General features: G+C 38.6%; 4 protein-coding genes across 4 annotated transcripts; 1 reads left to right on the top strand and 3 right to left on the bottom strand.

Annotated features, from left to right (window-relative positions):
* Window positions 1-35,703: 35,703 nt before the first annotated feature.
* Window positions 35,704-40,363, bottom strand: cbln4 (cerebellin 4 precursor). The gene is made up of 3 exons (XM_033970136.2): window positions 39,814-40,363; window positions 38,232-38,348; window positions 35,704-36,750 (listed from the first exon to the last, which is right to left on the bottom strand). Exons 1-3 carry the CDS (start codon window positions 40,075-40,077, stop codon window positions 36,553-36,555), a joined length of 579 nt encoding a protein of 192 aa, XP_033826027.1. The 5' UTR covers window positions 40,078-40,363; the 3' UTR covers window positions 35,704-36,552.
* Window positions 40,364-56,088: 15,725 nt separating this feature from the next.
* On the bottom strand, window positions 56,089-121,882 carry LOC117374001 (uncharacterized). Its single transcript, XM_033970135.2, has 17 exons — window positions 121,653-121,882; window positions 119,588-119,713; window positions 117,036-117,116; window positions 115,989-116,162; window positions 114,988-115,145; window positions 113,038-113,217; window positions 105,586-106,351; window positions 104,460-104,625; window positions 97,335-97,446; window positions 90,528-90,618; window positions 82,324-82,410; window positions 74,290-74,442; window positions 70,300-70,429; window positions 69,574-69,606; window positions 68,807-68,904; window positions 68,143-68,226; window positions 56,089-57,737 (listed from the first exon to the last, which is right to left on the bottom strand). Exons 1-17 carry the CDS (start codon window positions 121,680-121,682, stop codon window positions 57,636-57,638), a joined length of 2,571 nt encoding a protein of 856 aa, XP_033826026.1. The 5' UTR covers window positions 121,683-121,882; the 3' UTR covers window positions 56,089-57,635.
* Window positions 121,883-125,161: 3,279 nt separating this feature from the next.
* On the top strand, window positions 125,162-137,433 carry cd40 (CD40 molecule, TNF receptor superfamily member 5). The gene is made up of 9 exons (XM_033969866.2): window positions 125,162-125,368; window positions 127,497-127,578; window positions 128,979-129,098; window positions 130,088-130,234; window positions 132,090-132,183; window positions 133,346-133,401; window positions 134,721-134,816; window positions 135,188-135,219; window positions 135,350-137,433. The coding sequence occupies exons 1-9, from the start codon at window positions 125,324-125,326 to the stop codon at window positions 135,650-135,652; spliced, it is 975 nt and encodes a 324-aa protein (XP_033825757.1). The 5' UTR covers window positions 125,162-125,323; the 3' UTR covers window positions 135,653-137,433.
* Window positions 137,434-142,420: 4,987 nt separating this feature from the next.
* On the bottom strand, window positions 142,421-143,465 carry irx7 (iroquois homeobox 7). Its single transcript, XM_033970133.2, has 2 exons — window positions 143,241-143,465; window positions 142,421-143,125 (listed from the first exon to the last, which is right to left on the bottom strand). Exons 1-2 carry the CDS (start codon window positions 143,448-143,450, stop codon window positions 142,421-142,423), a joined length of 915 nt encoding a protein of 304 aa, XP_033826024.1. The 5' UTR covers window positions 143,451-143,465.
* Window positions 143,466-144,179: the final 714 nt, after the last annotated feature.

Here is a 144,179-nt window from a genome sequence, read left to right as displayed (position 1 = left end):
ATATATCAATCTCGTCTTTACTCAATTTGTTTTTTTCATTGCTTAAATTTGCCTTGTAAAACTTGTATTCTTACTGTGAGGGGGGTCACCTTTTCACAGATCAGACCTGTAACTTGGCCTTGTGGCGTCATCTGCTTGTCTCGCTGGAGATATGTTTAATGCCAAGCTGTGAAAGATTTTATGCAACGAAATAACCTAATAAGATAACAAGACAAGCAGGTGGCAGACATTTCACCAGAAAAGTTACATAGTGTGTCTTTAACAATGTATTCAACATAAACTAATAACTTTGTCCCAGTCTATTTTGTCTAAAAAAAAAGTTAAATATCAATTTTATTTATAAGTCAAAAATTTTACTTCAATAAAAAGGAGAGAGATACGTTTTATGTCAAGCTCATAGACTGTATATATAAATTGACATAGCTAACGTGCTAGCCGCTGCATTCCAAACAGGAAGTGATCATGGGCGCGCTCCCGGCTCCATCATCTCTGGCTCCAGTTCACTTTCTATTGAAAAACTGTCACCCCTCTCTCTGTAACTGCTGCTGTCAGTTTTGTCATTTTGGTCTTAAAATGTTTGTATTAACCCGCTCAACGTGATCCCCGTATTTTTATTTCACTATTGTGTCTGTAAATCAAGATATGAACATTAATAACAGACAAATCAGGTGTCGTCTTTCCTTGAGGTCACTTCCGCTAGCAACAGCGTTAGCAACATGTTTGATTGACAGTGTTGATTGGCAGCATAAACCAGCGGTGCAGGAGGGAAGGGGCATTTCCTTCAACAGCCTCGCTTTGGATTGGCTCTTTGGTTGCTATGATACTAGTGGATTTCCAAATATGGAACTCTGCTCCAAATTGGCCCCTGTAACTGCTCCAGCCTCGATGAGCTTCATTTGACTGGAGCTGAACGCTGTGGGTGACGTCACACTCACTTAATCCACTTCTTTATACAGTGTATGATCATACTGGGGAATATTATAGCCAAGGGAATACATTTCCATGGAAACGAGGAGGACCAGACTCTCCTCAAGGCCAAATAAGTCAGGTTCATGGAGATGCGAGATGGAGATAAGTACAGTAAGGACGCATGTTTCTACTCTAATCAGTGCAATAAAACACCCACACTGCATCATAAATTTTGGCCAGAAAGTTACGAACTAGAGCTTTAAATGTTTAGAGAGTATCCACAGAGTATGCCATCAGAATGACTGCCGTTATTAGCTGACCTTTCTAGTTTCTTGGTTGTATACGTTACATTGATGTCACATGTTTGTTCAGAGCGGCTTCAAACCTCAAGTGGCAAATAGATGGAGGAGAGCATTAGCATCCATATTGAAGGAGCCTCAGATTATGGAGATAAATGGCACGAGGAAACTAAGGAGTGCTGCTGATTTGTGAGGGCCATACATCTTCATAGTGTTATAACGTTCATACATATTCTCCTCTCATTTGTGTTGTTGTTTTACTACTAGCTCTCTTAGCATCGCCGGATTTCAAAACAAAAGGTGATGTCAATTTTGGTTCATTACATTTTACTTACCCAGCGTTTTAAGGAACTTGTGGAAATAGAGTTTTTTCCAGAGCATTTTGTTGTGACGATGACTTTATTAAGCTGCCCACTATTTAACAAATCTACCAAATAACGCTGAACAAAATGTAGTTTTATGAGGAGTTTCATGGAGATGGGATTAGGGCAAAGAAAAATGAATGTAATGTTGTTAAATAAGAATAAGAGAATGGACCATGTCACTGATGTGTTTGTGTTCATGTGTGCTTGTGTGAGTGAGTGTGCATATGTGTGTGTGTGAGTATGCATGTTGGTGTGTGCTGGGGTGTGTGTGTGTGTGTGTGCGTGTGTGCGCAAGTGTGCATGTGTGTGTGCATGTTGGTGTGCGTGTACTTGTGTGTGAATATGCATGTTGGGGTGTGCTTGTGTGTGTATGTGGGTGCGTGCATTTGTGTGTGTGTTTCCGCCTATGCTTGTGTGTCTTTGTGTGAGCATGGGTGTGCGTGAGTGTGTGTGTGCATTATTCTGTATGTGCATGGGTGTGCTTGTGTGTGCATGTTTGCTGTGTGCGTGTATGCCTGTGTGTGTCCATGTGTATGTGTGTGTGCATCTGCATGTGTGTGTTTTGTAAATGTATGTGACTTTAGGTTCTATGTCAGGATTTATCACATTATTACATAAATCACACAGGTCAAGCAGCAGCACAAAGTCGTGGTCTAAGAAATGATTCAAGTAAGAATAAAGAATGCAGAAACCACTGTCTGGTCATGTGAGTAAACATTTAATTTATGAAACATTTTGAAATGAATGTGTAAGGACAAAACTTTAAATCATGCATTACATTTATATTTTGTATTTTAAAACTGTACCACAAATATTTGAACAACTAAATCACAGATGTTGAACTCATTTTATATTGTCAACACAGACACAAAAATACAATACTGAAGTAGGAGTATACGTTTGTGTCGTAACGGGTGTGTGTAGCGGACCAAAGGATGCAGACTCGGGGAATATTTACAGGATTTATTATGGAATTGACAAATAGTGCAGTATGAGGGTTGATCCAGTGGTGAACAGGAGGTGAGGCGGGTACCAGGATCCAGGAGCGTAGAGTGCAGAAACAGACAGTACAGTACCAGGGCTGGGAAGCAGGGTCGGAGCAACACAGGCAAGACAGGAACACAGGAACCGAGGACATGAAGGGACGACAGGACGACAGGCAGACCAGACGGGCGTAGGGCAGAGCGGGCAGGAGACATCCAGGGCCGGCGCACGACAGGAACACAGGGACGACAGGAACAAGTGAGGACGACAGGAACAAGTGAGGACGACAACGAACACGCACTGAATGTCTTCTCCCATCTCCCTTTATCCATGGCAGGTGTGGTGATTAGCCAGATGGAGAGCAGGTGCACGCGGGAGGAGCCGAGAGCTCCGCCCAGCTCCAGGTACAAGCAGGTGAGGGAGGGGGAAGAGCACACAGGGAGACAAAACAAGAACAGAAAAGTCCACATCATGACAGTTTGTGAAGTTTATCTATTTTTCAAATTACTGCACTGGAGCACTGAAGAGTAAATATAAGTGATAACTATATATCTGCCTCTGGACTGCTGCTTTCGTCCTGGTTTAGATCAGTTTTAATTAAATCTTAGCTTGGTTTAGTCCTGCTTTGGACCTAATTCAATCCGAGTTAAGTCCTAGTTTAGACCTGGTTAATTCGTATTGAACAAATAGTTTATAAAGAATCATTCTTAAAGTCATTGTTCAGAACTTTTAGCCAAAAATAGACTATTAAACTGATAAAAGCAACTTTTTTCATTCTGGTGGTTTCTGTAGCACTGAAAAACTGTAGTCCCTGGTCTGTCCTCAGGTGAGTGGGCTTGCATCTCCACAAACCTGCCTCTTATAATCTTCCACAGTATGGCATAAAACTATATCTCCATGGAGAATGTTCCAGTATGGTTTGTATGGTTTTACCTTTCTATTTCTATGGAATCAAGCAGGTGACGTGCCAAATCCGGACACTTACATACTGTGCCTTTAATTAAAAAGCTGAGGTAGTTGTTAATGAAATTTGTTAATGTAGCCGTTACAAACCCTGAATTATTATTAATTCACCGTTTGTTCTTTATGAATTAGGTCTTATTATAAGTGTAATTATCATGAAGCATTACCTATAGTTTTTAGAGAAATACTGCTCCATCAGAGAGAGGATTCTTCCATCTGAAAACAACCAGTGCTTCATAATGTGCCGCATGCATCAGAATTATGATAATACCTGTTTTGTTTTGTTTAATGCAGAGTCCAGCCACATGGAATGAACCAGGAAACAAAACTGTGTGGGTCCAAGTCAAATGACTGTAATAAATAGGACACTAATAAGTGGAGACTGAATGGTTTCCAGCGAGGCACTCCTCTGCTTTGGGAATGAGCAGAATACATTATAAAGCAGCTTCCTCAGACAGAGCAAAGGCCTAAAGAGGGCAGTGGGGAGTTGGTCAAAGAACTAATTGGATGCAGCGGCAGAGGTGGCCTGTGTAATTATACAGGAAATATGGGCACACCCAGTTCTCTTGTTGGGCTTAATGTGAAGCTACACACACAAGCATGTATCTAATGGACAGAAGGAACATAGGCACTGCTGCTAATGAGGGTCAGAAATATGAGGCTTTAGTTGTTTTACAAAAGGACAATCTATACACGATGAAACTAATCCACGATTCCATTTATATGTATCTAACCACATTACAAAATCTGCAGGTAACCATAGTAAGTTAGCCACAAAATACCTCCCTGACCTGACCAGCCAGTCCCGTCCACATCCCGTCTGAATCCGGAAGCATCTGGAATGGAAGCATATAGCGTGACCTCTGTCCTCCTAACTCGGGACGGTCCAACCACAGGGTCTCTCAAGTGCAGAATATATCTCCTCTCAAAACATTCAGAACAAAATATGTAACTTATTTAACAGTTTGGTGCGTCGATTGTTGATTCTGCAGAAATCTGTGCTGTTTTAGTTGTTTTTGTCGGAAGTACAAGAAAAATTCAAATAGGTCAACTGGAAAAAAGGTTTTAGAGTGAAGATGTTTGGCTGCTCATCATTTTCTAGAAAACAATAAGACAGTGTAGTTAGCTCCTCCCTACAGACAGATATAGTACGGATCAGACCTGGACGACTGAGGGATTACACAGACAGTCCTTTGTGTTTTTTTTTTGGTTTTTTTTAATCCACCTGTCAATCATGATCAACTCAAATCGGGGAGACAGGTGTGTGGTTTTTATATAGTGTGTTTCCACCTTCAAGACACTCAAAGTGCTTTACATCAAGGAACCACTCACCCATAAATTCATACACCAGTGTACGTAGACAGAGAGTGAAAAGTGTCTTGCCCAAGGAAACTACAACAACAACAACAACATTCATCTGAGGGAGCTGGAATCGCACCACCAACCTGTGGATCAGTGGATTTGACTGAGATACTGTAGTCAAAATTTAAAGTAAAAAGTAAAACTATTTCATGAGGTGTTATAAAGCTGAATCAATCGGGTTGAGTTTTATCTGTTTTTATTTGTATATTTTTGTTTGCTCAAACTATGAAATTGAAAAAACAAAACCCTCAGGCTTTTCAGCAGGTCTCAACGATAAAAATGCCTTTGCTTTTCAGTCCCGTTAAAAAAATGTAGTGAAATAGACAGTACAAATACCTGCTCTCAAATGTAGTGAAGTAAAAGTAAAAAGAATCAACTTTACAGGTACCTAAAATATTTTCTCGTACTTTATTACTTTTACTTCGTTACGTTCCACCACTGGACCAGATAAAGTGGATACTGCTCATATAAAGTGGTTTAAATTTACATACTCAAATGACTTGCTGAAATCGTTGAAAGTTTGAAGTTGGTCATGAATCATCTCTCCTGAAGAAGTTGTCCGGGGTGAGTTCCACAGACGAAAAAGAAGGATCATCATTTAAAAACTGGCCTAGGGCACAGTCTGGGAGAACTTCAAAAGTCTGCCATGTGACGTTGGAGAATTAACATATTTTAGAGTCTCAGAAATACATGTGTGTAGTTAGCAATGGTTATTCTGATGTTACTGTATATACATTTTTGCATTCATAAAGGAAATGAACTTAAAGGTGGGCTGGGGTGGGTGTAACTTACTTGTCTCCATGGAGATGTTAGGGTTAGGTATGACATTAAACACACACACATATAAACATCTACCTTGTATTTATTCAATTGTGGTAAATTGTACATGGTCACATTTCCACATTCAAGGCTCAAAGCGCTTTACATCAGAGAACCACTCACCCATTCACACACACATTCATACACCAGTGTACACAGACACTGAGGTGGGTTAAGTGTCTTGCTCAAGAACACAACAGCAGCAGTCATGTGTGGGCGCTGGAATCACGCTGCCAACTTGTGAGTTAATGGATCTGACCGCTGTAACTCAAACCAGTATGTTTTTATTTACTCACCTTGAAAGACAAGCATTTTTACTGTAACTTGGCCCGGTGCTGTCACGTGCTTGTCTCCATGGGAATATATAGGTTTAATGCCATACTGCAGAACATTCCATGCAAAGCAATAACATCTAAATGGATATAAGCAGGTCTCCCTTCACCTTTAACTTAACCTGCACACTCAAGAAAAAATTAAGTCGCTTATCGAGCCTTCACACTGGTCTAGTTTGTTCCTGGTTTGAGCCCAGTTTAGTCCTGGACCAGTTTTAGTCCCGGTTTAGTTCTCGGTTTAGTCCCAATTTTGCAGCTTGTTTGAAAGTGAACGCAGCCTCAGAAACTGTTCCTTGAGTGCTTTTTTTAAACTAACTTCTCAACCCAGCGCCTTTTAAGCTATTCACCTTCCTATTCTATCTAAGGCTGTCACAAAAAATCTCTAACTGATGCTAAAACTAGTATCAAAACTAGACATTCATTTGAGCAGGTATCGATATTTTAAAAAGTCACGTTCGCTGGATAAAAATGAACTTTTCCTGAATATCTTTAGAATAATCTTGAGCTGTATCTTTTACAAGTATAAGACACATAGACTAGTGTACACCCATGGACCACTATGAACCTACTGGACACTGGATTACACAGATTTAAGACACATGGGAATAGAAAACAAACTACTATGACTTGATGTTGAAAATCACATTCTATTGTCTAAATAAAGAGTGTTTTTTTATTATCGTGGTATCAGAATTGAGTTATTAACATGACAACACTAACTGCGACCTGCTCTGCCCTTTGTCTCCCACAGCACCGAAACTTTAACCTCCCCTATTCATCCACTCCCAGGATACCTCGCCTTTTAACTCCCCCCTGTCTTCCCAATCACTACAACTGAGACGATAGTTGTTTTTATTTCTTATCTTTTAGCAGATTCAGTGATGGCAACAAAACCCAACATGTTTTGACAACAGAAGGTGAGTTGTGTCTCTTAAGTGAATCAGATCTTGCGGTTGCCAGGTATCGACTGCAGCGCGGAGCTTAATAGTAGATGTAATAGGACCAGACGGGTAAGCGACTTACATTTTTCACAATGTCGTTTCGCTACAGGATTAAAGCTCGCATGTCTGACAAACCCATAATTTTATAAAGAATGGGCTGTGGTACCAGGGCTGAAAGGGTTAGTGTGAATCATTGGAGGTTAGGTTTGTTACAACTTGCTGTCTGAAAGTATTACAGCAGACACAGACACTGGCTGAGAGGTGAATACTTGATGATAATAATAATAATAATAATAATGCAATCAATTTATAGATTGCTTTTTAGATGCTATATTATTCATTCACTCCGGTAAGTTACTGTTGTAGCCACAGCTGCCCTGGGGTAGACTGACAGAGGTGAGGTTGCTAATCTGTGCTGTCTGCCCCACTCCTTTCATTCAACTCTACAGTACAGTACCTAATATTCCTGGCAGCCTCCTGTTCAAGTGTTCACCAGGCACAGCAGGGCCGGTCCAGTCTATACACAGACTAAGAAGCTGCTTAGGGCCCCGAGGCCAGAGGGCCCCCAGAGGGCCCCCAAGAGCCCATACATTTATACTGAACATAATGACGTTTTTTTTTCTGAAAACTTAAGTGCTCCAGTGTTTATACTAGTCTAAATATCCTTCTTAAACGATTAGATGTGTGTTATTTTCAGTAGGTCATAGGTGCTGCCTACATTTGTTTTTGAATCGGGTAGTGGTGTGGACAGCTCCATGTTTACACTGGCACGAAGGACCCCTCCCCCTCCAAGTGCACTCTGGGAGCGCTGAGGCAAGAGAGGTGCGTTTGAATGTGTGTTTTACAAACTAGAAGACTTTAGTTAGTGAAGTTAAGTTTATCTAAAGTACAGGACAATGTATGAAGAGCCCAGAAGAAGATTGTTTTGGGGACAGGACTTTTCAGAGAGAACTAGAAATATGTCCCCACTTTACACCATTGGACCTGCAGATAAAACAGTGAGACTGGACGTGTATAATTGTGCAGACAGGACACACCTCAGAGGGACAGAGGACAGACAGGACACACCTCAGAGGGACAGAGGACACACCTCAGAGGGACAGAGGACAGCAGGTGAGTCCATTTATATAGCAGTAATAGCTCGCGGCAAAATCCAAACCACTTCCCGAAGCAATCATGTGGTACTGCTGGGCAACGGGGCTTCAAACGTCATCATTTTCAGCTCCTCCCCCAAATGAAGCGCTTTGTGGAAACACCCCCTTCATTACTTGACACACGCTTCGAAGCCTCAGCACGTCTCATAACATCACTACTGTTTTTGGTTGTGTCTGATCCTTTTGTCTCTAAACATCAGATGATGTGAGTGTAGTTAAAGCGTCACTGCTCCTGTGTCACATTAACACTGATTATGGCACAATCCTCTGTTACACCTGCTGAACCAAAGATCAACCTGTGAACTCATGAATTTGCTGTGAATGCTCATATAGGGATGCACTGATACCACTGCAAAAACGACTACACAGATACCGAGTAAAGATACCGATACTAGACATTATTTTTACTGGTGTTTGATTATAGCAGTAAATCTAATTCATTTGTGGGATTTTTATAATATAGCCTACTTTTTCATCTTAAAATACTTATCTACTGAAATCACTGTAGTTCTGTATAATTCAAAAATAATTTAATTAGATAAGCACCCGGCTTTAATATTTACCATGTACTCTTTGCAGAGTGCTCCTAACGAGCACTAACCTAATGGCTAACGAGCTAACTGCTAGCAACATAACAGTGACCGTTGTGTTACTTTAACCAGGGCCACACTTTAACACATATGTTCATGCTGTACGTCTTTTTAAAGCTCTGAACTCGCTCTATTCAGTGTCTAAATGTGTTAAGTAATTTTAATAAGTTATACTGCAGCACAAACAAATAATCACCAGCGCCACGCAACGTTAGCATGCTACTATTGTAAACAAGCACTGTGCTGATATCCTCTGAACTATAAAAACTACATAGTCCTAAATATTTGTATATTTCATGTGACAGTCACATATGATCAGAGGTGTGCAGCTTTATGGCCAGAGCTCATTGCTCTTTTGAGTGCAGAAGTGGAAGAAGATGGATGAAGTGTGTGAAGTGTACTTTATTTTTTCCATCACAGATTCACAAGTGTGTAAGTGCAGAGGGGGCAGCAGTCTGAGCAGGGAGGTCCAGACTTCCTTTGCCACACAAACTTCCTCCAGCTCTTCTGAGGGGATCCCGTGACGTTCCCAGGCCAGACGAGAGACATGGTTCCTCCAGCGTGTCCAGGGTCTCCGCCTGGGGCTTCTTCCTGGTGGGACATCTGGAACAGATGATCGAGCCACCTCCACGGTGGAGGAGCAGCCGAGCATTTTTAAGGGAGCGCCCAGCCACTCTGAGACGGAAACTCATTTTTGACTGCCAAAGGTGTGTGTGTGTGTGTGTGTGTGTGTGTGGCGTACAGCCCAGAAGCTAACAAAGATTGTATCTACGCTCAACAGTGAGATCTCTGAGCTCTGTCCAATGTAATTACACAACTGGGCACCACACCAGTCTGATTCTACCTGCAGAAATGAAACGACTTCGTTCTGGCACTGGGGAAGTAAACATCCACTCGAATTACTGGAATGTTGTGTGTCTGGAAAATAATTTAAGTTATGCATGAGAAATAGGCCAAGATTTAACAATGAAACGGAACCTTAGGTTGAGTTAAAACTGGGACTAAACTAGGACTAAACTTAGACCACAACTAAACCAGGACTAGATTAAGACCAAACCAAGTCTACGTCAGGACTAAATTGGGGTCAAATGAGGACTAAACCAGGAAAATGAGTGAACATTTAAACTGATTGAGGACAGTGGCAGAGTTGTTAACACTCTTCATAAATCTACATTTTTTTGAACCAGATTTCTGTTTTGTTTCATTCGCGTTACTTTTTAGCTTTATGCATTACATTTTCTTCTCTGGACTCATTCTACTTTCTGCACTTAAAGGTGCATTGTGTAACTTTACTGTTTTGTCTCCAGGGAGATGTTATTGTTTTTTTCTGGAATAAAAGTATGGCATTAAACATATCTATCTAGCATTTATTTTATCAACAGTGTCACGCATTACTGTGAATGGGTTTGCCTCTCCACAGATCTGGAAAGAAGGCGCCTGATTTGTCTGTTATTAACTTTAATATATTTGTTTATGCACACAGCACCAGGATCATGTAGAGCGGGTTAATACGAACATTTTAATGATGAGCAGTTACAGAGAGGGGGGCAGCAGTTTTTCAATAGAAAATGAACTGGAGCCAGAGTGGATGGAGCTGGAAGCGCGCCCATGTTCACTTCCTATTTGGAAGCGGCGGCTAGCAGGGCAGATGCTAATATCTCATAATGTATTCTGCACCGGGTTTGCTTTAAGTTTGTGTATGAGTGCACTTTCCATTATGTGCCACATAACTCTATCATTTTTTAATCATATACTACATAGACATGCACATTAAGTTTGCTTCAAGCCCTCACTCTGAAGTTCTGTTTTGTAATGACCTGACTTATGTAAAACACCTGAGCGTCTGATTAAACTCTAATATTAATGAAGCCAGTGTTATGTCGTCTCATAGGAGCTTTCATTTAACTCACCAAATCAACACAAACTAACTTTAGAATGAGAATAGTTTTAGTCAAAGCATGTTTACACACAGCAAGAGGGTTTTGGGTTCAATTCCTAGGAGACCTTTCTGCGTGGAGTTTCCATGTTCTCCCTGTGTCTGCGTGGGTGCTTTAGTTTACTCCATCAACCTTATAACCTGCATATAAAAAGGCCAATCCCCCTTCTTACAGATGTTCTAAGAGCACATTTATTTCAGATTACTAATGTAGAAGTAAATGGTAAATGGTCATGGTCACATTTTATATAGCGCTTTTCCACCTTCAAGACACCCAGATTTCTGTTGATAGACCACACAAATAAGTAAAATTACATCATATCTGAAGGAGCGGTGCAAAAAACGTAAATGCTCAAATCATTTCATATTGTCAACATAAAGCTTTTGTCACTTACTCGCAGAGGGAAGAGGAACCACAACTTTTACTCAAGAGTCCTTTTAGGAGTAAAATGGTTTCTGAAAACTATAAGAAGTATTTGTCATTATTAGTTAGTCAAGTAAATGTAACTGATACCTTTGCAGTTCGCTGCACTTGATCCTGGATCAGTATAGGCACTGGTGGATGAAGCCCTCGATTTTGTTAGTTAAGTACAGACACTGGAGGTAAAAAGTAAAATGTACTTTAACAAATGAACAACACTTGTGTGAAATACTTTTTACTCTTAAAGTGTTAGTAGTGATATTGATTTAAAAATGATTTATATTTTGGTCAACAGTAACAATCATTAGGCAGAAATCACGAGGGGATGGGGGTCTGGGTCACTAAGGAGATATATATATATATATATATATATCTTTTTCCAGACCAAGGTTTAGTTCATTTTCATACCTGACAGTTTCATCTGCTCATTAGTGCTCTTCCTCAGAGTAGTCCCATGATGCTGCTATCAAGTGTCCGGTCAGCTGGTTTAAACAGGTTTTGGTGCTGTTTTCCTACCAGGAAAGATGGCGCCACTCCAAGATGGCACCATGTATGGTCAGCCTGGTGATTTGGTGCGCTATGTGTTGTTTGTTTTTGTGTGTATATCATGTGTCAGCGTGTTCTTACACTGGTGAAGAGTTCTTAAACATCTGAACAACGACTCCTGCTGATCTGCCAGCTTTTTTAGTGCCTGCAGTAGATTTAGTTCACTTTTTGGCCAAAAGAGTAAGACACCGAAGACGAGGTGCGCCTTCCGAGACGCGGCGCTCGCACGCCCTTACCTGGGATTTTCCTCTCTAACGTTCACTCACTCAGCAACAAGACGGACGAACGGGCGCTGCTGATGAGAAGCAAGCACTTTTCTGCGTCTAGCATCTTGTGCTTCACGGAGACATGGCTCAACGAGCGTATCCCGGACTGCGCGCTTCATCTGGATGGATTCCAGCTCCTCCACACGGACTCTCCGGGGGAAAGACGAAAGGTGGACATCCATGCAACAGTGCTCTTGGAGCAGATTCTGAATGTGGAGCGAATCTTCCCGGATTCTTAACTGATCGTCCTGGGGGGATTTTAATAAGGGATATCTGAGCCAAGAAATGCCCAAGTACAAACAGTTTATTAAATGCCCGACGAGAGAGCAGAAGACGCTGGATCATTGTTACACAACGGTCAGTGGAGCCTACAGAGCCGTGCCCCGCGCTGCTCTAGGATTCTCTGATCACGTCATGGTTCACCTCATCCCTGCTTACAAACAATGGCTGAAACTCTGCAAACTTGCTGTGAGGACTTCCAAGAAGTGGACCAGTGAGGCTGTGGAGGAGCTTCGCACATGTTTGGACACTACAGACTGGGATGTGTTCAAGGCCACAGACAGTTTGGATGAGTACACAGACACTGGGACGTCATACATTCAGTTCTGTGAGGACAGTATCATCCCATCATGTACCAGGGTGACTTAACAACGGCAAACCCTGGTTCACACCCAGACTGAGACATCTGAGGGGGGAAAAGGAGATGGCTTTCAGGGCAGAACATCATGAAGGCTACAGGCGTTGCAAGTATTTGTTTAGCAAAGAGGTGAAAAAGGCTAAAGCAAAGTACAATACACATCTGGAACAGCATTTCTCCACCAACTACAGGCCCAAAGCCCCTCCTGCTGTGGACAACAAACAATTAGCAGAAAAGTTAAATAGATTTTATGTGAGTTTTGAGGTCTCACACCCCTCCTTAAGTGGGTGGCTCTTAAAAGAGCCGTTGTGGGTCCGTCCTGTGGTGGACATGACTACTCAGCTGGCTGCCATGGCACTGCTCCCTCTTCACAGAAGTGAGCCTTGAACACTTCCCTAAACCTCATGGCCTCTTGGGAAGCATTGTTGGCTCCCATCCACCTGACATCTGGCAGTGGCCCCTCCCCTTGTGGTCCAGCTCCCCTCAGTGCAGGTGCGTGTCTCGCTGCTGTAGTCCTCATGAAGTTGTGGAGGACACAGGTTGCCTTCACACACTTCTCAGCTGTTTCAGGGTGGATTTCCACTTCCCGGTGAAACTCTCTCCACTGTGAGGTCCAAATTCCGAACGCATCTTCAACTACCAACCGTGCCCGGGAGAGGCGGTAATTGAAGATGCGCTCTTCAGGGGTGGGGCCACCGTGCGCACGCCCGAGACGCACGTCCACCATTGACTTTGCTTGTAAACTGGACGCCCCGGTGTGAACGCACGTTGAGATGTTGGCTTGACTGACCAAATCCAGTTGTCTGGTCTGAACTGGTCTCTTCCCCTGGATCTTCTTGTGAGGGACTGCCTGTCTCTTGTAGTGGTTCACCAGGTCCTTCGAGTTTTTCCTCCAGGGTTGACTGGGGTTTTGGTGTTTTTTGAAGTATTCTTTTTTGACCAAAGGATTGGATTGTTCTGCTAGACACTGGTGGTCCCGCTCCCTGTCCGGGGACAGTTCAGTGCAGGCACGTAGACCATGTTAATTTTGACGCCTTCACAAATTGTCAGGCGAGCCATCCCAGATGTGATCCCCTCCATCAGCTCTGCCATGTTGTTTTTTACAAGCTTGGCAGGTGGACAGAGGTTGGCACTGCACTGGGAGTCCTCCTGTTTAAACCCCTCCTCAGTGGTTTAGAGTACAGTTTTAGGTACAACTCCCTCTGACCTCTCCGCTGGTGAGATGATGGCATCTTGTTCATGTGCTCCATCGTATCAGCTTTCTCTTCAATCTGTTGATAGAGTTCTGAAATGTGTGACAATTTCTCTCCAGTGTTTGTGTAAAGTGAAGGTTTGGCCCATTTGTCTCACACATTGAGGAACATTTTAGGAACATGACATAACACCTTTACAGAACTGAGATCACTGCAGGTCTCACCGTCGCCATAGTAACTGAGCCACTCAGGTTAGAATGTTAATTAAAACTGCAAGCGGCATCGAATGGCCCTCACAGGCCGCACTTTGCACTCGGCCGACCCGGCCCTCCCTCAGGATGGTGCTAACGTGCCACTTGTCTCTGTGCTATTGAAGCTTTGGGCTATATTTGTCTCTAAACAGTCAAAGTCAACACACATTGGAAGCGCTGGCGCATAAACATGGAATAACATAGGTGTTTTCAGGCATCGCAATGGCAGCACGTGCAAATACAATACAAATCTATTTTTTTTTATATTTCTTCTGAATTTTGTGTATTTATTTTTGTTTGCTCAAAGCCAAAGCTTGAACATGATAAAAATGACCCCTCAAATTATATGAATAGTACTCTTTACTTTTCAGTCCAGTTCAAAAATGTAGTGAAGTAGAAAGTACAGATACCTGCTCTCAAATGTACTGAAGTAAAATTAAAAAGTATCCACTGTAAAATTGACTAAAGTAAAGTACAGATACCTAAAAATTCTAATTAAGTACAGAACTTTACTACTTATACTTTATCTACCACTACTGCAGATAGGCCCCACTGCTCTTGACAGGTTTAACCCAGAGATATAGAAAAGTTAATTACATAATATGACACATTAATAAACCTCTGCTGAAACAGAACTGAACAATTCCATGAACATTTAGAAATAAAACTGAATTTCTTGAAGAACATTCGAAGGTTGCAAAGTCATGTGGGAGTTCTAATTACAGATGTGACTGATAAGTGTGAGGACCAAATAGTTCACATGGTTGAATTTCATTTGATGCTTGTTGATCATTTTGATAAAATCTACTGCAAAACTAATCAGATTTCTCCAATTACTCAAGCACAAATATCACAAGTATCACATGTTTTTTGAATTACAGATACAACTTCTTACTTCACAGTTGTAGTAAACAGCTGTGGAGTCATTAGCAGAAGCAGATTACTACATTAGGCATTCAGTTATGAAATGTATTTATGTGACATGGACTTTTTAACCCCACTATAATTTTATGTGCACCTTAAAAAGACAAAAATATTTCTTTACATACATGCATTTATATTTTTATTGTTAAACTCTCAAATGATTTAGGAAGCAGTCTCCAAAACAAATTGTAATGATCAGATTGTATCCACAGTAGCCAACTTTGGTCATATTTTTAGGGTTAGTTATGGTTAAGTTACACTTTATTGCGGAAAACATGTCCTCTGCATTGGACCAATCCTTCAATATTCCTGGGGCATCTCCTCAGTGCTCCGGGACCCATCTCCATGATCTAGTCTTGGTCAGGACCATCTTGGAGGAGCTGGAGGATTTGACTTGTGGTGCATGTTTGGGGATAATGGGGAAACTGGAATGAAGGGAGGAAACCCACTCAGACACAGAAAGAACATGCAAACTGTGCAATGAAAGGCCTGGGGATCAAACAAACAACCTTCCTGCTGTGAAACGTGAATGCTAACTACTCAGCTACTATGCCACCCAAATGTACGCTAGCAAACTAAAGGTAACGTGTATGAAAAACTACAGTACATGAATCACAGTATGTTCCTTTAAAGCTATAGCCTTAAGCTGTATGTGTTGTACATAAAAGAATCCACGGGGGATGAACGCAGCTTTAGAAATACAACAGATTTCGCAGGTATGGCTGGGACCAAACCTGAGCAGATGAAGCATGTAAGATATGAGGTGTTTCCACAGATCCACAGGGGAACAGCTATGTGAAATACATCTGTCCACGTACACAGGCTTTCAGATGTTCAGCTCATGTGAAGTAATTATGAACGCTTTGAGCTCTGATACAAACACTGATAACTGCAAATGAGAAGGAAATCTGGTTCCAATTTCAGTGTTTAATCAGTAGTTTATTCATGTGATTATGTGAAGAAAGAGGAGTAGTGGCGTAGTGGGGCTGAGGGTTTGCTCGCCAACCAGTGGGTAGCTAGCTCAAACCTCAGTCATGGATATGGTCTTCAGTGGGTTCTAAGGCAAGATATCTCATATGCTTTGCAATCTGACAGTTAAACAACAAATTCCCCCTATTCTGGCCTGTCCTCCAGCTAAATGTAAACTATAGTGTTTGAATATTATGATGTCACATGAATGCAATCTATAGGCCTATGTTGAATTGTATTACTATCATCACTCTTATAAAGTTTTTTGGTGTGTATTGGTCCATCAGCAGAGGTGGCGCTGCCATTAGGCGAGAGTAGGCAGCCGTATAGGGTCCTAATGGCCAAGGCCTCAGACCCATTTGATATTCTCTAAATATAACAATAAACTGAGATAAGCTTATTTTAAAACAAGAAAACACCATCAAAATAGTATCTGATTTTCAACTCTCTCTCTCTCTCTCTCCATATTTCTGGTAGCAGGGCAGACACACACACACACACACACACTCCTCAGACTGAAATGAACAGAGCAAAATGCCAAAGCACATTTTGCGCAACTTCAAACAGTTTTGTGCACAGAATCTCCTTCCCCAGTTCAGGATGTAAAACTATAGCCACTGACTGCTCTGTCCACGGGGTTTCCATAGAAAAAGTGAGCAGGCAACAGAATTATGTTCAGTGAGCACAGAAGGGTAGCTGGATGTGAGTGGATTTGCTCACGCCAGAGTCAGTCTCAATGTTAAAATGCACCAGAAAACTGTCTGCTGAAAAGAGGAAAACAACCCAACCCTGATTTGAACATAATTATATAAAATGCCTGATGTACATTTTACAATTATTAGGCTATTAATTTGACCAAATCTGCCCTAACAGTTCAAATAAGACCCTAAATTGAAGTAACAACTTAAGTACTAATACAAAAAAAAGTAGGTCTACAATGCTCTGCTCATGTGTGAGTCCCTCCATGACCCAGCACCAAAGTACATCTCCAACATGTTAGTGCCACATGAACCATCTCACACTCTGAGGACTTCAGGGACCGGCCTCCTACCGGTGCCCAGAGTCAGGACTAAACCAAAACTAAACCAGGACTTAACATGGTGAATCAGCATTTCAGTTTTAAGCAGTAAAAACCTGGAACAGTCTTGCTGAAGATGTGAGACAGGCCTCTACTATCAATTGTGATATACAACTAAACTTGCCTTGCCATTATAGGGAGGCCCCAAACTTCATTGATTCAAAAGCCATCATTTGTTTACTATTGACATGTATTCACAGATCTATAATATAATATAGGACAAGGCACACCTCTCTGTCTTGATGTGAATTTGATTAGTGGTCTGTTCTGTAATGCAGCAGCTGAACCCAGAAAGCATTCTTCCATAGAGCACGATGCATGTTTGGTGAAGTCAAACTGCCCGTGTTCTGCTGACAGGGCACTTATAGCTTTCACAAAGGTTGGATTAACTTTTTAAAATTCAACTTTATTTATACAGCACATTTAAAAATGTCAGTGCTTCACACTATACAGTCACCATAAAGCAAATATACAGATGACACTATATAGGAAAAAACCTTAAAACACCAAGATATCCTGTCTAGATAGTATTAAATGCCAGGGAGAAGAGGTGGGTTTTCAGTCTAGTCTTTGGCTAAACGTTCAAATCCTCAAGAATTAGCCTAGCCACGCTCTGAGTCATGAGCGATGGGCGGCGTCATCGCATATTGAGGAAATATGAAAAGTAAATGGTCTGCCTGGTTCTGGAAGTACATTTCTCATTCATTTTCCCATAGATTTTCCAAACAAAATGTATATTAAAAGTTTGAAAGCATACTCAGGACTCTGCTAATGACCAAAACACTATGGGAAAAACAAACGGAAAATGTTCTTCCGGAACCAGAGCGAACGATCATTGCTGAGCTCCATATGTTTCCATGTTTGATTCCATATCCCATACTTCCAGGCATGTATTATAATAAATTCTGAGTTAACCTCTCTCTTTCCCGTTAGTGTGGCCCCATTACACCTGTCTAAACATATACACCCCCGTCATGATTGTGCTACTTATGTCCCTCAAACCTGCTCTGTACTTTTGGGCCTGGTTCTCTCTTCTCTGTTGAAGTATTTCGTCTTTTCCACTGCAGAGAAATGGCAAGACAATGACAGTCAGTCTCCATTATGGCAGTAGCATTAGCATTAAAGAGCTGTGTCTTTGCATAATGCAGCAGACTGCCTCAAAAGTGCACCCCGAGAGGAGAGAGGGGAGTGGGAATGCCGCGTTGTCATTATGGGTTAGAATCAGGGGGCAAAGATGCAGGACTGAAAACACGAGAGGGAGAGGACTGTTCCAAAAGACTTGACAAATCCAGAATGATATCCATCTATTTTTTTTATATAGATTGATACAAGTCTGATATAACCGTGATCGTCCAGTCAGATTTGCTGTTTTCAGTGACTCAAGTGAAACGAAGGAGCTCATTGGTCACCTATGATTTACAAATTAAATCAAATTGATCTCACCTCAGATTAACAGAGTTTAGTGCGTCGCCCATTGATTCGGCTGAAATCTGCAATGTTTTTCAGCCCCTTGTGATATTTTTATTCCCTTCTTTTTTTCTCATAAGGACGGGCCATGAATGTCCAATCCATCTGTCTATCACACCCATCTTTGTAAAGTATTGAATAAGTGTGTGTTCTGGATTCCAGGCAACAAAAAATCTTGATTGTTTATTTAAAATTTGACCATGATCGCAAATGGAGTGTACCTCTGGCAACAGGAGGGTCAAAAAGTGTCCATAGAATCAATTAAAGATCAGTTTTCATATTAAAAAGACCCATCTTCCACTATTTTCTGATCTATGTTATAATGTTGTTTCCTCATCACAAACAGACCTGGAGTTGTGTTTTGTTTCATTCACACATGTTTAACACACAAACCTGCAGATTTAGGCTGAGTTCTTCTTTCAAACTGAAAACACTGTTCCACCTTGTGATGTCATATGATATATATAATACAGGAAGTGCTTCACTGTGTTTTTAAACTCCACACACCTTCATTACAATCATTTGGATAATTTCAGTCCTGGAATTGCCAAACTCTACAAAGCTCAATATCACGTAGGTAAACTGGACTCAGATGCAACACAAGGAGAACAGTCAAACGTCTTAGAAACTACAACAGAAAGTGTCCTTTAAACAGGCAACTCAGAATATGGCAAATCAGGGACTAAACAGCTGAGGACTAATGTCTTATCTAATAACAATGAAAATCTCTTCCATAACAGGGATACAATGAGGGAAACAGGCTGGCCAAATAAACTCAGGAACAGGTAACTCAAAGAGAAAGATATGCAAGTTCAGAATTTCAGAAAAGCAAACAGGGTATGTCAGATATAGGGCTTTAATGTTGCTTTTGACTGGTCAACAATCTAGCAAGAACTGACAGAACAGAAGCAGTTTATATAGACGACCCTGGGCTGATTAACAAAACGAGAGGCAGCTACAGGGAAAACAGGGGGGTAACAAAAGAAGGGCCGGAACAGGCTGAAAAACGGAGCTGGACTGAGGAAAAAACATGCAAACAGGTAGAACTATGACACAGAGCATTTTGAGCTTTGGAGATGTCAACAGGCTACTAAAAAATGGTTACTCAAACATGTGTGAATGAAACAAAACACAACTCCAGGTATGTTTTTGAGGAGGTCACAACATTATAACATGGATCAGATCTCACTGGAATCTATTTTGCGTAATATAAGACCTTTAAATTATTAAAACATATTTGGCAGACGAATGAGAACGATGTGAAACAGATCTCACCTATATATCTGCATAAACGTATGCATCTCTCCATGGAGATACAGAAGTTTAATGCCATAAATTTTAGACAAAGCTGCATCATCTCCATGGAGACAAGCATGTGACAAACCCTACACCATAAAAGTTAGTGCATTTTTAAGTATACAGACATTGTTTGATCATTTATTAAATTGAGTTAATTGTTGATATGTTTCAGCTTCCTGTATATAGGTAACATTTTGAGGACTTTAGAACATACAAAAGATCAAATACTTTCTTATAATTGTTACAGCAACGGTCTCAGTTTTATATCACTCTGAAACCCATGGATGGATAAAACACATTTGCACAGAATCAAGTCAAACAAAAACTTCAGAGTTCATGACCTGCCTTAGGACAACGGGTGTAAAGTAGCTATTGTGCTAATTCCGGCATATTTACATTGATGCTATTTGTTGACATGTTGATTAATATGCACTGTCCTAATTAAAATAAATAAATAAAATAAAATAAAATAAAATAAAATTTGCAAAAACAGATGCCAACAAAGCCATAGGAGGCTTGTAGTTTACTCTTGGTGTAGTGATATTTTCAAAAGCTAAATGTTTTTAGTATGATTCCATCCCTTCTAGCTCTATTGAGCTGCAGCAAGTGTGAAATGTGCCTGAGTCATATTTTGCATAATAGTTCAGGCCCCTAATGACTGCTCTCACACCTATTAGCATACTGGCTAGCGCAATTGTTTTCCTTGTTTTGATTTAGGTCTGAGGATGGAGTTATAAATAGAAGATAAGTGATAGTAGCTTGTCCCTTCAGATAAATATAAGGCAGTGTCCATCAGCATCTAACCAGAACCGAAGAAGCCTCAACTGGACTCAAAATACATTCTGTCCAGTTAGCAGAATAGTTTTTTTTTTCTTCTTTGACTATAGTTTGTGGAGCTACACGACAGTTTTCGATAATTATCAATGTGGATGTTCTGAAATCCTGCGTGACAGCGTGGCCACAATCCTGGGAATACAAAACAAACAAGGATCCACTGACGTATATAGAGTGATATATTGAACAGGCGCCTGTGGGACGCTAAAGCAGAGACTATATCACATTACTGTCAGCTTCCTCTCTGGTGTAAACTGCAGCACAGTTTATCTTAGAGCGTGGATTCATTGTGTGACTGCTGCCTCCCCTGTGTATAGAGACTGAGCAGATCCCTGAAAGATACTGGGATGAGAATATTTCTTTAAACATATTGTGTTCTATTGGGACCTGCGTCAGTATTGGTTTTGCCCAGTGAAAATGAACAATAGTATTGCCTTCATAGGACCACAAGTGCAAACAAGGCTGGTCCATAAAATAGTTTGCAATGAAATGTTAGACTTTCTTTGGATTAGGTTTCCCTAGTTTGAGAGTTTTGGTGAGGTTTATAATTCTACTTCCTGGTTGGACACAGGCAGCAGATGTGACATACAGCTGTTACCTAGCAACAGTAATGCAAACAACGACCAAAACTTCTTATTTAGACAATAGTTATTATGTGAAAAATAGAAAAATATTATTTCCCTGGTATTTTGTTCAGTAAATCTTTAAATGTGTTTCTTACCCAGGCTTTGTCTCTGCATTTTAAATGGAATTTTGTGACATACACAGAAAAAATGTCCCGAGTGAAGTTGCTCAAATTGCAAACACAAATTTTACAACATCAACATGACTTGGCAAAAGCCGATGTTTAAATCTGTCAACTGGACAAATCGTTGTAGGAGTGAAGACATTTGGCTGCTTATCCAAGTCACTTCTTCAGTTCTGCTCAGATTACTGCTCGTCACTGCCTTATATCTGTCTGAAGGGAGGAGCTAACTACACTGAAACTGTAAACAGCTATTGTCTCCAGTTTCAGCCTTACTGACCCTAGTCAACCGTTAATGGCCCTCCTATTGTTGTCTTTTATTATTATTTATTTTTTTTATTTATTATTGTCTTTTTGTTTGATTTGGGTCTGAGGATGGACTCATAGATCTGTGAGAGATTATGTCTCAGGCCCCATTCCTGTTTAAGGAAGGATTGTCTTTCCTAACAAAAATAGCTTCTTTAACTCTCCTCTCAAACCATTTCTTTTCTCTGACTAAGATCTGAACATCACCATCTTTAAAGGAGTGGTTAGTGTCTTTGAGATGGAGATGTATGGTGGACTGGGGTCTGAATGGAGTAGACCACATTACTTTATTTATGGCTCGGGGTTTTGTCCTTTGGGTGAACCCGTTTCTGTCTTAAAGTGTTTGTAGCTTTTAAGGTTGAAACTGGAGACAAGACTCCCTTCAGATAGATATAAGCAAAATATCTCCACTCCTACAACGATGTGTCCAATTGACAGATTTAAACTTTGTTTTTTGCTATGGATCAGACCTAGACAGACATTAACATGACTTATTTAGGATTCTGTGTCCTGCATGTTTAAGTCTTACAAAGGCAGCTTGATTGTGGTCGATGTTGAACCTGCATGTTTTCATCACACTGAGAAAACATGACTTGATTTCATCTGTGGTGAAGCTCCTGTCTCGAAAAATCCCCTCCCCAAAATTTCAGATGGAATATTCAAATGTGCACAGGACAGTGGTAGAGCGTCTGCAGTGTGGATGCAGGTGGATTATAAGAGCTGCTTTGGAGGTAAAACTCCACTCTTTCCGGCTTCAATTGTACTCATTGTATCTCGGGGTTGTAAACACATGTTTGCTTTCCTCGAAATGAAGGTTTGTTTGCTTGAAACTAATTGTTAGCGTGACAGTTCATCTATAAGAATGTGGGAATTGTACCAAGATTTGAATGTGCTGCCTCCACAGAGTCTGCAGACATGACAGAGTGATAGCCAGAGCATTTTGCTGTAGCTGCTGGTAAGATAACCAATGTGACAGTTGACGTTTAGTGATTTTATGCAGCACCATTTTGCAAGCAGTATCAGTGAAAATAAAAAAAGTGTGAGCCAATAAAATTTCTGTATCACTTTCAGAAAAAGGCAGGACTTCAAAGAACAACCAGAACACAGGCCATAGATGATCATGAACCAACTCAAAATATTTTAACAGGTCTATTTTTTACAACATATACTTCCTAGTGAAAATGTATCCTCACTTGTATCCACAGGCTGGTGTGGGAGTAGGAGGACTTTGTACCTGATGCCCTACCTTTAACTGAATGCCTATTGAGAAGGTTGAAGACAATGACATGGTGAGCATTGTCTCTGCATGTTCTGTATAGTTGAGTGTGACTTTGGACTGGTCTGCTCTTATATTAGACAGTAATAATAATCATGTGGTAATGATGTGTTATTCCTATATCCCCCGGCAGAGCCCAGGGCTTCTTCAGTGGAATAAGTCTCCACACTGTCCAGCTCCAAACAGTTTGTCAGTGTTCCTCTGCCCTCTGTGGATTTGTTTCATTTTAGGCAATACATGACTCTGGAAAACTATTTGGTGTTGCATGTAGACCTAGATGTAATTTTTTATATTGAATGAATTTATTAATGACTGCACCTTGAAATTATCTCCATAAAAACAAAAATAGCTGCACATGGTGAGATAAATTAAACTATTCAACACAATTAAAACAGAAGAAAAAAACAACAGTTAAAAAAATTATAAAAGACAGCAAACCATTCACACATGCAGAGACAAGTGTCAAATGATCCCCACCAGAAAAGTGACATAATGCTCCTTTAAATATGTTTTTTGTAGATCTGAGTTTACATCTTGTCCTACCCTTGCATAAATTATTTTTTTTCAAAACTCCAAAACATGAGGCACAGAGCAGCTCCAGTCTCATCTACAGAGACTCGACCTCAGCTCAGAGCCCAGTGACCCCTTCATTTAAATATTTAAGTGTTCTACATTTGAACGTGCTCTTGCATTTCTTAACAAAGGTATGACTAATCAACAGACGTGAGAAGAGCAGTCAAAATGTTCTGCAAAATGATAATATAGACTACAGGAGTTTGGACACAGCAAAATGACAATATGTGACTGTTTTAGTTTAGTATTTGAAATCATTCCAAATATATAAGAAATCATATATTGGTGATTTTAGTGGTCAAAAATACCTTGAGACACATTCTGACTGTCAGAGGAGTCGCCTCTCCACAGATCTGACCTGTCACCTGCTTGTCTCAATGGAGAGAGAAGTTTAATACCATACTGTGGGACATTCTAGGAGGAAAGCAGTTGAAAGTTGCACCTTTTTAAGTCTTTCACATTTCTTTATTTGACATAATTATTAACAAACAACAATAATTATCTTTGCCTGGAGTGTTTCACAGTATGGCATTAACGCAACAGTCTCCATGGGGATATCAGATGACACCCTTAGGCCAAGCTACCGGTCAGATCTGTGGAGAGGCAGTCGTAGTAGAATGCATGTTTGTTCTAGGTATTTTGAGAGATAAAACTGTCTGTGACTAAATAAATGTAGGAAGGGTTGGTTTATATGTTCATTCATTCATTTTATTCACGTAATACATAACAACAGGAGAATATATTTTCAAATTGCTCAAATACAGTTGCATTGGGTGAGTATTCACAGTGTCTTGATGTGGGCCTGGTTTATCGAGGGGCTTTCTTGTCTCCTTTTTCATTTATTCTCAGTAATGGGTCGACCTTGTTGGTACAGCTGCTCCCACTGTCGCTGCAGGGAAACGGCCTTTAAAACGCTGCAGTTTAAAGCGATGAGTGAAGCCGCTTCTAAAACTCAGTCATAGTTTTCTGAACTATTTTATACAAAGGTACGCTATGTAACTTTTCTGGTGGGGGAGTCCTCCACCTGCTTGTCTACATGGAGATGTTGTTGTTTTGCCTGGAATGTCTCACAGTATGGCATTAAATCATTATCATCTGCTTGTTTCCATCGAGATAGTAAATGGTAAATTGTCACATTTTTATATAGCCCTTTTTCACCTTCAAGACACTCAAAGCGCTTTACATCAAGGAACCACTCACACATTCACACACACATTCATACACCAGTGTACACACACACTGCAGGCGAGGGGGGGTTAAGTGTCTTGCCCAAGGACACAATGACAGCATTCATCTGTGGGAGCTGAAATTGCACCGCCAACCTTCAGATCAGTAGATTGCTTAGTTTTAGACCAGAACTATTCAACCATACAATCTAATCTGGCTCCCAGCCCATCATCCAATATTAAAACATTTTCTCTTGTTTACTGGTTTAGTTAGTTCTAGTTTAGACTTGGTTTTATTCTGGACTAGGACCATAGACTGTGTATATAGATGGACATAGTTAACCACCATGTTTCAAATAAGAAGTGATCATGGGCGCGCTTCCAGCTCCATCGACTCTGGCTCCATTTCACTTTACATTGAAAAATTGTCACCCTTCTCTCTGTAACTTCTGCTGTCATACATGATTCTCTATATGCTCTACATGATCCTGATCCATGAATCAAGATATGAACATTAATAACAGACAAATCAGGCCCCTTCAGTCCCTGAGGTTCCTCTGGCCAGTGTTACCAACTGGTTTGTTTGACAGTGTTGTTAAGGGCCCGCTCCCTGTTAAATCAGTGGTGTGGGCAGGAAAGGGCCTCACTCCGGATTGGCTCTTTGGTTGCTATGATGCTTGTGGTCAGAATTCTAAATATGGAACTCCAAATTCACCCCTATAACTACTCTAGCCTCGATGAGCTTCATATTGACTGGAGACGAACGCTATGGGAGACGTCACACTCACTTAGTCCACTTGTTTATACAGTCCATGGTTAGGACTCATTGTGTCCTCATTTTATCCTGGTTTAGTCCTGGTGCAGTTCTGGGTTGCCAGTTTTGCAGAGGGATGTTGATTGCGTTTTATTTTTCACAAAAATCTAATCTAGCAGGTGTTATTTTTATTGAATCAGATCTAGTGTCAAAGGTGGTGGTCCGCTGTGAACCTCTGGCCCCCTGTCTTAGACCTTAATGTGCAATTTCCCAGGTAAAGCAGCAACAAAAACTATTTATGTTTTGAATGCGCCACCTGCATGTTTCTGTGAAGATGTTATCACTTTACCTTGAATAAGTTAAGTTCATCTACCTTGCATTTATTAAATTACTGCTCAAAAACACTTTGAAAAACATGCATTCTTACTGTGAGCGGGGTTGCCTCTCTACAGATCTGACCTGAACTTTTCACGGCGGTGTCACCTACTTGTCTCCATGGAGATAGGTAAGTTTCATGCCATATTTCCCCTTAACTGAAAACCGTCGTACCATTTTCCACATATTAAAGTTGTTGTTGTTGTTGTTGTTTTTATTCAGTGGATGTAAAAAATGTAAATACCAAAACAACAGAACTGTTCTATCGCTGATGTCCCAAAGTGCTCATTGGACTCCATTATTCACAGCCTCTTTCACTTTTGTATTTAATGAGTGTCTGCTGTCTCTGGCCACATAAACACACCATTATGGAGAATTGCTATTATACTTATATTATTTTAAAAGCCGACGTCCGCTGCAGTATCACGAATACATTTATCAGTCAGGTCTGGACCAAAAGCTTTTGTACTAAAGTCATTCACATCCGGCATTACACAAAACACTGTGACCTCGTGAAGTCCAAATGTATTTAATATCTCTGCCTCTGACTCATGTTTTGACACTTGTTTGTCTCCATGGGGCTGTTTTAGCATTGCCTGGAATTTTCCACATTATGGCATTAAGCGTACTTCTTGGAAATGAGCAGATGGCACTGTTTGGCCAAGTTGTAGGTCAGATCTGTGGAGAGGAGATCTCTGCTCAGAAGCATTTTGTGGGCCAGAGACCAATATGCTGTTTTTTTTCTACAAATGTTGAACCTTATGGCATATGGTCACATTTTTATACCGTGCTTTTCTACCTTCAGGACACTCAAAGCACTGAGTGAGATTCGAACCACCAACCTTCTGATCAGTCCTTATTGTTATTTATTAGCTCCACAAACTTGGAATATAATCTTATGGCTTCAAATAATTTCATCAGACCACAAGGTTTAAAAATCCCCAAAACAAACTTTCACTTTTGTATTTATGCTGACAGAGAAGACGATGAACTTTGCACCAGTTTTTGTTTCATTGCGATGAGCCCAGCAACCACAGAAATATAATAAGTGATTAAATACCATTCAAATTCCAAATTCTAGTCCATTTTATTGTTTAAACTCTATATCTTACCAGCATTAGTTTGTTTTGTATTCAGAGCAGGGCTGATGTGTTCCGGTCATAACATTCGGCTCCAGTCAAATGAAACTCATCGAACCTATTCCGACCACGAGTATCATAGCAACCAAAGAGCCAATCTGGAGCGAGGCTGTTGACGGTAACGCCTCATACCGCCCACACCGTTTGTGTGTTATTATTGTTGATATCTTGATTTACAGACACAACGGCAAAATACCAGGATCATGTAGAGCGGGTTAATACGAACATTTTAAGACCAAAATGACGAGTCTGACAGCCGCAGTTACGGCGAGAAGGGCAACAGTTTTTTTCAATAGAAAGTGAATTGGAGCCTAAGTCAAAGGAGTCTATTTGGAACACAGTGGTTAGCAGGTTAGCTAAATCCATTTATATATATATTAGCAGGTTAGCTAAATCCATTTATATATACTGTCTATGATTTTAGTAGACATAATCAGTGGAGCACAAACAGGAGTTGCGTTCAGGGACACTCCATTAAATGAGAGACAATATATTCTCTCCCTACACAGTTGTGTCCTGTAAATGCCAAAGCAAAGGGCAGTGCAGCGTTCAGAGTCACTACAACAGCACAGCCTCCACTCCAGGGACAGAGCAGACGCAAGGGAGGCTGTTTATATCTGTTTATGTGCAATCTGTGATACCGAGGAGGAATAAACCAGGTTCTTATGGAGGATAAAAAAAAGATTTTTACCAGATATGAGCATTTGAGAACTTGCCAAACAAATACAAGCATTGAAGTTTCATAAGCAAGCTAACTAAAGGTGCATTATGAAACTTTTCTGGTAAAGGGTTGGGTCTGCCAACCTGTGCGTCTCTATGGAGATGTTACTGCTTTGACTGAAAGGTTTCACAGTACCGCATTAAACTTATCTATGTAAAATTTATGCAGGTGATTTTAGTGGTCAAAATATATTGATATATTGATAAGCCTGTATTCTTACTCCTGAGCCTCTGAAAGGATCTGACCTGTAGGTTTTTTGGCCTATGGCATCACCTGCTTGTCTCCATACTGTGGGACATCCTAAGCAAAACAATAACATCTCCATGGAGACAAACAGTAAAGTTTCATAGTCCATCTTAAAGTCTCGAGAAAAGTTTGCCAACAATTGAGGATGCACTGAGTTCTCAAAGCTTTTCATTGGCTACTGCTCTCGTACAGGATACAGTTTAAAATGTTGGTGCTGACTTGTGTCGTTTATGGTGAGACTCCTTCTGGTCCAGCCCTCTGCTCCCTCTCGCTCTTTCAGGTCTCTGGTCAGAACCTCCTGATAGTTTCTCGCAGTCGTTTTTGGACCAGAGGAGACAACTTATTCCAGCCTGTTGCTCCCAGACTATGGAACGACCTCCCGCTCTTGTTGCGCTCACTGGAGTCTTGATTTCAAAAGCCAACTCAAAACGCATTTATTTAGTCAAGCGTTTAAGGTGCAGTCATTTTTAATGGGCTGCTATGATCACCATACTGTTGTAGTCCATCCATTTTCTTCTGCTTAGATATCACCTCAGCTGGATCCTCACTCAGAGGAGCAGTGGCTCTACTCCGAGCTCCTCCTGTGTTACCAAGCTCCTCACCCTATCTCTAAGGGAGCACCCAGCCACCCTGCTCATGACTATAGGTGAGGGCAGGAACGTAGATTGACCGATAAATCAAGAGCTTTCTCTTTCAACTCAGCTCCTTCTTCACCACAACAGACTGATACAGCAACTGCAAAACTGCAGATGCAGCTGCAGTCCGCCTGTCAATCTCACACTCCATCCTTCCCTCACTGGTGAATAAGATATACTTGAACACCTCCGCTTGAGGCAAGGACCCTCCACCCACCTGGAGAGGGCAAGCCACCTTTTTCTGGTCAAGAACCATGGCCTCGGATTTGGAGGAGCTGATTTTCATCCCAGCCACTTCACACTCGCCTGCAAACCGCCCCAGTGCCTCCTGCAGGTCCTGGCTTGATGAAGCCATCAGGACAACATCATCTGCAAACAGCAGAGATGAAATCCTGCAGCCCCTGAACCAGAACCCCTCCGGCCCCTGACTGCACCTAGAAATTCTGTCCATAAAAACAATGAACCGGTGACAAAGAGTAGCCCTGGCAGAGTCCAACATGCACTGGGAATAAGTCTGACTTAATGCTGGCAAACACAGCTCCTGCTCCGGTCATACAGGGACCGGACAGCCCTTACCAAAGAGCCCCAGACCCCATACTCCCAGAGCACTCCCAAAAATACACCACGAGGGACATGGTCGAATGCCCTCTCCAGGTCCACAAAACAAATGTGGACTGGTTGGGCAAACTCCATGAGCCCTCGAGCACCTGATGGAGAGTATAGAGCTGGTCCAGTGTTCCATGACCGTGACGAAAAGCACACTGCTTACTGGTAAGGCTGAGGAGTGTGATTCCCTTGTAGTTGGAACACACCCTCCAGTGTTAAACAGAGGGACCACCACCCCGGTCTGCCAGTCCAGTCGTACTGTCCCCGATCACCATGTGATGTTGCAGAGGCGTGCAGCCTCACAACATCCAGAGACTCAGGACGGATCTCATCCACCCCAGGAGCCTGCCACCAAGGAGCTTGCCAACCCCCTCAGATTTGTAATTGCGTGTTATTTTTATGAGTGTTAACTTCTTGTTGTGAAGAACTTTGTAACTTCCTTGTCTGTGAAAGCTGCTATATAAATAAACTTAGCTTACTTGTTTGCTAGCTTGATTGGATATTAGTATCAGATATCGGCTCCAATATTGAAAATTTGGGTGGATCAGATATTGGTTCCAAGATATCAGTTCAGTCAATATCCCTTTTTACTCTATAAATTGATGTAATAAGAGAACAAACTAGACAATGTTGGCCCAAAACATCTGCTAATATTAAACTTGTACTTTTACAGAGCTGTTCTGGAGTCACTTTAAATGATAAATGGCAGATATAAAACACATCTGCATCTTTCACCAGTCACTGTTTGTGTTTAAAGGGAATAAGTTATATTTTCAGTCCCTGCCCTGGTATCGACGGAGATCAGCAGATACTTAAAGCCAAAGTATCGACATCGGTATCAGACTATGGAATAAAAATCCAAAATGTAGCTTTAAAGATACACTGCGTAACCTTTCCTTGAGTATTAAGGAGCTGCATATATCAAAGCATTGTCAGGACACAGTATCAGAGTAGTTGGAGACACAGTTTTCTTTTAAAAGTGCAGAGACTCACAGTGAGAGACCGAATTGTTCTTTGCAGAGGAGACCAGCTTCATCCTTAGACTGATCATTTCTCAATAATCCACCACTCGGCACAATTAGGTTTAAAAGACAAGGCTCCTCTGGCATAGTCACGATCACAGTCGATCAGGATTCTACGTCTGTGACTGCAGCTGTGGTATTGCATTCACAAACACATGAAGGTTTGTAGAGTGGGCTGTGTCCTGCTCTTAGATGGAGCTGGAGAGTATCCTTCTAGAAAATATATGGAAAATCCCTAAAAGTTCAACGTAAACATTTATATTTGTGACACGATCCATACAGGTATCGAAGTATAGACATATAGACCTACCTGCAGACTGAGGGGTTACACAGACAATTATTAACTGCATATATTGTACCATCCTTAAAATGACACGCCTTCTGCAGTGCTGGGCTTTGATAACGTTTTGAGGCATCTTGATTAGAAATTATACTTATGATCAATGTCAGTCCATATCGTTAAAACATTTTTGGTAAAGTTCATGCTGTGTCCAGTTTTAAATTTAGAAGTAGCGATTCTTTTTGTCAGACAGTAGAGTTTGTTTATCTGCTTTATATATTTCACTTCATGTTCCTCAGAAGCTTCATGTGATGATGTAGTGATGGTGTAGTCTTGTAGGCAGCTTTTGCCAGAGAATACGAGAAGCGTATGCCCCCTACTGTCAGACGCCTTCTCCAGGACTGCACCCCAGGATGTGTGATAAGGTGTACGCTCCCTCGTCGTGATTTATGCTCCTTGGACCTCATTTGCGGTTCTCGATGACCTCTCTGATCCAGTGGTGGTATTTGACCCTGGCACTGGTCCAGTCCATGATGTGGTTTTGTGTCTTGCAGTGGTCAGAATTGGCTGATTTCAGATTACCCTGCTCTGTCAGTCATAGGTCACTACACCATCACGTGACGCTTTCCAGAATTCAAGAACTTGCTCCAGTACTTCACTCTCCAGTGCTAACATTTTCATCAGAATACATTGTAAAAAGTAAATGTTTTCACTGTTCAGCTGTGATGGAATGTAACAAGTACAAGTAGTAAAAGTACTGTACTTAAGTATACATTTTAGGTATCTGTGCGTTATTTAAGTATGTTTAAAGTGGCTATTGTTTACATTTACTTCACTGCATTTGAGAGCAGCATCTGTACTTTTATACCCCACTACATTTTTTAACTGGACTAAAAAGCAAAAGATTTAAAAAAAAAAAAAAAAATTATTATTATTGTTGTTTAAGAGCAGCTGAAAAGTCTAAGGGTTTTATTGTTATCTTAATTTGAGCAAACAAAAATAAACTAATAAAAACAGCTTTAAGCCGTGGTATTTGTATTTTTACTTAAGTAACATAAATGGAGTACTTCTTCCACCATTGCTCTCTTTTGTTTTTAACACAGATGTAACTTTTCATGGTTTACACATTCAAAATAACAGAACATAAGCATCAGCTCAGCCTCAGATATCATAGAGCAAGTTTTATTTTTAGTGTACTCCATTTTTACATGTATCTGTCCAGGGACTCACTGCAGGTGGAGATCAGCAGTTTTGCTATAACCTGCACAAACATATGACATCTTTGTGTAGGTCACTTTTGTGCATTAACGCTGAACAAACAACTCAACTAAAACTCTGTGTCCTATTGGCAGCAGATTTCAACTCAAAAATATGTAGAATGACAAATAAAAAAGAGACATCCAAGTACAGAAGTCCATTTTCAGTCTCTTGTTTTATGTTGGTTAATAATTCAGATTCATTACACATGCACAAAACCAGCCATCAGAGACAGACTGGAGGAGCACAAGATGAAGCTCACAACAATAACGCGTTTGTTGAATACAGTTTAATGATAGGTCAGGTTTTTATTTAGGGCTAATATTACAAAAATAATTATGGAAGGAGCAGTTTTTGAACTCCAAATGTATTTATTTTTAAGAAAGTACAATTTTGTCCCAGTATATTTTAGCTGTTGTTAGCGTTACCCTCTGCAAAACTCTGCTTTGGCCTGTGAAAATTGTGAAATAGACCACGCATAAACGCATTGCAGTGAATAATTAGGATTCTGGGATTGCATAAGGGAAGTACTTGTGCAAAACGTTTAAAATGAACCAGTGTTTTTCATGTTTATAAACCGACTGACTATAAAAACACTTCTATCGAGTATTAATGGCAAACACATGACATAGATCACCATGTTACCTTTTTTCATGCTATATTCGCAGAAAACAACATATTAAAACCATTTATTAAGTTTCCGTTTCATTCTCTCTGTGTCCTTGCTTCTTTTGCTCTCCATGCTAAGTCACTCCCCCTTCAGAGCGCTATCACAACACAATCGGCGTGCATCCTATTAATAAGACAACATAAGATAAACTTTATCATCCCACTAAGGGAAATTTGGCTGGGGCACGACGTCTAATGAAACTACTGCACATCACATCAGGTTTGTGAAGTTGTAGGGGCGGTTTGAGGAGCTATGGGGGTGCTAAGGTCTTCAGTGTGGGTGCTCACTTTACAAGTTAACCACTCCCATGTTTGCTCTGCCGTTTTAAACCAATTTAAACGTATTTACCCCCTGCAGTGATTTATAAAAGCTAATATGGAATTCTAGGCTTGTGGGCGGAGCATTGGACAGAATCGTACTGCTTAATGTGAGGACGGTTCATTTAGGGACTCAGAAGAGATCGCTAAATTACTAAAACATGAATGGAAAACATCTAAAACCTCTTCAGGAATGTTTTTGATGAGGGACAGAGTTATAACATGGTAGAAACTTCCAAAAAGTCGATTTTCCATAATACCCCCTCATTAAGGCTCGCTGCAGTATCAGGTCTCTAATCTCTCTCCTCTTTATTATTTCATGTGTTCCTCCCTTGCCGCTCTCAGCTGTGGCAGACTGTTAGCAGCAGGTAAACCAATTAGACTCCTCCAATGCCTAATCAAGTTTATTAAGGACGATAAACCAAGACCTCAGCTGCTCTGGAGACAGGATTTAGATTAGAATACACAGCCAGTCTGGTGCTATTCTAGGCTTTCAGCTTTTCTGTTATATGTGACATTTTAAGAACTTTTTTCCTAATAATGTAATGTTATGCTCTCATTTTTTATCATTCTAAAAATCATGGATAAATTGCGTTTTGTTAGAATTTCAAAATGTTTGCAGAAGGCACTAAAAATACAGTTGAAACCACAAATTTACATACACTATATAAAAAGACATATGCTGATGCTTTAAAAACAGTAAAGAAAAATTGTCTAAAAAAATCCTTCTCTCATTAGTCTGGCATTTAGCAAATAGAAATAATTTTGGTAATCCCAGTTTACTTAAAAGAGGAAAAGTTTAGCCTGATTTCATGTCAGACAATGCAAAAAAAATGCGTATGTGTCTTTTTATATAGTGTCAGCTTCTGGTTTCAACTGTAGGTTACACAACAAATGAAATCCACAAAAGTTGTATCAATGAAACTTGTCCATAAAGTTTATTAAGGACTTTTGAACCAGGACATGACTGTTCTTCTGGATACACGAGGACACATACAGATAGTCTGGAGATAGTAGGCTGCGTTCACGTTCTTAAAGTGATTTAGATGGACTGCAGAGAACAACATGAACATGTCATATTGTGTGAGCCCATAGTACTTCCAGTGAATACTCCATGTTGCTTGGTCGAAGCGTCACAAAGGCGGAGCAAGCCAAAAATCTAACTTTAGTTAGACCCATATGAGGCAAAATGACAGACATCTTTCCCGTCCACTAATGCACAAAGCGTTTTAACCTTCTGCACATTTTTCATAAACACAATAATCCATCTATAATCCATATTTCTGTTAAAAGTCCATTCACTTCTGTCAGTGTTGATATTTTTGTTTTGGTTCATTTGGGCGCTTCACCTTTGACCTCTGCCCAAACCACGCTGCTGTGTGATTTGACCAGTCATAGAAAGGCTCGAGCCCAAATACAAATGTCAGGTTCAAGATAGATTCTTGTGAGGAGGGTTGCCAAAAGTATTGAAAATCAGATAATAATTGATACTAAAACTGATAGCGAAACTAGATACTCATTTTTAGCAGGTATTTATACTAACAAGCCACATTCATGGGACAGAAATGAACTTTTTCAGAATAGATTTAAAATGCTCTTGAGCTGTATCAAAGCCATAGACTGTATAAATAAGTGGACTACAGGGACTCCAGTCAAATGAAGCTCATCAACGCTAGCAGGTATCGGGGCCAATTTGGAGCCGAGTATCATAGCAACCAAAGAGCCAATGTGGAGCGAAGCTGAGCCTTCCTGCTCACACCGCCGGTTTAGTGGGGGCACGTACTTAGCAACACTGTCAATCAAACCTGTTGCTAAAGCTATCAGGAGCGACCTCGGGGAAAGAAGGCGCATGATTTGTCTGTTATTAATGTTAATGATCCCTCCAGGATCATGCAGAGTGAGTTAATGTGAACATTTTAAGACCAAAAGGATGAGCCTGACAGCAGCAGTTACAAAAGAAAAATGTGGTGGCTAGCAGTTTAGCTATGTCCATTTATATATACAGTCTATGATCAGAACAGGTATAAGACACATAGACAAGTATACGTCCATGGACCACTATGGAACACTGAGGGATTACACAGATACAAGAAAACATGAGAATATAAAAGAAAATGTTACCATTTAATGTTGAAAATCACATTCTGTTGTCTAAATAAAGAGTGTTTTTTTTGTCATTGTGGTATCGGAATCAGTATTGAGTATCAAGTATCAAGTCTATCCCTTAGTAACAAATCAAGTTTGAAATTTTAGTATCGTGACACTTACTTCTGAGTTTGAGAATTCAGATAATAAACTCAGTAAACAAGATCAAACCATCTGCATGATCCATCCTCCATTTTGATTTTGAACTCCAATCTCTCAAAATCTAGTGAACGCAACCCACTCGTATAGGCAGTGTAGTGAAGAAAGTGAACAGTACTTTTTCTCCCACACAATAAATATTTATACCTTTCAAATTCAAATACATTTTTTCCTATATCACATGGAACTCGTCTGTAGATCAGCCGTCTGTTTGCTACACAGGTGATCAGCGTAAGAGCTGTCAGCAGTATTCTCGTGTCACATGTGTCATTGTTCGTCAGAATGAGACAGAGACACAAAAGCCGGTCTTGTTCTGTGCGTTCAGAAGACGTCAACATGGCTCCCATTGTCTATTCAAGTCCGTGTGGTGACGATTTCATTATTATACAGTGACAACACATCATGAAGAAGTCTTTGAGTTTATAGTTCTTTATGTTAGCTGGGTTTCAGAAGGCATCGCAACTATCTATAGGCCTGTGGGGTTGAAATGAGATGGAGAAGGCAAAAAAGTGTATCGCTAATAAACAGATTTTGGATGTGGTTGGATGAATTTAGCAGAGTAAAGGGTAAACGGGCACATTTTTATATAGCGCTTTTCCACCTTCAAGGCACTCAAAGCACTTTACATCAAGGAACCACTTCACACACACATTCACACACCGATGTACGCAGACACTGGAGGCGAGGTGGGTTAAGTGTCTTGCCCAAGGACACAACAACAGCATTCATCTGTGGGAGCTGGAATCGCACCGACAACCTGTGGGTCAGTGGATGTGACCGCTCAACCAATGATGTTTATGTCGAGAGCGCCAACCTTCGGATCAGACTGAAATTTGTAGATTGTACTATTCGGTGATTATAATATTATGGATGTTTTGTTTTATTTTAGATTTTATTTGATTATATATGTCGCCTTAAAGAGGGGGTATTTTACTTCTATGGGGTATTAACACATTAACACATAACATATTTAGATCACCATCTTACCTTTTATTGTTCTGAAAATGCTATATTTGCCAAAAAACAACACCAACTTATTCACATGTTTATCTGTTTCACTTTAGTGCTCCCTCTCTTTTGTCTCCGTGCTAAGTCACTAACTTCACACGATCACATTACAATCAGTGTGATTTCAGCTAATGAAACTGCTGCACGTCGCATCTGGTTTGGCAACTTCTAGTGTATTGTTTTGTATCCTGCTGTTATATATTTATGGGAAATTGCCGTGGGAGCGTGGGTGACGTAGGCTTGTGGGCAGAGTAAATTGTAAATGGATAAATTTTAATGCAGCGCTTTTCCACATTCAACGCACTCAAAGCGCTTTACATCAAGGAACCACTCACAGATTCACACACAGATTTATACATAAATGTACACAGACACTGGGGGCGAGGTGGGATAATCATTTTTGGGAACTGAAATCTTACCATCAACCTGTACCAACTACCAACTGAGCTACTGTCGCCCCAGTGTCTTGTACAGGCTCGGTTTGATCTACTTCAGACACGTTTTGGATTAGGTAATGTTATAACATGGTAGAAAGCTCAAAAAAAGATGAAACACTCCAGGATTACATAAGGTTGTGATGTCATCTGAAACCGAGGCAGTAACCCAATATATTTTACAAGGGGAACACCATGAACCCAGAGAAGGTGGAGTACTGCCATCCGCCCACCAGGTTGCCCTTCTCCAGTTTGAGGTAAACCTTGTCCTCCTTCTCCAGAAACAGCAGCACTCCGTTTGTGGCGGCCTCACGTGTCACGTCTTTGTCTCCGGCGAAAGCAGAGATCACCGGCCTCCCGTTCAGCATCAAGTTCACCTGCACACAACCAGCTATCAGTGTAACCATGGTAACAGAGGGGGGAGGAGTGTATCAGGGAGGTACTGTAGTTGAGGAGTAGTTTTGACTAGTTTAGGTGTATTTCATTTACTAACTGACTCAAGTGTCAAGTAGTTGGTGACATCTCGGAGCACTGCCCTGATTACAGCCCGGTGTTTCTGTTTACGAACACCTACAGGGGCGAAGTTTGAGGTGCAAATACCTGTTAGACCAATCACACTGTTCCTTATACTTCCAGACCCCGCCCCTCCTCCCTTCCTCCCCCTCACTCTCCCCTTTAGTTCTCCAGACCCTGCCCCTCCTCCCCCTCACTCTCCCCTTTGCTCCCCAAACCCCGCGCCTGCTTCTCCTTCACTCACTCTCCCCTTTAGTCCTCCAGACCCCTCCCCCCTCACTCTCCCCTTTAGTCCTCCAGACTCCACCCCTCCTCCCCATCACTCTCCCCTTCAATCATCCAGACCCCGCCCCTCCTCCTCCCCCTTACTCTTCCCTTTAGTCCTCCAGACCTCGCCCCCCTCACTCTCCCCTTTAGTCCTCCAGACCCCGCCCCCCTCACTCTCCCCTTTAGTCCTCCAGACCCCGCCCCCCTCACTCTCCCCTTTAGTCCTCCAGACCCCGCCCCCCCTCACTTTCCCCTTTAGTCCTCCAGACTCCGCCCCTCCTCCCCCCTCACTCTCCCCTTTAGTCCTCCAGACTCCGCCCCTCCTCCCCCCTCACTCTCCCCTTTAGTCCTCCAGACCCCACCCCTCTTCACTCTCCCCTTTAGTCCTCCAGACCTCGCCCTCCTCCCTCACTGTTTCCTTTAGTCCTCCAGACCTCGCCCCTCCTCCCCCTCTCACTCTCCCTTCCTCCTTCTCCCCCTCAAGCTGTCCTTTAGTCCTCCAGACCTCGCTCCTCTTCCTCCCCCTCACTCTCCCCTTTAGTCCTCCAGACTTCACCGCCCCCCCCCCTCCTCCCCCCTCACTCTCCCCTTTAGTCCTCCAGACCTCGCCCCTCCTCCCCCTCACTCTCCCCTTTAGTCCTCCAGACCTCGCCCCTCCTCCCCCTCACTCTCCCCTTTAGTCCTCCAGACCTCGCCCCTCCTCCCCCTCACTCTCCTCTTTAGACCTTCATAAACTGTCCAGTTAAGCAGGTCTATTTGAAATGTTGAGGTTTAGGTGTTTAGTTCCACTTTAATGTTCTCTCCCTCTGTATAATAGATCAGCACTCCTCAGGTGACCAGCTTTATGTAATCAAAGCTGTTAATGCAATCAAAGTAAAGTTAATGTGACATAAATAATAACACTTACCTAACCCCTTAATTATTCCTTGAGGCTGAAGAGCTATAAAACTCAGAGCTATAAAACTTATCTTACTAAAGTTTGAAAATGGATCTAAGCCCCCCCTCCCAAAAAAACCAAACAAAAAAACAAACAAACTGTTTTTCTAATATTTGTCGAGTGTCCATATATTAGTATTACCTGTATGGTCTGGCTCTGGTACACTTTGATCACGTGGAAGTTAAAACTGTATACTCCTTTTCTCGGGGACAAAAACACCGACTCAAACGTGAAGTAGTTCCCAATGTTCACGAGAATCTGGAAACAGAAACACTGCAGTGACAACCACAAACAACCTTGAGATTAGCATTAGCTGTATATGTGCCCAGAGGCCCTATCGCTGTTAGACTGAAGAGCAAGGTCGGTTATGCTGTACTGTGCCAGGAGGGACATGTGGCCTCTGCATTTGACCCAACCTTCAATGCTGCTGGGGTTAAACCTGTCAGGAGCAGTGGGACATCTCTAGATCCTGAGCTGGTCTTGGTCTGGACTACCTAAGACTATTTTACCAACTGTGCATATTTTGGGTTGACTGGTGAGGTTGGAGTGTCCAAATGAAACCCATTCAAACACAGAGAGAAACATGCAAACTCTGCACAGAATCAATACTAGTCACTGAGCCACTGTGCTATCGTGACATAAAGAGTCCCTTTACATTTGACCCATCCTTCAGCGTGGGACCATTAGCTGCACCCGGACACAGCTTCAGTTAGGACATTTCAGTAGTTGGAGCATTAGCATATTATACACATGGACGAGGAATCGAACCTGAAACCTGCTCTCTGTGAGGCACGATTGCTCTGCCACTGTACCACCAGCATCATATTTTTCTCTTTTACAAAAATGTTTACAAAATCATTTTACAATGGACTGGACTGTAGTTGAAGCCTCATTTGAAAACTTCTGAATAACATTTAACATGAACTTAAGGAGGATAAACATAAAGATGATTAAGAGTCACAGGAGTGGAACAGTGGCAAAGCACTCCTGCCTCACAACAAAGAGGTCCTGGGTTCAAAACACTGACCATGTGGGACTTTTATTTTTGAAGTTCAGGATCTGCCTCTGTGAGTTCATTTACATGGCCAATCAGATAATGAAAATAACTGACATTTTTACGTTTATTTTTGTCTTTTCCTCATTAGTTTGTCTGTTTTGTATCATTTCTCTTGTCAAAACCAGATGCGAACGAAAAGAAATAAACCAGATTACTCACATCTCCAGAAATCGGTTAATGATCAGATTTTTGGTGTGCTTTAAACATGACCAGTATCTTTCGGAAATCAAGTTCTCCTGACTACAAGATTTGGAAATGAGTCCATTTAAGGGCAGTGTGCCCTGACCCTAAACTGTCGATATAACATTAAGATGATTATTCAAACTCGCTCAGAGTAACGGGCTGCGCCAATCAGAGGATCAGTGCGCGCAATGACAGCATCAGCTCATTGTTATGTCGTTCACAGACAAACAGCTCGTGCCTCGCGCTCTGGAGGAGTGTGGACAGGTGCGCGCGACCACGAGTGCCCAGAGGCGAACATGCGCGCGAGGGAGGGCAGGACGCACGACACGCGCTCAAAAATACATTTATGCACTCTGAACGGTTAGATTATGTATGCTTCATTTGTATTAGACAACGCGTAAAATGAACTTATAGAAGGGCAAACTACATGAAACACGGTGGTTAATCATTAAATACATTTATTCTTAAATAAAGTACACCGACCTGGTCGAAGTAGATGATCCGGGTCTTGTTGCTCATCTCAGAGGGCTCGTGGTTGTTGCTCCGGATCGCGGAGAACGCCACTTTGGAGTTGGCCGCGCGCACAGAGATCCCGAGCGGAGAGGAGGACTTCCAGTCCACGGCCGGGTTGGAGTCACACACCACCAGGCACTTGCCCTCCAGGACGATGGGCTCCGTGTCATTCTGCGCCCGCAGCAGCGCGCACACCGCGGCGAGACTCAGCACAAACAAGAGGCACTTCTCCATGGCTCTGTCCGCCAAATGTCAGACCAGACCCGGCTCCTGCCCAACGGTCCCCGCGCGCCTCGCTCAGATTCTCTCACCGGAGCAGCGCATATCCAAGCGACACATCCAAAAAGTCAAAACCAGCGATCACCTTCTGTGACCAGAGCCTCTCATTTCAATAGTGCGTAACGCTCCCAGTCAGAAAAGCTACACTGTGTAACATTTACAATTATATGATGCAAAACAAAAAAGGTCCATACTCTCCTCTGCTCCGAGATACGTGTCCGGCAGCAGCTGATCCCGCAGTGAAGAGCTGCGCGCGCGCTGCATCCACTTTACGCACGCTCGTGCGGCACTTATTACCTGTATCTGGATAATTTGGCTAAAACATGAACTTAACCGCTTCAATAAAGACGCTTTATTTGAAAAGCTTCTATCGAACTATAAGAAGACACAAAAATAAAGACGTTGTTAAGAGTTACAGTAGAAATATACTTCCTTTAATGCCAACAAAAAATGGACAGATCCTGTCCAAATGATAAGCACTAGTTTAGATCTGATGGACGGTCCCATAAATGTCCATTCTACCAACATTACCCAAGTCATAGAGCGTCATTTTGCGTGGGATATAAGGGTTTTACGTCAGAGTCAGTGGCTTTACGCACACTATGGATTTTATACTTTCAGGACATACAATTTATTGCAACTATCGTTTCAAGTTTCCCTCTCCCTCTCCAAATGTGAAAACCATTTAATAAATAAATGTAATCTAAATAAATGCAGCCTGGTGCTGGAGGGAAGTGCAGGTGCAAATACAGTGCAGAACCAAACTGCTATGTATGCATCATGTTTTATGACTTTTCATTGATTCTATTAGAGTTTCATATTTCATTTAAATTATCCTTGGCGTTCCTGAGAGGTCAATAACTCCTCTGTTTAATATGCAACGCCAGTAAACCTAAATTAATAAACAAAATAGTGCCAGCCCTACACCGTTGATCTATTAAAACAGCCGCACATCCTCTGCCTCCTCTCTGTATTGACACCAGTTGTGTTACACACTGAGGACACGTGTGTCTGGTGTTGTGTCCTTGCTGTTGTATATCTGCTCTGAGTCGATCAATGCTCACTGTCCTTTGGACTACGAGTTGTAGTTTGTGCTTCAGCCCTTGATACAACACTGTCATTTACAAAGTGAGTCTATTAAAACCATACACTGTATATATACAGTATATAGACAGTATATAGACAGTATTTATACAGTATATAGACAGTATATAGACAGTATATAGACAGTATTTATACAGTATATAGACAGTATATAGACAGTATATAGACAGTACATAGACAGTACATAGACAGTATATAGACAGTATATAGACTGTATATAGACAGTATATAGACAGTACATAGACAGTACGTAGACAGTATGTAGACAGTATATAGACAGTATATAGACAGTATATAGACAGTATTTATACAGCATATAGACTGTATATAGACAGTATATAGACAGTACATAGACAGTACATAGACAGTATATAGACAGTATATAGACAGTATATAGACAGTATTTATACAGCATATAGACTGTATATAGACAGTATATAGACAGTACATAGACAGTACATAGACAGTATATAGACAGTATATAGACTGTATATAGACAGTATATAGACAGTACATAGACAGTACGTAGACAGTATGTAGACAGTATATAGACAGTATATAGACAGTACATAGACTGTATATAGACAGTATATAGACAGTACATAGACAGTACATAGACAGTACATAGATAGTATATAGACAGTACATAGACAGTATATAGACAGTATATAGACAGTATATAGACAGTACATAGACAGTATATAGACAGCATATAGACTGTATATAGACAGTATATAGACAGTACATAGACAGTACATAGACAGTATATAGACAGTATATAGACTGTATATAGACAGTATATAGACAGTACATAGACAGTACATAGACAGTATATAGACAGTATATAGACAGTATTTATACAGCATATAGACTGTATATAGACAGTATATAGACAGTACATAGACAGTACATAGACAGTATATAGACAGTATATAGACTGTATATAGACAGTATATAGACAGTACATAGACAGTACGTAGACAGTATGTAGACAGTATATAGACAGTATATAGACAGTACATAGACTGTATATAGACAGTATATAGACAGTACATAGACAGTACATAGACAGTACATAGATAGTATATAGACAGTACATAGACAGTATATAGACAGTATATAGACAGTATATAGACAGTACATAGACAGTATATAGACAGCATATAGACTGTATATAGACAGTATATAGACAGTACATAGACAGTACATAGACAGTATATAGACAGTATATAGACAGTATTTATACAGCATATAGACTGCATATAGACAGTATATAGACAGTACATAGACAGTACATAGACAGTACATAGATAGTATATAGACAGTACATAGACAGTACATAGACAGTACATAGATAGTATATAGACAGTACATAGACAGTATATAGACAGTATATAGACAGTACATAGACAGTACATAGACAGTATATAGACAGCATATAGACTGTATATAGACAGTATATAGACAGTACATAGACAGTACATAGACAGTATATAGACAGTATATAGACAGTATATAGACAGTATTTATACAGCATATAGACTGTATATAGACAGTATATAGACAGTACATAGACAGTACATAGACAGTATATAGACAGTATATAGACTGTATATAGACAGTATATAGACAGTACATAGACAGTACGTAGACAGTATGTAGACAGTATATAGACAGTATATAGACAGTACATAGACTGTATATAGACAGTATATAGACAGTACATAGACAGTACATAGACAGTACATAGATAGTATATAGACAGTACATAGACAGTATATAGACAGTATATAGACAGTATATAGACAGTACATAGACAGTATATAGACAGTATATAGACAGTATATAGACTGTACATAGACAGTATATAGACAGTACATAGACAGTACATAGACAGTATATAGACAGTATATAGACAGTACATAGACAGTATATAGACAGTATATAGACAGTATATAGACAGTACATAGACAGTATATAGACAGTACATAGACAGTATATAGACTGTATATAGACAGTACATAGACAGTACATAGACAGTATATAGACTGTATATAGACAGTACATAGACAGTACATAGACAGTATATAGACAGTATATAGACAGTACATAGACAGTATATAGACAGTCTATGATTCAAACTTTAGCTCGTACAAGTCATTAAAAGTCACATTTGCGTTTTTACACAGAAATAGATTTAGCTCCTCATTATAGTAGTAGAAGTAGTAGTAGTAGTAGTAGTAGTAGTAGCAGCAGCAGCATCAGCAATAGCAGCAGTAGTAGCAGCAGCAGCATCAGCAATAGCAGCAGCAGCAGTAGTAGTAGTAGTAGTAGTAATAGCAGTAGTAGCAGCAGCAGCAGTTAGTATTAGTAGCAGCAGTAGAAAATAGTAGTTAGTAGCAGTAGCCAGTAATAGTAGAAGTGGTAGTTAGTAGAAGCAACAGTAATAGTAGCAATAGTTGTAGTGGGAGTAGCAGTAATTAGTAGTTGCAATAATAGTAGTAGCAGTAGCAGTAGTAGCACTATTGCTACTTCTACTGCTACTACCACTTATACTACTTCTATATTAGCAGTACTTGTCCTCGTGCCCTTGTGTCTGAGTGCTTAATACTTCTGCCTCACCACAAAAGGTCCTGGGTTGGTCATAGACGACATGCTCAGATTCATGTGGAGTTTGCATGTTCTCTCTCTGTCTGAATAGTTTCCTCCTTCAGCCTTGAAGACACATCATAACTATTTCAACTTTATTATTGATCTGAAACTACATAATAAAAGAAACAAGTCATCTTGCGTTCCCTTTGAAAACTGCAGTGCTGATTTCTGCCTGCCTGTACACTACCTGCCTGTCTCCAAGGAGATGTTATCGCTTTGCTGGGAATGTTCCACAGTATAGCATCAAATCTCCATGGAGACGAGCAGCTCACAGTAAGAACAAATGCTTTTCAGTGCACTTTTTGTGATTGAATACATGCTTGATTTGCAAGTTTATCACAAGCCTAACTTCACTGTAAACATCACCTTAAAGTGGCGCTCTGGTAAAGCACGGGCGAGGTAAGTTTATTTGTGTAGTACAATTGTCAGAGATGTACTTTGATGCCAGGTCTTGGAGAGACTTGTTCACACAGAGCTGCTTTAAAGTCTATTCTCTGAGCCACAGGAGCCACAGACCTGAGCACAGGACACGTGTGAAGTACTTCCTGGTTCTAGTCAGGACCCGAGCAGCAGCGTTCTGGATGTACTGCAGGTGTGTTAGGGCTCGTTTGGAGAGACCAGTGAGCAGGACGTTACAGTCGTCAACCTACTGGAGACAAATACATGGATAAGTCTCTCTAAGTCTGGCTTTGACAGTATATCTTTGATTTTTGCCATGTTTTTAGGTGGTAAAAAGCTGCAGATGTTATTGATTTGATGTGGCTGTTAAAGTTCAAGGCTGAGTCCATTATTACCTCTAGATTTCTATCCTGATTTGACGGTTTTATAGAGAGAGACTGGAGGTGACTGCTGACACTTTCTCTGTGTTTCTGTGGGCCAAAGATGATGACTTGAGTCTTGTCTCGCAGTAATGATGAGTAATACTAAAGTGTTAATTAAAAAGAAACTAAACAAAGTATATCTTCTATATCTTCCAAGAGTAGGTTTATTTTATAGTTTTTATTTATTTATTGATATGCTATGGTCTGCTCTGATTGGATGTGACCGGTTTTGTTGTTTTAGAAAATTAGTTTTATTAGTAATATTGTTTAATCTGTCTCTGTGCAGCACCTTGGAAACATCTTCTGCTCAGAGTGGATCGATTCACTATCTTTTCTTTACAAGGAGCAGAGCTGCAGTTTGTACCTCAGACCTCAGTACAACCACACTGTCGTTTATACAGTCAGTCTCTATTCAGACTGTAGCTCCACATCCTGGGACCTGGGAATAAACCCTTTTGTCGTCTAATGAAAAATGCACATTACAGACTTTATGATGGGCTCTGGGGAAACAGTGACCTTTAACCCCCCAGTGCAACGGCCCTGTATACACGTCATAACAAGTCACATCTGCGTTTTTACACATACAGTTTGCTCTTCATTGGTAGTGTAGAAGTAGCAGTAGCAGTACTATAAGTAGCTAGTAATAGTAGTTAGTAGTAGTAGCAGTAGTAGTAGCATCAGTAATAGTAGTAGTAGTAGCAGTGGCAGTAACAGTACTAGAAGTAGTTAGTAATAGTAGTTAGTAGTAGTAGCATCAGTAATAGTAGTAGTAGTGGCAGTAACAGTACTAGAAGTAGTAATAGTTGTTGTTAGTAGTAGTAGTAGTGGTAGTAGTAGTAGCAGCAGCAGCAGTAATAGCAGTAGAGCTAGCAGTACTACAAGTAGTTAGTAATAGTAGTTAGTAGCAGTAGCAGTAGCAGCAGTAATAACAGTAGTAGTAGTAGCAGTACTAGAAGTAGTTAGTAATAGTAGTTAGTAGCAGTAGTAGTAGTAGCAGCATTAGTAGTAGCAGTAGCGGTAGCAGTATTACAAGTACAAGTACAAGTAGTATTACAAGTAGTTAGTAATAGTAGTTAGTAGTAGTTAGTAGCAGTAATAACAGTAGTAGTAGTAGTAGTAGCAGTAATAGCAGCAGTAGTAGTAGTAGTAGTAGTAGTAGTAGTAGCAGTAATAGCAGCAGTAGTAGTAGTAGTAGTAGTAGTAGCAGTAATAGCAGCAGCAGTAGTAGTAGTAGTAGTAGCAGTAATAGCAGCAGTAGTAGTAGTAGTAGTAGTAGTAGTAGTAGCAGTAACAGCAGCAGCGGTAGTAGTAGTAGTAGTAGTAGCAGTAATAGCAGCAGTAGTAGTAGTAGTAGTAGTAGTAGTAGTAGTAGTAGTAGCAGTAACAGCAGCAGTAGTAGTAGTAGTAGCAGCAGCAATAATCTTAGAAACGATCTGTTTATGAAATGTGCTGTGTAATCCGTCAGTCGTCCAGGTCTGATCCACAGCAGAAGACGATATTTAAATCCAGTTGACAGATTTAAACGTGTTTTGCTGTGAAATGTGCTGTAAATAAAGTGTATGTGAAAGTAACAGTATCTTTGTATCTTAGTAAGACCAAGGCCGGTGAGCTGCGGTTTCAGCCTCCCTGTAATAAAATGTAATTGTGATTTAAAAATAGTGTTCAAGTGAAAAGCCTCTCCCTATGAGCCCTGTCTCCTCCTGAGCACCAAACACCAAACACACTGAGTACACGGAGGGGCTTTTAGAGGTACTTATACAAGTACTCACAGTCACTTCAACACATCAGCTCGTTCATACTGTTAACTGGTACTGCAAAAGTCTACAGCAAAAATATACATGCTTAGAATAATAACTTGAGTTCAGAATATTTACGTTTAACACACAAACCCTGCATATTTAGGCTGAGTTCTTCTCTCAAACTGAAAACACTCTGTTCCACCTTGTGATGTCATCATGTGGTAATACAGGAAGTACTTGGCTGTGTTTTTAAACTCCACACACCTTCACTAGAATCATTTGGATGATTTCAGCCCAAGAGTTACCAATCGCTACTGTTGTTTTGTGATAGATTGAATGCATGTTAGATATGTTTAATGCCATACTTTGGAACATTTTGGATATAACCTCGACATGGCTCTCATAACCAGATAATTAACATATTGCAGCTTTAAGAAGTTGTAAAAGTATGTATGTCTTGAGAAGTCTCTTTGACTTGTAAATTATGTTTGTCATCTCACCCAAAATATTCTCTCTATTCTATATTTCTTAACCTTTTTCTTAAAACGTTTGTGGAAATAGAAGTAAACACAACTCTCAAAAGTACCAAATATATGTCAACAATACATACAACTAAATATCTCAAATAACCAGTGGTGGATGAAGTACTCGATTGTGTTACTTGAGTAAAAGTATAGGTACTGAGGTAAAAGTATCACATAAAAAATCTATTTAAGTAAAAGTATATAAGTACTTGTTTAAGATGTACTTAAGAGTAAAAGTATTTGACACAGGTGTTGTTAATTTGTTAAAGTGTTAAATGTAGTGATATTGTTTTAAAAATGCTACATATTTTGTTCAACAGTAACAAAACGAATCAATGTTTTAATTTTTCTCATGACTTTTTCTGTATTTATTTTTGTTTTGCTCAAAGTAGAAGCTTGAACTTGAAAAACTTTAGTCAGGATGTTACCACGAGCATGGTCAAAATAACTCCTCAAATCATATGAAAAGTACTTTTTACTTTTTAGTCCAGTTAAAAAATGTAATGGAGTAGAAAGTACAGATACCCGCTCTAAAATGTAGCGAAGTAAAAGTATCCGCTGTAAAATTCTACTTACTACTACTACTAGTACCATTTGTACTTTGTTACCTTCCACCACTGCAAATAACAAAATACTGTCTCAAATATCAAGCTGAATATTGTGGGGAAAAATACACTTATCTTCTTATATATATTCAGCAGACTGCAGTTGTTCAGGAGTCAATCACATCTCCTCATTTCCTCAAACTCTACAGACGACTCCGTGTTTGACAGAATATAAACATCATGAACTTTACTGCGACTGAGTCTGATCTTGGAGCTTTAAGTCAAATAACAACAACAACAACAACAACAACAACAACACCTTTTGCGATGGAATAATACATAAAAGGCACATCTGCGTTTTTACACAGGAATATATGTAGCTCCTCATTGGTAGAGTAGTAGTAGCACCAGTAGAAGCCGTAGCAGTAGTAGTAGTAATAGTAGTAGAAGTAGTAGTAGTAGTAGTAGGAGGAGAAGTAGCAACAGCAGCAGTAGTAGTAGCATTAGCAGTTGTAGTAGAAGCAGCAGCTGTATTAGTAGTAGTAGTTAGTTAGTTAGCTAGTTAGTTAGTAGTGGTAGTGGTATCAGTAGTAGTAATTAGTCGTAGTAGTTAGTAGTAATATTAGTAGTAGTTAGTGGCAGAAGTTGTAGTAATAGTAGTAGTTAGTGGTAGTAGTATTAGTAGAAAATACAAGCAACTAACACAATACCATGTTTTTGTGGATATAAATGTGCAATGTGTAACTTTTCTGGCGGAGGAACTACCATCTGTTTATTTCCATGGAGATGTAAAAGGTCCTGTGTGATGCTGAATTGACTCTCGTGAGCTTTAACTCATGTCACAATGTTGTTACCTCCTCAAAAACAAACCTGGAGTTGTGTTTTGTTTCATTCACACATGTTTGACTAACTCAGACGAGACTCACATCAGCAGCCACAGAGGGAGGAGCAACACTTTTTCAATAAAAAACAAATTGGAGCCAGAACCAATAGAGACAGAAGTGCACCCGTGATCACTTCCTATTTGGAGCACGACCACGACGGTTAGCACATTAGCTACGCCCATAAATATGAACGGTCTATGGGCAAGATGCATTTTATAGTGTAACTTTCTCATTCATGGCTTAGTTGTGATACATCTGTACCCACGTTTTACTGTCCAAGTATCAGGAAGTGTCCCCTTAGCATGCTAGTTGTCGCTTTCCCAAGACTGCCTGGTCTCTGAGAGTCATGAAAAGCGCTTATAAACTCATCGCCGTGAATAATTAGGATGTTCTGAATGCATAAGGTAAGTGAGGAATAACTTTTAACCACTGTAAACTGTTTAAAGTGAACTAGTTCTGTTTTTCATGTTTTTAAGATGATAAAAATCAGGTGGAGCGTTCCTAATGTGCATGTACCAGTGTTGGGCTCCCAAAACCCATTTCGGTGCCAGGATCCTCGGGCTGTTTATCACTGAAACAATGACCACAGAAAGCACTCATGCAGACACCAGGACGGGTTGGCTGAGTTTGAGCAGCACCAAGGCCCTAAGCTCCACTGCAATTCAACAAACCATCTATTTCACTGCACGGTCAACAACCTGGAAGGGTGAAAATCAGGATGGCTTTTCTGCTCCCCAAACGCCTTCAATACTGTTTTTATGACAAGTGAGATGTAATGTATATGCTCGTGGTCAAAGAAGCGCTCAGTGTTCTTACTTAAGTAAAAGTACAAACAGCAGGACAAAAAAATACTCACGTAAAAGTAAAAAAATCACATGAAAAAATCTACTTAAGTAAAAGTATCAAAGTACCTGTTTAAAAATGTACTTAAAGAGTAAAATGTATGCAGTATTTTGTGTAGATTGAGCTCTGATAAAGCTTCAAATGTAGTGATCTTGATAAAGATTTGAGCTGATTTTGTTCAACATAAACAATAACTTTTTACTAGCTGTTTTAATTTGTATATTTTTGTTTGCTCAAATTATGAACGTGTTAAAAATAAACCTGAGAGCTTTTCACCAGGTCTCAGATAATAATGAAAAATACTTTTACTTTTCAATCCAGTTAAAAAATGTAGTGGAGTAGAAAGTACAGATACTGCTCTCAAATGTAGAGAAGTAAAAGTAAAAAGTATCCACTGTAAAATACCTAATATTTTTACTTAGGTACAGTACTTTACTACTTGTATTACAGTACAGCACTGGTCTAGGCCTACATACAGTTTTGTTTGTTTGTTTGTTTGTTTGTTTGTTTTTTAACTATGAAAGAGTACATGTTTATTTCCAATTCCAAAAAAGTTTGAAATTATGGTATGAAAACGCAATAACATATTCACTAAATATATTTAAGAACAAATGAAAACTTAGAGGTAAACCAATCACTATAAAGCCCTTTCTGTCACTATTTCTGGTTTTATAAGCTTAAAGGTGAACTATGTAACTTCTGCTTGTCTCCATGGCAATATGACATTAATTAGTATGACATGCATGTATTCAGTTACGGGTGATAGTAGCTCAGGTGGTAGAATCTGTCCACTGATCCTAACTTTGGTGGTCTCGACGTAAACATCACAGGTTTGTGGTGCAATTCCAGGTCTGACAGATGAATGCTGTCGTTGTGTCCTTGGGCAAGACACTCAATGTGTGTGTGAATGGGTGAGTGGTCACTTGATGTGACCATTTACAGGTGTTTTATTGCTGGATTGTTACTCCTGGTGGGCTCGCCTTTCCACAAATCTGACCTGTAACCTGACGTGATAGTGTCATCTGCTTGTCTTCATGGAGATACACATATTTAAAGCAAAACTATAGAACATTAAAGGCAAAGAACTTACACCTCCATGGAGAAAAGCAGATGGTCAAAAGTTTGAAAAAGTAGGGTCAGTTAGGGCGAGATAGGGTCAGTTTCTTGTTGGACGCCTATTCACAAAATCACCTATAGTTTGATTGAAAAGTTTAAGAGCCTATATTATGGTATTTTCTGATCTATGTTACGATGTTTCCCCTGCATATGTAGGCTCAGTTCTTCTGTCAAACTGAAAACACTCTGTTCCACCTTGTGATGTCATGTGGTAATACAGGAAGTGCTCCACTGTGTTTTTAAACTCCACACACCTTCACTAGAATCATGTGGATAACTTCAGCCCTGGAATTGTCAATCTCTACTGAACTAAAGGTAAAACTACCACTTCATGACATCACAAGGTGGAACAGAGCATTTTGAGCTTTGGAGATGTAGACAGACAAATAATAAAGTTACTCAAACAAAACAAAACACAACTCGAGGTATGTTTTTGAGGATGTAACATTGTAGAGTACATTTTGCATAATACAGGACATTTAAACAAGCCATGACGATGTATAATTATTATTAAGTTACAAGTTTAATCACCAGTCTGTGATATCTTTATTCAATTTTCATTTTCACCTGAGACAAAGGTTGTTAACTCTTGAAAAATGAACGTCTGCGCAGAATTCGTTTGAGAAATTAGTTTGAATTTGCATGTTCTCCTGATGAGTCGAACTTCCTGTAGATTTAATTAAAGTATCTTGACGAGAAAACGGCAGCTTTCTGTGCCTCTGTGTGGGGTCGGCTCATTACAACGCCGTGGATCACAAATACAAGACTTTACTGTTTGATTAAAATGTCAAACACAGTGAAATGCATGAATCTGTTTAAGTAGAGCCGGATTAGGACAAATCAACTTTTTGTGTGTTAAAGAAGCACTGTGTAACTTTTCTGTAATCATGTGTTTATTTCACGTAGTCAGTAGTCGTAATGTGGTAGTGTAGGTTCATACTCACGTGCGTCACTGCGTGTGGAACTTTTTTAGTAAAAGGTACGCCACCTGCTTGTCTCCATGGTGATGATATTGCATTGCTCAGAATGTTACACAGTATAGTCATTTTCATCTTTTTCCATGGAGACAAGCAGGCGATGCCATTAGATCAAGAGGCAAGGAGGGTTTGTTCATTCACAAAGTAATTCAAAGTCCTTTACAGAATAAGAAAGACATTAAAATCACAATACAACAAATCAAAATATAAATAATCACAAATAATCATCATAAAACAGTAACAAACAGAACTGAGCCTGGATTTAAACATTATAATTTTTTTATTTATTTATCTTTATTTATACAGGGGGACCCAATGAGAGCACTTGGGCTCTCTTTTTCATGGGTGCCCTGTTTAAAATACAACACAAACCGAAAAAACAATCAAAACAAATAAGTCCATAAAAACATCAATAACAAGTGCAGATGTGTGTATAAAAGTTTGTTATCAGATTATTAAATTGCAATTGTGTCACCAATGTGTCCAGTTTTGCGTTTTCCTTGGAGCATATTCCATTTCTGTGACGCAAAACAGCCAAAAGCCTCTTTCCCATCTCAGTTCTGGTGTGGCTCATCCTTAGCCTTATGCATCATGTGATCTGGTGTTAAATGTTCCGGTATCAATAATTAACAAGCAGGTGAGGTATTCTGGCAGTTTTTGAAGTAATCCCTTATAGATAAACTTAATGCAGTGCTGTTCTCTTCTAACAGACAGTGATGGACAACCTACTTTTTCATAGAGCGTACAGTGATGAGTTTCAAATCCATCACCTGTAACAAAGCGAAGGGCCGAGTGAAATAGTGGATCCAATGGTCTCAAATCAGAGGCTGAAGTCTGCATATGCACCACATCCCCATAATCCAGTACAGATAGGAAGGTTGCTTGCACTATTTCTTTTCTGTAACTCATTGGGATACAATATTTATTTCTGTAATAAAATGATAATTTAGATTTTAAGTTATTACATAATTCTGAGATATGTTTTTTAAAGGACAAGTTTTTATCAAGCCAAAATCCAAGATATTTATAAGTGTCGACTCTTTCAATGGATGTACCATTTAGCGTGTAAAGGTTTGTAGCTTGCATGTTACTGAAATGTTTTTTAGAAAAAATCATATACTTAGTTTTACTTGCATTCAAAAACAGCTTAAGATTTATGAGGGAGTTTTGGATTTCATTAAAATCTTGCTGCAGTTTTAAAAGTGCCTGATCAGCAGAGGGAGCAGTTGCAGACAAAACAGCATCATCTGCATATAAATGTATGTGGCTTTCTTTTACATTGTGACCAATAGAATTAATAAAAATAGTAAAAAGTAGGGGGCCCAAAATTGAGCCTTGGGGCACTCCTTTACTTAAAGTTAAAAAATCAGATTTAAAACCATCAGCTACTACTGCCTGAATTCTGTTTGAAAGATAATTTTGGAACCAGTTACATGTAGCATTGTCAAATCCAATCTGCTTCAGACGGTTCAGGAGGACTCCATGATCCACTGAATCAAAAGCTTTAGTTAAATCAATAAACAGAGCTACACAATCTTGTTTATCATCAAGGGCTGAGAAAATGTCATTTAAAACTTTTGTGGTTGCTGTGACAGTACTATGCCCTTTTCTGAAACCCGACTGATAAGGAGAAATTATTTAAATAACCTGTAACTTGATTTGAAACTAACTTTTCTAAAACTTTTGCAAGACAAGGTCATTTAAATTATTTACATTTTTAGTTGTCCCAGGACTTCTTTGGGTCTATGGAGCGGAGAGCATTTAAGACCTCCATGTAACTGAAAGGTCTTAAAGAAAAAATGTGGTTATCTGTCCGAGGTTCAGATTCAACATAATCAAGATCAGAAGGAGCATCACTGTTCAACATATCACATGCAGAGATAAAATGTTTATTGAAAGCATCACATATTTCCTCTTTAGAATTTATAATACCGGAATCTAATAAAATATCAGTTGGTAAGGTGTAATTGTTAGGTTCAGAGAGGGATCTGATTGTCCTCCAGAACTTAGTTGGATTTCCGTGGCTCTCTATCAATGCAGACATGAAGTAGGATGTTTTTGCCTTTCTAACTGCTGCTAGACGTTTATTTCTCTTCTGACGAAAACATGCCCAATCCAACTCAGACCTAGTTGTGTGAGCAGTTTTCCAGGCAGCATTTCTTTCTCTAATTAATTGTGCAGTTTCTGAATTGAACCAGGGATTATTACAATTTTTCATTCTAAATTTTCTTTTAGGCACATGCCGGTCGACAATTTCATTAGATGTATCAATAAAAAATTATAAAAGTAAAGGCCTGTTTTCAGGAAGATGGAAAACTGAACCACTGATTCCCCAGGTTTAGTCCTGGTTTGGTTCATGTTTAGTCCTGGTTTAGTCCATGTTTAGTCGATGTTTAGTCCTGGTTTAGTCCTGGTTTAGTCCATGTTTAGTCCATGTTTAGTCCATGCTTAGTCCATGTTTAGTCCTGGTTTAGTCCTGGTTTAGTCCACATTTAGTCCATGTTTAGTCCATGTTTAGTCCATGCTTAGTCCATGTTTAGTCCTGGTTTAGTCCTGGTTTAGTCCACATTTAGTCCATGTTTAGTCCATGTTTAGTCCATGTTTAGTCCTGGTTTAGTCCTGGTTTAGTCCACATTTAGTCCATGTTTAGTCCTGATTTAGTCTTGGTTTAGTCCTGGTTTAGTCCTGATTTAGTCCTGATTTAGTCCTGATTTAGTCCTGGTTTAGTCCTGATTTAGTCCTGATTTAGTCCTGATTTAGTCCTGATTTAGTCCTGGTTTAGTCCTGGTTTATTCCTGACTCTGGGACCAGCAGGAGGCCACTCCCTCAGAATGAAATGAGTGTTATGTCAGTGTTATGTTTCTCGGTGATATTTTTGAACAATAAAATCCCTGTATTTGAATGAATACAAAATAGAAACGATTAAACCTTGTGAGGAAAATTCATTCTCTGCATTTGTCCCATCCTTTAGTGCCACTGGGTCAATCTGTCAGGAGCAGTGGACCCATTTCCAGACCTTGAGTCTTGGTCAGGAACTGGAGGATTTTAGCTACTGTGTATTTTCAGTTCATTCTCACATCATTATATTTAAGATTTTAGTAAAACATCTTTTCTGGTTTTGTAATTTTATGAAGTATATCATTTTACTTCCTGGTTGAACATGGGCAGAAGATACGACATGCCTAGAGGTATGTTACCTAGCAACCATAATGTTAACAAGGGCTTGTCTAAATTACACAATAGTTATAGTTTGATAATTAAAAATAAATTATAACACTTTTATTTTGTAAAATCAATGTGTAAACCATCAGAAAAACACTTTACCTGTGAAAAAATAGTTCCTATATTTTGGATCAAATTTTCCATGTTGATGACGTCATAGGTAGAGGTTTTCTGTTTTAGAGCTCACTGCTAATCCCTGTGTTTTACAAGCTTTTGATTTCTACATTTCTTCACAAACAGCCACTTAAATCATGTAAAATTATGATGAATATTCACCACAGGTACAGTCCCACCAAAACAAGGAATAATTACAACAATATATTAATCTGTCAAATGCGTTTTAAGTTACAAAACATTAAAGGTGCACTATGCAACTTTTCTGGTGGAAAACCTGCTTGTTCCCATAAATATTTCTATTAACACTGTCAGGCCAAATTACAGGTCAGATCATGGAAAAGGCGACCCTGCTCACAGTGATCAATGATATGTTTGAGCAGTAATAACACCTGTAATTTAATAAATGTAGAAGTGTTAGATGTGTTTAATGCACAGACTGTATAAAGAAGTGCACTAAATGAGTATATATACAGTGTATGGTTTAATGCCATACTGTGGAACATTCAAGGTGAAGCAATATAATCTCCACAAAGACAAACAGGACAGACCCTTTAAAAGAAAAGTTACACAGTGCACCTATAAATACCAAATACCAAAATCTCGTTTGGAGCCAAAACAAAGCGTGATACTTCCCCTTATGGAGTAGTGAGGGTGAATTTTCTTGAAAGCGTGTGTTATATTTGTACTTCTGAGTGGAGCAGGTGTGCTTTGTGCCTCAGGCCTTGTAGTCCTCTGAAATGTCCCCGTCCAAACAAGTGCTCTATCTTCATTCTGTAGCGGAGTCCAGTTTGTTATTTCTAGTGAACAGCTGTGATTGGAAGAACATCTCTATAAATCTTACAAAACATTATGATATATTGGCTAACCGATATATCAGGCCGATATTTGCCCTTTTTAGCGTATGGGCTATCGGCCTTAAATCTCCAGCACAGGCCGATATTACGATATTCTGGCCGACGTAGTGCCTAAAGAGTATGCATTAAACTATATTTAAACATTTAAGTGCACAAAGATAACTGCACAAAAGTGACTGTGGATGAGTTTTTTAGTAAATTTAAATCACATTATTTGGGGAAAATAATCAAAATCAGCCATATTGACCTTATTTAGCATCATCCACTTTTGCTCTAAACGCTCCAAATTGCGCTTTGTTTGTGGTGGCTCTTCCGGTTAATCCCATTCCTTTCCATGGCGAATTCGGGAAAAAGTTTCACCCTATAAACATGATGTAAAGTAGTGTCAAAATGGCCAGCTCCATACAAAATAATACAACCCAAATGACAATGACGACGCCCACGGCAACATCCAGAATAAGGTGAATATGATGGGCAAAAAGATCGGCAGAGCTCGTCGGCCATCGTTTGCTCTGGATTCGAAACAATTGGTATCGGTATTAGCCATGAAAAAATTAACTGAAAACTTCAAGTCAAAATTAAAATTCTTTATTTACAATCAACAGTGATTTTGACAAGTTAAAATGTGGGAAGCTGTACAATGGTTTAGTGCAGAGAGGTGATTGTTACAGCTGATTCATTCATGAGTTGGTTTTACAGATATTCACGAGATCTACTGAATTCAGAATATTATATCTTGGTTTGAGAAATTTTGATTCGTTAAGATCAGTTCTTCTTAAATTTTTCACACCACCTATAACGCGAGTACCACTGGATCTAACTTGGATTTAAATTAGTCTTAAACTGGAGCTAAACCAGGTCTAAAATTAAACTAAATCATGTATAAGGTAGCTCTAAATGATGATTAACCCAAAGGAGGACAGAAACATAAATAGAAAACAAATAAATAAAACAAATACTAAAACTGCAGAGGGCCCCACGTACCACAGTTTGAGACACTCCTTTAGATTATTTCTATGTAGCCTACTCTCATTGTTGAAATACGTTATCTGACAAATTTGCACATTTCATATTACAAGTCAAATGATCTTTTAAAGCAGATCTATTCTATAAAATCGACTTTTCACAGCATTTAACCGTGTTGTTCCCCTTTCTCATTCACCCTGTCAAAGTCATATTTGGAGTAATTCTTTTGTACTCTATTTTAACAGGGCACTTAAGAAAAAGAGAGTCTGGTCTCATTGGTCTCTCTCTGTAGAAGTAAAGATAGATCAAATGAAATCCATGCATGTTTGAGCAATCTTTAATCGTTTATTTTCAAGACGCCATATTGCCAATCAATCCCAAAAATCCAGCTTCCAGATCTGTTTCCATCAGGTTTGTTAAAGACGATGAGAGTTCAAAGTTTAAAAGCAGAATTTCTGAATTCAAACTACACAAACCAAGATTAATATTACAGTATAATTCTGAATTCAAGTTATTTTAAAGGTGCAATATGTAACTCTATTGGTAGAGGTTCGCTACCTGCTTGTCTCTATGGAGTTGCTAGGAATATTCTACAGTATGGCATTAAACTTGTCTATCTCTATTGAAACTAGCATACAGAATCACCAGGTCAGCTCTGTGGAGAGGCGACCCACTTACAATAAGAAGAATACAAGTGTTCAAGGTAGTATTGAGCTGTGAAAACACCTGTTAAATATTCATGGATTTCAACTTCGTGTTATAGGCGACATGTTGAGACTACTCACCATTCGAAAGATATAATATTTTATTTTAAATTATGAACGGATATAGCAGCACGACATATTTTTCATAGTTCTGAAATCCATGCCAACACCCCAGGGAAAACAAAAACATCTTCATGGAGACAAGCAGGTGGCGTAACGATACATAGTGACCCTTTAAACTCATGCTAATTTGTAAGCGACACTACCACTGCACATATGGAGTTATTATTTTTCACTGTCTGGTTTAAACACATTTATATTGCGTTTGTGTAGTTATATTTTCACCTTTGGGCCCTTTAGCTGAGGCTGTTGTTGTAAACATGAGGCGTCCGTACTTGCTCAGTCTTTGGGGTACATCAGGTTGAAAACGCAGTTGAACTTTGGCTCATACAGTTTCTGCTCGTGCCCTCTTGAAGTCGTGGATAAACTGGCAGATAACTCCAAAAAGCTCCTGAGAATCCTGGTCCGGCGCCTCTCCGAATTTCACCTTCAAAAATAACAGAACAGAAGATGACATGCCTGTAAACTAAGAATATAAAAGAATATAAAAAGTGCTAAAAGTGTGGACGCTCTCAACACATTTGGAGTTGAAACAGAGTGTAGAGATACATCAAACAATATTCATCATTTGCAGCTGATGTCATCAACGTTTCCTGGGAGAGGGTGAAGCTAACTAGGGGCACTGCTCTCTCTAAAGCTCTGTTACTCAAGTTACTCTGTTTTAACACAGTCTCACCGTAAAGAAGCTGTTTTACCCATAACTACAACACGTAAGCTGAATTTGTACCGTTAAGCAAGTCCCTCTCAAATAACATTACAGTCACAAGCTAGCTAACATTAGCCAACAGTTTTTCAGTGGTTCAGTCTCACTTTTTTATTGAAAATCAAACACTTTGAACATTTGTATTGATCACATGCTCCAGGAAATGTTCTGTTTAAATCCATTTAGTATTTTTTATTCAGTTTTAAAACACATATCTGGGCTGTGTTTGCTAATATGTTAATTGTGTCGCCACGGTAACTGCTGACTCTTTCTCCATAGATATACATGCAGTCTTCCCAGTGTAATGTCCCTGCAAAGTAATAATAGTAGTATGTAAAGTCTGAAAAGTATTGTAAAGCGCCTGGGTTATGTCGCTATTGTTTTGTTGCAAAGGTAAAGAAATAGACATAACAAAGAAGATTCCGGCTCCATTTCTATGTAGACAATATATAGAAATCATCATTTGTTTCCTCAGAGTAGTATTTAGATTCATGCAAGTCTGAGTAAGCCTATATTTTCCTGCATTTGACATTTGAGTACTCAGATAATTCGTACTACTCCCCACCATCCACACCCACTTTCCATGTTTTTACTTGTAATTAATAAAAAAGGTTCAGACTTTGGGTCATAAACGTATCTAGGGTTGAAAAATGTGACACAGACAATGAAATCACAAATGAAAATCTGCAGCTTGTTACTGTGAAATGTCACTATGAAGCTCCATCGGCTCTGGCTCCAGTTCACTTTACATTGAAAAATTGTCACTCCTCTCTCTCTCCTTTCGCTAGCAACAGGTTTGATTGACTAAGCTACACGCCCACTCCATGTTAAACCAGCGGTGCGGGCGAGAAGGGCCGTTACCTTCATCAGCCTCATTCTGGATTGGCTCTTTGGTTGCTATGATACTCGGCTCCAAATTGGCCCCTATAACTGCTCCAGCCACGATGAGCTTCATTTGACTGGAGCTGAACGCTGTGGGTGACGTCACACTCACTTAGTCCATTTCTTTATACAGTCTATGGTTGGGAACAGTCAGTCAGTTTTGCAGTTTTAAACCTGAATGAACCTGTTTTTGTCATTTAGCCATGTCATTAGACCAATATCAGGGACAATGAATGAACAAACATTAAAATAATAATCTGTTTGGTTATAGTTTAAAACAAAATATCATAAAATAGCAGATAACATGTCCTCTTGTAACAGTTTCAAAGATATATTTTTCTTAAATGTGTTTCTGCTCTCCATGTGGAAGCCATTATCAGTTTTTAAGATAGTCACAAGGTTTAGATCAAAAAATGTGTTATTGAAAAAGAAAATTGACCTGGAGCCTGGGTCAGTGACATTTATAATATGATATAATGAAGTCCGTCTGTAGATTGGACCATTGCAATGAGCTAAATGAAAGATTAGAAAGTCACTGTTACATAAATTATAATGTTAAACTTCATTAAACAGGGTCACTGTGGTTAAATGGATTAATTACTAAAGAGGGTGGCCAGACTTTGATTGGAAAAGCACTATATAAAAATACAATCATTTACCATGTACCTCTATATTGCTGTCGGGGATCAAATTGGTCAAAATTAGGGACACCTGGGACATTTCTTGTATAAAACTGGGACAAATCAATGGTTTTGGATAAATTTGCTGGGACAGGGGACACAGGGCTCAAAACTGGGACTGTCCCGGGTAAAGAGGGATGTCTGGACCCTCTAATTACAACACATTTTGTACTTCTTCCATTCCGTGCTGACTTCAGACTACATGAGATCTCTAAAGTAACTTAAAAATCTTTCTTCCTTGGTATATCTCGGTATGTCTTCTCACCACATGTCACCACTGTATATGACTTGAATGTTTGTCTGTCTCGCATTGACAAAAAAATGTTTCCGCCAAAAATAATCCACGCTCTGATATATAAATGTCTAAGTATGAAGAATGCCTTTGTCTCTCGTTAAGGCGCTAGCCGCTAAAGGATAATCAGATTGACTGCTGCTAGCTCTGAAGGTTGCACCACTTGGAGCGCGAGCGTTGTAGCGTAGCCGCGAAGGACACTTAAGCCACAACAAACAGTCTTGATTATGTAAGAAGTATTCGTACAGACAGAAGACACACACATAATTGGAGAAGAGTTTGTAGCTAATGAGTGAGTGGAAAACGACTTTATCCCCAGCAAAATAAATCAATCTTCAGAAGGAAATTAGGAAGAATGTGGGAGGCGTGAGTGCTATAAATTTGGATTTCAGAACAGTCGTGTTGAATTATGCAGTTTCTCTTGGGTTTCTTATTTTATTTATGCATTCACAGTTAACCAGTCACACAGTGGTTTAGCAGGTTTTTAAGCCAGATGCCTTCCCAGTCCAGTTATAATAGATACCCACTATGCACACTAGGAAAACTAAACTAAACTAAGATAACTGGTCCATAGATGTAAAAAAAAAAAATAAAGTGTTTCAAAATACATCATCATCAACATTTCAAAAGGGGGGTTAAGTAACTCACTGACTCACTGTTTAGCCAATCAAACACTTTAAATACTTCTATGATTTGGCCGACTTGTACATGGCTTAATTCATGTAGAAAGTGAAACATACTCAAATTTTTCATTCTTTGCAAGCCATGTTCAATCGAAGAGAAAGTAAATTCAATCCAAAGATTAAGTCTCAAATATCTAAGGGGTACTTTTATGTCCAATACACCACATGTAAGAACTATTTTTAGGGAACACTGTTTATCAAGCAAAGGCGTTAAATTATGGAACAGTTGCTGCAATCAACTAAAACACTCTACTTCTCTTTTGCAATTCAAAATCATTTTTAAGAGAATAGTAATGGAAAAATATTTGAAAGAATAACAACACTAAGGAGAATTTTGATTTGTTTTTTCATTATGATGTAAATCCTTCTGCCTGTACCTGGTCACTGATTTACTTGAGTGTTTGATTTGACTGTAAGGTTCTACATACTGGGTGTTTTATTTTATGGGCATCATACTTAATATAATGTATGTAGACTGTACTGAGTTATAAAATAAATGAAAATGAACATAAGACTTGAGGGGACAAGGCCTACTCCTCTGCTGCCCCCACCCTCTGGAACTCCCAGCCCAAACCCCAGAGACTCATCCACACTCACCATCTTCAAAAAAGCCCTGAAAACTCACCTGTTCAAAACTGCCTTCAAATAACGGCATCTCCTTTTTATCTGTTTCTTTCATTTGTGTTTTGTCTTGAACTGTGTGAAGCGTCTTTGAGTGTCATGAAAGGCGCTATGCAAGTGTTATGAATTTCAAAGGTATATTCATCTGGACACTGTTTCTGAAGTGAAAACGTTGGCTCGCATCCAGAAGCCATTTTAAATCTGATTGTACTGGTCTGAGAAGGTCTATAGAAGAGTAAACCAACACCTTTCTGCTTAAATCTGCACCTCACTGTCGTCAAATGAGAGAACTGTGGCTTTAAGATGAAAGTAGACAGCCGACTGCAAACCTGAATGTGAGTGCCTTCTATGTTGATAAAGCCATTGTTTTGTTTCTCCAGTGTAATGTTCTTTGCGTCCTTCTTCACTGCAATGCATTAAATACACTACAATATTCTGTCTCTGTGGGTGTCTTGTCCTTGGGGTTAACCACTAGGACAGAAACTGGTAACATTATGCATACAGTCTTCGGATGAATCTACTTTTTTTGATAAATGGTTACATTTTTATATAGCGCTTTTCCACCTTCAAGGCACTCAAAGCACTTTACTGTGAGAGATTATAAGATTATCATTATCTCCCACAGATTTATGATTCCATCCTCAGACCCAAAGCAAAAAGAAACAAAAAAGGACAATAGTAGGGCCATTAAAGATTCACTAGTGTTGTTAAGGCTGAAACTGGAGACAATAGCTGTTTACAGTTTCGGTGTAGTTAGCTCCTCCCTTCAGATATAAGGCAGTGTCCATCAGCAATCTGACCAGAACTGAAGAAGCGTCTTGGATGAGCAGCAAAATGTCCTCACTCCTACAACGATTTGTCCAGTTGACAGATTCGTCTTTTGCTCTGGATCAGACCTGGATGACTGAGGGATTACACAGACACCAGTGTACACAAACGCTGGGGGCAAGGTGGGTTAAGTGTCTTGCTCAATGACACAATGACAGCATTCATCTACGGGAGCTGGAATCGCACCGCCAACCTGTGGGCCGATCTATCTGACCGCTCAAACAATGATGTTTATGTCGGGAGCTGAATTCGAAATGCCAACCCCGGATCAGTGGACAAACACCAACTGAGTCACTGTTGCCCATAGATCTTCTTAAACTCAAATACTTTCAGTACATTTGTAAAATTGATGTAGCAGTGTCAATATTTCCAAATCAGTTTTATTTAGATGAATTCAAAGGCTAAATAAAGTTGATAGCTTGAGCTTTATCGAGATGTAAAACAAAGATGTCAAATCAAGTTCGCCTCTGACTGACTGCATTATATGGAAGAAAAAAAAAAATAACTTATTTATATATAACTGTGTTTGCACTGCAGTCCAAGAGCTCTAAAAGGTTTTGCTTATTATTCAAATGTCAAATGACGCTTTTTATTCCTTTTGTTTAAAATTTGTACATTGATTTTTCAAGGGCATCAAAAAGTTCTGAGTTGAAAAAGTAAAGTATGCATTAAAAACTGCAGTCTGGAAGCAAAGGTATGTCACTATATGTAAATATGAGTAATTATTCTGATTTATGATAAACACAATTACAATAACAATGCATACGTCTTATATATTGCTTTTCCCAAAACTCAAATCGGCTTTACAGTTTAGTGTATTGTTCATTCACTGCTCACACTCAGAGGTGGTTCAGCTCAGGGGTAGAACAGAACAGACAGAACACAGCTGCCACTCTGCTTCAACAGCCTCTAACCACCATCCCTCACACACACACTAGACATTAATGATCCAATGGTCTTTTGTAAATGAGAAAATGCTGTTTTTCCCCATGGATTATGATAATAATAATAATCATGCATTAGTCTTATGTAGTGCTTTTCCAGACGCTCAAAGTCGCTTTACAATTTCGTGCATTATTCATTCACTCCAGACTCGATGGTGGTAAACTGTTATTGTAGCCAGAGCTGCCCTGGGGTAGACTGCCAGAAGTGAGGCTGCCAATCTGCACCATCGGCCCCTCCAAACCACCAGCAACACTAACACACACCACAGAGCAGAGGCCAAAGTGAAGCGCCCAAATGAACCAAAACTAACAATGCTAACGCTGACAGAGGGGGAATCGCTTCGTGCATTTGTGAAGTGAAAGATGTCTGCGTTTTTCTATCAATTATTTAACAAAAGTTTGATTTTTGAGCGTGTTCCATTGTTGTGACGCTTCGACCAATCGGATCCACACATGACTGATAATGTGTAGAACTCAACTCTGCTGTTAGCCAGGTTAGTTTTAACATTGTGCACACAACAAAACGCATGCATGTGAATACTAGTGATGTAGCGATGTACCAAAGGGTTTATGAGAGCTACAATTTAGTTAGACAGATTTAAATAACTACTTCCTCCTTCCATGGTTTCAAAATCACATACTTCTGCTTTAACACAGACAAAAGATACAAATTGAACTACCAACCTTCTGATAAAACGACTCTCCCACCTGAGCCACGGCCGCCTCGCCTATTCTCCATGCAGTGACTTATTCCAGAAAGTTTAAAATATGTCTGAGTTGTGCGTTATGTGTCTTGGGGTGCTTGAGTGAAGATACAGAAAGTACCTGTGTGCAGAGGGCTCAGCTGTGACCTGTAAGATTCTGTCTGGTTCAAGATGAATTCACCGCGACCGGTCTGACCCCAGAGGAACGCAAACAACTTCATATAATCTCCTCATCTCCAATTCTTCACCCTCCTCATGCACGAGAAGCTGCCCATATAAAACTTATGTTAAACCACCGTCTGGAGGATTGGGTGAAATATATGTTGCAAAGAAATGTGTTTTTTTGCTATTAAAGAGTCGTTTTTTTTGAAGAGGTTTTAGATGTCATCCATGTATGTTTTAGTAATTTAGCGATCTCTCCAGGGTCCTATTTGAACCCTCCTTGTGGTTAGCTGTAGGATTCTCTCCAATGCTCTGCCCACGAGCCTATGTCACCAATGCTACCACGTCACAACTCTCCATAAATACACAAAAGGATGATACGAAAATACACACAGCAACTTCACAAACCTGCAGTAGCTTCATTAGCGGGATGCACGCTGATTGTGTTGTGATAGCGCTTTGAAGGGGGAGTGAAAGAGGAGGGGCTCAAAGCGTTAAAAACTAAACTGAAACTTATAAAACATGTTAATATGTTGTTTTCGGTGAATATAGCACGTTCAAAACAGCAAATGGAATGCAATGTGTTGTTGTAATCTAGCTCTAAGGTATGACCCAAATACACCCAATTAAATTAGTATTTATTTAGAAAATGTATCAATATTTTAAGGTTGTTGTGTGTGGAAATGTCAGGGTGTAGGTGCCTGTGTGATAGTCTGAGTGTGTGTTGTACAGCCACAAGGGGGCAGCCAAGACGAGGACGTGTTAATAGAAGTAAAAGTACCCCTTTTTTTGGCAAATGGGCCGCTTGTTCAAAGGTGCACTATGTAACTTTTGGCTGGTCTCCTTGGACATGTTATTGGAGATAAAATTTGACATTATTGTGTACAACTGATCTCCGTGGCAACATTCAAGTAAAACCAACAAAGATCTGTAACTGAATCAATGTAAGGTAAGTTTCTGGTTGATTGATTGGCAAATTCCAAATGGTTAAAAGTGAAGTGTCTTCCCAAAGGATAAAACAGCAGTTTCCACTAGATTTTTTTTGTATTTACTTATGTATTTTGTTGATGTTTGGCAAAGCACAGAATGACTTTTGATTCTATTTAGGTTGAACACAGGGGTTTAATAAATATGCATGGTCTGTGCCCAAAGGGAGACACAGGGAAAGGTCAAATGGCTTTGTTTAAAGGCCAAATCTGCTGCAATAATTTCAATAAAACTCACATTAAGCACTAAGGTGACACTGAACTTAGGGGAGGAACACAGACAGAGCTGGGGCTGGGGTCGGCGTCACAACAGCTGTGATGAAACAGTCTGACATCTCGTGTTTGCCGTTTTGCTACGTTAATTTTTTTATTATTTGATTTTTTGTTACTGTTTATTTTTATTCTGTATTGTAATGTGTGAGCTACTGTGTCCAAATAATTCCCCATGTGAATAAATACAGTTTGTCTAAGACTCAGAGAAGGTTTTTCTAGTTTCTAAAAATATTTCTAGAAAGGTAGGCTATTGTATAACTAGAAAATATGTATGAATGAAAAACCTTGGAATGCTGGTCCTGTCTCTGCACAATGAAGCTTATTAATCCTTTGCATTAGTGGATAAGTAGAGGTGGATTCCTAGACCAGGTGGGGAGTTTGCATGTTCTACCTGTGTCTGGGTAGGTTTTATTTAGGTTCTCCACTTTCTACTTTCAGCTCTATACATGGTAACGTGCCTCTCTCCAGACTGATATGAGCATCCCTCTGAATAGAGTTTTACATCAGTCTAGGATGGCTCTGGCAGAAAGTGGTTGGAAACAATGACCATAGCATTCACACAAAGACACGTCGAAGCATCACGACAATGAAACAAGACGAAAAATCAAACTTTAGTTAAATCCAGCTGAGAGAAACGCACAGGTGTCTTCCCTCTGGTCAGTTTGTGCTGGAACAATAACATACATGCAGAATTTGTCTTGCTTATGAATTGTGCCATATAGTTTTACAACAGTAACAACTGAACCAGAATGCTTTCCATCAGTGCATTCAAATATCCAAAAATGAGTCCAATTTGACTAAAAGGTTTACAGAACTTTGTTAGTTCACACTTTATGCTGCTTACCATTTAAAACTATTAGAAGTACAGTCCACTCTCTCTTCACACCCTCCAGCCCAGAGGAGTGATCATTCTAATCTCCTGCTTTGATGAAAACCCAAATGTAAAATAGGGCAGAAGATCTCCCACACTCTTTCTCTTTCTCATCCCTCTCTTACCCCTTCCCTCTCTCATTTTCTGTCCCTCCACTCTGTGTCTTCTTGCTACATCCCACCCCTCCTTCCCTCTTATGTTACTTCCACTATCACTTTCTCCCTTTCATTCTCTCATACCACTCTCATATCATTCTCTCTCTCTTTCTAATTACCTCTTTACCCACTCCCCCTCCCCTTTCCCTCCTTCCATCCCCCTCTTCTGTCTTACCCCTCCTTTACAACCCCTCTCTTTCACTGTCTCAACGTCATCCCTCCCTCATTTCCACTCTTTCTTTCTCCCATTCTCCTGTCCTCTCTTTCTGTCTCTCTCTTCCTCCTCCTCCCTCTTTTATGATGGATCTTTCTGAGTTAAAAATACGATCTATGTGAGAAAAGTTAGTCCTGTGATATGGATTATTTTGTTTTCATGCAGTAGAGGAGGAGCAGACAGTTAAAATGTCAGAAGTGAGTCCGGGCTCTGTAAACCTGATGTGAGCAGGCTGGTGAGCTCAGAAGTGCACTGGTTTTACTCAGACAGGAGTGATAAAAGAAGACTATGCATTTAATACTGCCACATCGTCTGGCAAATCTGCAATGATATCACCCTGTATTTTTTTTTTTTTTTTTTACAGTTGAAGCTCATCGAGGCAAGAGCAGTTACAGGGGCGAATTTGGAGCCAAGTTTCAGATTTGGAGTATCATAGCAACCAAAGAGCCAATCCAGAGTGAGGCTGTTGAAGGTAACACCCCTTTCCGCCCGCACCACTGGTTTAGCAGGGAGCCGTTGCTTAGTAACTGTGTCAATCAAACCTATTGCTAACACTAGCGGGAGTGACCTCTGGGAAAGAAGTTGCCTGATTTGCCTGTTATTAATGTTCATATCTTAATTTACAGACACAATAGCGAAATAAATACGAGGATCATGTGGAGCAGGTTAATACGAACATTTTAAGACCAACATGACAAGTCTGACAGCAGCATTTACAGAAAGAGGGGCAACAGTTTTTCAATAGAAAGTGAATTGGTTCCAGACTCGATGAAGCCAGAAGCACGGCCATGATCACTACATATTTGAGACACAGCCATTAGCAGGTTAGCTATGTCCATTTATATACAGTCTAGAGATCAGACTCATATCTTCGTAAGTGAGTATTCTGGATCTCATGCAAACTACCACAGATTTATACAACTTGAATTCAGAATAGTAAACGTGATATAGTTGACTAGTTTTGCTTAACTGTATCCTATGGCGTAGAATATTTAAAGGTGAACTTTTGTAACAGTTCTGGGGGAGGATTTGCAGGACTAAAACTTAAACAATGTCTAAATTTGCCTCATCATAAAAACATTTAAAGGTGCTGACCCTTTTTGTACAGTCTTAAAAAACATGGGATAAAAGCTGTTTGCAGTTTTCCAAAGTTATTCCTAACTGACCTTATACTTTCCAAGCAGATGGAGAGAGTACACAGCACACTTATTTTGACCTCAAGAGCTGCTTATACACTGTAACTATATTGGGGTAAGACAAATGTTGCTCAAATACAAAATATAAGCTACAGACCCTTTAAAGCAGATATATTGTGCTTGTATCTGCTCTTATAATCTATGACACCTGTGGATCATATTATAATTTGGGCATTTTCACTGCGGTGCTCAATGGAAGATGACAACTATGGAAAACTGCAGTTCATGAGAGCGAGTAGCATTTTTTAAAATCTGTACCAAAATGACTACGCGACACTACCAAATCCTACATGTATCATCGATTAAGAAAATAAAATTGAAGAATGAAGTAAGTACAGAGCAGTGTGCGTGTGAAAACAGGGACTGAACATTAATAAAAGCTGTAAAAACTCCATTTTGCCCTGTAGATCTGCTTTAAAAGATCAGGCCTAAGGTTGCTTATACTGTGATTTCATTCGTGATTTGAGTTTTCAAGGTTGCGAGCGGGAAAAATCGTAACCTTGGCGTCTCTCCCCTGTTTACCATATGCATGTAGCGTAGGTTTGGGAGATAAGCTGACAAAATAAACCAGGAGGAAAAGGAGCACTGAGGAGGGGCCCATCCATCTCTGACACACAGAACTAGTAAGTGATATTTACCAGAATGGCAGAGTAGAGTTTCTTCATCTCCTCACACGTCTTCGTCAGAGTGGAGAGGTCTGACTGGTACTTGTCAATCACAGTCTGAAGTTAAACAAATTAAGAAGATAACATAATCTCTCATTAACACAGAAGATGATGGTGGAGACCAAGTTTTTTCGCCAAATTGAAAAACAAAAGCAGCGAGACAACATTTTGGTATAAAAAATTTGCTTCATTTTAAACATAGATGGGCCTAATCTACAGTTTATAAACACAGAACTTAAAGCAACACTGTGTAATATTCTGGAGGGGGAAAATACAAAGCTAAAACCAGATAACTTTTTATGCCATACTGTGGAATATTAGAGCCAAAGAAACAGCATTTCCATGGAATAAGCAATTTTAGGAGTTATTTTCAATTTTCAGTTCAATAAACACAACCTAAATGAACAAAAAAACATGATTTATTTATTTTTGGCTAAGAAGTTACACAGTGAGGCTTTAATAATGAAAAAAGAAATAAGTGACTTTTTTGGAATGGTACTGCAAACAAATAGCCAAACACTGAGGAAATATTGCGGTTTTTCACAAAATGAAACTGGTAATCTTAAAATCTCTTTCATACAGTACTAAGAAAGCCTTTGTAGCCTTTGTGTATTTAATAATTTTATTCAAAGTTCACCTTCAAGTCTTTTAAGAAGTTTGGGTGTGCGTCTCCCAGTTTCCTCTTCTTGGACGCCTTTCGGTACTGGATGATTTTCTGCAACTCATTTTTCAGAACTACAGAAATGCAGAGTGTGGTCAATGTTAAAGGGCCAATATTATGCTATTTTCTGATCTGTTATAATGTTGTTTCCTCGTCACAAACAGACCTAGAGTTGTGTTTTGTTCCATTCACACATGTTTGAGTAACACTCTATATTAATCTGTCTACATCTCCAAAGCTCAAAATGCTCTGTTCCACCTTGTGATGTCATGGAGTGGTAGTTAAGTTAACAGCTACATTTTACCTTTGGTTGAGTAGAGATTGGCAATTCCAGGTTTGAAATCATCCAAACGATTCTAGTGAAGGTGTGTGGAGTTTAAAAACACAATGGAGCACTTCCTGTATTATGTTATGACATCACAAGGTGGAACTGACGGTTTCCTGTTTGGGAGAAGAATTCAGCCTAAATATGCAGGGTTCGTGTGTTAAACATGTGTGAATGAAACAAAACACAACTCCAGGTCTGTTTTTGATGAGGAAACAACATTATAACATAGATCATAAAACAGTGTAATATGAGCCCCTTAAGTCAGCAGCTCAAACTGGATTTTCAATAAATAAATGTCAAAAGTAAAATTATTCCGGAAGTCTGATTCTGATCTGTTTTGCATCAGCTCAGTTCAGCTCACAATGCGATCAAATATTTATTCAGTGTGATTTAGCAATAGTAAAATGTTACTCACCATCTACTTCTGCTGTCAGACCTTTGATGGAGGCTGTCAAAGAAAATAAACAAAAGAAACAAATAAGTGAAATTATTAAATCCAGTGACGGAATGAAGTGAAAGTAGTAAGAAGAAGTAGTAAAAAAGTACTGTACCTGAGTATACATTTTAGACATTTGTACTTTACTTAAGTCAATTTTAAAAGGGATAGTTTTTTACTTTTACTTCACTACATTTTAGAGCAGTATCTGTATTTTCTACTCCATTACATTTTTGAACTGGACTGAAAAGTAAAAGTATTTTTTATTATTGTCTGAGACCTGCTGCAAAGTCTGAGGGTTTATTTTTATCATGTTCATAATTTTAGCAAACAAACATATACAAATAAAACTACAAAAAGAAAAAAAACAAAAAAACAACTTGATTAAATTCTTTATCAAACTCACTACATTTACAACAAAATCACAGCCTTATAAGAAATCAAAATCTGCGCGAAATACTTCTACTTTATACATTTTTAAATGGGTACTTTAATACTTTTACCTAAGTAGATTTTTTAATGTGACTGTTACTTTTATTTTTTTATTTTTTTACTTGATTTTATTTATTTATTTATTTTTTTGTTCCAGTATCTGTACTTTTACTGAAGTAACAAAATTGAGTACTTCCATCCACCTGTGATTAAGTCACACATTTTATAAAATTGAATCAACTCAGTTTTGTTTCAATCTCATTTTAATTTTACCTCCTGGGTCGGTTTCAAACTCTGCCAGCTCCTCAGTGAAGGAGGTGAGCGCGGGCTGGTGCCATAGGATCTGCTCCACCAAAGCATGGAGCAGTGTGTAGTCTCTGTCTTTACCCCTGAGCTGTCCTGTCTGAGAAGAGGGACAACAGGGTTAGCATCAAATGTATAATATCTACAAATATGTGTGTAATGCTGCAGTAATAACAGCTTAGATTCAGACTGTCTTTTACGAGTTTCCCCAACCAACAGTAAACTGTGTCTACCAGGTGTAGGGAAGAATGATACATCGATTCCAATACCGGAAAATTTGGCCAATATTTTTCTACTGAGTTAAAATAGAAAAGAGATTAAATAGAAGAGAGCAAAACAGAGAGGGGTGACGGTTTCTAATATAAAGTGAATTGGAGCCAGAATCGATGGATCCGGAGGCGCGCCCATGCTCATTTCCTGTTTGGAACATGGCAGCTAGCAGGTTAGCTATGTCCATTTATATATGCAGTGTATGAGTCATTCACAGAGCGATTCAGACATGCAGCTCGCTACTTTTGAGTGACATAATGACATGATTTCTGTCATAAATAATGATCAAATTGGACTACGGACTAATAATAACTACGCGTTTTTGTCAAGCTCGGTCTAGCGTAAACTGACTGGATTCATCAGCTTTTGTTTGAGGTGTGGAAATTATCACTCTTAACAGTTCAAGCTGAGGTAAGCAGCTAACTCTAACAACTTCACACATGCATAAACAGGATCAACAGTGCAGTAAAGCAGCGCTTCTATCTGCTTTCATTCAGTCGTGTTGGGTCCAGTTAAACATCTGTCCTGTTGATGTCTGCTGGTGTTTTTATAAGTCTCCTCCACTACTTTTCAAGGAGTATTGTGGGAAATTTTGAATGTACTATTTTCTCACCAACTGGACATCTGGACACCACTCAAAATGGCGTCACCCCTATATAGTGCCCTAAGTAGGCGATAATGTAGTGTAGCGACGTTCGGACACAGTCTTTGTTATTATTTTGTCTAGAAGTGAAAGTTAACTCCTGAACTCTTTTGTGAGCGTTGCTGTGGAATATCAGTGATCCGCCACAGCAGCAAAGACAAATATTGGCTCAGAAAATCCCTATTATTTATTCAATCTCCCCAATCTGTGACGGGAAAAACCTCAGCAGCCACTGATGGACTGCTCAGAGTAGAGATAACTTTAATGATATACTGCGGAACACTCAGGCAAGGCAGTAATATACCCATAGAGACGAGCAGAAATGTTACATAGTGCATCTTTAAGTAAGTATACAAAATAATTCATCCCTTAATTAAAGGCGCCGTACCTGATTTTTACAGTTTGCAGTGGTCCAAAGTTATTCCTCACTTACCTTATGCATTCCAAACATCCTAATTACTCACCGAGATGAGTTTATAAGCACTTTCCACAACTGTCAGACACAAGAGCGGAGTTTTGCCGTGACAGTAAAGCTAACAATAACTGGCATTCTAACGTGTGCTTCCTGATTATCTGACAATAAAACATTTTCTAATTATGGTCACATATTTAAATAGTGCTTTTCCACCTTCAAAGCACTTAAAATCCAGGAACCACTCACACATTCAGGGGCAAGATGGTTTAAGTGTCTTGCCAAAGGACACAATGACAGCATTCATCTGTGGGAGCCAGAATTGCACCACCAACCTGTGATCCAGAGCCCTACCAATGATTTTTTTTTCTTCTTTTTTTTATGTTGAGAGTGGGATTTGAACCGCCAACTTCAAATCAGTGGACAAACGTTCTACCAACTGAGCTACTGTCGTCCTTAATGAGAGTCATAAACACAATAAACTTATCCTGAGCTCAAGAGCTGCTCGTACTCTATATCTGGACTGGGACAAGACACATTTTGCTCAAAAACATGGAGGAAACGCACTGGGGAATTACCATAGTTTTCATTCCTCATACAAGCTCGTGTCTGATAATAAACACAAACGTCTCTAAGCATTAACAATAAGAGAAGGGAGATGACTTTTCTCCTGGAGTGTCCGCCTTTAATTCGGAGCTGAAACTGTTTACAGGTTTCAATTCCATGGGAGCGTCTCAGTGGAAGAACCAGGGCCCTGCTTCATTAAACTGAACAGGACCTCTCACTCTGAGCTCTGAAGGCTCCCAGCAGAGCGTCAACATCGAGTGGGTTTGTGGCAAGAATGCACAAGCAGATCAAACTATACAGACAACGAGTAACTTCTCACATAAAAAACTGTTATGAGGCTTACGCAGTCAATAGCAGTGTTTACCAAGATGAAATCAAGATGGCCGAGGAAGGAAGCATTTTGTGCATTTCATTTCTCGAATCTGGATTTAACAAAAAGTTTGGTTTCTGGGCGCTCTCTGCTTTTGTGATGCTTTAAAGTTTAACACACAAAACCTGCAATTTTAGTTCTTCTCTCAAACAGAAAACGCTCTGTTCCACTTTGTGATGTCATGCTGTAATACAGGAAGTGCTCCACTGTGTTTTTAAACTCCAAACACCTTCACTACAATCGTTTGGATCATTTCAGCTCTGGAATATCTATTGAGCTAAAGGTAGAAGGTATCTGTTAACTTGAAAACTACCACTACATGACATCACAAGGTGGAACAGAGCATTTTGAGCTTTGGAGATGTCGACAGACTAATAATAAAGTGTTACTCAAACATGTGTGAATGAAACAAAACACAACTCTGGGGATGTTTTTGAGGAGGTAACAACATTATAACATGGCTTAAAGTTCACAAGAGTCCATTTTGTGTAATATAAGACCTTTAACGAGAGCTATCCCACACTAAAATCTGGAGTGGTGCATTTATCAATCTGGCCTCTGCCCAAGTTAGACTAAAGTGTGACTAAACTGTGCCTATGGCCTGTTCATTTATTTATACTTTGGCTCTACTCTGTCTGAAGCTCTGTAACTCATATTAGACTTTATTATAACACAATTTGACCATAAAGAACTGACTGAGCTGAAACTACACCAGGTGAGCTGATTTGTGCTGTTAAACACATCTCTCTCAAATAACATTACAGTCACAAGCTAGCTAGCATTAGCCAACCGTTTTTCAGTTAGCCACTCTCACCTTTTTGTTGAAACGCAAACGTCATTAATCACAGGCTCCTGGAAATGTGCTGTTTAAATCCATTTTTTGGCTTTGATTGCTAATGAGTGCTTTGTGTCGCCATGGTAACTAATGAATATTCTGTGATAGAAATACATGCGGAACACCACCAGCGCGATGTCACTGCAAAGCATCAATAAATAGTGCCTTGCTCAACAGACACTGGTTGGAGCTGGAGATCGTACCGCAGATTTCTTGATTTTGAAACAAGGTGACGTGATCCACACCTAAGAAAACAAAACTAACGAAACCTCTGATCACAATTATCCGCTGCAGAGTATGAGACCTCTGCCCCCAAGGCTCTGCTCTCAAACTGACCTGTGTGAACCTGAACCACCAAAACACCAGAAGAACTCAAACTAGCACATCCAGAAACCTGTGAGGTCAATGAGGAGAGGCATTACCCAGGGCTGGAGCTCAGGCTAAGGCAGAGAGGAGGAAGAGAGAGCATGGGGTACAGGGAGGAGGAAGAGGAGGAGGTAAAGAGGTCAGAAGAAGTGTCACGCTGCTAATTTCAAACTCGATTTTGATACTAAGGAACAGGTTTGATACTCAAGTACTCTTTCTTTAGTCAATTGGATGTGATTTTCAACATTAAATCGAAGTACTTTCTTTTATATTACCATGTGGCCTTATATCTGTGTAATATATCTTATATCGCCCAGTAGGTTCCATAGTGGTCCGTGGAACCTACTGGACGATGTAAGATATATTACATAGATCATTATCCAAGATCATTCTAAAGATATTCAGGAAAGGTTCATTTCTGTCCTGTGGATGTGACTTTCAATTAGTATCTGATTTCCAATACGTTTGGCAGCCTTAGTCAGGAGGGTGAGGCGTACTTTAGTTAAGCTTGAGAGGCGGATTCCTTTGGCTTTCTCTTTGCCTGCGTTCTCGTTGAGGTAGTTCCCGATGGCCAGGAGATATTCCAGCACAGACACAAAGGAGCGGGAGTTATAGAGCTGCTGGCACATCCGGATCTTCTGGTTAATCAGCTGAAACACAAACACACAAGGAGAGCCAGATTTTTAATGTTAGGATTATAGTGAGAACAGAGGGTTTCATGATTAGTTTACAATCATAGACTGTGTAAACAAGTGGGGTAAGAGAGTGTGACATTGCCCATAGCATCCAGTCAAATGAAGCTCATCGAGGCTAGCAGTTGGAGGCGTGAATTTGGAGCCGAGTTACATATTTGGAATTCCAGCCACAGATGGGCACAACGCTGTCAAACAAACTTGTTGCTAGCGCCAGTAGGAGCGACCTCAGAGAAAGAAGGTGCCTGATTTGTCTGTTATTAATGTTCATAAAATCAATCAAATAAAAATACCAGGAACATTTTAAGACCACAATGATGAGCCTGACAGCAGCAGTTACGGAGAGAGGGGTGACACTTTTTCAATAGAAAATGAATTGGAATCAGAGGCACGCTCATGATCACTTCATATTTGGAACGTGAAGACTAGCAGTTTAGTTATGTCCATTTATATGTACAGTCTATGTTTACAAGACATAAGCAATGCATTTGATAGAACTAGGCAGGGAATCAACTATAGTCAAGCAATCATTTCCTACATGTGCTTCCTACCACACGGAGAATTAAGCGTCTTGTTTTGAGGCATAATAAATATAAACCATACCAAGAAAATTCAAGACATATCAAGATATACTAAGACATACCAAGACATACTGGGACATATTAAGACATATCAAGATACTGTATACTAAGACATACCCAGACATACCAACATATACTAAGACAAACCAAGATCTACCAAGACATATCAAGATCTACCAAGACATGTCAAGATATACTAAGATGCACCAAGACATATAAAAAAAATATCAAGATATACCTGAACATCACAAGACATAACATGGTTTATCGACATAATAGCTATTTACAATTGTATGTGGCAAGTCTGTGTTGCGTGTGTGTGTGTACGACGTGTGTGTGTATATGTGATATTTCTGTGATTTTGGAAGGGGGAAGTTGGACACGCAGAGGAGAATGCTAGCACTAGAAATTTGTAAGTGTGAAAAGAAGATATAGAGAATTGCAAAAAATAGGTGTTGTAGTTGGTGAAGCTCAATTGTTGTTGTTTTTTTTTATTTAATTTTTTATTATTTTCTTCAAAGTTTGGAATTTGGAAAGTTTGGTGCTATTTTGATGATTAAAGTTATCAGATATTATTATTTCACAGTTTTGCATTTTGGGTCTTATATTTTCGTACCTCCATGTGACATACTGCCCACCTCTCCTGATAATTCCATATCCTCCATTTTACCCGAGCACCTCATCTAACCTCATATAATGAATGTTAATGAGAGCCGTGCTGTTCATTGGTATTTAGTATGCATCTGTGTCATGTACAAATCTCCCTTTAGAATATGGCCATTTTCCACTGTTTAACCAGCGCTCAATTGAAAAACAAAAACACAGGGCTGATTTTAGCCTTTGCCAAATGCATTAGGGGAGGAAATGATACGGGGAACTGCAGCCTTCAACAAAGATCTTTCAAATAAAATTAATGCTATGTCAGTGAGCTACAATACCCCACCATATGGTCAGGTTTAATAAAACTGCACATCCTACCAAAGGGACAACTGCAGTGAAAAGAGGAGAAAAATGGGTATTATGAAGAAAGCTAGCATTGTACTTTTTTTGTTTTAACAGTTTGGGTCCTTAGTGAAATGTTTATTTGTTAATAAGTACTAGTTAGTTGTTTAGAAGTTCTTTGTAAACTATTCATAGCCAATTAATCACATGTTTTTTGACAGTAGTAAGTCAGCTAATTCATGATCTGAATAATGATACCAAAATATTGATATATCAATACTGAATCGATACTGAGTAAAAGTATAGAGCAGAAGTATAGTACAGTAAAAGTATAAAATTCTTTTGTAAAAATATCTATACTTAAAATCTCTACAAAAATACAGTTTTCTGATAATATGTTTATTGTATATGCTGCACTGAATGTCATTGTGTTATGTTTACACTGGGGTTATTCATGGGGATTACAGGGTGGGCTCTTGCACCGTTGGTATTGCACTTTACATCAAAACTATGCTGTGTTTCATGCTCTAAACATCATTTTGTTGTTTTTCTATGACAATAACATCTTGAATCTGGAAAAAGGTTAAGTGTACATATATTTTACATCAGTTCAAGCTGAGATAGTGCAAAGATAAAGACATCGAGATAATTTTTATAGAAGAGGAGTTTCAAAGCATTTAGTACTCACTGGTATCAGTATTGGATCAATATCACGATACGTGCCATAGTATTGCTTGTATAGGATTAATATCACGATACTTCAATCAATATGACAATATCAATCAATCATTATCATGATACTGCTCATAGTACTTCTTGGTATCTAGCTGATATCACAATGCTTCAATCAATACCAGGATATCACTTAATTTATATCAATATCAGAGCAATATCACAATAATTCAATCAATATCACGATATCACTTGACCAATATCATAATATTCTCTATACTAGTACTTGACATAAATTCAATATCATGATTCTTCAAATGATATCACATATTGTTGATCGATATCGTGATACATGCTATGGTGCCAGCTCACTATCGCGACACTTGTTATTGGTTTGCTTTGAATTGGATCGATATCATGACACTTCAAACATTATCATGAATAATATTGTGATTTTATTCGATTAATATCAGGATAGTCACTATGTATTACTTGTATCTGATTAGTAATATGATATTTCATGTCAATATCGTGATATCACTTCACATCAGTGTCACAGAATTTCAATCAATATCACGATACTTGCTATATTATTATTTGTTATCAGATTGATATCACGATAGTATTACTTCAGGTCAATATCATGATAGTATTTTTTGGGATCAGATGAAAACAAAAATCACTGCTATTGCTCATAACTAGAAGCCCACACCTAGTTTGGAGTTTGGAGGCAAACTGCAGTTGTGTACTGCTATAGTCTGTGTACAATTTTCAGTAAATACCAGTTAGTATAAAAACTCTACTCTTGAGATGTTTTCCATTCCTCTGTATCTATTTTGCAGTCTCCCAATTGTGGTTGTCAGGGAAGGTTTTGTGTCTACAACAGAAAATATTGTTTCCAATCTTGAATCGCAAAGTCACAATTTCACTTGGGTGATAGAAACGAAATCGAAATGGGAGGGATTATGATTGCACGAACTCCAAAAGTGAAACTGGGCTAAAACTTCTGATTTGTACTGTCTTCAAAAGGTTTGCAGTGGTCCAGAGTTATTCCTCACTCACCTTACACATTCTGAGTTTATAAGAGCTCTTTACAAGTTTCCGAAACGCAGAGTTTTGCCATCATGGTAATGCTAACAGCAACTAGCATGCTAACCTTGAACTTGCTGATCCTCAGAGGATAAAACACTTTATAATTAGATACAAACAGCACATATCAGTCAGTCTGTGGTACCATATTTTAAAGCCAAGAGAATTTCAACATGTTTTTGTCCATTGCATTTGACCCATTCTTAAATCGTCTGGAGCAGTGGGCAAGATGTTCAAATTCAAAACTTTGCAGACAACCCCATATCTACAAATCTAAGAAGCACGCTATGGTGTTGTGCCCACTTCACAATTCTCCATAAATGCTTAGATGAAACAAAAGCCATTTTAACTCATTGGTTAAAGCCTCACTATGTAACTTTCTGGAGGTGTCACTATATTAGTTTGGAGCAGATACATAAGTTTTACGCCGTACTGTGGAAGCTTATAGCCAAAGGAGCGAAATTTCCATGGAAACAAGCAAGCGGAGCCCCTGATCCAGACCAAATAAGAGTCAGGTTTGTGGAGATGAACAGTAAGTTCATGTTTTTTTAAGGTTTTCCGTGCAATAAACACAACCAAAATAAAAATAAAAAAAAAGCTTTACAGTGGTCCCTCGTTTATCGCAGGGATTACGTTCTAAAACTAACCCGGAATAGGCGAAATCGAAGTAGTCAGCTTTATTTTTTACAATTATTCTATATGTTTTGCAGCTGTAGAACCCCTCACCACACACTTTATACACCTTTCTCAGACAGACATTAACATTTTCTCACATTTCTCTCTTGTTTAATTAATTAATAGTGACTCACGTGTATTTCACAGTTCCTCTGACCGTGCGTCTTCGTCCTGGCGTTGCTCCGCTGTAGTGTCGACTGAACATTTATGTAAATTTGGTTGTACAGGAGACGCGGCACAGAGGAGATTGATTGACAATGATCTACAGTCCCTCAGCCAATCAGGACGCAGAACACAATGCATGTTCATACAGTGTAAAAAATCATGTAAAATTGCAATAAAAAAAATCACGAAACAGCATTATAGCGAGGGACAAATGTATTTTAAAATTTTACGGCCAATCTATTTTAAATGTCGACCTCACACTGTCCAATGACACATGCATACACTTATAATTTAATAAATACAAGGACTGATGACGCTACGGGCGAATAGTTAGTTATTAAAGTTATTTCTAAAAGTATTCAAAATTGCAGCGATTACGTAGAGCTAGAACATACATTATTTCAGCGCATCGACTTATCTGACCTGCAAATACTCTGAGCATTTTTTATTTTGAACATGGTGCAAAGCATAACAACAGCTCGGGTATCTGAAATCTCATTTTAGATCTACGCTTTTTTATTAAGTACAAGCGTGTAGGCTGAAAACACTAAGCGTAATGAAATAGCTGATCTATCATTTGGAGCCTTCTCGACAGCTCACAATATGTTTGGCTGTGCGCAGAGACAGTGAGGAATGACTACTACACTCATCGAAGCACGCCACCGAGATTCTGCCTCTTGTTTCTCTTCATTTGCAGACGAGAGATTAGGGCCGAAGCAGTGGAGCTGAAAGAGCGGAAGTTTGAGACAAGATCGTAAAAAATATATATATATATAAAAAACTCTTTAAATATGTATAAAATGAAAGTTTCTGAGACTGTATTTTCACAACATGGATGTATCTTGTTTTTTTGTTTGTTTTTTACAAGGAAATAAATGGATGTGACAAAAGTAAAAAAATATCTAATTCAAAGTTTTATATTAATCTAGAAGTCACTTTTGTGCTCGCTCTTGTTGGATCTCAGAAGGTAAACAAGGTACCACAGTGAGGCAGCAGTGGCTCTAGTGCAGGGGTGTCAAACACATTTTCACCGAGGGCCACATCACCAAAATGGCTACTCTCAAAGGGCCAGATGTAAAATAAATCTAACTAATTTTTAAACCTGTTTCTTTATTTATTACTTATTCAAGTTACATATGTTGCCTATGCATTTGCCTAGATGTAAAAATATGGCTGTGTAACTGAGTATCTCCTGATAAATTGAGATTTTAAGACCATCATATCTTTTGATTTACCCTGTCGAGGGCCACATAAAATGATGTGGAGGACCCCATTTGACCCGTGGGCCTTGGGTTTGACACATGTGCTCTAGTGCAAACTGTTGTTGTGTCTTTATGAGTGGGCAGATCCACTGACCCACAGGTTGGTGGTGCGATTCCAGTTCCCACTTATGAAGGCTGATGTTGTGTCCTTGAGCAAGACACTTACCCTCCCTCTGCCCTAGTGTCTGTGTGCACTGGTGTATGAATGTGTGTGTGCACCATCTGCCCTTTCAACCAACACTCCATATCTATTCATACTACACAATGTGGATGAAGTGTCTTGCCTAAGAGCACAAACGCAGCTTAACTTCTGAGATCAGACGAGATCGGGCTTTCTCAGTGCGCTCTAAAGCTGAAAGATCTATGCCGTACAAACTTTGAATGATTACATATTTCCTAAACCTTTTGCATTTTGAAAGATCTTAAAATTTATTTGCAGTTTGTTTTGTTTTAACCGAGCGCAAATTAGTTTTTGATTTCCAGGTTATGTGTGAAAACCTCAAAGTGCTTTTTATTGTGGGGCATTTGATGAGGATAAAATCTGTTTCGGTTTTTACACCCACGACAAAAAGGGGACTTGATTTGATTAAGATGTGTCTGTGTCTGCGTCGCCATGGCAAAGTGAGGTCTCAAAGTGGTCCTCCAGTATCGCCTGATTTGAAGACTCTTAACAAAGCACCAAACAGAATAGAAATACCTCCCCCATCACTTCAAATGCAAAACTAAACCAGAGGAGAAAGCCTTTGTTATTAATGCCACTTTGTACACACTTTTTTCACTCATTTAGAACGAATATGTTCACGCTCCACAAACACAACTTCAGCTGACGCCAACTCGTGAGTTTTGGCAAGTTTCTGGTGATGTTTGAAGATCATTTAGTTTGAACAAAGACAAAAAACACTACTACTACTACTACATTTAAGAATACTTTTAAACATCAGCTGCTTTTTCATGAAGGGTCACCAGCATAAATGCAAAGATTTTAAAACCAGATGCCCTACCTATTATAAAACCAGCCACTGTTACAATAGCAGTAGTAGAAGTAGTAATAGTAATAGTAGTAGTACTAGAGGAGTAGAAGTAGCAGTAGTAGTAATAGTAGTTGTAGCAGTAGTAATAGTAGCAGTAGAAGAGTAGAAGTAGTAGTAGTAATAGTAATAGTAGGAGTAGTACTAGCAGTAGTAGTCATAGTATTAATAGTAGTAGTAGTAATAGTAGTAGTAGTAGTAGTAAGAGTAGTAGTAATAGTAGTAGTAGTAGTGTAATAGTAGAGGAATAGTAGTAGTAGTAGTAGTAGTAGTAATAATAGTAATAGTAGTAGAAGAGTAGAAGTAGTAGTCGTAGAAGTAGTAGTAATAGTAATAATAATAGTAGTTGTAGTAGAAATATTAGTAGTAGAAGAATAGAAGTAGTAATAGTAATAGTAGTAGAAGTAGTAGTAGCAGTAGAATTAGTAGTAGTAATAGTAGTAGTAGGAGTAGTACTAGTATTAGTAGTCGTAGTATTAATAGTAGTAGTAGTAGTAGTAGTAGTAGTAGTAGTAGTAGTAGTAGTAGTAATAGTAGTAGCAGTAGTAGTAGTAGTAGTAGTAGTAGCAGTAGTAGTAGTAGTAGTAATAGTAGTAGTAGTAGTAAGTTATCTGAAGAGTCTTAAATATGCACCAAACACAATATAAAATATCAGCTCCTCCATTACTTCAAATGTAAAACTAAACCAGAGGAGAAACTCTGTGTTATTAACGTCAGTTTGTACCATTCATGGAGAAAAGTCTTATTTTTGAAGCTCTGGCAGTCACATTATTACTTTCATGTTTTGTCTTTCGTTGTAGCGTCTGGCAGTAAGAATACATTTATGCACTGCAAATTTGAGCTAAATTGACTTTAATTGGGAAGTTTTGACAAGTTTCTGGTTATTTTAGAACATAATAAAACCAGCCACAGTCACAGCAGTAGTACGAGAAATAGAGAAAACAGCAGTACGAGTAGTTTGTGGTAGTAGGAGTAGTAGTAGTAGTATTAGGAGTAGGAGGAGGAAGATGGTTGTTGTAGCAGTAGTAGTAGTGATAGCAGTAGTTGTAGTAAAAGTATGAGTAATAGTCGCAGCAGCATAAGCAGCAGCAGTATTAGCAACAGTACTAAGTAGTTGTAGTAGTAGTAGTAGTAGTAGCAATAGAAGGAGGAGGAGGAGGGGGTTGAAGAGAAGAAAGAATAGTGGTTTTAAAAGCAGTAGAGAGTAGTACAGTAGTAGAGTAGTAAGGTTGTAATAGAAGTAGAGATAGTAGTAGGAGGAGTAGTTAGCAGTAAAAGAACCAGTACTAGCAGCAGCAGTAATAGTAGTAGAAATAGTAGTAGCAGTTGTCGTGTAACAGTTGTAGTAGAAGTAACAGTAACAGCAGTAGCAGTAGTAGAAGTATTAGCAGTAGTAGTAGTAGCTGTAATATGTGTATAACTGACCGGCTGCAGGTCGTTCATAGACACTGGGAGTTCTCTCAGAGTCAGGAGCAGGTCCAGCTGAACACTCAGGTACGGGATGTTACACATCTGCAGCACAGACACACACAATATATGTCACTGTTATATTATATTTATCAGCAATTCTTTCTATTGTTTACTGGTTAGAAACCCACTCGGACCAATGTTTAGTGTTGTTGTACTTATGCCTGTATATAAATATGGTGTGAGTTAGTGTTGGTGGTGGTCAGATATTATTACCTGGAGCTTTAAAGCTGATTATCCCTGTATCCATGGGAACACGAACTGTACCAGGACTAAACCAGAAGTTGAACACGATTAAACCAGTCTTCAGCAGGACTTACCCAGGATCAAACCAAGAGCAGAGTGAATGCAGCACCTATTCCCAGACACTGAAACGACTGGCTGAAGCTGTCGACCTTTCAGTGGATGCTCACCTCCAATAAATCACTATAAGTCTCAAGACGCTCACTCAAGCTGCAGGGCTCCCACGCTGTCTATGTCTACGCACGCTAAACATCTCATCATTATCTGACTTCCGGAGTAATCGGATTAAACAGTTACACCTGACATGAGTAGATGCAATTATGGAAAAATGGCAGAATAAATAAAAACAAAAGCAAAAATGGTAAGATTAAAAATTCACTGTACTTTGTCTTCCAAATATAGTTACTCTAGTTAAAAGTCACGTGTCGCCAGGTGTCTTTGATGATCAGATTTACACACCACAAATCAGATCTAATGACTGAATTATCAGCTCATTTTTGTATAGCTCTTTTCCACCTTCAAGACGCTCAAACCGATTTAAATCAAGAAACCATTCACTTATTCACACACACATTCATACACCAGTGTACACAGACCCTGGAAGTGGGTTAAATATCTTGCACAAGGACACAACAACAATATTCATCTGTGGAGCTGGAATCGCACCATCAACCTGTGAATTAGTGGATCTGACCGCTCTACCAATGATGTTTATGTCGAAAGTGAGATTCGAACCGGCAACTTTTGGATCCGCCAACACTCTACCCACTGAAAGTAAGAGTAAGTAGTAGTAGTAGTAAAAGTAGTAGTAGTAGTACTGAATACAGGCATGTCATATTAATTAATGCCATATTTTGTAGCATTCCTGGCAAAGCAATAACATCTCCATGGAGACAAGCAGGTCCAGTAGAAAAATTCGAACCACCAACCTTCCGCTCGGTGAACAAACACTACTGTCGCTGATAGTAGTAGAAAGAGTAAGTAGTACTAGTAGTGGTAGGAACAGTAGTAGTAGTAGTAGCAGCAGATTTTTACTGACAAAGTAAATGTACCCACCAGCTCATTACAGGAAATTGCTGTGTAGTTGGTGACATCACAATCGCCTGATGATGAATATTTGAAATGATTATATTAAGTACATACACACATTTTCACATTAACAAGCAGGTTCAACAATTAAGACTGTTCCATTTTACTTTTTGAAAATGAATGAATTGGAATTTCATGTCCTCATATTTGAATGTTCCACAGTATGGCATTATTGTGTCAGTAAATGAAGACATGAACATTAATAACAGACAAATCAAATTCTTTCCCTGAAGTCGCTCCTACATTAGCAACAGGTTTGATTGACATCGTTGCTAAGTGTCTGCTCCCTACTAAAGCAGCAGTGCGGGAGGGAGGGGGCGTGGCCTTCAACAGCCTCACTCCGGATTGGCTCTTTGGTTGCTATGATACTTGTGGTCAGAATTCAAAATATGGAACTTGGCTCCAAATTCCTACAGCAAATTACTATAACTGCTAGCCTTGATGTTTCACAGTATGACAGTAAAATTACACTTTTTGCATGTATTTAATCACAGGTGTAATTGCAAAAATACTAGACAAGCAGGTTACAACCCCTCCAACTGAAAAGTTACACAGTGTAGCTTTAAAATATGGGATATTTAGGCTGTTACTGTGAACCTGGCCCATTTAAAACATCTAATCTGTGTGTTATTTACAGTTCCCAGGACATATCACCTCTTTGCTCCTCTGATTTCTGAACACATTTTTGAATTTCTAATGAAGGCTTAGCAGATTTCACTGATGCTAACACCAAGCAAACGGTGCTAATTTGATTCCTTCCAGGCTAAAATTGTTGTAATGTTAGTCACCGGGTTTAACGCAATTGCATTCTCAGGTGTTTACTGGCTTTTCTGTGCAAAACGGATGAGATTTTTTTTTTTGTATAATGCTTTCTCTAAAACTGTATGGTACACGCGCATGCTTTACAAAACAACATTTCCCCGAAGAAGAGTCCAAACTACAGCTGCAAGAATTTGAACGGCAAAGGCTACAATTATGAAGGTATCATCTTTCCTGACTGGACCTACCTTTTTTATACAGAGGGATATTAGTTTGATCCATAGCTTAACCTTCAACAGCCTCGCTCCGCATTGGCTCTTTGCTATGATACTTGCGCTCAGAATTCCAAATATGGAACTCGGCTCCAAATTCACCCTTATAACCACGAGCCTCGATGAGCTTCATTTGACACACTCACTTAATTCACTTCTTTATACAGATATACTTCTTTATTTTATGGTCAGATCCCTACATCCTCCACAGTATCATCCAATCTAGTGTTGTCAAAATACTAAAAACTCAATTTTGATACTAAAAAATAGACTTGACACTCGATACAAGACATTTTGATACCCAAATTATAATTTTAAAAACTCGATTTTTGACAATACTGTAACTTTAAACACGAAAAAATTATAATATGTGTTTATTACCATGTGGTCTTACACCAGTTCTGATAAAACTCAAGATTAAATTGTTCAGGAAATGTCCAATTGTATCCAGTTTCAGTACCAATACTTGCTTAAATTACTGTCTAGTTTTGATACTAGTTTTAGTATTGATTAGGGTCAGATTTTCTATACTTTTAACAGTAGTCCAGTCAGAATAGTTTATTTCAGTAACAGATGTGAAACGAAGGAGCTCATTGGTCACCCATCATTTTGAACAAAGTGAGTATTTTTTCCTTTCTTTTTTCCTCGTAAGCAGCAATATTTGTTTTGATCCAGATGGGCCATGTGCATCTCTGATTGGCTAAACCACCTGTCAATCATGCACATCTGAACTAACTGAGATTCACCGGTGACCACAGTTTTGAAAAAGGGTGTATTCTCTTTCTGTATAAAATCTGCTAAAGCTTTAGTTTTAGCCCAGCATGTCCTCAGATTTACAGAATTCCTGTATTAGTTTAGCAGGTGATATTTTGGTCTTTTCTCAAATATTGGACCTTACATTTTTTATCAGTACTTTTCTGTGGGCACTTGTGCACATGAAAAAGCCAGCAGAAAAAGCCTGCGGAATATGTAAAAACTCTTATAATCAAATTACCAAACGGAGCATTTCTGATGAATCATAAAAGCAGTTTAAGGTCACTGTTTTATTCAGTCATTGAACAAGTCTCCAAGGAGAGAGAACACATTACGCAAAATGGCCGCGCAGAGCTTTTAACATGAATAAGACCTTTTATCTGGTACATTTGGGGTTGTTTTTATGAACAATTGCAAGCATAAAGTTAGCTGTATTTACCCTGTTGATATGGGTTTCTTAAGGGTTTACTTGTCTCCATGGAGATGTTATTGCTTTGCCATTATGATCCGCAGTAAGGCATTCCACTTAAACTGTTTTGCATTTCTTAAATTACAGTTTTTTATTGTTAGTGTTCAAGTGTTTTCCAAGGTATTTTTTCACCAGTAAAAAAATACAGGATAGATAAGTTTTAATGCAGTATTGTGGATCATTTTAGGCAAATCAATAACATCTCCATGGTGAGAAGCACGTAGCAGACCCTCTACGTGAAAAAATACACTCACCGGAAGGATTATTAGGAACACCATACTAATACAGTGTTTGACCCCTTTCGCCTTCAGAACTGCCTTAATTCTACGTGGCATTGATTCAACAAGGTGCTGATTCATTCTTTATAAATGTTGGCCCATATTGACAGGAGCATCTTGCAGTTGATGGAGATTTGTGGGACGCACATCCAGGGCACGAAGCTCCCGTTCCACCACATCCCAAAGATGCTCTATCGGGTTGAGATCTGGTGACTGTGGGGGCCATTGTAGTTCAGTGAACTCATTGTCATGTTCAAAAAACCAATTTGAAATGATTGGAGCTTTATGACATGGTGCATTATCCTGCTGGAAGTAGCATCAGAGGATGGGTACATGGTGGTCATGAAGGGATGGACATGGTCAGAAACAATGTTCAGGTAGCCCGTGGCATTTAAACGATGCCCAATTGGCACTAAGGGACCTAAAGTGTGCCAAGAAAACATCCCCCACACCATTACACCACCACCACCAGCCTGCACAGTGGTAACAAGGCATGATGGATCCATGTTCTCATTCTGTTTACGCCAAATTCTGACTCTACCATTTGAATGTCTCAACAGAAATCGAGACTCATCAGACCAGGCAACATTTTTCCAGTCTTCAACTGTCCAGTGTTGGTGAGCTCGTGCAAATTGTAGCCTCTTTTTCCTATTTGTAGTCGAGATGAGTGGTGCCCGGTGGGGTCTTCTGCTGTTGTAGCCCATCCGCCTCAAGGTTGTGCGTGTTGTGGCTTCACAAATAGTTTGCTGCATTCCTCGGTTGTAACGAGTGGTTATTTCAGTCAACGTTGATCTTCTATCAGCTTGAATCACTCGGCCCATTCTCCTCTGATCTCTAGCATCAACAAGGCATTTTCGCCCACAGGACTGCCACATACTGGATGTTTTTCCCTTTTCACACCATTCTTTGTAAACCCTAGAAATGGTTGTGCATGAAAATCCCAGTAACTGAGCAGATTGTGAAATACTCAGACCGGCCCGTCTGGCACCAACAACCATGCCACGCTCAAAATTGCTTAAATCACCTTTCTTTCCCATTCTGACATTCAGTTTGTAGTTCAGGAGATTGTCTTGACCAGGACCACACCCCTAAATGCACTGAAGTAACTGCCATGTGATTGGTTGATTAGATAATTGCATTAAGGAGAAATTGAACAGGTGTTCCTAATAATCCTTTAGGTGAGTGTATAGTGCACATTTCAATATTGAGAAAGTATCAGTTATGATACGACAAGAAGCTACCAAAAGTTGATAAATAAACAAAAATCAAAAAGAGTTGGTATAATTTATGGTATCATTTGTTATTTCTGCACTCACTCCAATCACTTTTAAAGCAATACTTGAAGCTCAACCCAGACGTCTGCAGGAACGTTTAAGCACGTTTCAGAGTGATTACAGAAATAACAGGTGATTTTTTTATTATCAGGCCACTAAAAAAATTGAGATACCTGTATTGAGTTTAGTCTACATAATAATAATTTCAAAATAGTCTCTTTGCCATAGACTGTATACATAATAGAACAGCTGCCTAAATAGGAAGTGAGCATGGTTCCAATAAATTTTTTTATTTAAAAACTGTGTCCCCTCTCTCTGTAACTGCTGCGGTCAGACTTGTCATTTTTGTGTTAAAATGTTCATATTAACCCACTCTACGTTACCCTGGTATTTTTATTTTGCTATTGTGTTCGTAAAATGAGATATGAACATTAATGAGAGACATCAAATGCTCCTTAAAGGGGTTGTGGGCTGCTCTTGTGTCCTATGCGTTTGTATTACATGAACCTCACACACATGTTGGGTTTCCATGTTTATATATAATAGGTTCCTGTTCAACGTTCACATTTTAAACACGTCTAGAAGAATTGACAAAAAGACTGAAATCTGCACTGACAACTAATACAAGGATCACATTTCAGAACATGTTTGTACAGATATAAACTACAGGATTAGCAGTTTTTATGCAGAATAGAGAGAGAGAGTTTGATATTTTTGGAGAAAATTATATCCATTCATTCAAATTCTTTTTTTTTCTTGGGTTGCGTTTTCTTGGACTTACTCCTCAGTGGTACTTTTATGGTATGTATGCTTTTATTTGAAACAGGGACAGTGCACAACATTACATTGACCTTAGAAAACAGGAGAGATGTCTGGTGCCAGGTTATAGCATAAATACTAATTTCCACCTGTAGTCCCTGGACAGGCTGATGTTTAGTGAAAATAAGTTTGGTGTAGATGGATGAGAAACCCGTAAATCTATGATACATATATCAAATACAACACATCTCACATTCAAATATGACATTTCTAAAAACATTCAGCTCACACACACACTTCCATACCAAGTTATTCACACACACAAACACTTTCAAATATGTAGATACTCTTTCTTTCATACACATTCACTAATGAGTGCAAATTTGCTTTGATATTAGCCATTCCTTTGTCACCTGTGCAAACCTTTGAAAACTTGTGCATGCTATAATCTCATTCGGCAAACTATTCCACTGACTCACAGCAACAATCGAGAAAGGCGATTTAGCAAAAGAAGTCCTACGTTTTGGAACGCTGCACTCTCCTCTAGAGGTCGCCCTAGTGACTCGAGTTGTTTTTTCTGAGCTCAGTGAGACAAACCTTCTTAGAGGAGGACTAGCAATACCATGAATAATTTTAAAAAGTAGACAGATGTTTGCATATATTAACAGATTATTAAAGTTTAGAAAATCATATTTAGAGAGGATCTGACAGTGGTGATACTGTCTGGATTTTTTGTCATGAATCTTTAGCGCACATTTATACATTGATTCAAGAGGCTTTAAAGCTGTTTTGCAAGCCTGCGACCAGCTTGTTATGCAGTAAAGTTTTCACATCATAATATAACATAATTTTGTCTGAAATGGCTATACATGTTTTAAATCCATTCGATGTTAAATACGCAAATAAATATACATGCATCTCATTAGCGCTCGCTCAGCTCTGACACACAGCGGTCACTTGTTTTGGGCTTTTTTTCAAAGACTTCCTGCTTGTTTCTCTCTGAATATCTGGCAACCCTGCACGGAAGAGGACTGAGCCAGAGCAGGTGTGTGCTCAGGGCAAACTTTTTATATGAGTTGACTTTTTATGTGAAGCACTTTGGGTAGCTTAAGTTGTATTTAAATGTGCTATATAAATAAAATAAAAATAAAATAAAATAAAACTTAAACAGAGCGTCTGCTGAGGTGCTGCTGGTGTAGAGTGAGACTGTGGAGGAGGTGAAAACGCTGACACTTTAAACAGTGAGGGGAGGAGGTAAGTGCATTGTATTAACACAGTTCCACCTCAGACAGGGACCCCCGAGTAACCCCACCTAAAATATGGATAGGGATAAGTCACACTTTCCCAGCAAATATCTATGGATTACTCGGTTACCAAATTGTGGTCCATGTACCCCCATTTACATGACAGACAAAAAGTCAAAAAGTGTATCCTGGTTTTATGAATGATGAAAGATTAGGGCCGTTGCCATAGCAAAGCAACAATATAAAACAAAATATTTAGAAAAATCAAAAGTTCTTTTCCATTTAGACCTGTCACGATGAACACATTTTGAAGGACGACATATCACTCCACAGAAATATTGTGATAAATGATCATTTTGAAACTACTTTGTGCCACTATTTGAGATTTAAATTATGCAAGTAATCCCAGTAATCCAAACATTTTAAAATGGACTGTTTCATTAAAATACATGAGCTGCAACAAATAAATTACATAATATACCAATGAGTAGCCATAAAAGGGACTATTCATAATATATTTTTCCAGGTTTCATATACTGAACGATTAGTGGATATAGTAATTATCATGACAGGCTTATTTCCATTACAGGAAAAAGGTCCAGGGCCCATGAATATGCTAAAAACTATAAACTGCATTTTATATAAACTGTAAAGTGAGTATTTTAGTTAGTATTTAAATTTTGTGTGTAATAATGAAATGCATTCAAGTTAATATAAAGTGATGTATTTAGCATTTTGTTTTTGCAGAGTCGATCTTGCAGAACTCCTGGTTAAAATTCTGTTTTGCATAATTATATTGAGATGCCATAATGTTTTTGAGAGAAAAATCTAATTGTTATTTTTCTGCAATAGATTCATTTACATTTTGAACTTTTTAGCACTAGTTTTAGAGTCCAGTAGAAATACGTATTCCTCTAGATGCCCTGATGTACAGTGGTTCATTTTACACTTGCAGTGACCCAGGCCTGCTCTGCTGCTGTCACTGCCCATCAGCCTCTCCTCTGTCTCTAAGTGAAACCCACCTCCATCATGTACTGGTCCACCACGTGCAGCTCCGCCACTGGGCCCTTGTGAGATTTGTACATCTCCACATCGTCAATGGTCGGCACATATCTAAAAACAGAGAAAATAATTCACATATTATATTTTTATCTGTGTCACCCCTGGACTCCGCTACAGCCTGTCTGCCCTGGTTCAGTCCTGGGTTAGTCCTGGGTTAGTCAGGGTTTAGTCCTGGTTCTGTCTTGGTCCAGTCCTGGTTTAGTCCTGGTTCAGTCCTGGTTTAGTCCTGGTTCAGTCCTGGTTTAGTCCTGGTTTAGTCCTGGTTCAGTCCTGGTTCAGTCCTGGTTCAGTCCTGGTTCACTCCCGGTTCAGTCCTGGTTTAGTCCCGGTTTAGTCCTGGTTCAGTCCCGGTTCAGTCCTGGTTTAGTCCCGGTTCAGTCCTGGTTTAGTCCTGGTTCAGTCCCGGTTTAGTCCCGGTTCAGTCCTGGTTCAGTCCTGGTTTAGTCCCGGTTCAGTCCTAGTTCAGTCCTGGTTCAGTCCTGGTTTAGTCCTGGTTTAGTCCATGAGAGTGGCTCTGTCCTGAGGTCTCTCTTTTTCCCACTGTTTTTCACTTTGCAGAAGTTAAAACTCCCTCCCTAAAAAGACAATACCAGACTTTATTATGACTTTGCCTTATTTTGCCTTATTCTCTGGTCAGCAGCTAAAATAGAGTTTTGCCTATTCTCCAAACTAAAATCCCATTAAGCGTTCTGTGCCTTTGACAAGTCCAGAGTAATTAGTCTTAGTATCACCATAATAAGCAAAAGTAACCATTTTTAATGGAGGACCTTCATGCTTTCAGAGTGTACAGCACGTTCAGTTTTTTAGAGGTAAAAATGTGAAGGCTCCAAAGAGACAGGATCAGTCTGCAGGCAGTTTTTAGATATTTAGACATGTTTTTTTTTTGTTTTTTTTGTTTTTTTTCAGATATCCAACAAACTGCTTACTAAAGGGACTATATTACACTATTTTTTGTTCTATATTATACTGTTGTTTCCTCATCACAAACAGACCTGGAGTTGTGTTTTGTTTCATTCACACAAGTTTAACACACAAACCCTGTATATTTAGGCTGAGTTCTTCTCTCAAACTGAAAACACTCTGTTCCACCTTGTGAGTTCATATGGTTATACAGGAAGTGCTCCACTGTGTTTTTAACCTTCACTAGAATCATTTTGATGATTTCAGCCCTGGAATTGCCGATCTCTACTGAACTAAAGGTAAAGGGTAGCTGCTAACTACCAGCTCCTGACATCACAAGGTGGAACAGAGCGTTTGGTGATGTATACAGCCTAATAAATCAGTACATGAATAAAACAAAACACAACTCCAGGTCTGTTTAGGATGAGGAAATAACAGTATAACATAGATCAGAAAATAGAGTAATATGGACCTTTTAAAGCCTGAATACTGCGTACTATTGATACTTTGTGGTGACATCACACTGAGAAGTTCTGCATGTATGTCTATGGAGGAATGTTCAGCAGTTTCCATGGTAACACACAGCACACATTAGCAAACACTGCCAACAAAAAGCTTGAAGGTAGTCTGAATATAACTTTTTTTTTATTTAAACACATTTTCATCTAAGTCAATTCTTTCTTTCACATTTGTGTTAAAATAAAGCTCAGATTATAGTCTAATTTGAGTTACAGAGCTTCAGACAGAGCAGTGCGTACAGTTAGCATCACGTCCTCAGGAGATGTTGATGATTTTAGCTGCAAAGTATCAATAAGCCTTGACTGTACTCCATTTAGAATTCACTACATTGAAAAACATGAGTTATCCATGTTGTGTGTGTGTGTTGTTGGGGTTTTTTTTTTTTTTTTTTATCTAACTTATGAATAAACAAACACAAATGTCAGAGCAATGAAATCTAGTTTATACTTTATACTTTTTGATTTTTGTTTTGGTTGAGTGCTGTACAGTATTTGAAATGCCGGAGATGGGACATAAACGTAAACACACATATGGCACCCTCGCACTTTTAGTCCCGTTTTAAATTATTGATCAGTTTTTCCCTTTTTGACCACTGTCCCCTCATGTACTTTCTCTTCTCTATAGCACAGATGTTACAGAGAGACGGAAGCCAAGCGAGTTTGACTGTACAACTAATTTTGTGTAGCGGCAATTTTGCTTGGGATAAACCACAATATCCCTAACTCTCAAATATTTTTCAAAATCATCAGCCATTATTTTAATATACTTTTTTCCTAGGTACTGTTACATACATTTTGATTACTATAAATCACAAATACTTATAAAAAACTGCAGAACTGATGGTACTTCACTGGTGTCATTTCACTGTAACAACTGATTTCATTTACATGTTTTCTATTGTTTCTGTTGACTACGTGGCATTTTCAAACCCTTCACAACTGAGTCAGAGTCTAAACTTTATGTACTTAATCGCAAGCAAGTACAAAGAAGTGGGCGGGGATAGGGGGTAAGTGAAAACAGGAATTTTCCGAGCACTCAAGCGTCAAATACAGGACAATCGACAAGGATTACTCAAACATGCATGAATCAATCAAACTAAAATGTAGCTGTTAACTTGAAAACTACCGCTTCATGACATCACAAGGTGGAACAGAGCATTTTGAGCTTTGGAGATGTAAACAGACTAGTAATAAAGTGTTACTCAAACATGTGTGATTGAAACAAAACACAACTCCAGGTTTGTTTTTGAGGAGGCAACAACATTACAACATGACGTAAATCTCATAAGAGGCCATTTTGTGTAATACAGGACCTTTAAAGAAAACATATTGTGCTAGTGCCTGCTATAATCTGGATCATTATGTTATATTTTGGACATTTTAAATCACATTACAGATCTAAAACTACTCAATGAAGGAGACAAGTCCACTCCCTTCCAAGTAGCAAAATTGCTGAACCAATGGGAGCCAATTCCCGCCAGCCTCTTTGCGGTAAATTGCAGTAAACATCACAACAAAGCGCTGCGTGGTGTCGGCACCTCCTAGGGATAGCTGCGGGTCACACTAGCGAGCAGCTTTTTACATTTGTGCCAAAATGGATACGCTTCAGAATCCTACACGTATCACTGATTAAAGCAGACCTATTATATAAAATGGACTTTTCAGAGATTTTAACCGTGTTATAGTTGTTTCCTTTCTCATTTACCCTCTTGAAGTTGTTGAAGTGATTCATGCATGTTTGAACAATCACAATTGCTTATTTTCAAGACGCCATATTGCCGATCAACCTCGTTTTCACCGCCACCGTGTACACCCACTGTGATGTACTTAATTCATTCTCCAATTTTATTTTCTTAATCAGTGATACATGTAGGATTCAGCAGTGTTGCGTATGTAGATGGAAAAAAAAATGTAAATGAACAAAAATCCGTTACTCGCTAGTGTGATCTGCAGCTGACCATAGGAGGCAGCTCCACGGCTCTTTGTTTGGCAACATCAGCTTCCACTGTGTCCCGCGGTTTTCTGACATAGAAGTCAGTTGAGTCTTCTGTTTGAGTATTTGTTTTAGATGAATATTGCAATTTAAAATGTCCAAATTATACGATAATGATCCACAGGTGTTGTAGAGTATAAAGCAAACACAAGGATAGAAGGAATATGTCGTATAAATCGGTGAGTGTGTACCTGTGGCGGTGAAATGGGGGTAGATCAGAGCAATGACGTCTTGAATACAGGAGAATAAAGATTATAGTTATGATCCATGATAAAAGAATTTAAAATCTGTCAGATGGGGAAAAACTTCAGAGTGAAGACATTTCCAGGCTGCTTCTTCAGTTCTGGTCAGATTACTGGTGGACACTGCCTTATATCTGTCTGAAGGGAGGAGCTAACTACACTGAAGCTAACACACCTATTGGTTTATAGTTTCTGTTTTATGGCTAGGTCTAATGGGCTACATGTCTGGATGGATAAATAGGACATAAATGATGTCTAAGGCCTCCATTTCTGTTCAAAGATGGATTCACTTTCCTAACAAAAATTGCCTCCTTAATTCCAACTCAAACCATTTCTTTTCTCTGGCTAAAATCTGAACCTTACCATCTTCAAAGAAGTGGCTAGTGACTTTGAGATGGAGGTTTACAGCAGATTGGAGTCCCAAGGAGCTCTGTTCTTTTTAGTCTAAATACAACTTTGACTGGGTACTTGAAAAAGGCAGACAACTATAACATTTTTAAAAGCTGAAAAGTTGATTTTGCAGAATAGGTTTGTTTTAAACTCTTTTTGCAGTGTAAAAGTGAGGCCATCTTCTCCATTCTGCTGCACTCAGTCTGAACCCGTCTTAAACTGTACTTCCTTCTGTACTTACCCTTCTTTTTCTCGGTTTCAACCAAAACCATTCACTTTTTCATGAGACCAGCTCTGTGCCACTGGAGACGCCATGCACCCATCAATATTTCAGTATTTGTTGGGAGTGGTCCCTTTCAACACTGTACTCCTTTAGCCCTTGCTATGTGTGCTGTGTTAAAATATATATTACTTTTTTTCATATGGAATAAATAAGGTCCACTATTAGATCTGGAGGACAGTGTTGCAGGTCAGTGGCTGAGGAAATTTCAGGTATTGGTGGTTTTCAGACCCTAGATGTGATGTCACACTGCCAAATGAGGGAGGGCAGTCACAAATGGCAGTCCTGTGTGATGTCACGTAGTGCTTGAAATTGCTCTGACCACTGGAGGCAGCATAGTGAACATGGAGCTTCAAAATGACATAGTTTGGACAAAAAATCCTCCCCAAAAAGTACTAGGAACAATAGATAACGCTATTCAAACACCAGGAGCAACAAGGGTTGATTTAGTGTTTGGTTCCACTTTAATGGGTGGGTTAAGTGTATTGCCCAAGGACACAACAACAGTATTTATTTGTGGGAGCTGGAATTACAACCTGTCAAAACTCTATCAACTGAGCTACTGTCGCCCCATATTCATTCTAGCTGCCTCCATCTGTATTATTAAATATTATTTCCCTATAGAATGTTGTGATGTCGTGTGAAGCCCAGTGACATGGAGGACTACTTTACCTGGCCCTAGTCCTCCTGAGGCCCTGTCAATAGTGTCCATCTCCATAAATAACCGCCAAGATGAAAGTTTTATTACTAAGCTGCTCTGTTAAAAGGTTCAGGATTCTGCTCTGTGAAGTGGACAGTGTGTAGTTCGACACAACAAGGGGCGGAGGTAAGGATGTGGTATTAATTAAATGTTATTCGAGATTCAGTCATTCATAACGGCCAGTGATCAGTTTGGGTCTTTTTAATGGAAAGGTCTATAGCCAATCCTCTGTCAGTTAAACGTGTGGTTCTGAGTTCAGACTATGGAGAATGAAATCTGACTATTGTTTTGTATAATTGAAAATTGTAACTGACCAATTTGAGGATAAAAGTAGATAGTAACGGTCACTCAAAGCACTCCACTCACCCATTCAAACACACATTCACACACACATTCATACACTAGTGTGCACAGACACTGGCGGTGAGGCGGGTGAGATTGGGATTCAAACCGCCAACTTTTGGGTCAGTGGACAAACACACTATCAGTTGAGCTACTGTGCCCATTGTGTTTTTGTCATACATTTCAAACAGCAGTATAAATATATATATAATAATTGCCATTTTAAGCATGACAAGCTTCTCAAAAGCACTATAAACATTAATTTCCACCATTCACTCAGGGTCAGTGAAGTGTCTTACTCAAGGAAAACTACAGCATAGTCAGAGCTGGGATAAAAACTGTAGAACTTGATAGTTATTGCACTAAAGGTTTAGAAAGGAATTCCCGCAATCCCGCAATAGTACTCCCATGACAGAAGTATAGAAGTGAACAGAAGTATTTCAACAAGCCCAAATCTTACCACATAACTTTCAAAGAAGACATATCCATGTATGAAAATATCAAATGAAAATACGACTTTAAATAAGCTAAATCTGACATAACATAATTATAACACAGTTAAAACCTCATCAAAGTCAATTTTACATAATATGTCCCTTTAAATAAAGCAAACTTTGAGGAAAGGTCAACAGTTGGGACGAATGCATAATTCTGTGTCCATTTAAACTGCCTTCAAAGTGAAACTGCAGCATGGAGGTCTTGCATACTGGAATATTTTCAAAAACATGGAGCGTTTCTGTCCCTGGTAGCAAAAAAAACATCAGCGCTCACAACTCACTCACTTTTTGACCTCTACGAGACACCGTACACAGCGCATACAAATAAGCTGCAGGATTTTGGATGACACAAATATAGTAGTAGTTGTAGTAGTAGTAGTAGCTTAGAAATAGTAATAGTACTAGTAGTAGTAGTAGTAGTAGTAGTAGTTGAGTCTGAACAGTCTTGATAGTGGAGTGTTTTAAGTCCTCTGTGTCTTTTATTTTTGAATATATATATATATATATATTTTTTTTTTTCTAGTATTTATTGTTTTTATTAGTTCCATTTGTCCGAAACACAATTCTGCTGACTTTTAGACCTAAATGTCTCTTTTATATTACTATTATGTGGAAACTGCCCTGTTTGTGCTGTACAAATAAACTTGGAGCGGATTGGAATCACCATGCTAACCGCACACCACCTGATTCTCACACAAACAAATAATGCGTGGGCTCTGCAACAGATTTTTGTAAGTTTTGATATAGATACTGTTAAATAAATACAGTAGGAGATTGAAAAAAGCTCCATATTACTGTCCTTATACAAAAACATTAGCCGCGCACATCCTTTTTGACGTCTGCGTGTTTCTGTAGACAGTGAACACAAACTAGCATTAGCAAACTAGCTAGGTTTCTGTGCGTACCTTCTGAGCGCTGTGATGTGCTCGTCGGACAAGCCTCCGTCCTCCGTTTTTACTATGAACAGTCTTTCCTTCAGCTCGCCTGGACCCACGGGGAAGCTCTTCAGGAAAATATCTATGGAAAAACAAAAAATCAAAACAAAACGGATTAAAACACGTCCACACTGCTCATCCAGGACATAAAAGCTGCTCATTTGACAGTTAATTCTTAAGAGATGGAGAGGTTCAAAGGGATCTTTCTTAATCAGTCACAAAATCCACAGATGCCATTTTCCTGTTTGCATTAACGTCAAGTTGAAGCCAGTGTTGTTGGAAAAAAAATACAATAATCATGTCATAATAATGTGAGATTTTGGATGCAAGAAAATTGTAATTGTGACAAGTTTAGTTTGTTAAAGCTATTGTGCAAAATCAACTTTTCAGAGCTTTTAATTATGTTATAGTTGTTTCCCCTTATCATTTACCCTCTTTAAGATGTTTTTGGAGTGATCTGTGCACGTTTGAGCCATGTTTAATCGCTTATTTTCAAGATGTCATATTGCCAATTGATCCCCGTTTTCACCAGCATACACCTGCCACTGCTCTGTATTTAATTTGTTCACTAATTAAATTTTCTTAATCGGTGATACACGTAGGATTCTAAAGTATAACGTAGTCAAAAATCTGCTACTACCCATAAGAGGGGCCGGCTCTTTGTTGTGTTGATGTTTACGGCGATGTCAGCTCCCACTGGGCACCGCAGTGGACTTATTTATTTTAGATGGATATTGTGATTTAAAATGTTCAAATTATAACATAATGATCTACAGGTGTCATAGTTTACAGCTATATAGCAGACACAAGTACAATAGATTTTCTTTTTTTTATGTCTGTGTAATCCCTCAGTCGTCCAGGTATGGCCCATAGTAAAAGAAAAACTCAAATCTCACCTGGACAAAAATTAAGCTTTTTCAGGATCTGCGAAAATCAGGAGGTGTGCTGTTAGCATGAGAGTTGTTGCTACTGTGATAAAACTCTGCTCAGTTATGTGAAAAATGCTTGTAAACTCATCAAGGTGAATAATTAGCATGCTCAGAATGCGTAAGGTAAGTAAGGAATAACTTTGGACCACGGCAAACTGTTTTTTTGTTTGTTTGTTTATTTATTTATGTTTTTATTTATTTATTTTTACTCTCTTAAGACTGCAAAAATCAGACACAGCTCCTTTAATACTAACTGTACAAACACACACTTTCAAATGCTAAATCCACTCCTTAATCCCCATCAACATATCAATAATGCATAACTTAAAGGCCACTCACCTGCTTGTCACCATGGAGATAGTATTGTTTGTTCCATATTACATTACATATTACATTTTGAGCTTTGGAGATGAAGACACAGTAATAATAAAGGATTACTGAAACATGTGTGAATGAAACAAAACAATGAAATACAGGCCCTTTAAACATCTATTTCAAACATTAGTGGGTCGTTTTACCTTTCTATCCCTGTAATGAAAACTTGGCTTGGTTTATATTTGTAGAATAAGCGTCCAAACCCATCACATCAGGGCCTGTATTGATTGGCACACACACAGATTGGCCATTTCCCTTTTTAAACCAGCCCCCACCGCGCACAGGGACAGACAAGTGCACTTTGTAGTTTAGATTTTTGCAGTAGCATTAGTACTAGCAGCTCTAGTAATAGTAGTAGTAACAAAAACACTACATGGACTAACAATAGATAGATTTTTTTTGTGTAATACTTGTACCTACTTTGAAATATTTTGTTGCCATGAAGGTGGTTCTTATCCAAAAACGACAGATGAAACCAGGCAAATTATGCCATGCAGTAGTAGTAGTAATAGTAGTTATAGTAGTAGTTACAGTAGTAGTATTATCAATCAATGAGTAGTCAAAACCTTTTTCCCCAAATTACTGTAAAAGAAGCAAACCTGCATTATCACACAAAGGTACTCTAGTACATTATCACACAAAGGCACTCTAGTACATTATCACACAAAGGTACTCTAGAACATTATCACACAAAAGTACTCTAGTACATTATCACACAAAGGTACTCTAGAACATTATCACACAAAGGTACTCTAGTACATTATCACACAAAGGCACTCTAGTACATTATCACACAAAGGTACTCTAGAACATTATCACACAAAGGTACTCTAGAACATTATCACACAAAGGTCCTCTAGAACATTATCACACAAAGGTACTCTAGAACATTATCACACAAAGGTCCTCTAGAACATTATCACACAAAGGTACTCTAGAACATTATCACACAAAGGTACTCTAGAACATTATCACACAAAGGTACTCTAGTACATTATCACACAAAGGTACTCTAAAACATTATCACACAAAGGTACTCTAGTACATTATCACACAAAGGCACTCTAGTACATTATCACACAAAGGTACTCTAGAACATTATCACACAAAGGTACTCTAGAACATTATCACACAAAGGTCCTCTAGAACATTATCACACAAAGGTACTCTAGAACATTATCACACAAAGGTACTCTAGAACATTATCACACAAAGGTACTCTAGTACATTATCACACAAAGGTACTCTAGAACATTATCACACAAAGGTACTCTAGTACATTATCACACAAAGGTACTCTAGTACATTATCACACAAAGGTACTCTAGTACATTATCACACAAAGGTACTCTAGAACTAGTTTGAGTAGTAGTGATGATAGTAGTAGTAGTAGTATATTTAGACCCATTTTACTTTAAATAAGCAAATCAGACCCAGAATTGATTGGCAGTTACACAAAATATCTGTTGTAGAAGTATAAGGTCAAGTAGTAGTGGTACTCATAAATGTAATAGTAGTAGTAGTAGTAGTAGTAGTAGTAGTAGTATATTTACACCAATTTCACTTTAAACAAACAAACCAGACCATGCATTGATTGGCAGTCCATTGCAGTAGTATGAGTTCAAGTACCGTAATAGTGGTTATAGTACAAGTGTAATAGTAGTGGCACTTGCCGTGTAACCAGTAGTAATTGTAGTAGCAGAAGTAGTAGTATTTAGTAGCAGTATATTTAGACCTATTTGACTTTAAACAAGCAAAACTGATCCTGCATTGATTCTCACACGCTCCCTGTGGTAGTCTGAGTTTGAGTAGTAGTAGTAGTAGTAGTAGTAGTAGTAGTAGTAGTAGTAGTAGTAGTATATTTACACCTAATTTTAGACAAGCTAACTAAATACACACACTCATTGTAGTAGTGTGAGTATGCGTGGTAGTAGTGGGGATCATAGTAGTAGTAGTAGTAGTAGTAGTGATGATAGTAGTAGTATATTTAGACCTATTTGACTTTAAAAACAAACCAGACGCAGCATTGATTGGCAGTCACATGTCCGTTGTAAATCCGTTCCCACTGGGCAGAGGAAGCCACAGGTGCTCTTTTAATTAGCACAACGACATTTTAGTCATCAAACGACCGCCGCTCTCCAGGTAAATAAGCATCTTCGTTAGCTAGGCACATCCACGGCAACGCGCTATGATCCGATGAGCTAGATATCATCAAGGCTGGAGCGGGCATAATGGGGGAGATATTAGCATTTCATCTGAAAATTCAAACTTTGCAAAGACGTGCGCAGAATAAAACCAATGTAATTATTAAAATGATGAAAAAACAACGATATCAGCCCAGGTTTGGAGCGAAATCAGAGCTGTGGGAGTTTGAAAAAGTGTGAAATTGCAATTTTTGAAGTAATATTATTTATTTTCTATTAATTAATTGCACATTTTAAGCACAACCAGGAGCATTAACGTTTGAGAGAAGATTGAAATGAACTGTTAGAATCCCATGTACTTCAAAACATGTTTCCAGGTCCTAAAGTATAAATATTAATTTAAATAATTAATAATATATGATATATGATAATTTCTTGATTTTTTTTTTTTACTTTATTCTTAAAGGTACGGTGTAACTTTTTGAAGGTGGCACATCACCTGCATGATTCATAATGAAACAGAAAGTTAAAACTATACTTCAGAACATTCTTCGTGGGACTAGATATGTTTTATGCCATAATGTGGGAGATTATATCAAAATAAACAAAATTTCCATGGAAACAAGAAGTAAAAGTCCTTCCTCCAGACCAAAGAAGAGTCAGGTTTGCGGAGATGCAAGCCCACTCATAGTAAGGACGCATGCTTTTAGTCCAATAAAGAAAACTGACCAAATTGAAAAAACATGGTTTTATTTTAGTCCTGTTTTGGCTAAAAGGTTATAGACTGTGGCTTTAAAAATGTGCATGTTTAGGAACAGAAGATCAGTTTTAAATCACAATATAAGTGCAGGAATACTGTTAAAGCGTTGTGTATTTGGACAGCAGTGAGGTGGAGTGTGGCCTGAGCAGTTGGCTGTTTTACTGCCTCACGGTGGCAATGAACACAGTTTTATGTACTTAACCACACACTGATAAAACTGTTTATCTGAATATAACAAACCTACTTTGCACACAGCTGATCAAATCTGTGTGATAAAGGTACAGGACTAGACCAGTATCTAACCAGGATTAGACCAAGACAAGACCAGGACTAGACCAGGATTTCAACCAGGACTGGACCAGGACTAGACCAGGACTAGACCAGAACTAGACCAGGACTAGACCAGCATCTAAACCAGGACCTAAACCAGAGACTAAATCTGGCACTCCGCTTTCCCCCATCAGCCCAAAACATCCACCATAGGTAAACTCTTCCAGGTCTAGTCCTGACCAAGATTATCTGAAGATCTGGAGATGGGTCCCTGTGCTCCAGACAGATTGCCCCGTGCAGCAGAACTGAAGGATGGGTCAAATGCAGAGGATAAAGTTCCCTATGGGTGTGAGTAGGCCTGTCATGATAATTAATATGTTGACTTTAGTTTAATAAATGAAAGCTGAAACAATTGGAATACTCGTTGGAGGTCAGTATTTCTCATTTAAACTTTTTTTGTTTTAGTTTGGAGTTTTTTTCTGTACTAGATTTGAAATGTAGAGGATTGAATATATAACTATGACACTAACTAACTACAGTACTAAAGTGTTTCATTCTGCTATTTATTGATACTTTCTAGCTGATGTCATCAACATTCCCTGGAGGTGTGAAGCTAACTGGAGGCACTACTCTGTCTAAAGCTCTGTTACTCAATTTAGACTTAATCTGAGCCTTCAACACAATCTGACCAGAAAGAATTGATTTAGCTGGAACTACAACAGGTGAGCTGATTTGTGCTGTTAAACAAGCTAGCTAGAATTAGATAACAGTTTTTCAGTTAGCCACTCACCATTTTTGCTGAAATTCAGAAACAGGACCATGAACACTCGTATTGATCACATTTTGTTTTCCTTGAGTTTTCAGACTATCTTAAAAGTTTTTGACAGTGTTTGCTAAAGTGTGCATTTTGTCACCATGGTAACACTCGGCTGAACATTCCACCAGTAGAGATACATGTAGGACACCCCCAGAGTGATGTCACTGCAAAGTATCAACCCCAGTTTTTAACAATATTGTGCTTTTAAAATTGTTTAGTTTTTTGCTGTTTTTTTAGGATAATCCTACTTTAAGGTTATTGTGGTATGAATAGCAATATATCACACAAAAATATGCATTGGTCTGACTCTGATTTACAGCTCTCCCTATGTTCCCTTTACTAATAATATTTGAAGTTATACAAAGTCCCTCAAAAGTACCTATTCTCTGGTGCTGAAACGCACAAGACATAATCCATTTTGAAAAGATATATGAGGAGATTTGTACAGAGGATGATCCACTTGTACTGACAGTGAAAAGAGCAGCCGGGCTAGAGACACACTGCCACCTACTGTTTCTCATATGCAACAACATCTCAACTGATTTAGAAGAGGCGTGAGAACACAAGAAAATCTATTGACCAGAGTTTCAGTTCTCAAAATAGACATTCACAGTAACCAAAGCACTTTAGTTATTAAAAGCGATCCCACATTTCCTTCCTCTACCAGAGTAATACTACGCAAAACTGCCCAATCTCACACAACCCAACAAACCACTGAAAAATACTGTCACAAGCAGTTTCACAAACACACACACAAATATATGAATCTATATGCAGCCTCATGTAAGTGCTGCTCTCTCTGCTGGATGCGAAACAATAAAAAAAATTAAAAAATAAAAAGTTTAGTTGTTGAATTTATGTGATTGATTTTTGTTAAATGTTAAATGTTTGTTAAATTTTAATTTTGATGTAGCCACAGCTGCCCTGGGACACACTGATGTAAGTGAGACTGCCAATCTGCAACATTGGCCCCTCTGACAACCGACACACTTGTACATCACATTAATGCAAGGCACTTTCTGAAAATGCAAATGCTTTTAATCCAAATACATGTAGGTTAACTCAGAATTTTGTATCAATGCTAATAGAGGGTAGGTAGTACTAGCACTAGCAACAAAAAAGTGTATTTTTCATTTTTATATTATTATTATTATTATTATTATTATTATTATTATTATTATTATTATTATTATTGACTTAGACTTGTGAAAAACATGAAACAGCATATTACACCATTTTCTGGAGTTGTGTTTTGTTTCATTCAAACATGTTTAACACACAAACCCTGCATATTTACGCTGAGTTCTTCTCTCAAACAGAAAACACTCTGTTCCACCTTGTGATGTCATGTGGTAATACAGGAAGTGCTCCACTGTGTTTTTAAACTCCATACACCTTCAGTGGAATCATTTGGATGACTTCAGTCCTGGAATTGCCAATGACTAATGAACTAAAGATAAATGTAGCTGTTAACTTGAAAACTATCACTTCATGACATCACAAGGTGGAACAGAGCATTTTGAGCTTTGGACATGTAGACAAACTATTAAGTGTTACTCAAACATGTATGAATGAAACAAAAAACAACTCCAGGTCTGTTTTTGAGGACGTAACAGCATTACAACATGAGGGTCAATTCTGCGTAATATAGGATCCACTAAGTAATATTTTTGGTGGATTTATTTAATGCCATAGTGAGGAACATTCCATGCAAAGCAATAGCATCTCATGGTAACGGACCCCCACTAGAAAGTTCCATAGTACACCTTTAATAAAACACGTGCTTCGAGCTGTACTTACTGAAGTTATGAGCGACCTTGTGGTTCAGCATGATGTTCTGTGTGGGGATGGTCTCCTGGATCCCATGTGTGGTTCCTGCTTTCGTCACAGAAAACTGTTCGAGCAAACGCGGTGTGTCGATTTCAATCTTCTTACCTCCATTTTGAGCCCAGAACGACTTTGAGACCTGCACAAAGAGGAAATTACATTAGGATATGTGGCACTATTTGGGTCATTATTAAAAATGTATCTTTTGAATGGTCAACAGGCCTTCAATTTTTATGATGTTGTCGCTCATTATATAATTTTCAGTTAGCCTATGTTTAACTAAGAAATATGCTAAAATTAAAAGAAAACTCACAAATATTCAAAGTAGACAGTTTATAAGTGTAATACATGTAATTATAAGATGTGACCCCACAGCAGCTTTTATTTATATTTTTATATTGTTTTTTGAGCAATGGTTGAACACGTTGTCAGTGATAGGGTTTAAAGGTGCTATATTAAACAAAGTTGACCCTTGTGAGCTTTAAGTCATGTCATAATGTTGTTGAGTAACTCTTTATTATTATTCTGTCTACATCTCCAAAGCTTGAGCAAAAATGTTCCATTCCACCTTGTGATGTCATGAAGCTGATTTCAAGTTAACAACTATTTTTTACCTTTTGTTCAGTAGAGATTGCCAATTCTAGGGCTGAAATGATCCAAATGATTCTAGTGAAGATGTATGAAGTTTATAAACACAGTGGAGCACTTCCTATATCACAACATGACATCACAAGGTGGAACAGAGTGTTATATGCAGTACAATATACAGGGTTTGTGTGTTAAACATGTGTGAATGAAACAAAACACAACTCCAGGTCTGTTTGTGATGAGGAAACATCATTATAAAATAGATCACAAAATAGTGTAATCTGGGCCCTTTAACTCTAGTGATGTGCATTTTTAATTGATACATTTGGGATCAATTTTACCAATACAATACCGGTCTAACCTTATGGGTGAAAGCATTTAAATAAATATAATGCAATAATATGCTCCTGAGCTCTATAAACAGGAAGCTGAAGCACAAGAATATCTTTGGCTCATTTAACTGGGGTATTAATTATAGTGGAGAGTTACGTAAATGAGAAAAACATATTACCTTGTCTGGACCAATCACGTCCCAGTGGAAAGCCTTGGTTAGATTCGCTCTGGTCAGCGTCTTTACCTTTATAGGAACGGGAGGGGGCATAGGAGGAGGAGTAGGAGCAAAGAATTGAGGAGGAGGAGGAACAAAGGATGGAGGAGGAGTAGGGAGAAAGAAGGATGGAGAAGAAGTAGGAGAAGGAAGAGAAGAAGGACTCGATGGTATAACTGGATGTTGTAGGTGCGAATCACTGGAGGAATTTGTCGAGTCACTTAATCGAAGTGGCAGTGAAGGAAAAGTGGGGGATTCTGGTGAAAGGATAACACTAGAATGTGGACTAAATGGGGATGGTGGTATAAAATTGAGAGGAGATTTGAACATGTTTGGTGACATTGGCACAGCATTTTGGTTGACTGGGGTAGGACTAAAGGGAGAGAGGGCGTTACGATCTGGTGGTAATTCTTTTGGAGAGCCTGGAGTAGCTGAAGTCGCGTCTGGTTTTGGTACTAGTTTAGCTATCACACTGTAAATAGGATTTGAGTTAGCATTAGCATCATCCGTGCCGTTATTAGCCACTGCGCTAGTCGGTTCTTGCTCTGTTTCGCTATCGTCTTCCTCCGCTATGCTAGTGTTTCGAAGTGTAGTTCTAGGTCCTTCTGTGTTCTTGTTTGATTTTCTTCTCCAGTCTGTGCACAGTTTGTCGATGGCCTGCACCCACGCGTCGCGCTCACTTTTGACAGAGCTGTTGATGTTTGCTGCCTCCTGTTGTGGTATTCTGAAACTGCAGGCAAACAGACAAACAAAATGGTCAATCTGCATGTAAATAAGATAAGAGGACCCACAATGGGGAAATTCCAGTGTTGCAACATAAGTTAAAGAAGAGCAGGAGAATGGAAAAATGCACAAAAAGATAAATAATCAAAACAAATAACTAATAAAAATAAAAAAAACAGTGCAGGTTGTGAGATTAATGTTTCATGTAACATGATATTATTATACTTGATATATTATACTTTGACCTGTATGTTTTTGTGGGTGCCAGTGTGGCACGATGATGTCATAATGTACTTGGAACATACATGGACGTGGAAGTGCTATGTGCATTTTTGTACCAAAACGTGCAAGACGTGTGTTTCTTAAGAAAGACCAGATCAGCATGCTGACTTTGTCTTCATTGAACCCAGATAACATGTACATGTCTGTATATTCTAAGCTAATCATTAAGAGAATGTGACGTGTGCTACTAGTATATAGAGCCCACTCTGGAGATGTAAAATTAGGAGATGAAGAGATCATGATGTTGAATCAGTTTGAATGATGCCTGTGCCGAAATAAAGAACCTGGTTTATGGATCTACTTGAGCCTACTGGACTTTTGTTTGCGGTGTGCCTCCGGGAAAAGCTGACAGTTTGGTGACCCCCGACGTGATAATCCTGGAGGCACAGGCAAATCATCTCCTCCACAGAACGCCTGAGAAAGACATCGCAAAAACGAGCTCTCCAGAAAGACGGTACGACAGAGGCCTTTTTTCATAGAATTTCTGTCAATTGGTTTAATGCTAAATTAATGTGATGTTTTTTTTTTGGGACGTTGTGTGAAATTAATTAAGTTATAACTTTAATACTATGTAAAATTTGTAATTATTTCCGTGTTTATGGCTTAGCACGAAGAGAGAAAAAAAGCACTGGAATTAATAATAAGTAGCAAGTTTAGACTTTGATCAGGTAAAGTGTGATTAGAAAAAAGTTAATCATTTCCGTGTTTATGGCTTAGCACGAAGAGAGAAAAAAAGCAAGTTTTATAAAAAATACACTTAGTGGTTAAACTTTACACTAAAAAGAAAACAAAACTTTTAATCAAGTTTACATAAAAATGTGGTACCCAAAAAACTATATGTAACGCTAGCAGCAATTTTTATCAACATGATAAGATCTCAAGGAAACGAACCTGTCCAAATGAGTTACACCCAGAATGGACATGAATTATCTTGCCACTGTAAAATTAAAACAGTGTCCGTCAAATTTAGCAAATATCACTAAAATATTAAAAGATCTAAAAGAAGAAGGGAAGTGTTATTTACACTTTGGCTGCATTTATTGCTATCTTTTAAACTTTAGGATCCATATTGGTCATGGCTATATTGTTGTGTTTGCGTTTGACAGGGAACGCTAAGGTCATGACCTTAAATCCTCCTGTTTCAGCCTCTACCTCGAGTTGGGATGTTGAAACACAAAATAGAGAAGACAGTTGAAATGATTAAATTAGGATAAAATTGGATGGCATTTATTAGTGACTGTATCTTGTTGTGGCCAGATGGGGTATAGTTCTTATAAAGTGTTATTCATATAAATAAATTGACTAAATAAATAAGAATTTAGAAAACAGTTGATATCATTAGATGTTATTAGAAGATATAGATAAATGCTTAATAAATGTGAAATAAAACTGTTATTAAGAAAATACTAAGCTTGTTAAATTTATAAAATAAATAATAATGCATAAATAAAATTAAGAAAATATTAAGATTGTTAAAAAAAATAATAATAATAATAAAAAATTAAATAAATAAAATAAATAATCTCAATTAAGAACTATAATAAGGCAATGCTGACTCCTAGATAGATTTCGCACGCTATCTAAGTAAACCGTTTATTAAATAGTGACTTATTCTATAAAAATCATAGACTCTACGTCTTGAATTCAATCAAAGCAATATCCAAATTGTTATACAGCAGCTGAGAAGGTAATTTAACAAAATACTAAAATATCACAATGTCCCAATTAAATCACATTAAACCAATTAATAGAGTTCTGGAAAAATAAGGCACTTCACGAAGAAACAGATTCCAAAGAAGGCTCGAGAAAACCAGTCCATCATTCAAGACATAATCAAGAAGTGATTACTACTACAAGGAGAAGGGGTGATCTTAAAGGAAGAACTTCTGAGAGAACCTGCTGTGGGAATATATCCAACTCTTGAAGAAAGAACTAGCAGTAAAACATCAAAGAAAAGCAAAGGTCATGAAGCTGGAATAAAGACAACACAGATGCTGATGTTGACATCCTGGTACTGTGTTCCACTCCCAAAGACAGTGATAGGATGACTCTTCAGGTGGCCTACAACATGGAGGCCCCCAAAGCTATGCTGTTTGAGTTCAAGTCCCCTGCTGTCCTGTCCTCTCTGTAAAGCTTCACTGATAACAACCTACTGATAAGCAATGTGCTGGAGTGGAGAGACACTATTGTGGCCAGAATCAATGAGGCCTACAACACTGACATTAACTACGACGTCCAGCTCAGCCAGCTCTTCATCTTTTTCCGCAACTTCATTGTTGAGTTCCAGAAAAATGTCCAAGCTTTTCTGGATGCTGCCATCAAGGTGCTCAGGGAGACCCAGTTCCGTCTTCCTGGCTCTGAGGAGATGACCACCCTGCCTGTTGTTCTGAAGGATATGACCACCAGCATTGCTACTGTTCTTCGCACCACCATCCAAGTTGTCTATGACAACATGGAGTACTACTACAATGCTTTTGTGGACACTTTTAGCACCGTGGAGCTGCGCATGCCAATCGGACATGTGATGACCATTGGTCAAATCATCGACAATGTCGAAATAACTGGCAAAGGCATCTCTGACCAAATGTGGACTTCGTGAACAACATGGAGAGCCTGGATACTACGCTGGTCAAGATCAGCGAGACCCTGAAAGCGGTTGTAAACAAAACTCAAGAGTTTGTTGTTTCCATCAACTCTGACTATCTGGATGGTCTTTTGGCCAATGTGAACGCAGCATACAGATGAGTTGTGACTGCTGTGAAGGACATTGCAGACCGAGTGTCCACCCTGGATATGGAACAGCTGAACCCTGTCTTTGAGTCTGTTGTAGATATGTTTATTTACGTCATCGACCAGTTCAATGTGACTGTGCACAGCACTGTGCAACAAGTGTCTGAGGAGGCTCAGAGATATGTGAAAGCCAGCACTGGCTGCCTGGAGATTGAGCTGCCCCTCCCTTGCTTCAGTGAGGAGCCTAAACAAACATTACTACCAACACACAAAGAAGGAGACTGAAGAACAGAAAAAGTGGGGACTAACTACTGTGAAGTTGCAATTGCAGAAATACCAAACTGAACTTAAAGAAGAAAGCAGTCAAACACCTAACTGCTGATGTTTTTCCACAATTTGGAATTCCACAAGGCATAAGTCAAGGAGTTGTGAACGAATAAATGCCACTGTCAAGAGAACACTTGTGAAGGATGAAGAAAGTCGACCAAATCTGGACATCACTGGACACGGTGACTCTGAGGAGCAACCCCGACCACCTGCTACCACTAGGGCTCCAGAGAAGGAGGAGAAAAGGGGGAGAAGAAGACGAAGGAAAAGAGAAGAAGACGAAGGAAAAGGAGAGTATAGGCCATATTTTTTGAAAAATGTTTTGAACATTTTCCATGTGTATTCTTGATTATGCTAATTATGCTAATTTCTGTTGTTCTAGTGTTGTACGTTCCCCTTATTCATTGAAGTGTTGAGAATGGCCTCGGACAGCCAACAATCAAAATGGCAAGCCTCGATTAAACCAAGCTGACAACCAATAATACAGGTAAGAGACAATGGGCACTGAAAAGAGTAAAGAGAAGGACACCAAAACTTGTAAAATATTGTTATAAGGGACAAACTTGCAACATACTATTCAATCTACAGTATGTGAAGTGCTAGACTGTGTGCGAGATGTACCCGCTATAGATCATGCATTAAATGTACAAATTGTCTGTAAGGACACATGTCTGACAAAAATAATGTTTACGATGATAAAGTTATAGAGATCGCCAGAGTTATAACCAGCACCAATGGACAATATAATAAAGAGAAAGATAATTTTGAAACTGACTTACAACAGAGAATTACTTTAAAAAAAAATAGGAAAATTATGCTTCTTATCAAACGAACCTAAAACATTGTAGAGGGCGCAAATCAATTACTCAACGATGCAATCCTTTAATATTATCTATCAAAAATCCTACATTTTATGACTCTGGAATATTCCATGGGATTCCAGTGTTCCAGATTTGATACTGTACCTGCAATAGAAAAATAAAGTTAAATTTTGAAGGCTACATCTAAACAACAATTTTGAACCTAATAAACCTGTTCCAGAAAATGATTTAACCAGAGAAATAAAATTGAAACAAATTGAAACAAACAAAACTGAAATATGTAATGAATGAAAATACTTGGCTAAAATGGGTACAGTATACTGCTCAAATACTACATCAATACCATATTCTAATGAAAAAGACCTGACCTGTATACTTAACCTCTTCACTAAAAATCATTTGATAAAACTGAATGCTATCACTTATATAATAAATTACCAGTAGTAGCTTTAAAAGATGTACCATCTTGGACTATGGGAATGGCTACTTGTGTCCTTAAAGATGCAGTTATACATATAGACACAAGAAGTAATGATAAAAATGAAATGGAAAGTTTTACTAACGATTTCTGTTATTAGACTTTATCTTCTGATAATTATGGAGAATTTGCTTTTAACTGAACACACTACTGCTTGTGCAGATATTTGGTGGTTGCAATGTGCAAATTTACGTTTGTATGCCATTCTATCAAAAACATGGTCAGGTGTTTGTGCATCAATTATGTTAATTATTCTATTCACTATAAGGTGTAGCAAATTCACTAAATTTAAAACAAATTAAATTGTCATACAGAGTTAACTCAAGAAATAATCATGCATTTAAGAGGTCGTTGTCTTATCAATCTAAACCCAAACCCAAAGGATTGCCTTAGATATGTTACTTGCCAAAGAATAATAAATATGTATCAAGTTTGAAGCAGAATGCTGTACTTATATACTAAATAATACCTCTCCTGATGGTCTTTGTCCATGGAATTTGCTAAAAATCCTGGCGCATCTGAAAACACTTGGTCAAATTGGCTCTACAAAATGTTTGTTATCTTAGTCATAATTGGATGTTGTGTCATGCCATGTCTTAGATTGCTGGTAGAGGTCGAAGACATGTGCAGGGCCACTGTCCTAATGAAGAAGTTCCCTCGTCACAAATTTCGTTATTCTCCGTAAGGTCTCAATTCTCATGTCCTGAACCAATTGACTAAGTTTGGTCAAAACTATGTAGATTGATCATTTGTTTTAAAAGATATAAAATCCAAATTCTGAATCCTAGTAAGTGCTCCTTGTTTCTTATTTGCTGTCCGAGAGTCATGTGTTAATTTATGTTTTATGTTAGCCTAAGGGCTGGGATGTGTTATAATGCAGTGACTAAAGCTAATGCTAATATTTTACTCATTAGGGGAACTTTAAGTTGAATGCATTATTATGTGAAAGTAGTGTTTTGTTTTTAATTTTGGTGTGATCACATGTTTTTAATGTGATCAAAAGGGGGGATTGTGAGATTAATGTTTCATGTAACATGATATTATTATACTTGATATATTATACTTTGACCTGTATGTTTTTGTGGGTGCCAGTGTGGCACGATGATGTCATAATGTACTTGGAACATACATGGACGTGGAAGTGCTATGTGCATTTTTGTACCAAAACGTGCAAGACGTGTGTTTCTTAAGAAAGACCAGATCAGCATGCTGACTTTGTCTTCATTGAACCCAGATAACATGTACATGTCTGTATATTCTAAGCTAATCATTAAGAGAATGTGACGTGTGCTACTAGTATATAGAGCCCACTCTGGAGCTGTAAAATTAGGAGATGAAGAGATCATGATGTTGAATCAGTTTGAATGATGCCTGTGCCGAAATAAAGAACCTGGTTTATGGATCTACTTGAGCCTACTGGACTTTTGTTTGCGGTGTGCCTCCGGGAAAAGCTGACAAGGTACAACTCAGTTTCTGGCATGTTTTCAAGAAAAGGTTATAGGTTTCAGTGAAGGCCATCGTCATAGTAATTAACAACTTCAAAATATTATCTTTTGAATGGATAAAAGTTCAAAAAAGTCCTTCAAATCAGGAAATAGTGATATCACAGAAATATGAATATGCCGTGTACAATTCAAACATGGATCATGATTTTATTTTTAAAAAAATTGAAAAAAGGAATCATGATTGTTTTTAATTATTATTTTTAACCTATTTAGATTTTTTTTTTATCATGTCACACTGTTTTTTTCATTATCTTTTTTGATTCATCACTTGATCTTGATTAATGTAATTTTTTTCTACTTTTGTGAAAATCGCTCGTGTGTCTAGTGTCAGTGATTTTTTATTCTGTGGTTCTATGTGATATCAATGGTTTTGAAACTTTTATTTTATATTTGTTCTTAAATAAATTTACCTCTTTTGGGACGAGTAGAGTTGTATAAATACATATTGGGCAGCACTATGGAAATGTTTTTGTTTATGAAATGTGCCAAATAAATACATTGCATTGATTTAATAAACAGTTATTACATTGCAGCAGCACATTTGACTCACTGGTATTCATTTTTGTTGGTGACGAGGCTGAAGGTCTCTGGGCTCTGTGTTTGGACTGTTGTGTTCCCGTCCGACAGGTGAATCACCGTGGAGACAGAGGGCGCCATTTCTCCCTCCGCTGTAGTTCTGCGTTTGGCAGGGACCATGACCAGCTGACCAGGGTGGAGCTGTACCTCATATCTGTAAGATTAAACACACAGGCTTTCATGTTTTTCATATTATTACTTGGTTTGGTGGGACAGTACCTGTAGTGAATACTAATTTATTATCAGTTTAGTGTCAGTTTGTGGAAAAAAGTTGAAGAAAAGTACAAAATACAGGATGAGTTCTGAAATTGAATACCTCTACCTCTGTCGTCAACACAGTTTAATCTTCATTTAACAAAACAAATGTGTTGCCGATTTTGCACAATAGATTAGACTAATCAAAATAAATAACAAGTCTTTGCCCTTGTTAGTTTTATACAAATAAGGAACTAAAAAAAACAAGTTTGCCTACCTTTAAGAAGTATTATATTAGTCATCAGAAAGCATAACTGTAGTGAAGATTAGACATTCAGATTCAGAGGTGAGCAGTACTCAGTTACATTTACTCAGTTACATTTACTTGACAAACTTTTTGAAAATTTACTTTCAGAGTACTTCTCATGCATCATATTTTTACTCCTAGTTGAGAAATATATTACACATTAACAGTACGGTACTCTTACTTGAGTAAAAGTTGTGGTTACTCTTCACACTGTGAGTTACTCTGTAAGTGACAAAAGCTTTATGTTCACAATATGATATGATTTGAACAGATATGATTCAGTTTGTCTCATAGTTGTGTATATCTTTTGAAAATTCCAGCTTGTGTACAGTTATGGTAATTACATTAACTTCAAATTATAAATCAGATTTTGCGTTACAGTTACTCTTTAAGTTGCTCTTACCTCAATAGTACTTTTCCCAAATACTTTTTTTACTCTTACTAATCACTTTGTGGACCATTACTTTATACTTGTACAGTTTAATCTTCATTTAACAAAATAAATGCGTTGCCTATTTTGCACAATAGATTAGACTAACAAAAATAAATGGCCCTTGTTAACATTATAGTCGCTAGCAATTACTGGTGCGTACTGTATGTCATATCTGCTGCCCGTGTCCAACCAGGAAGTAAAATGATAAACCTCAACAAAATTTAAAAGTCCTGGCTTATATGTTGTGTTCATGTGACATCAAAACATGGTTGAACCCCTATAGTTGAAACTGAGCTGGTCATTTGCTGTTTAACTGTCAGATTGCAGATGTGTTGACCTGGTTTATGGTTAATATCTCTGTAATTACTAGACATAACTACATGAAATAGTCTAAATAAACAAGAGTGTCAATATTTTTTCACCATAGCTTCAGAAAGTGGTCCAATTATGCTCTATGCACAACAGCGCCCAGCAGTCTCACTACTTCCTGTCCAATTTTATCTCTGTGAGGTTTGTGCCGAGTTACGCTGAAATGAATAAATAATTAAAGATCAGAGAGTGGACAAGGAGCAGTGCATGGATGTCACTGACAACATGTTAAACATGACACAAATAAAACAAATGCTTACTTCACCAGAGGACACTGATATTTGTGTCTCAACGCTAACGCTAATGCTAATTTTGAAGCATAATAAATGTTAAAAATAAATAAAAGTATTCTACATTTAAAACCAACCAGGTAGTTTACATTTTAATTATTTTGAATTTTAATAGATTGTTTATTTTATATTTTCAGATTTGAATAAAAGTGACTGTTAGCTTTGAGTCACAGTGAGTTAGCTAGCATGCTACTGTGCACAGAGCCTTTTATGTAACCCAAACACAGGATTACTTACACTTAAGGCTTAACACTGAATTCCTTTTAGATTTAAAACTGTTTTACCACAATTATATTTCTAATTTTGTGTGCAGCTTTAGTGTGTACCCACCTGACCCATCTGAAGGAGGCCAGCCCGCCCCGGTGCAGCAGCAGTACCCCCTCTCGGACACACTGTGGATCTGTGGAGCGTGGAGCTGTTTCCGCACTGTCCTCTTCATGAGCCGTGTAAATGTTTCCATAAATGATTTTATTCACCAACTCCATCATCTGAAACATCACAAGAAGAAAAAATGCATGATGTAACTTTTTGGAGAGGGATATATACCACCTCCATGGAGATATTTTTGCTTTAAAGTGGTCGCCAGTTCACAGATTTGACCTGTAATTTGGTCTGGTGGTGTTTACAGGGCTTATATGTATTACACAATTTCTGTTCTAATGTTGTTTCTCATGAAAAAATATACATTGAGTTGTGTTTTGTTTCATTGACATGTTTTGTTTTGATGATGATCATGATGTTTTTTTCCCTCAAACAAAAAACACTCTGTTCCACCTTGTGATGTCATGTGGTAACAGGAAGTGCTCCACTGTGTTTTTTAAACTCCACACAATCATTCAGCTAATTTAAGCCCTGGAATTGGCAATCTCTGTGAAACAAATAGTAAAATGTAGCTGTTAACTTGAAAACTACCACTACATGACATCACAAGGTGGAACAGAGCATTTTGAGCTTTGTAGATTAGACATACTAATAATAAAGTGTTACTCTAACATGTGTGAATGAAACAAAACACAACTCCAGGTCTGTTTATGATGAGGTAACAGCATTATAACATGGCTAAAAGTTCACAGGGGTCAGTTTTGTGTAATATAAGACTTTTAATGCCACGCTATGAAGCATTCTACACAAACCAATAGCATCTCCATAGAGACAGCATAGACCCTCCATAGTTACACAGTGAAGCTTAAGGAACAATAGTAACAATATCTGTTTTAAGGGTTTGGTTTTTGTATGTTCATTTTATCTACCTCTCTTTTGTATTAAATATTCTAGGCCTATAGAATGTTGTGATGTTATCTGAAACACACAGGTATGATTTATGTTCAGACCTTGTACTTGTCCTCCATAGACTTGGCTTCGAGCTCGTAGTCATGGTGACCTCTGAAGGAGATGGAGAACCTGGAACCCGCTCCGTCGTCACAGCTCTTCACGATGGAGAAGGGCAGCTGCCGTTTGATGAGGCCTTTCTCGATACTGCACAGGAACTTAGAGCTGAAGTCAAACTGCACAAAGTACACACACATCAACTCATTAACTGCAAACTGTTTCAAATGAACTCCCTGTTTTTCACGATTTTAAGACGGTAGCAGTACAGAAAAATTAAACATGATGGCCTAATTGTTTATGCAATAATTTGATGTTTTGGTTGGTCTCAAGACAATAGACTCTGTACACGCTAGCTAGCTCACGTACCTCAAAGCTAACAGTCAATTTCATTAAAAATTATTATTATTGAAAACATAAAGTAAGCAACCTATTAGAAGTCAAATTAATTGAAATAAAGACACCATAATTATTTTCATATGTAGAATACTTCAGTTTGTGGCATTGTTTTAATATTTATTATGCCTCAAATTTGGCATTAGCGTTAGCATTGAGACGCAAACTTCTCTTTCTCTGTGCTCTGGTGAAGTATTCATTTTATTCGTGTAGTGTAACATGCTGTCAGTGACATCTATAATATTTATTAATTTCAGCGTGACTCTATAAAAACTTCAGAGAGATAAAATTGGGCAGGAAGTGGTGATGGTAACTGAGGTTTCAGGGCGTTACTGTGCACTGAGCGTATTATCTAATCAGAAAGTAGAATGAGCCTCTCACTAGTTTCTCATTTGTGTTGCCAGTTTCAATGCTGAAATGCTGAAAATTGGTTTAAATCTCAAATGACTCCCTCTGAGGCTTGTTTGGATACTGAGATCTGCAGGTTAAGGCACTGACAACCCAGATTCAGTTGTGATTATATATATATTTTTGTTTTTTTTGTTATGAGAAAACCTTGATATGTTTTGATGAGAGAGACTTACATAATGGTTACAAGCTCAAACATGTGAGATTTGCACAAATCTATGGAAAGCTGAAATAAAAAGTGAACTTACCTGAATAACACGTTTCTGCCATCTGTAGTGTGAGCGTTTGTGAACACTGAAGTTGTAGAGGGACGGCTCCGGCTCCCGCAACTGAAGCCCACACATCTCATATTAGGAACATTAAAACAATTCAATTATGATTATTTCAAACACTTAAACAACAATGATTTATATATTTAAGTTAACTTTGTAGAACAAATATAGACCTCTTTTAGTGATGTTTTTAATGTATGTTTTTGAAATTATTTGATTGCGCCATTTTTGTTTAAATCACAATTACAGCTATGATTTAAAGCTGCACCGTGTAACTTTTCTCGTGAGTGTCTGCCACCTCCTATTCTTTTAATTACACTATTTTCTGATGTGTTTTGTTTCATTCACACATGTTTAACACACAAACCCTACATATTCTAGGCTTCTTAGGCTCTGTTCCACCTTGTGATGTCACAGGGTTATACAGGAAGTGCTCCACTGTGTTTTTAAACTCCACACAACTTCACTAGAATCACCTGGACAATTTCAGACCTGGAATTGGCAATCTCTACTGAACTAAAGGAAAAATGTAGCTGTTAACTTGAAAACAAACACTTGATGACATCACAAGGTGGAACAGAGCATTTTGAGCTTTGGAGAAGTAACAGACTAATAATAAAATGTTAATCAAACATGCGTGAATGAAACAAAACACAACTCCATGTTTGTGTTTGAGGGGATAACAACATTATAACGTGACTAAAAGCTCACAAGAGTCAATTTGTAATGCAGGACCTTTAATGCCATACTGTGGAACATAATGAACTGAACTGATTAATTACAGAGCTTCTTTGTGGAGTTAATTTTGGTTTACGGTTAAGGCGCAGACCACATTCCTACTTGACCATTATCAGGAACACAAGAACAAGAAGAGCAGCTTATAAACAGGGCTGCACCGTCGGGACAAAGGTTTGGGTAAGTCCACAGAGCTAAGTGTGATTCATTAAAAACAGGTTCCTCCGACACAAACACAAACGCAGTGTAAAGATAATTATCTTTAGTTACGTAGAATGCTGTTGTTGATGCGACATGGAGATGCAAAAGTGTTACAAATCAGAATCAGTATTTGAATATAGTGTTGTCTGCAGAGGACAAAATACCTCGTCTACTATTCTGTATAAATGTATCTATCTCCATGGATACAAACAACTGGTCAGATCTTCATAAACAAATTCATTAATTAAACTGAATAAAGTGTGCCAGGTGGAGAGTGACAGTTAGCTTGGTCTTATATCAGAAAGTCCCCTGAACTACAGCACCAAATTACCCACATCCCGAGGGACAGTATGACTCTGTGTTGAGTCGACTCACAAAATTCTCGGTTGACTAAAGATTTATGTACTGAAAAGGCACGGCTTGGCAATGGAAAAACCTCCCAAAATGATTAGGATCTTAGATAAAAACTATGATACAAACAGAGGAAAAGTCAGATTAAACTGTCCAGACACTCTCAAAACTCCAGCGAACTAACTCCATGCTTTCTCATTTCTACTGTGGTCCAAATAAATCATTATAATCTAATACTAAAGTGCCACAGTTCCATTGCTGGGTTTCAGATTACAGCGCAACGTTCTAGATATTTAATACAGATGGATGGCAGCTAAAATAACATTTGTGAATTTACCTTTTGGATATTTCATGGCAAAGTACAATATAATCTATATAATAATATAATCTTGTCCCCATAGACTGTATATATAAATGCACATAGCTAACCTGCTAGCCGCGGCGTTCCAAATAGAATTGATAATGGGCACGCTTACGGCTCCATTGACTCTGGCTTCACTTCACTTTACATTGAGAAATTGTCGCCCCTCTCTCTGTAACTGAGAGAGTCTCAACATTTTGGTCTTAAAAATGTTCATATTAACCCGCTCTACATGATCCTGGTTATATTTTCAATACTTTGTCTGTAAATCAAGATGTGAACATTAATAACAGACAAATCAGGTGACTTCTTAACCTGAGGTGGCTCCCGTTAGCATTAGCACCAGGTTTGATTGACAGCATTGTTAAACCAGCGGTGCAGGTGGGAAGAGGTGTTTCCTTCAAAAACCTCACTTTACCCTCGATGAGCCTCATTTGACTGGAGATGAACGTCACACTCACTTAATCCACTTCTATACACAGTCTACGCTTGCCTCCATCTGGGAGTATGACACCATCACACTCTTTACTCTGAAAACTAGAGAGAGACGATATATCGCTTGGCCGATACAATAGGCTGATATTTGCACTTTTTAGTGTATCGGCTAAAGGTCTTAAATCTCAGCAGCTGCCTAACTATGCATTTAAAGTATATGCAGAACGCTTTATTTGAACATTTTAGTCCAAAGAGAATCCTGCAAAAAATACTGCAAAAAGGCTACATTGCTGTCCCATCCAGTTTGTAGTAAAACAAGGTCGTGGATGATTAGACTTGTGGAAATGATCAAATTTGGCCCTACATCTGAGCCATCGGTTCTTCTGGATCTAAACAATCAATACCGACATCTGAAAACCTCTCATCGTGTTGGCTGACCCGTTACCTTTTCACTGCTCTGCTGTCTGCGCAGTTGCTCTCGGCCCATCCTGGCATGGTTCAGAGCATCGTCGATGGACAGTTCTCCTCGCTTCACTTTGTTCATGAGGATCAACTGCATCTCGTTGCTCAGCTGAAACAAAAATACAACACACACAGTACTTTTACTTACTGAGACATCATACTTGTACACACCACATCAAAATTGGGGCTAAACTTGGATTAAACCCAAAATTAAACCTGGACTAGATAAGGACTAAACCAAGACTAGCTCAGGACCAAACCAAGTCTACGTCAGGACTAAAGCCGAGATGCAACCTCAAAAAAATGTACTGATTGACAAGGGTTTAATATACTTTAATATAGAAGCTCAATATCTAACACTAGTAAAAAGCAATGAAAGATTTTTTTTAGTTTTTTTGTGGTGCACTGTGCATACTCTGCCTTCAATGTTCCTCAGTATAGCATTATTCATCTCGTATTTATTTAAAGGTCCTATATTACACAAAATTGACTCTTGTGAGCTTCAAGCCATGTTATACCTGGAGTTGTGTTTTGTTTCATTCACACATGTTTGAGTAACTCTTGTATTAGCCCATCTACATCTCCAAAGCTCAAAATGCTCTGTTCCACCTTGTGATGTCATGAAGTGGTAGTTTTCAAGTTAACAGTTACATTTTCCCATTTGTTTAGTAGAGATTGGTCATTCCAGGTCTGAAATGATCCAAATGATTCTAGTGAAGGGGTGTGGATTTAAAAAAACAAAACAAAACAGTGGAGCACTTCCTGTATTTCCACATGACATCACAAGGTGGAACAGTGTTTTTAGTTTCAGTTTAGCCTAAATATGCAGGGTTCGTGTTAAACATGTGTGAATGAAACAAAACACAACTCCAGGTCTGTTTGTGATGAGGAAACAACATTATAGATGAGCGATTGACATCTCCACAGATCTGATTTGTAACTTGGTCAGGTAGCATCCCCTGCTTGTCTACACTGAGATAGATGTATTTAATGCCACACTATGAAACATCCATGTAATGCAATAACATCTCCATGGAGACAAGCAGATGATGAACCCTCCACTAGAAAGGTTACATAGTGCATCTTTAAAGTGGTACCATGTATAATAAAAGACCACACAATATGAAATAAAATAGTCTTGAGCGAGGCGGTAAAGATTCCATGGAAACAGGAAAGTTAAACCCTCAATTCGGAACATTCTCCTACAGCTGGGGAGCATTATAGAGCTGTGATGTCACTTCAGGTGAGAATAAAATAGTTCAAACAGAGACGAAACAAGAGAGTTTTACATGTACAAAGTATTTTAGTTCATGCAGAATTACTCAAGCATTGTTTAAAAAGAGGAACTAATCCCAGCACAGAACAATGACATCGATTCTGTGATCCCCTGTGATCAATATTTAACTTGTGGGGGAAGTTTTATTCAAATAAGGAACAAAAAAAACAACTTTTTACCTTTAAGCATCATATTAATAACTAGAAAGCATAACATCTGCAGAGCTCAGACATTCAAATTAAGAGGTTAGTACTCAGTGACATTTACTTTTTGAAGAAACTGTACTTTTCTAGCAGCATACTTTTACTTCTACTGGAGGAATATATTGCACAGTAACAGTCTCTTACTTGAGTAAAAGTTTTGGTTACTCTTCCCACTTTGAGTTAGGTTTATGCTGACAATATGATATGATGTGCACATTTGTGTTTCTTGCACTGCTCCTTCAGACATAATTCACTTTGCCTCATTTTTGCATTTATTTTAAAAATGCCAGATTATGTGCAATGACTCCAAGTTTTGTCAAATTAACTTAACCTCAGTTTCAAAATCAGATGTTCATCCCAGCAGTTACTCTTTAAGTTACTATTAACATACATATACACATACTTTTTTACTCTCACTAATAATGTTTTGAACCACTACTTTGCACTTCTACTTGAGTAATATTATTTTTAAGTAACATTCCTCTTACTTAAGCACAACTTTTGGCCACTCTGTTCAAATTCTCATTGACAAAAGCAGTACGTCCTGCCTTCAAAATGAGCACACTTACCTGCGGCAAGTTCTCAGAGCCCCACTCCATTTTTATCAAACTTGTGCGCTCTTTTGTGAGGTTAAATTTGGCGTAGCATTCATTCACATGTTATTTAAATCCAGATATCATTCAGTTGCCTTCTTGTATCGTCCAAAGTCCATTTTATAATAGTTTTCCTCATGCTCAGGGTTAGGTGAAGCCAGTTCAGCCACACCTACTCTGAGCTCTCTCTCTTTCTCTCTGTGTGTGTGAAAAAAAATGTCCACAACAATCCAAGTTGCTCGTCAAGTCTGGTCATGTCTTAGTTTTCATGTGTATCCACCAGAGGGCGCATTTGAGGGCATTATTTGGCAGTATTGTTGTAGTATTTGTCCTCATCTTGAACCTATCAAAAGAGAGGGACAGTAATGAGTTACTTATACATGACTAAGTATACTATTACTTCTATATTACGCAAAGTTTGGCCATCAAGTTGTTACATCCTCAAAAACAGACCTGGATTTGTGTTTTGTTTCATTCACACATGTTTGAGGAATCCTGGTTTATTAACCTGTCTACTTCTCAAAATGCTCTGTTCCACCTTGTGATGTCATGAAGTGGTAGTTTTCAAGTCAACAGCTACATTTTACCTTTAGTTCAGAGAGATAGACAATTCCAGTGCTAGAATTATCCAAATGATTTTAGTGAAGGTGTGTGGAGTTTAGAAACACAGTGGAGCACTTCCTGTATTACCTCATGACATCACAAGGTGGAACAGAGTGTTTTCAGTTTGAGAGAAGAACTGAGAATAAATCTGCAGGGTTTGTGTGTTAAAAATGTGTGAATGAAACAAAACTCCAGGTCTGTTTGTGATGAGGAAACAACATTATAAAACAGATCAGAAAATAGAGTAAAATGGGCCCTTTAATTTATACTTGATTAGCATTTTTTATGATTTTTTCCCATGATCTTTGGTGTGCTTTGTAAAATCTTAAATCTTCTTTAATATCTTAAAGGTTTAATACATAACTTTCCACGGTCCATATACGGAGTTATTGTTCTGGTAAAAATGTTCCACAGTATGGCATAAATCTTCATAAATCTATCGCCATGGAGACAAAAAACAGGTGACATCCCCAGACCAAGATACAGGTCAGATCTGTGGAGAGGCAGAGAGGCGACTCCGCTTAAAGTTTGAATGTATGTTTTCTGTAGTACTTGTATAATATTTTCACCGTTTACATTTTACCAAAAGAAAGAAATACAAGTACTTCTTATGTGGAAGTTTTTCAATACTTCCTGCCTTTGTTAGATTTTTTAAAGGGCGGATATTACGTTATTTTCTGTTCTATGTTATAATGTTGTTTCCTCATCACAAACAGACCTGAAAACACTCTGTTCCACCTTATGATGTCATGTGGTGATACAGGAAGTGCTCCACTGCTTTTTTAAACTCCATACACCTTAGGCTAAGTTCAGCCCTGGAACTGGCATATGTATAAGTACTTCTCCACTGAGCAAACGGTAAAAGGAGCTGTTGAATTTGAAAAATACCACTTCATGACATCACAAGGAGGAACAGAGCATTTGAGCTGTGGTGATATAGACAGTGTTGTGGAAAAATTACAATTCTAGATGAAAAGTAATCCATTTGTGAAGCTCAGGGAGTTTTGAAATACAACAAAGGTTCATTCTTTGTTACAGCAGATACAGACAGGACCCAGACCTGCCCTGGACACAGACTGGTGTCCCAAGTCTCTCTGAGTCTCTCCCCTTGAGCGTCTGTCCCCCTGGTCCTTAGTCTCCCCCATAGTCCCCTCGAGTATCTGAGCTCTGAGTATTTATACCAGAATGACAAACCTACATACAAGAATCTGTTTAGTGTAATGTATTCATGTCTGATGTAGTGTAGTCATTTCCATAGCTACACTTAAATTTGTCTTATTGAGAAAGCACCAAGTAATTCATTTCAAACAGTAGAGGGCGTCTCAGCTGCTCTGTGGTGAAGTCGTGTGTCTAAGTAACACACAGGGAAATACCTTCATGTGTTACTGTAGTACCAGGCCTATTTGGAATATTTATTTTCTGTTCCTTACTCGTAAAACAAGCGAAAAAAAAATCCCCAGTGTACTTGAAGAGAACAGACAATGCCAAAACTGTTATTACTGAAACTGAGGCACATCACAGGGAGCCATTTTCAGATTTTTGAGCAGTGGCTTTAGTCACATGATCTGGCATCTGACAGAAACTACTTTTCCAGCAAGTAAATAGTTGTAATTGTGAATGAATCAACAATACACGCCTTAATAATACAGTAAATATTGGATCAGAGCATGTTTATTTGTCACACATGTCAGGTCAGGTCATATTTATGAACTACTACTACTACTAGTACTACTACTACTACTTTGGCCCAGTGGTGAAGTACTCGATTTTGTTAGCTTAGTAAAAGTACAGATACAGAGCTAAAAAGTTACTCAAGTAAAATTATCACAAAGAGAAATCTACTCAAGTAAAAGTATTTAAGTACCCGTTTAAATAAAAGAGTAAAAAGTAAAAGTATTTCACACAACTGTTGTTAATTTTTTAAAGTGTTAAATGTATTAATATTGATTTAAAAAATTAGACATATTTTGATCAACAGCAGCAATACAAATCAATGTCTTAGTTTTTCTAATGAATTTTGTATATTTATTTTTGTTTTGCTCAAACCTGAAGCTTGGACTCGAAAACTTTAGTCAGGATGTTTCCACGAACATGATAAAAATAACCCCTCAAATCAAGTACTTTTTACTAAAAAAAAAAAAATCCAGTATAAAATGTACTTAAGTAAAGGGCAGGTACCAAAAAATTCTACTTAAGTACAGTACTTTACTACTACTTTGTTATCATCCACCACTGTGTTTATGAACTACTGCTACTACTACTACTATTAAACAACTCACTTGAACTATATTAATCTACTTGCATCTCTCTCTTTGTCTCCTCTCTCCTTCTCTCTTTCTCCCTCCCTATTCCTCTCTCCCCTTCTCTCTCTCTTTCTCTCCTTCTCTTCTTCTCTCTCTCCTTTTTTTCTCTCCTCTCCCTCTCTCTCTCCTTCTCTCTCTCTCTTTCTCTCCTCTCTCTATCTCTCTCCTTGTCTCTCCTTCTTTCCCTCTTTCTCACCTCTCTCTCTGTATCCCTCTCTCCTTCTCTCCCCTTGTCCCTCCTTTTCTTTCTCTCTAGCTGTCTGTCCATCCCATAAGCTATCCTTGTTTCTCTCTCTCCTTCTCTCTCTCTCCTTGTCCCCCCTTCTCTCTCTCTATCTGTCTATCCATCCCATAAGCTCACCTTTTCCTTCTCTCTTTCTCTCTCTATCTGTCTACCCATCCCATAAGTTCTCCTTATTTCTCTCTCTCTATGTCTCCTTTTCCCTCCTCCTCTCTCTCTTTCTCTCTCTCTCTCTCTCTCTCTACCTATCCATCCCATAAGCTCTCCTTGTCCCTCCTCCTCTCTCTTTCTCTCTCTCTATCTATCTCTCCATCCATAATCTCTCCCCTGTCTTTCTGTTTACAGGAAATGGTCGAGTAAAGCAGAAGTGACGTCGGGAAGTACCAGGTTTTTCAAGCTCGCCCGCTGCACGCGCTCCATTCCTCGCGGGACAGACGCTTTAAAAGGAGCAGGTGACGCATTACGCACGGACAAACCTCACCACACTCAACGTATACAACATGTTTCTCTCTATTTGCTGCGTGTTTCTCATCTGCAGTTTGAAGGTAAGTGGACACTATTTGCTTGTTTAATGGCGCATTCTAGTATTTCGTATTGAAAAAAGCAGAAGTCAGTAACATCTGGTAACGTCTTGTAATAATAGCTCAGTTTTACGCGTAAGAGCAGCTCATTTTGACAGTTTTGCAGGTTTGAGCTTGGTTTCGCTCACCTTATTTGCCGTTTGGTTTGTCTAACTTTAGTGTCCAGTCTAATGGTACAGTGACTCGGTTCTTCTGGTTTACTTTCACTTTCGTTTGAGTCAGTAGCTCAATGGTAGCGCTTGACAAGGAAGGGAGGATTAAAAACGTATTTTTTTAAAATATAAATCCAAGTTATTTAATACAGTTGAACGTTGAGTGTGTCTCGTTGGTTCTTTAAGAGTAAGCTCTGGGTACTTTCCGACGCGCCCTCTTCAAGTGTCACATGGGACTAGACGGGACAAAGCGCGTATCCATGCCAACGATATTAAGTAAATACATATATATAAGTAAATCTTCTAATTGTAGCCTACAAACTCAATTTTAACAGCGTTTTTTGATAATACAAAATGGAGGTAAACGAGCTCAACTATAGACCTATGTTTATTATTTACTGTAAACAAAGTAATGTGGTCTACTCCTTTCAGTGAAGTGAAGAGTGGAGTGAGTGTTACACTGGACAAATGTAAGAGGATGTACCAGCACCATCCACAGAGCTCCTTTGTACCCCATTCTGCTGTGCATCTCCATCTCAAAGACTCTAACCACTTCATTAAAGACAGTGTAGTTCAGATCTTAGCCAAAGAAAAGAAATTATTTGAGAGGGGAGTTAAAGAAGATATTTTTTTGTTAGGAAAGAGAATCCTTCCTTAAACAGGAATGGGGGCCTTAGACATCATCTATCTGCTATGTATAACTCCATCCTCAGACCCAAAGAAAACAAAGAGAACAATAGAGCTAACCAGGATGCCAATAGTTTTGGAAGCACTCAACAAGAGCACAATAAGAGAATAAGTGTGACTCAGGCACAGTTCACATGTAGTGTCGGTCAGTAGACCTAGCTAACAAACAGAAACTGTAAACAAACAGGTGCTTTCAGTTTCAGTGTTAGCCCCTCCCTGCAGACAGATATAAGGCAGTGTCCTGAACTGAAGAAGCGTCTTGGATGAACAGTGAAACATCTTCACTCCTACAACTTTTTGTCCAGTTGACAGATTTAAACTTTTAGCTTTTACTATTTATTTTAAAGGCGCAGTGTGTTTCTTTTATAGTGGAGTGGAGTCTGCCATCTGCTTATCTTCATGGAGATGCTATTGCTTTACCTGGAATTCCCCAAACTATGGCATCCGACCAAAGTTACATATATTATTACAGCTGTTTTCACTGCTAAAAAATGTATAAATAAATAGGGTACTCTGATAAACATGCGGTCTTACTTTGAGCAGGCCTACTTCTCCACAGATCTGACCTGTAAATGGTACATGGTCACATTTTTGTACTGTATTCAAGGCACTCAAAGCGCTTTACATCAAGGAATCATTCACACATTCATACAACAGTGTACGCAGATATTATTATGATGATGATTATTTGTATTCTTACTATTTCTACATAAGATGATACGTATAATATAAATGTGTTATTATTGTGAAGTGACTGTACAGTTCAACTCTATATCAGTCCTGCCAACACTGCAGCGTGAAGGGAAATGAGACGAGATAAGCAAATATTGAGACTTAGAGTTAGAGAGAGTTTTTTTGTTTTTGAACATTTAAAAGGGGAAAAAAACTTTGTAATGTTTCTATAATTAAAACATGATCAGAAAAGAAGCAGGAAGAAGCATCGTTTATTTTTAGAACTATAATTTATAATACTTCATCTGTATGTTATTCTAGTAAGTACATTGTAGGGTTATCAAAAGTATCGAATGTCAGATACTAATCCATATTAAAGTTAGTATTGACTCTAGATACTCATTTGAGAAGGTATTGATACTAAAAAGTCACATTCACAGGACAGAAATGGACCTTTTCCCTTTTTTTACTTGAGTCTTTTTTGCACTTAAGTAACAAAGCTGAGTACTTCTTCCATCTCTGCTTGGTGGTTAAACAGGTTAAACTTTGAATTCACAGTATGATCCTGTTCCCTCTGACAGGTGCTGACTGCTGCAGATCCGGTGTGTGACCCAGAGACACAGTATCTGCTAAATGGACAGTGCTGTTTAAAGTGTAAACCAGGTATGTTTTCGGGTGAAGGGTGCCCCATGTTCTTAGGCCTGGCACAATACCTACAGTTCAGTATATAAAAGCTGGAACAAGATATTTTAACTTATGTAATACAACAAAATTTGGCTGTTGAATAAATAGGTTCTATGGTGAATTATTGGTTCATTCTCTTTTCCTTTGTTCCAGCTCATGACTTTTAGTGATGCTGTCTTTTTAAAAATGGGTTCACTGGGATTATCTTGCTTTGTGACAGTGGTATAAAGTAGTTTCAGTATTATCACTTATTGCAATGTTGTGCTTCAATTTTTTTATTTTTTATCATGGCAGGCCTATATGTTCTTGTCTCTATGAAGATGTCATTGCTTTGCCTGGATGGTTCCACAATATGGCAGTAAACTTATATTTTTTCCTGGTTTGTAACAGTAAAAGTCAAAATGACCAGTTACCAGTGTTCAAGTCCCTTTACCTAATCCGGAGAGACAGTGACATGTGTAATATAGGCCTGTAGTCCTGTAGAGATTTTTTATTAAACATTTCCTAGTACTTTTCTGTGCAAATAGTTGTTTTTGCATGAACTAATGCAGTTGTAATATTATCAGTGCATTTGTGTGGTCAGATCATAGAGATTTGAAATGTTGGAGAGCTTTTGCCACGCCCCCTTTTAGTCAGCTGATCTATGGGCAGGACATGTCTTTACTCGATGACAGCCCCTTATTCTTCTGTGTGGATTCTGTAGCTCTCAGAGAGGAATAGTCTATTTGTCTATTTTCATTAATAATAATCATTTATGTTTATAGTTTGAAGTTATATAGCACCATTCAAGATTTTACAGCGCATTATTCATTCACTAGTGGTAATTTAGCCACAGCTGCCCTGGGATAGCCTAACAGAAACAAGGCTGCCAGTCTGTGCCATCTGCCCCTCCAACCACCAACAACACACCACATTCATACTAGACTAGGTGGGTGAAGTGTCTTGCCTAAGGACACAATGACAGAACTTGGTCGAAGCAGGAATCAGTCCTCCTACCTTCCGACTGGGACACCACTGTGCCCCTGAAGTACATTTATCCATTTGGAGACAATAAAGTCTTGTCTTGTCTTGTCTTATCTTCTCTGGAAAATTCTCATATCTCCTTTTTTATTTGCAAGCCGCCATGTTTGTTTTGGCACAATTGAACCATGCGATTCTCTGATTGGTTAATCCACCTGTCAATCTCGTCTAAAACGGGGTACTTGACCCGCATGTCTATTGTAGCACTGTCAAAATGTGTGGTTTTGACTGGCCAGGCCATGTCAGACAGGCCATTATTTAAATATTTAATACTTTAATGTATTTTTTTAATTTTAATATATTTCAAATGACTTCTCTGTAATTCTTCAAACACAATTTTTTCTGTACTTGTTTTGCAGGGACCAGCATGCAGACCAACATGTGTACTAATCCTGTGTGCAAAGAGTGTGATGAAAACGAATACATGGACAAGTACAACACTGAGCCCCTGTGTGAACGACAGCCGTACTGTGACCCCAGTAAGGACTATAGCAGTACAAATACACCATGTGCTCATTTAAAGTGCATGTGACAGGGCTTCATGGTTTTCTAATTACAGATTTGGTGGGATAGTACGTGTGGTAAATATCTCTCATAGGTTTAAATCAGTATGTAGTAGTAAGAAGAAAAGTACGAAAATACAGGAAGTCACAGTAAGTTCTAAAATGGAGTTCTTCTACCTAGTATGTCAAAGCCAATATGTAGGGACAATTTGTGCTAAAAGAACACATTTTTCTGGCAGTTTAAGCATTAATTTAGCTAAATAAAGGTGTTGTCATTTATTTTTATTAGTTTACTCATAATTATTGTGCAGTTTAAGTTTTGGTCTGTGTTAAAGGTCCTATATTACACAAAATGGACTCAAACCATATTATAATGTTGTTACCTCTTCAAAAACAGACCTGGAGTTGTGTTTTGTTTCATTCACACATGTTTGAGTAACACTTTATTATTAGTCTGTTACATCTCCAAAGCTCAAAACGCTCTGTTCCACCTTATGATGTCATGAAGTGGCAGTTTTCAAGTTAGCTTTTACTTGAGATCAGAAGAAAATGGGCAATTCCAGGGCTGAAATCATCCAAATGATTCTAGTGAAGGTGTGTGGAGTTTAAAAACACAATGGAGCACTTCCTGTATTACCACATGACATCACAAGGTGGAACTGAGCGTTTTCATGTTGAGGGAAGAACTCAGCCTAAATGTGTAGGGTTTGTGTGTTAAACATGTGGGAATGAAACAAAACACAACTCCAGGTCTGTTTGTGATGAGGAAACATTATAACATAGATCAGAAAATATTGTGATATGGGCCCTTTAATAGTACTGTGTCTAGGAAACAGTTACGCATTTACAGACAGAGCACCCGGGTGACCTGTGGGTGTGCTGTACTTCTGTATTTTGCATTTGAACTTAAAAGGAGCGTGTCCGTGTGCATCCAGCGTAACCTCTTGTGATTTGCATCTTTTCAGATCAGAATTTCGAGTTTCCTAAGAGCACCAGTAAAACAAAGAGATTCACGTGTTTGTGCAGAGAAGGTTTCCACTGCTCCAGCCAGACCTGCCTCACCTGTGTCGCACATACAGAGTGTGAGCCAGGCTATGGAGCAAAGACTACAGGTACAGCACTGTCTATCCATCATCCATCCATCTATCCATGCATCTGTTTATCCATCCATCTATCTGTCGATCCTCCATCCATACTTCTATTTATCTATCTATTTATCTATCCATCCATCCATCTATCCATGCATCTATTTATCTATACATCCATCATCCATCCATCCATCTATCCATGCATCTATTTATCCATCCATCTATCTATCGATCCTCCATCCATATATCTATTTATCTATCTATCCATCCATCCATCCATCTATCCATGCATCTATTTATCCATCCATCCATCTATCCATGCATCTATTTATCTATCTATCGATCATCCATCCATACATCTATTTATCCATCCATCTATCTATCCATTGATCATCCATCCTTTTATCTAGTTATAGTCTAACCATCCATCTAACATCTATGTATCCATCCACCCACCATCCATCCATCCATCTATCATCTAGCCATCTAACTATCTGTCTATCATCCATCTATCTATCACCTATCCATCCATCCATCTTTCTATCCATCCATCTATCCGTCTGTCCGTCCATCTGTCCGTCTGTCTGTCTATCCATGTAGCCATCTATCTATCTGTCTATCTATCATCCATCTATCTGTCATCTATCCATGCATCCATCCATCCACCCACCATCTATCCATCCATCCATCCATCTATCTATCTGTCTGTCCGTCCATCCGTCTGTCTGTCTATCTATCCATCTATCTATCTATCGATCATCCATCCATACATCTATTTATCTATTTATCCATCCTTCCATCTATCTATCCATCAATCATCCATCTGTTTATCTATTTATCTATCCATCCATCCATCGATCTATCCATTGATCATCCATCCTTTTATCTAGCTATAGTCCATCCATCCATCTAACATCTATGTATCCATCCATCCATCTAGCCATCTAACTATCTATCTATCATCTATCCATCATCCATCTTTCTATCCATCCATCCATCTATCCGTCTGGCCGTCCATCTGTCCGTCCGTCTGTCTGTCTATCTATCTATCATCTATCTATTTGTCTATTTGTCTATCTATCTGTCTATATGTCTATCCATCCATCCGTCTATCATCTATCCATCCATCCCTTCATCTATCTATGTATCTCTCCAGTTAAACCTCATCCCAGCCTGTCATAATCACAGTTTTATTTTGATAATTACTCAATAATTAATACTACTATTACTGAATAAGTAATATCGTTTTATTTTGGTGAGCCGAGGGTTTTCAGTTGATTCATGTACTTCTCTGAGTGCACTCACTAGAACATGGAACAGCGCCCTCTGCCTGTCAGATCCTCTCAGTCTTTAACACAGTTTAAGACTCGACTGAAAGCCCACCTCTCCTCCCTGGTATTTAACACGAGCTAGACAGGATGTGATGGTGTTTTATTGTTCTTTGACTATGTGTTGTTTTATCTGTATATTTCTTTTTTGTTTACTTTTGTGTGAAACTTTGCTCAGCTCAAGTTGTTTTCAATGTGCTATAGAAATAATCCTGCACTCAAGGCTTTAAACGACCTGTACTGCACCTGATTTTTTCCCGTGTGGTCTTGAGGTCAAAATAAGTCCGCTGTGTTTTTTCCGCATCTGATTATAAAGCGTTGTATTGTACGATTATCTGGAAATGGAAGTGTTAACGTGCGAGTTACTGTTAGCGTCAACGCAAACTCTTTACTGTGAATTAAGATACCCAGAATGCAAAGGGGAAGTGAGTATTCTCGAATCACTGTACACTGTTTGAAACTAGTTCTGTTTTTCATATTTTTAACACAGTAAAAAACAGGTACAGCTCATTTAAAGTGATGTATAATGTTTTATCTGTTGATATTTTTAGGAGGACAGACTAGGGACACCCAGTGTGAAAAATGCCCTGATGGGACATTCTCCGATGAAAAGTCCTGGAACAGCACCTGTAAAAAAATGACTGAGTAAGTACAAGCCCAGAATGTATTTAAAAGTCCTATATTACACAAAATGGACTCTTGTGAGCTTTAAGTCATGTTCTAATGCTGTTACCTCCTCAAAAACAGACCTGGAGTTGTGTTTTGTTTCATTCACACATGTTTGAGTAACACTTTATTATTAGTCTGTTACATCTCCAAAGCTCGAAATGCTCTGTTCCACCTTGTGATGTCATGAAGTGGTAGTTTTCAAGTTTATGCCTGAAAATCCTACATAGATGTTACCCTGTTAGTGTTGTCATTTCAAAATTTTGCTTAAACTTAGATCATCTTTGTTCATTCTGTCAGAGCAGTGAACAAACGTCACTCGTGTGTTTTGGGATTGTTCGTACGCTCAAATCTTTTGGAATGACATAGTTCTGTTTGTGAAAAGAAAGCTTTATATAAACGAACAACTTAAAGCAAAACATATCATTTTTGGTGTTTTCGAAAAAGATATTGTGGAAAAAATATATACGTCTTGAATTTAATCCTAATCCTATCAAAATATCATATCCATTGTTGTAAATTGTCTAATCTGAAACTCAAATTTGTTGTATTTAAATCCCTTTTGTCCTCTTATATAATTTTTCTAAACTATTGTTCAAACCCAAAAGTCCTGAAAGCAAAAGCACTTTCTACAGAATTTGAAATATAAGATGTACTACTGTACTTATTTGTCTATGTTTATTTAATATTTTTGCACATACCGTATGAATGTAATGTAATGTAATGTAATGCTTAATTAATGATTCTAGTGAAGGTGTGTGAAGTTTAAAAACACAGTGGAGCACTTCCTGTATTACCACATGACATCACAAGGTGGAACAAAGTGTTTTCTGTTTGGGAGAAGAACTCAGCCTAAATATGCAGGTTTGTGTGTTAAACATGTGTGAATGAAACAAAACACAACTCCAGGTCTGTTTATGATGAGGAAACAACATTAGAACATAGATCAGAAAACCGTGTAACATGGGCCCTTTAAGATTTTGTTGGTGATGTAGGTCTTAACTTTTTTCCCACAATTGCCACTAAATGAAAGCTAAGATACATATTTACTACAGGTACTATCCCATCGAACCAAATTCTAAATAGAAAAAGATGAAAACTTGTCACGTGCACTTGTGTGAACTCGCGTCCTTCCCCACAGGTGTCAATCTGGATATGATCCACAAGGGGGAAGCAGTGAGTCTGATAATCTCTGTGGTAAGTTGCTGTTTGTGTTTACTATGTCACATCTGCTCCATGATCCGCTAACTCGTAGTAATAAGCAAAGTAGCTGGTTAATTAGAGCTCTGTCTATGATATAATGAGAATGTATACATACAAACTTATAGTGATGGTGATTCCAGTGATTTTAGTTTCAATCTGATGCCAAATATTACATTAAGAATCACAAGATTGATCCGACACGATGCCACATGTTGTATTAAAATGCTTTGAAACGCCTCTACTATAAAGAATTCAACCTTGGCATAATTGAGGCTAGCATTAAAAGCAGATACATTTAAATATAAACAACGTATAAACAGTTTGAGAGGGGTGTTTGTCCACTGATCCGAAGGTTAGCGGTTCGAATCCCACTCTCTACACAAACGTCATTGGTTGAGCGGTCAGACGCACTCGCCCACAGGTTGTCGGAGCAATTCCAGCTCCCACAGATGAATGCTGTTGTTGTGTCCTTGGGCAAGACACTTAGCCCTCCTCATCCCGAGTGTCTGTGTACACTGGTGTATGAATATGTGTGTAAATATGTGTGCGAATGGGTGGTTCTGATATAAACCAATCTGAAACTGACACATTCGCTCAAAGACATGTATTAAATAGGAGGTTTTGGTGAAAGTTGACAAATAGGCCTATGTGTGAGGCAGTTTACTCAAACCGAAACTGAAATATCATACTGAAATGTTAGGTGGTTTTTGTGGTCTCAGCCGTTCAACTGCTGCTATAAAACTGATACTACGTACTGTACTGTCATATTTCTTCAGTGAGCACAAACAAAGCATTCAAATATTCTGTATAGTACTGCAGTGGTTTTCTGGTCTTAAATAGTTCTCATATTGACCCCATTTCAGAGTTCAGACCTGGTTTAGTCCTGTTCAGTTTTATCCTATTTTTTACTTGATCATTGACCAGGTTTAGGCCTAGTTTAATTCTGGTACAGTTTCGGTTTGGCCCTGGTTAGGCCTGTTATAGACCTGCTTTAATTCTGGTTTAGTTTTAGTCCTATTTTAGAAATGATTTGACGTCGTTTTAGGCCTGGTTTAGAGGTTTAGCCCTTTTATCTATTTTAAACCTTGGTTAGTTGTTACTCAGACCTAGTTTAGACCTAGTTTAGACTGGGTTTAGACCGGGTTTAGACCTGGTTTAGACCTCTTATAGACCTTGTTTAAACCTGGTTTCGTCTGGTTTAGACTTGGTTTAGACCTGGTTTAGCCCTAGTTTATCCCTGGTCTTGGCCGTATCCTTTGAGCTGCTTTGTGGTGTAAATGTTTGATTTGAAGCCTTCTTTCTCTGTGTTTCAGTGCCTCATAATCGCGGACACATCGGGGTGATCTGTACAGTTATTATTGTTCCGATTGTCTTGGGCCTTGCAGTGTTTCTCTACTGCAGATGTAAAAGTAAGTTCTAACTGTTACAAATATGAAAGTGACTATTTGAGTCAACAGAATTCAAAATGCATCTATTTGAAGATGTCTTTTTATTGCTAAACAAGATCTTGACCTGTAACTAGTGACATCAGCTGCTAGTCACCATGGAGATAGACAAGTTCTTCCACTATATTCAACCAGAAATGTTACAGATTGCACCTTTAAAACATTTTTTTTATATATATAGATAACATTTGTGGTTCAGTTTTATGTTGAACTACTGAAACGTGTAACTTTTTATTTTACTTTTGTTGTAGTCTTATGTGTATTTGGCATTTATTATGGTTCTATATGTATTTATACACATCACCGTTTCTTCTGTCTCACTTTTTTTTTTCTAGATAAAACTGGATATAAATTAGCGAAGATGCCGGTAAGAATTCATTATTTATTATAATTTTGTTTATTCATTTTGCTGTGGTGACTTTTGGCAAAAATTTGAGGTTTTATAGAGTTTTATAAAGTTTTTTTAATCATAACTTTTGAAATTTTGTGCTTTTTAGGTTTATAACAATGATGGAGTTTACCAACATGCAGAGGAAGAGGAGACGAGGGACGAGAAAGAGAAAAAGACTCAAGTTATCACAAATCCCTCAGACGACATGGAGTCCTTTTACACATCGGAAGAGACCGGTTCCACCTACATCAGCACCATACCCGTGGAGTCCGAGTATCTGCCGAGCCCTACTCAAGTGCTCACCGCAAACGGAAATCTTCTGTCCCAGGACAACAAAGAGCATACCGCCCCAACACCAGAAACTCTAGGAATGAACGGTGGCTCACATGTTACAGTAATACAAAACTAAGGACTGTACCACTTTAAACGCACACACTAGCATCATGGCTTATGTGTAGTCGTTCTGCGCATGTCCCAGGCCCGCAAACTCATAGAACTGAAGTTACATTATTAACTAACCATCATTTTTTACTTTTAGTCCAGTCGTCTCTCAATAACAAGTTTTGAATGTGCGCTATATTCCTGCAGAAAATATACACAACAAACGATAACAATGAAATTATTCCCAAAATTGTCAAACAGTAATAATTATCTTGACATATATATGGGATAATCATTTACCAGTTACTAATCGATATGATACTAAAGCTTATATCAAAACTACATACTCGTTTGAAATATTTGGAAAGAGACAAACAAAATGACTCCAATCTGCACACATGAGGAAAATGATTTTGTGTTTGTAAAATCCTTAGGTCCGTTAAAACTGGCAAAGGCCAAAATCGCAAACTGAACCGTGCAATTATTTATTATGAATGATGTGAAAATCTTGTGTCGTTCTCGTGGACACATAGACTGTATATATAAATGTACATAGCTAACCTGCTAGTTCCAAATAGGAAGTGATCATGGGTGAACTTCTGGCTTCAATTCACTTTACGTTGAAACATTTCCCATCCCTCTCCCTGTACCTGCTGCAGTGAGTCATCATTTTGATCTTAAAATGTTCATATTAACCCGCTGTGCATGGTTCTGGCATTTTTATTTCGCCATTTTGTCCATAAATCAATATATGAACATTAATAACAGACAAATCAGGCGCCTTCTTTCCGAGAGGTCGCTCGCACTAGCGTTAGCAACAGGCTTGGTTGACAGTGTTGCTAAGTGCTCACTCCCTGCTAAACCATCGGTGCAGCAGAAAGAGTCGTTACCTTCAACAGCCTGGCTCCGGATTGGCTCTTTGGTTGCTATGATACTCACGGTCGGTACTCGGCTCCAGATTCGCCCCTGTAACTGCTATCCACGATGAGCTTCATTTGTCTGGAGCCAAACACTATAGGCGACGTCACACTCACTTAGTCCACTTCTTTATACAGTCTGTGCATGGACCCACTCTTGTGTCCCCTCTCAGTTTGTTTGATTTCTGTCACATCCCTAGTTTGCAGCACTATGAATAGATTCTACACATTATCAATCTGGAACAGCTCTCCCTAAAAGCCATCGGAAAATACAAAACATGACGATTATTTGACTCGTATAGGATAGGACAGATTTTTTTTTACCTGTCCTTAAAACGTTCTGAAGGCTAATTTTGTGACATTCCCATTCTTACCAGTAGGGGGCGACAGGCAAAAGCACTAATGACAATCCAAGCGTTCAGATCAATGAGTAAAATCACTGCTAATCGAAGGAAGACAATTGTGCATATTTAAGTTATGAAATATTAATTCAAATATGTCAAAAAAGTATCAAACGCGTAGCACTTTGAAGTACTTTGTGTTCAGATCATGGGCTGTATATATAATTCCTCTTCTATATATAGTCTATGGTGTGGACTGTGCTCTATAAACATAAACTCACATGTACATCATCGGAGTAGTACAATATGCTTTTTACAAAATTCACGTGAACCTCCTCGATCATGAACTGTGAATACTATTAAACAAAGAAGGCCACGTTTAGAAGCTACTTTGTACTGCTTTATAAATATATTTTTTAAAGTGTTATCATGACACGAAGTTATGAAATGTGAACGCACTAAAGTCATTGTGAAGTGTTTCGTGAAGTATTGTTGTACATATCTGTGTGTAGTTTGTATATGTGGATATGTATTAAAATGTGGAGTAAGTAATTTTGTTTATTTTTTATTTTGTTTATTATTACTCCTGAATGGGAACAGTGTGTATTAATTAGGATTCTCAAAAGTATAAAAAATGTGACTTTATATTTTATTTTATTTATTTGTTTATTTAAAAAGGGATACAACAGACAGCATTGGTACATTTACGATAGTAGTAGTAGTTTAACGTGGCTTTAGTGTTCACAGGTTTGGTTTAGTTTCACTTTCACTTTGTAGTTAAAGTATTATTGCACTATTTAATGTTGTTTCCTCATCACAAACAAACCTGGAGTTGTGTTTTGTTTCATTCACACATGTTTAACACACAAACTTTGCATATTCAGGCTGAGTTCAAAATAGAAAACACTCTGTTCTACCTTGTGATGTCATGTGGTAATACAGGAAGTGCTCCACTGTGTTTTTAAACTCCTGACACTTTCACTAGAATCATTTGGATCATTTCAGCCCTGGAACTGCTAATTTCTACTGAACAAAAGTTAAAAAGCAGCTACCACTTCATGACATCACAAGGTGGAACAGAGCATTTTGAGCTTTGGAGATGTTACAGACTAATGATAAAGTGTTACTCAAACATGTGTGAATGAAACAAAACACAACTCCAGGTCTGTTTTTGAGGAGGTAACAACATTATAACATGACTTAAAGCTCACAAGAATCCATTTTGTCTAATATAAGACCTTTAAACTGCTTCAGATCTGTGAGAGTTTTCAGTTGGGCAGGTTTGATGTTGCAGATAAAATGATCTTGAGCTGAAATCTTTCACATTTATAAGACCCATAGACTAGTATACACCCATGCACCATTATGAACCTACTGGACACTGAGGGATTACACAGATATAAAACACATGGGAATATACAAGAAAGTACTATTATTTAATGTTAAAAATCACATTCTATTGATAAAAATGCTTTAAACTATCATCAGAATCTGTTTTGTTTATCAAGTCTATTCCTCGGTACTGAAATGTTAGTATGGTGACAATATTAGTACATTTGCTGAAGTTGTGATGTGTTTGATTTAGGCTTAAAACCAGACATTTTCATTTTAAAAACATGCAATATGGGCACACCAAGATTATTTGTACTCGCAGAATCTCGTGTTACAGCTTCCATTCAAACTGTCCAACCTGGTCTGGTGTAGTTGTGGTGTTATATTCACCACTAGAGGCTGCTGGAGTATTGTGGTTTCAACCTAATGCTTCATCTCAGTGTCCCATCTCAGAATCAGAGGTGGGTAAAATAACCCAAAATTGTCCTCAAGTAAGAGTAACGTTACTTCAAAAGAATTTAATCAAGTAGAAGTAAAACAAAGAACGACTCCTCCACTCTGTCAAGATGAAACTACATTTTTTCCCCCAGAAACTAGACTGTGGGAGTGTTTCTGTTTTTGATTTTGACGAGCATTATGCACACCTTCTCCAACGCATCCAGCCTCAGAAATATAATGTGCGGAGTATAAAGTAGTGGCTTTTGTCTCTTCTACACGGAGGAACCAGAATTTTGACTCGAGTAAGAGAAAACATATCTTTTGTAAACTTATTGTACGCTTACTTTTAGCCAATCTACCTCTCCAGAGCTTTTTAAAAACTGAATATTCAAATTTCCAAACCAAAAATACAGACATAAGGTAGTGTAAGAGTTGGCAAACACGTATTTAAACATTTGTTAGGAAAATAAACTGAAATGTTTCCTTATTTTGTCATGTTTGAAGCTTTGAGAAGAAAAAACACGGCATACATTAGTGGTATTGTAATAACATAACAGAACAGGAGTGTCAAACTCGCGGCCCAGGGGTCAATTGCGGCCCACGACATGATATTTTGTGGCCTGCAGAACAATATTTAATTTAATGTTAGTGTGGCATTACCATGTTGCATATAGAAGGTTCCACCAAATCTGTAAACCCCAAACACACATGTCACTCGCGCTGTGTGCTCCTGTTACAAAAGATTTCATATATAACGATGTGTATCCATAAAATCTACAAGAATTTACATATTTTCTCATCATTGTAAAAAATAGCGATGACGTTTGAGAAAATTTTAACAAAGCTTTTTTGTGAAATACCTGATGTGGCCCCCCAGATAATTTGAGTTTGAGACCCCTGATTCAGTGTAATAACGTAAGAAAACACAAAGGTCAAAAGACTCTGTTCCACCTTGTGATGTCAGCATGTGGCATCCAGAAATAATTTAATTTCCACTTCACTGTGTAATCAGATGCACTTCACATTCACATTCACCTGTAAAAGTTACTACACACAGGATTTTAACACGTTTTTAACACGAGGCCAAAGCAGAGGGTTGCAATGAACCAGCATGCTAACACTGCACTTCCTGATTATCAGAGAAAAAAAATATATATATAATTAGATGCAGGCAGAGCACAGCGAAGTTCTTTTAACCTCAAGACCTGCTTATACAATATGTCTGTACTGCGGTGAGACCGGTTTTTACTCAAATAGAAAGTACAAGCCCTGTAACTTCCTGTTTTGTGTCATTCAGAAAGTTTGATTTAAAAAATAATTGTGATCTATTCAATTAAGAATAAAATAAACAAATAAATAAATAGTTTTTTTAAGAATGTGAGGGGTTTTTTGTGTTTTGTTTTTTACAATAATTGTAACACTATAATTCGATAGCGCGACAGAAAGCTGTTTGAGCGTCACTTCTCTCCTTCCCCTGCATTTCTACAGTGTTCCTGCTGTTTCCCTGTATGACCTTTATCTGTAGCCTCTTCTTATTTTGATGACTTCTGCTGTGTTTGATGCTGTAGCTAATCTGGCATTATGTGTGTTTCTGTTTGAAGGGATTTACATAGAGAGGCCCACAGAGACAAGGCCCGCTCTGCATGAGGAGTAGAGCCTCCAGGGGAGTGGGTTTAATGGAGGAACGGCCCATTGAATTTATATGGAAACTCAGAGATGCCAGTGCTGATAGTGAGAGCCAAACAACACAAAACACCTCCACAAAACACCTCCAGTCACAAATATCAGTGAGTAAAGGGGAGTATATGAAGATTTATTTAAAACAGCCTAAAACTATGAAGTACTAGTTTAAAGTACATGTGACAGGCAAGACTACTCCACCTCCATCCACCTGCAGCCTTCTGTCCACTGGTCTTTAAATCTCATTTCATTGTGACTCGGTAAAAACCTCTTAGAGGTAAAACTGGACAGGAAGTAGTGGTGCTAACAGTGAGTCAGTCAGTTGCCAGGCTTTATTTATTTCCTTTAGCACAGGTACTATCCCACCAAACCACGTCATAAAAACATGAAACTTGTCATCAGCAAAATACCCACCTCTGAAAATGACATTGTCTCCTTTATTTAGCCAAGAGGAAAGTCCCACTGAGACTATTCTCTTTTTAAAGAGACCACAGCACAGATCAGGCACATCCAGCATGTGTTAAACACAGTTACACCATAGATCACAAAACCTTTACACATGAGGAACCTCAGCCAGTCCAGTCTCTGGGCCTTATTCATGCTAAAGTCTCAGATTCTTCATATATATATATATATATATATATATATATATATATATATATATATATATATATATATATATATATATATATATATATATATATATATATATATATATATATATATATATATATATATATATATATATATATATATATATATATATATATATATATATATATATATATATATATATATATATATATACATATATATTCTTACGCAGTTCATCCAGTGGAGAAATATTTGATTGAAAATGTAATAATATAAGGCAAAAGGACTGGTGCCATCGAACAACAACTGAACACTGAACATCTGAACTAGACCAAAACATAAAGACGAATGAATAAGACGTTTGTATCTGCAGAGTTTTCTAACCTTGTGTAGTGAGATACATTCTCATGATATCTGCGAGTTCACAAACTCATGACATTCATCTGGAGACTCAAATACTCCTAACAACGTTCCTTGTTTCCTGATCGCTTTCAGTGAGAGCTGTTCCAGACACACAGCACATATCAATCTGCCGGGAGCCAGGTTCATAGCCTTTACCATTACAAAACCTGCAAGATGAGAAACATATTTACACATTTCAAAGTAATAGACCTAAAAATTATGTTTTTTGAAGGGACACTACAGGACAAAAGTATTTTTTTCACTTTTTCTTTTTTGGATCAGTTTTCAACAAACTTCAAAACTGCACAATCTGAACCTAAATATGGTTTGTTATTTAATTAAGGCAACTTTCACCTGCAAGAAATTAAACCTGAATCTATTTTTTTTCAGTCACCTGTAGTGTCTCGCCTTAATAGTTAATTTTACAAGGTTAACAGTTCCCAAGGTCCTATATTGCAAACAAAAAACTCTTGTGAGCTTTAATGGTCACCTCCTCAAAAACATACCTGGAGTTGTGTTTGAGTAACACTTTATTATTAGTCTGTCTACATCTCCAAAGCTCAAAATGCTCTGTTCCACCTTGTGATGTCATGAAGCAGTTGTTTTCAAGTTAACAGCTCCTTTTACTTTTTGTTCGGTTTTGGAAAATCCAGCACTGAAATGATCCAAATGATTCTAGTGAAGGTGTGTGGAGTTTAAAAACAGTTTCAGTTCAGCCTAAATATGCAGGGTTTGTGTCTGTATTTTTGATGAGGAAACAACATGATAACATAGATCAGAAAAGTGCATGTGTATATGGCCCTTTAATAAATAATAATAAAGAGGAATACATGTGTAATTATTATTATTTTGAGGATATCGGTTTTATTCAAGAAAAATACTTCTTCATTATTTGACATAAGAAACATAATTTACAAAGGGTCGATGGAAAAATACATCTACATTTATTTACAATTAATCTTTGGCGCAAAGAAACGTCGGGACAAGTTCATTCCCTGAGGTTTTTTTTTTTTCTTCTTCTTCTTTTTTAATTACAAGTGGAGTTTATAAAGTGCAACACGTGTGGTTTTAAGAGTCTGTTTGGGCTCCTCGTTATAGGACCTCAGGAGCGGGGTACACTGCGGGGACGAAGAGCCCGTTCCTGGATGCCCACTCTGCCCACAGCTTCCCCACTTGCACACTGTCCATCTCCGGTTTACGCACGGTTTCTGACGTGGCTGTCTCCGCCAAAGACCAGATTTTGGGTTTTTGGTTGACTGTATTTTCTTTGCTTTCTTTGGGAGCGTCTGGGCTCGTTTCACAGTCTTTTTTTCGGGGTGTTTCTTCCAGGGTTGGCTGCTCTGCTGTATCCAGAACATCTACCAACACCTCGGGCTTGTCCCCTTCCTCCACCTGACTATCCCCCTCTTCATCCAGGAGACTTTTGTCATCCACGTCGCTCTCTCCTTCCTCCTCCGCTTCCTCCTCTTCATCATCAGATTTGCTTTTTGATGCCCAGCTGACTCGGTTCTCCTTCTTGAGCCTCCTGCGCGCGTTGGCGAACCACGTGGAGACTTGGGTCAGACTCATTTTGGTGATGATGGCGAGCATGATCTTTTCGCCTTTGGTTGGGTACGGGTTCTTGAGGTGTTCGTTGAGCCAAGCTTTGAGCGCGCCCGTGCTTTCCCTGGTGGCGACTTTGGCGACTCTGGCTGGGTCCTCGGTTGCCCCGGGACGGTAGGCCTGGTAGTACGGAGCAGCGCGGGCCAAGAGAGCGGGATGGTACGGGGAAGCGGCCTTCAAGTCGTAAGCATTAGTCTGGAAGGATAAGCAAGACGCACGGTTAGATTCACGTTCAACAAGACAGCGATTAGCAATGAGATAATGCGTAAAAGCAAAAAATGGTTGTGAAATGCGTTGTATTTGAACTTACCATGTGCGTAACGGGCCTGTGATGAGCATACGGGATGAAGTTATATCCCTGTAGTCCAGAATAAGCGAGTGGAAATCCAGCCGCCATCGCCGCGAGCTGCTGCGGCTGTACCCCCGGAGGAGCGCATCCCAAAACGGGCATCTGATATCCAGCGGGCGCCATGGTCCGGTCCACATAAAAGTTTCCAAATCCAGTCTGCGTAGCGGGCATGTTTCCTTGTTACGTTGTCCCTTTTGCCCTCTGTTACTCCTGTTACTTCCTTTCGTGAGAGCGGTGCGAGTTTGAATGCTTATGGGACCGTCCCACGCGAGTATTTATACCCAGCGCGCGCAGAGGAGGGGGAGCTAGGGTAGAGCTGAGGAGAGGGAGGGGGGTCCTGGGTTTAGTATTGACTGACAGCTCCGCTCAAAAGACCCGCAGCTTTCACTCGAGGCAAATCCCATCAAAAGAGGCTCGCCGCTGTTCCTTTTGTCGTGCGCTTTTGACCGCATTTTGTTTCAATGTTCCTGTACTTAACCAATCGGCATGAGAGTTACGATTAAAATAATGACATACAAGAGATATTACTTGCTTTACTACTCCATATTGTTCATATTACATACATACAGCATCGTTATTTTGCTTATTACAATCGCAAACAACGGTGCGTAATTGTTGGAGACTTTTACGCATGTCGTTTCTTGCGCATTTACGCAACATTTCTACTCTGTTCTAGTCTGTTTTGTAACTTCCAACATCAAAACCTCGACTATTCGCGCTGATTAAAAGCTTTATCTTTGTGTATTGGTATAAAAGAGAGCGCCTTTAATCATGTCCTTTGCGTCGCGTTGACTACACGCACCTTGACACCAGTTTGATGTCATTACACTGGTGAATGTGACACCTCGCCCGTCTGGCACTGATCCATCAATCCGACATGAAATACCAAATCTATCAAAC

The sequence above is a fragment of the Periophthalmus magnuspinnatus genome, chromosome 7, assembly GCF_009829125.3.
Source record: "Periophthalmus magnuspinnatus isolate fPerMag1 chromosome 7, fPerMag1.2.pri, whole genome shotgun sequence".
Classification (NCBI taxonomy): Eukaryota; Metazoa; Chordata; class Actinopteri; order Gobiiformes; family Gobiidae; genus Periophthalmus; species Periophthalmus magnuspinnatus.
The sequence above is the reverse complement of the archived record's forward strand: the minus strand, read 5'-3'. Positions and strand labels throughout refer to the sequence as shown.

Coding starts and splice junctions, on each gene's coding strand:
- irx7 (XM_033970133.2), bottom strand. CDS start 143,450: ATGCCCGCTACGCAGACTGGATTTGGAAACTTTTATGTGGACCGGACC. Junction 143,126..143,240: donor ACAGGCCCGTTACGCACATG/GTAAGTTCAAAT, acceptor TTATCCTTCCAG/ACTAATGCTTACGACTTGAA.
- cd40 (XM_033969866.2), top strand. CDS start 125,324: ATGTTTCTCTCTATTTGCTGCGTGTTTCTCATCTGCAGTTTGAAG. Junction 132,184..133,345: donor ACCTGTAAAAAAATGACTGA/GTAAGTACAAGC, acceptor CCTTCCCCACAG/GTGTCAATCTGGATATGATC. Junction 135,220..135,349: donor ATAAATTAGCGAAGATGCCG/GTAAGAATTCAT, acceptor TGTGCTTTTTAG/GTTTATAACAATGATGGAGT.
- LOC117374001 (XM_033970135.2), bottom strand. CDS start 121,682: ATGGAGTGGGGCTCTGAGAACTTGCCGCAG. Junction 117,117..119,587: donor GACAGCAGAGCAGTGAAAAG/GTAACGGGTCAG, acceptor TGTGGGCTTCAG/TTGCGGGAGCCGGAGCCGTC. Junction 68,227..68,806: donor ACTTCTTAAAAGACTTGAAG/GTGAACTTTGAA, acceptor GTTTAACTTCAG/ACTGTGATTGACAAGTACCA.
- cbln4 (XM_033970136.2), bottom strand. CDS start 40,077: ATGGAGAAGTGCCTCTTGTTTGTGCTGAGTCTCGCCGCGGTGTGCGCG. Junction 38,349..39,813: donor GGATCATCTACTTCGACCAG/GTCGGTGTACTT, acceptor TTCTGTTTCCAG/ATTCTCGTGAACATTGGGAA. Junction 36,751..38,231: donor ACCAGAGCCAGACCATACAG/GTAATACTAATA, acceptor GGTTGTGTGCAG/GTGAACTTGATGCTGAACGG.